Consider the following 129,943-nt stretch of genomic DNA (forward strand, 5'->3'; position numbering starts at 1 on the left):
TGGTGCGGCTGCAAGCCAACAAGCAGAATCGCCGCACCACCTCACATGCAAGGGCGTTTTAATATGGATGGAAGGAAGATGGGTTTTGTAGCCTTGTGCTTATACCAGATAGAGAATGAGATTTACGGATGCAACGGCGTACTGTATGCCTGCTGGTTCGAAAGGTACTAACTAACTTTGCCATTTTCAACTTTCCTTCCGCCTTCTCTCAAACGCAGCCTGTACGGTTCTCGATGCACAATTCCGTTCGTGCCAGTACACGATCCAACAACCCAATAGTTGGATTTTACCATGACAGCGAATCCACATTTGAAATCCTCCCTCACTCAGTCTTTTACCCATGAAGCAAACTGTCAGCTCCCGCATCGGGCCTACTACCTTCGACTGCTTCCCCTGCCATGCACCTACCTACCTCACATTCAGCCGGGAAGAGGGCAGGCCCGTTCCATTTATCCATCCAACGCTCTGACTTTCCCCAGTGAATCCCTCTGTCTTTCTTTCTGTCTGGGTTTCTGGGGTAATGACACATGTTACTTCTAGCTCGCATGTCTTTTCTTCCTTGCTACCTAGGTAGAGGAAATTCTAGAAAGGAAGAGGTTGGTGCCCTAATCTCGGCATCGTGTCCCGAAATAGGCAGGCTTCTTTCTAGAAAGGAATTTGGAATGTTATTGCATGACAAATATATCCATCCATCCCTCGGCCTTTCTTTTTGGCTCCGAATGAACGAACGGGTTGGTTGGGTGGGTGGGTGTGGAAAAGGGGTGTGTGTGAAGGATGGATGGATTTTCTTGATTGGTGGGTTGGGGGTTTTTATGCGTTCGATGCATAGGCGGCGGGGTGCATGGCTCCGTTCGGGGGTGGAGGACGGGGGCTGTCACGTGTGAGGATCTGATGAGGATTGGAAAGAAGGGAATGGGATGGAGCTGGTGGGGTGATGGGGAGGATGGGGAAAATGGCTTGCTTTCGAGATCTGGAAGGGGAGGGAAGAGGGAGGTGAGATTGGAGGATCTTACACTGGAACGGCACGGAGCGAGGAGTCTCTTGATTGAGGATGAGATGAGACGATCCTTTGCTTCTTGTAGGATGAAGGGAACAAGGATTTGATGGGATCCTTTTTGGACTGCTATTTTCGGATTTGTGCTGTGTTATGTGCTTGCTTGCCAAGAGACAGTTCGCTCTTCCAATGTGATAATTGTAATAAATACTCAAAGAAACCGGAAGTAGTCTTTGCAGTACTGGAGAAGAAACCATGGTCTTTTTTGGGACCTGCTGAACATCTTTGACTTTGCTCTTGTACTCAAAATATCGAAGACTCTTTTGCTTCTGACCAGAATGAGTTGAAAGGCTGACTTCTTAGTTCTCTTCTATTTGAAATAATGAAGTTAGTTCCTCTGTATCGTTAATCGTTTCTAGCTCCTTCCGGAAGAACCATATTCCGTTCCGAGATTTCGATCTCAAACATGAAGATCGTCACCAAGCCGGATCACGATTCGACACAACAACCTCGATATTGTAACGCCAACGTCCTCCTTCGATCTTGTCGCGGTCGAAAATGGCGACATTGAAGTATGCGATGAGGATTCAGGGGTGGACAAACCGGTGGACGACAATGCGGGACGTCTGTTGACTGGATACCGGATGAAGACGAGCTGTCTCTGGAGTCTGCACACCCCTCTACCTCCCTCTGCCTCCTTACCAACTCGGATTGAAGCAAGGGCTCCATATATTCTTTGAAGTACACCATTAGTCTTGAGTAGTCTGGCTCAGGAGGACCGATGGTGACGCCGTCGGTCTTGGGTGGGACTGGAAGAGAGAGGTACGGTGTGTAGTGCTGCATGTCCATCCTTTTTGACTGGCTATGTCTGCTGGATGTTCTTTCGAGAGACTGCATCAATAGTTGCTGCAAAGCCGGTGGCAGGTCTTATGTTGTTTGCTCTTTTGCCCCCACTTTCCTGCAGTATATATAGAATGTCTTTGGCTTTTGTTCTGAGATATACATCTAGCTTGCTTTCTCTCAAAATATTTCTGCTTTCATTGATTGATTTTGTGTGCATTTGTGTGTGCATCATCGTTGTTGCGCTAGCTTTGTCTTGCTTTTTGTTTCGGCCATCGAATTCTTTCGTCGAGGTCATTCAGGGGTTTGGAAGCGGTCATAGGGGAAAGGATGTGTGCCTCGCAGAAGTTGTCAGCATACTTTCTCTCTTCGAAAGATTAGACCGTACCTCAGATGACTGGCTTGAAACATGCATTCCTGTTCTTGAATATGGTCAAAACTTTGGTCGAAGTGTTCCCATGGAGTTGAATTCGAAGTCCCGATCCTAGATTGGGGTTGAATCACTTCGAATTTTGCATGTAGAACTTGATACTCAAGTATGAATTATTATTACAAGTCTGAAGAGCAGTCAGTCTGGGGTCCTAAAACTTAAAGAGGTGTTGTGGTGTCTTGCCTATGGACAGGAGAAATACTTTCACCAGCGTTCCCTCCATCGGCAGCCCGAGGAATCACCAAATCTTGGCGCAGAGCCTTGATAACGGAGGGCAAATCGACCATCTTGCTCTCCGTTCCATGAGCGTCTCCAGCTAGAAGAACCTTCACTTGACTTGCAACCCGCACGGAGATTTCGACCACATAGCACTTTGCAACGGTGTCCCCACTACATCGTTTTTCAGTGCAGTGAGGACACCCTTGCAAAGTGCGTTGAAATTTGTTCGATCATCTGTGGATCCTTGCATACTTGTGATTGACATCATGCTGCTCTGACGTCTCACAACTGGGACTTCTTGCTCCTCAGCCACCTCGTGGCTCACTCGGAGCTGGCTTCTCATCTCTGCTCCAGGAGCTAGAGCAGCATTTGCTGAGAGGTTGCATCGTAGTGGGCACGTTGGAAGGTTACAGATGCGACATCGCCAAGTCTCGATAGTTGTGCTGCCAAAAACTCTATGGTCCTGCACGAGCAGTTAAGTGCTTTGGTTTGCCAAGGCGGGACTGAATGGCGATGTGTATATTTCACTCGGAAGCCTTGGAAGAACTTACATTCTCCCATGGTACTTCGATAGCAGCTCATCGATGAGGCCAACTGCCCTCCAACCAAAGTTTGAGACAGATCCGCAGCCTCTCGATCCAGTACCACCAGCTTTGATCCCGGCTTCAGCAGAACGGAGCGGTTTGAACATTTTGTTGGATAGGTCATCGATTTTGGTGTAGTGCTAGAGTCTAGTTAGTCAAAGACTCTTGAGGAGAATCGAAGCCTTAGCTCTCGTCATCGTACCTGCCCTCCGAAGCCACTTCCCCTGTCTGCCCTCCACGTTGATCTGCGTGATTAAGCTGTGTTGCTGGGCTTGTCAATCTGCTGAAAACCTTTGTGTTTGGACGTGATCGAGACGGGCGGCTATGGTTTAGTCAGCAAATTGAAACCAGAAGATGCTTGACACGCTTGTAAGATCAGAGTCAGCACTCACAACTTTGTGCGGGCAATGCGCGGATTCTAGATTAGCGTGTAGCTCTTTGTAACAAGTGGTGCAATGCTTGTACGTGTGGAGGGTCCTCGAAATTGATAGTCATCCAGAAAGTTGGCTGCTTCAAGATCTGGATACAGACACCAAACACGTCAGTGACAGCACCACAACGCGACAAGGAGTTTCAATCAGTGCATACCTTTGGGGCCATTGCTCAATTTTTGCTTTGCTCTCGAGGTCTTGGTGTAGGTAGTTGTGGTGATGGGCGCCAATTGATGAATGGAAGAGGGGCAGGTGTGGAGGTGGGAAAAAAGACCGCAGAAATATCCTCGAGAAACTTCGGCAAACCTTTACCTCGGAACCGCCTTCGGACCGCCGATTCCTAGCTACTGAGGTCTGAAGGCGACTTTTCAGCACTGTCTTGATGCATCATCCAGTTTGTGAGGAGTTTCAGGCACACTTGGTAATATGTTCGATATTTCAATATATCTCTCTGTTGATTCTAGCAGTCCCAAGAACCTTTCTTCTGGTTCTCGAGGCCCGTTGGTGCATATGCTCAGTCTCCAGTACCACAATCCAAAACTCAATGCTTGAGAATTGCCAGAAATATGCCTGCATTTGTAACTTCGAACCAATTCGATGATCAAGAAGTACTCCATGACCTCAAATTCGTGACTTCAATCAGCACCATCCAACTTCCACATACCATCTATGAAGCCTGTTCATCTTAAGGATCTAAGACGAGGGACAATGATACATGATACGCTTCTTTCTGCCATGAAGCCTATCTAATATCTTCCAGTCCTACATTTGAGTAAAAGCAGAAGTATCTCTACAGTCCCGACGTCTGATTGGCGTCTACCTAGGTAGCTGGCCTGTTTATAATCACCTTACATTCTCAGATGTGATGTTGCACTACCAACTTTTCAGAGCTGCTATCCTTTGCTTGCCAATGAAAGTTACTCGCAATATCTTCCTTTCGCCTTCCAATCTATCATCCTTGTGGAGTTCGTGTTGTCCTGACTCACGAGGTACTTCCTGAATCATAGCATTTAGCATCTCAGCCTTTGCACAAGGAGACTGGTTTCGTTCATATCGTGGGCGGAAGCGGCTGTCGATGAGATCGAAGAGATTCAAGATTTTGAATTCTTCTACCCTTCTTTGACTTAGATTCGTGCTGTGGAGCGACCGGCTCGCCATTCTGTTTTGGTTATTGTAAATCGTCTCTGAGTCTGCGTATGTACAGACCATCTAAGAGAAAAGATCCGTAGGTAGCCAACAGCAACAGCCTTTCAGGTCCCTCAACGGACTCTCAAGAAGACTTGCAGCTTTTGGCTCAAGTACCAAGTGGGGGTCTCGATCGCCTTGAAGGACTTGAGAGGACTTGAGTAAGAGATGTTTCAATCCTTGGACCGATATCTGGAAGCCAAAGTAGGGCTTTTTGCCAATGGCCTTGAATTAAAGCCACAAATCATACGGTGCACGAAGCAAGACAACCAATCTCTACAACGCTCAAGACAATAGAAGTCCAGATAGCTCATAATTCCTTAACGGACATTGAATTCCCCACAAAAGCCTTTACTTTATGTATTATAGCCTGGTATGGGGGAAAGCGGGCAAAGAGAGCAGGGCGGAGGCAATACTACGAGATGGAAACGTGTATTGTGTGAATGAGCTTTGATGCAGTATTGAGAGGATATTTGCAGATTTCAACTTGGGCTTTCAAGAGGAGTGGTTGTAGACCAACCTAGGGCTGAAGGAATTATCCACATGGCTGGTTTCTACAGTCGAGTCCCAGGTTCCTTGAGACAGCCAGAGACAATAAGATGAGGACAGCCTGCTACTTCTGGTCAGATTCTCAAAGGCAGACGATGGAGGGGGCCTGACTGGACTTACTGAACTGTTATCGTGATTGTTCCGAGCTGAATGGGAGGTTCTGGAGAGCAGAGTTATATTCAGGTACTCGAACTTTGATCGGAATTTGTTAAGAAGCTGGAGTCGATACAATGGCTTTGCAGCTTCCGCAGTTGTTCCAAGATTTCTAGATGGATATAGAGAGCAGAGTCTGGGACCTTACCCTTAGCTTTCGAGGAAGTAAGAAGTCGTCTTAGACTCTAGAAGAAGAAGTAGTATAGCCATGCTTTTGCTATTGTGGTTGGCTCAAGAGCTTGAGGACAATGGCGATAGGGGAGCTTCGCCTCTTAGGTCCGACTATTGAGACAAATCAGTGAAGGTTCGGTCGAGACAGGGCGCATGAACTAGGCGAGAATTGAGGAGGACTACCACCTGGTCCTCGAGAAGGAGTTTCTCGATCTCTTCAACAACAAGCTACAATCAAAGCTGTGAGTTGTCCCAATCCCAATCCCACTACTATTCCTTTCCTCCGCTTCTGCTCTGTCTTCAAGCTGACGCTTCTTCTCAAGCAGACAATGCCAATCACCTGGAGAGGAAAAGAACTCATCAGAGCAAAAAGATTCCAGATCAATCTTCGGACAGGCCCATTGCTTGTCATCACCAAGCATATTGGGAGTAGAGGAGTGGTGCAATTGTACCCACGCAGTTGCACCTGCAATTTTGGGCGACCTCACATTTTCACGCTAGACAGCCCGGAGATTTGCACCTGCTGTTCCACGCCATCCCGCCAGACGTGCATCCAAAGCGAAGAGGCCCTCAATTCTCCTTCTGCATACCCACAAGGAACGTCGCAACATGTCTGTCACCAACATGCTCCTCTTCACGATCGCCTGCTTGGCCGTGCGAAGCGCCCTGGCGTTCTGTGAATGTGGCTATGCCACATCAATCTCGGTCAACGGAACCCTCACGAGCTACGTCTTCACTGATCTAATCGAGTCGGACTTCGTTCATATTCAGGACGTTGCCTCTGATACGGACTGGTCTCGTCAGAACTACTCAGTGACTGCTCTCGCCGCTCGTGGACCGTATGGGTAAGTTCTTTGATCTCTTCAGTCCTTTCCTCCTCTTTGTATTTTCCTCCCTGCACAAATCCTCCTAGTTTCCGCCCCAAAATCATCACCTCCCTCGTTATCCCGTGGCTTGCGATCAGATAGATATCGCGTTGGGATGACAGCCTCAATTTAGCTCTGACTGCGTCTTTCAATTATCTAACACTTCACAGAATGCAGTTCTCGCTCGATAACATCGTCTCTAACCCTCTTCCTAATGCTTCTACGTGGTCTGGTCCCGGTACAAAAGGCGCAGATCCAGGTGTACAACTTCAAGTCAGCGGTGGTGTTCCCAAGGACGGCTACATTGTCGGCGCGCAGATGAACTCTAACCGTCAGGATCTACGCTACGGCACGTTCCGCGCTTTAATGAAGTTGCCGTCTGTCAATGGAACATGTAGCTCATTCTTCTGGGTAAGCTTGATTCTTGGCATTTCCGTTACCTATGATGCCTACTAACACTCCCAGTATTTCAACAACTCGCAGGAAATTGACATGGAACTGCTGTCCTCTGAATTCCAGCCAAATCCCAACAACACGTACTTGATCAACCTCGTCGACCAATCTCTTGCTTCTGTCCAGCGAGGCTACGCGATTCCTGGCACCGAGTACATGGTTGCTGATCTTCCCTTCGATCCTGCTGATGGCTATCACGAATACCGCATTGACTTCATTCCTGGCCTCATCATCTACTACGCTGACGAGCAAGTTATCGGCACACTCAACGGCTCAATTCCTAGCATGCCGGGTCATATGATTCTCACGCATTGGTCAAACGGCGATCCAACTTGGTCAGGTGGTCCTCCAGCTACAGAGGCAGTCTTAGCAATCGCAGGAGTTCGCGCATACTTCAATTCTTCTGATCCCGAGCGTCAAGCTCAAGCTACCAAGCGTTGTACCGATCCGACTGCCAGCGATTCAATCTGCTACGTTCCAGACTACTACCCGAATAACTCTTTATTCACCGAATACTTCTCCAACGAGCCAAACAAGACAAATAATCAGACAATTTATGGCAAGAAGTCTGCGGCTGATCATAACGACACTCCACCCATCCTCCAGATCGTCATCTTCATTGTCTTAACAATGATCCTCTTTGCTATGATTCTCTGAAGTGAAGGTGGCTGTGGTTGGAAAGTCGAAGTTGACATCTTAGAGGAGGAATGCACTTACCTTGTGTCTCAAACATCATCGGCGTCTGTACTTACGGTTTCCTGATACCCAGATTTGTATTGTACTCAATTTCTCCTTTGTTTCTTCATCACTAGTTGTGGATGAATAATTTGCTACCATAATGGATTATGGGAATGCTGATACCGAAGGCTACTTCCAAAGTTGCACTTCTATGAATGAAAATGTTCTCTGAATCACTCTCTGCCGTGATACAAACAACCTTTATGCCATGGTTCCATCTCTGTGAAATTTTTGTAGCCTGAAGTTGTTAACAATTTTATTACTGTCAAGATTTACAAGTAGTCCACTGTCAGGATGTTCAATCGCAGAGGACTTTCAATTATGTCCTGTCACAAAGAGTAGAGGATGTGAAAGCCAAATATGCTTTTCCTAGTAGTACAGGAAATCTTCACCATCCTCGACCCTTCTTTCGGCCATATTCCTTACGTGTCACTACCTCTGGTGCCATCCAATATGGGCTTCCGACCATCGTGTCTTCGCTTGGACTGGTGCTCCTGGATTTGTGCGCAGAATCTGAAATCAGCAGCTACTGCGCCAGGGACCAGGACTCCTCCATCAAATCGTAGGCCAAGGCTAAGGATCTGCGAAGGTTGACGGTTCCGTACCGCCGGACTCCGTCTCGTAATGATCATCCGTGGTTTTCCTCTCGCTGGTAGCCTTTTGCTCGTTCTTGGCTTTAGCTTCGAGGTACTTTGCAATCGTAAAGTAAGATTTGAGAGATGAAGTGGCGTAAGAACGACTTAGTAATTGAAGTTGGCGCCGATCGAGTGTCGTGCTGATCACGCTTGGCAGTGTCCTTCAAGGTTTCGTAGGCCATGACAGTCGATCTTCCTCCTCCCTTTCGTCAGAAGGATATACTTTTCCACTTATATTGTCTCACAAGCTCTGGAACAATATTTTCTTATATCCCAAATTTTACGGTACTTGGTTTGTCCTCATCATTTAGTTCAACGTCCATCGTAGCAGTGGCATGAAGGAAGAGCTTGCGAGCATACCCTCCGACTGTTGACCTGCGGGAAAGAGCCATGCTTGAATAGTAGAGCAATTCTTGTGGTCGATATCGTAAGGGACTGCCGAGCAGCCTTAGCTTTTGATGGAATATCTCCCGGGCAGAGAGAACGTCCTTCAAGTCTGTTCTTTTGCACAGAGAACGCCTCAAACAAGGCAATTCTACAATCATATGGCAACGACCTGGTCTGAGTCAGTGAAGTGTTTAGACTTGAACATGCGTTATGAGAAACTCACCTTAGCAAGCCTTCTATTTGTCTCGCTCCTCTGGAATATATGATAACAGTGTCTCTTTTGTCTATCGCCGTAAATTTGCCAGTGTACGGTGGTGTCGAGATTGACAGTTGTGGTGTTGTCACCTTAATGTAACAACAAAGGGCCGGGAAAGTCGTATGAGAAAATAGTCGTTGAGTGGGCAGGATCGAAGAAGGTACTACCCTCCCAGGACACAGTGCCTAAACGGGGTGAGGGCGCACCTAGGAGTAAATGCTTAGGCGAGGCTCAGTATAACATGAATAGGGAACGTGAGCTGGTGTAGAATAGAGTTTCTCAAAAGAAACACTAAACCAAACAAATCGAGGAGTATCGCGCTTCCAATGACTAGAAAGGAGAACAGTCCTCGTGTCACTACTAGCACCGAACTGTGCAATGGCTTGTTCGGTGAGGAGCATCTCCATATTTGGGGTTTGTTCTCTTTCGGCATCCGAAGACTGTGATTTCTTATGCAACGCAGGATGCTGATTTGACAGCTGTTAAACCATAACGCAAGTGTTCTAAGGCGGAGGGATGCCCTCTTATCTTGCAGTTAGCCTGGGCTTAATTATCCCAAGTCCGAAACTACTTACAGGTCTTGATCTTGCTCGTCTTGTCCCTTCTTAGTGAGGCCAGCTTGCTCCAACATGCGAGCTTATTCTTGTGGGAGTCTCTCAATCAATCAGTAAACGTGTCCTGGTCCAATCAGTCGCGAGACTCACAGCGAATTCGCCGTTCTCATCATCATATCCGACATGCGTTACATGGACTGGATTCTCTGGGGCAGATATCTTTGGTGTACGAGGCGCTGCCATTACGGCTTCACGGACTGCGACCAATCATGTTATTATGTTTTCGCGCCAGTTACCTTAATCCACAGTACTCACCTCGCAGTCCTTATGAAAACCGTTGCCATGCATGATCAGAAGATCACCATGGTTCGGAGCCATCTTCAAAGAGTCGCCTTGTTGCCTTGTGTGCCCTTACTCTCACCAATACCGTAGAAATTGGAATATAAGATAATATTGTTCCAGAGCTTGTGGGATAACGTAAAGAGGAACTCTTGTTTGCGCGTTTGGTGGAGATTTGGAGGATTGTTGTGGGGAGCGTGGTAGAGAAGTGGGCGGGCGATGGAATGGAGAGGGGGAAAAGGGAGGTGGAAGGAAGAAATAAGGCGACAGGCAACTAAATTCCAAGAGTGAAATCGAGTACGAGGATACCTGAAGTTCCGTCTCTGGTAGTGTAGAAAGGTCTTGTGTCTGCTTCTGTGAAAGGAAGTATTTGCTAGTTTACATAAAGCGGGTCCTCCCAGCTTAGCTTGGCAGGGGCGACCTTTCAGGACACAGAAACAACAGTTCTCTTTTTGGAAAGGTTCCTAAAAGCTATGAACTCTCTTTTTCTGCTCCCATCGTCCAAGAAAATGAAATGACTTTTGCAGTTTCATCACACCAATTTTGTCCAGTTTCCCCATACAACTATTATCCGCCATTGGCAACTCTTGGAGAAAATGTTCTCTTTCGTTCTTTCACTCCCGAGCCACAAAGCCCTGGCAGGCAGCCCCATTCTATCCTCTGATCAAAATTGCACTCATTCGATATCGCCAACCTCAAGATCTCCCCTTTAATTGTCGCTACGACTTTTTCCGCTCCGTTCCGAGAATGCCCGCCAGGTAGTTGGACGGCTCAGCAATTCAAGAGTGGAACAAAGAAAGGGATCCAAGATTGAGAGGCGCATCAGAGGGATATGGTTAAATGGCTGCAAGGCAATCGTGGTGAATGCCGTCAGCATACTCTTCATGGGACCTTCGAACAGCGTCTACAGCATCAGGCGTCTCTCTTTCATGGAGTCTCAAAAATAATGGTGAGTGATCATCCCCCTCAACATTTGCCTTCATTCTCCAATATCGATCCAAAGCTCGATCTTCCGCTCTTGGGTAGCCTACAGAAGCTGACTTGTTCTTAGGTTGCAACTCTCGAGAATTCTGTGGAGGTCCTCTTTCTTCCTATGTGCAACAAATGATCCAAACCTCTTGCAGACCACCTAACCTTGGCACCTGGATCAATATGATTGTCACTTACATCACTTGCGCCTCCTTCCAGACTAAAACCGCGACCGTCGAACACGTCAACTATAAAATGCGCATCATGTCCAGGAACAGGGTCGAAGATAGAGGTCATAATCATGGATATACTGTTTACGCTGCTAAGATCGACGACCTCAAAGGCAACTCCAAAGCTGGCAAAGAAAGGAAGAACACCAAGCGTGTGAAGATAACCAAGTCCTCTAAAGTCAAGCCTACACGCTCACGGTGGGGTCAACGCTGGGTCAACCGGTCTAATCTTCAAATATTCCCATTGATGGAGAGTGGTGGTACTTCTTTTGATTCGATCTTTCCTCAACCCGATCTACAACCCCATTGTCAAAAAACGAACCTTTGAATTTGTGACACAGACAACCATCTTTGGCTTGGCCACAATGACCCGATGCTGCATGGCTCTGCTCGGTATTGCCAAATGCTCCATAGCACGTAGCCTTACCCGTAACCAGGTGTTCGCCGTTATCGCGACCAGTGTACAGACCAATCCAGGTGGCCACAAGGCATACTTTCACCCCAAGCTGGATACCTTGATGACCGACAGCGAACTGCACCGCAACCTCCGTGACCCATAGTGTACCATCCCTATCATCTGTTAGTCTCCTGCCTCTCCGTATTTTCCCAGTGGCATGAAGAGGGGGCCTTATCCCGCTTTGAAGTATCCATTTGCTGACAGAATTTAGATTTCCGAAAAGATTCTGTCTATGCACTCAGCGCTAGAAATATTTTCCATGCAGCTGGTTGTTCACCACTTGACAATTTCCAACGCGAGACCAATGACCCCGTAGTTCGCCGAGCACTGAAGCATCAACGCCAGAGCATCACGCAGTCAAGCATGCTGCATCCGATGAACAAACCAACACCCTCTTGAATTGTAGCAGCATGCTACCATGTTTCTGGCAAACTAACATATGATCAGGGGGGTACACTGTTCTTGCTCTCCCAGAAAGGCTTTCCCAGCTGCCTTGTCGCTGAAGTGCCTCATCAAAATCGTCTTCATGCAACCTCAACAGATCGACGTCAAGCAGAGTGGCTTTCCTATGTTCCATGATGGGGATGTATTAATCGTCTCTCCAAGCAGCAAGCAACGGAAGCTCCTTAGCTTGATCCTCGCGCAACCTTCTCCTATCCTTAACAGAATTCGAGCTGCCGCCGGACCTTCCCACTTGACCAAGAGCTTGCCCCCTTGACCAGGGAGCCATACGAGGTCGGCAGTACCATCGCTTGATTGTGGAACGAGTGTCAAGACAACTTCGAGCGATTGGGAGAGTATCAGTTGAATGATATTTTGTACGATATTGTATTTGTATTGAGATAGAGGAGAAGATTGTCTCCCCGAAGCCATAGAGCCCCCAACAGATGACCAAAAAGCTGAGTATCATGTGTGGTGGTGTGTAAGATATTGTAGTTGTGTAGAGAGCGTGGTCGAGTCGCTCGACGGCTTGAGGTCGAATGTTGAGAAGAGTACTTTGTACGATTGTTGTAAAGTGTATGTGCGCAAGCTAGGGGTATGCCTCCTTGAGGCCGTGGAGTCACTTGAACTACCTTTCTGGAGCCCTGTATTATTACTGTATTTGTATCTCGAAGAAGAGTCTGTATGAGTACTTGTAAGAATAAGATAGCTTTCGAACTTGTTCTTAGCTCCAATAGTTTCCCTTCCTAAACCATTGACGATGTTCATGTCGTCGTCGTGAGAAGCTTCCGAACTGAGGTATAGCTCTAAGTCTGCGAGCACTGACTACACAGAGCCAATGAAGGCTGAGTAGTGTGTGGAGATAGGTGACAGGAAGTTGGAGAGAAAAATGGTGAGCCGAGAACATCTTTCGAAAGTTTCATAGCACATAGGGTTGCTGACATGTTGGATGCTCCATTTCGAGATTATTGGCGTCCAATGGAATGACGAGCACATTCTGTGGTGTGGAGGGCAGTGAAAACTTTGAAGTGACTCGTGACCGCGATGAAAGACGCTAGCAAAAGAGCATAACGATAGTTGAAAGCAAGAATTAGATAAATTTGCTCAAGGAAAGGTAATAAAGCATTTTTATTTGTAGTATTCCGCAGTCATGCAATGAAATAATTAGATTAATAAAGCACGTTTACGTGAACTATTCCAAGTAGATATTTTAAGTGCATACTTCAGGTAAAAGTAGTCCGTAGATACGCAACGACAAAAACAAAAACAACAGATACTTTCACCCCAAGAGGGTATTTCAGGTTAAAGGGCATCATAGATATGCAACGAAAGATATTCAATTAACAAAGCACTTTTATCTGAACAATTCTAGGTAAATATTTCAAGTGCATACTTTAGATGAAATTGCTCTGTAGATACGCAACGAAAGACATCAGATTAACAAAGCATTTTTACCTGAACTATTCTAGGTACATCTTTCAAGTGTATACTCCAGATGAAACAGTTCCGTAGATATGCAACGAAAAACATCAGATTAACAAAACACTTTCACCTGAAAGATTCACTTCCCTTTCACTTGAAGTATTTCAGGGCATACTTCAGATGAAAGTCCTCCGTAGATATGCAACGAAAAATAATTAAACGTTAAAAATTCTTTTACTTGAACTATTCTAGGTAGATATTTCAAGTGGCTCCTCTAGCCATAGTCGCGGAGTGTGTGCAAGGTCAGTCTTATCAGCTCATCCAACATCTTATGCCAAGGCAGACTGTAGAGAGCATCTAGACCATAGCTTTCTCCATAATGTCCCATATTTGAAGAGAATTTACTAAGTCAGCAAAGCGCTGAAAGGGGAAAGAGATCAAGCGCATAACGCAAAAGTCGGCTGGCTGTACAATGACCCTGGGCTGCCAACCTGGAATCACTGAGCGAGGCTTTCCAAATTCTTCACAGATTCAATGAGAAAACAGCGGCAAATAATGAATGCCGTATAACAAAGAACTCTGTCTTTAGGGGCTTCCTGGCTGTGCTTCAAAGTCATTTCACATCCCAAGATGTCCACAAAGTCCATCTTATCAAAGAACAACTAAAAGTACTTGACAAGTACTATGTGACCAAGCTCCTACCAGATTCTTCGCTGCTTAACATTGATGGCATTGATAGAATTAGTGAAATTAAAATACAACGGAAGCACAACCGAATTCAGCAACAGGAAGGAGCAGTCCTCCACTCGGTAAAGAGTCGTATAGCGTTCAATACGCCGGATTTTGGCAGCAATCCCTGTGTGGCTCTGGTGGTTTTAGAAGTCTCCAAGTTTTAACCACAACTAACGTGTTCAGACTCCACACAGAGACATCAATCACCCAACTTTCACGGCGTGGCTTGCATGTGCATTCCAAAATGTTTACCCCAGCATGACACTAACTTTAGTCCTTCCTGATTCCGCATCCTCTAGATTCAGGAGACGTCAGCTAGTGAGTAGGCTGGCTGGTTGGCGCTACTGTCGACAAAGTTTGGAATCTGAAGTTCCTCCATGCTAAATTTCACTACATGTGAGTATTGCCAACTTGCTCCTAAATTCCAAGACCACTAGAGCTTCAAACAATTCTTTTGGCTCTGCTCTTAATTCGGAGGACTTCTACCCCAAGTGAGCGTGAGCCGCGTTGCAAATTCGAGGTTGGATTGGGCAAGGGCCTAGAGTTGTGGCTATCAGATTGGGTGAATTCTGTAGTGAGATGACTCTGAAGAAGTGAACCCCTTGCGGTATCTCGTTTGCTTCTCGATTTGGTAACTACCTGATATCATGTACTTCTAGGATAGGCAGACAGGAGGCCTCGTTAATGTCCGACACGACAACGTACAATATATAATGCTTCGAGTCCAACATGACTACAAGGCCCTAAGCGTAGCTGCACTCTAACTCGGTCACATAGATGCTAGCTAGCCATGATATTGAAAAAAAGTTATGCCCACTGAGCGGATTTGAGGTTCAGAAGAAGGTTCTCAGCAAAGCCTATTGAAAAAGCACTGGAGATGCTTTGCAAGTTCGAAAATTGGGAAAGAAGGACACAATGCACGAAAACACACAGAACGAGAAAGCATACAATATTGCGCAGACACGATTTCAATTAAGATTTTGTCTAAACAAATGCAGTGTTGTGACCGTGTATCATAATCCGACCAGTACCATACTCCAGCCCCTAACTCAATGCATGCACACATAAACGACCTAAGCAACGTACGTATACAATCCTCCCTCCTCGCGGTCGATGTATTCCTTTTCAATGAGTTCTGCCTACTGTTAGCACTATGCCGGTCACATGGAGGTGGGCTGGGATTAAACTCACTCTCAATGTTCTTCTTAATCTCACTCAACTCCACCGCACCCCTCTTCTTCGTTTGCTCAATGACTTCACTTACAAGATTCGCATGGGTTATGGTCTTCCTCGACTTCATAATTCTTACGATCGCCGCTTGAGTCTCATACTGCCTATCTTGTTGAACTCTCTCATGCGTCTCCTTGTTCTCTTCCTTCGTCTCCTTTAGCTGGATCTGGTTGATCTTGATCCTGTACTTCTGTTCCCAAAAGCTTTGATTGAATGTAAAGTTGTCATCAGGGTTCACGTCCCGCCCTTTAGGGCTTTTGGTAAGAATACGAAATTTGCCGCATGCGAGAGATTGAAGAGTTCGTTGAAGCTCGTTATCGACAAGGCCAGTTGATGATTGAATGGTTTTGTAAGATAGACCAGTCTGAGGATCGGCATCATTGAACAGTACGAGTACAATAGCCTGAAATGCCGAGACAAGTAGTTCTCTAGGGCCTTTCTTGAAGGTAGCCTTCACAACAGAGTGTGCCAATGCATGCTTCCATGTAAGGCGTCGACCAGTATGCTTGTGCTTATAATGCCGATCGTATCTAGCAATGATGTCTGCGACATCGCGTGGCAGATTGACTTCAACATCAGGATACGTAGGCCACGCAGCCGCAGACAATACATTGACACTCAGATCTATGTTTGGCTTGCCCTCAAGCGTCTCTTTGTACGAAGCCATTTCTTCGCGAGCTAGCTCTTGGTCTTTGAACATTTGCTCGAGGTTGTGGGTGAAGGTGAACCCGCATTCCGTCTTGAGTTTGGCCAACATAGTTCGTTCAGCATCTTGACTTGCACTTCTGCTCATCAATAACCGTCGTGCAAGGTCCTTCTTGTAAAAGGCTTCAAAGACATCCTTGCCTTCGATGAACCGGAAGAGCTCCAGAGCTTGCTCTAACTGGCGGTCGAGTTCAGCGTCCTCATCACCTGTGCTTGCTTGGCCTTGTTTCTCAGCAGCATCCCGATCTTTGGCATCCGATGCCAATGATGGAGGTACAGCTTTCAGACCTCCACGAAGTAACGTATCCATGTACTTGGCAATCATTTCTCCAACCTTGGAATTGCCGGTACCCCACGCTGTTGTGTTTTTACTATCATTGATGAAATTACCAAAGGCTTCTCTTAAGCTGTAAGAAAAGGTCTCATCTTTCTCGAAAGCATCGCGGATTATGAGATCCAGGGACCGCTTCAATTCCAGTAGCCGAACAACCATTTCGTCTACTTTGTCCGGGTTCCTGACAATCATTGCTCCTGTTTCTTTGATGTACGTTTCGAAAGGTTGTTTTAAGTCTTGCTGCAGATTGGATAAGCAGAGCAACTTGTACAGAGCTCTTAAAGAAGACATCAGAGATGCATCGAGGAGGCCTGCCAGTCCGGCTGCATCGAGTAGGATGTTTGTGCGTTGTTCGATGAGGATATGGTGTGCAGATTCAAGCAGGCCTCTCTTCGTGCGGCTGTCGAAATTGTAGGTGTCGCAGCGAAGGGCTTCCCGATATAACAGGTTATCGCACGCAGAAACATAGTCCTTCATGCTCGAACTGCTCCTATCTTCTGAAAATTTCTCGAAAAAGAGCTGGCTGCGTCTGAGAAATCCCCCCTCGAAAGACTTGGTATAAATCCCAAAGATGTGCAGCATCACCACCGAGTCTTTGAGCAGTGCTGCATCGAAAATATCGTCCTGTCTAGCTCGATCAAATTCTACCAAATCACACATGCCGGCAATCACTTTCCCACCAAGCTTCCGACCATCCCTCTCCTTGCTCTTCGAGAAAATTGCGTGCCGAAACTGCTGTATGCCCATATCCTCTAATTGTAGTAAATTCTTCTGATTCAGGAGATACGAACGGTCGAGATAGCTGAATATGGATCGAATGAGAGTCTGGAATATTTAGGATTAGCTCTGGTAGCCAAAAAGGATATGAATGCAACCCACTGCTTGCTTATTCCACTCTGTCCAATACTTGTGGACAGTCGACAAAGCTTCAACATTGGCAGAACCAGGTTCACGCTCGATCTTCGGTAGAAGCTCCTTCTCTAGATAGGCTTTGCAACGATCTCTGAGATGTACGGCTAGTTTGTCCGCTTCGCCTCTCCTACACGTTGCTTCAACTCCACGACACAGAACCTCCAGAGGCGCTTTCGGTGTCTGCCGCCGGAAGATTGAAGTCAAAGTATCATCCAACTCGTTCCACGTCCGCTGATAGTATTCGCCCACATCCTGCCGTGACTTTGTCCTCAGATTCTTGATCACTAACTTCTTTGCCCCAGTTGTTGGCTGGATACTCGTAGTCAGATCAATGACTTTCGGCCTTGAACTCAGTGACTGTGTTCTGCTCATATCCGTTGGTGGTCCAATGTTAACGGCAGAATGTGAGGTTTTCAGTCGTTTTGTAAATGGAAGTGTGGATTGTGTAGAAGATGTCCCGCGTTCAGCTTCGGGTGAGCTTGTACCTTGTGACGCGGCAGATTTCTTCTGCTCCTGCAGCTTTCTTTTGGAAGAAGATAGAGGCGAGCTGTGGGTCTTACTGAGTAACTTCTCAGGAGACGGCATGGGATGTTCTTGGTCCTCTCACGGACATGAAGCCGTTTCGAGGAATTTCGTGAACGGATATCGAAATGATGCTGGAATGTCAACTCAGGTGGGGTAATGCGCGGGAAGAGTCCGAATTCGATTCGTAAGAGCTCCTTGCGCCTACCTACGCGACAATTATCAAGAGTGGGTGCGGGATTTGATCTGTAGATGTTAAAGTAAAGTGTAATGACGCGAACATAGCTCGTTGATCTGAAATGGAAATGGCGATACGATTCGTTATCGCCGACACTAAAATGGGGTGAATCCTGAACCACGTGACCATGCTCTCAATCATACCTAGGGTACCTAGGTAGTTATACCTAGATAATCTACGTAGGTGGTAGGGAAAATAAGTGTTTTCTGATCTTATTTCTCTAAAAGGCTTCGAGAAAAGCGGCTAGCTTGCGGTCTGAAGTAGGGTGAACTAGACGTTATTCCAGGTTTCGGATGAAAGCTCGGACAGCCAATAAATATACGAGTGCACTTTAATCTGCGGAAATAGTTTTATTGGTATCTGGATCTCAAGGTCTCAATACATTTGATAGTCCCAGCTCCTATCATTCTCGTCCCATGTCATAACTATCCATCATGGATTTTTGCCGAAAAGCTATCCCTGATTTGTCTTTCTACTGTACACGATATCCAAACATGTGCCTACACTTCAAGTGAACACGGTAAAGCCTTTAGATGCCTGTTTCTGTTGATTTGACTGGTCCTCAAACTGGATAGTCAATTAGCTTGGAGTAAAGCGGGCAGGATGGATCTCGGTATACTCACTTCAACAAAACCAGTCACCGACATAAGAAGCATATACACGTCAGCTAGCTCTTGAATGCTTTCGTCTGGCTGATGATGGACACCACCAAGCCCCGCAGACTTTTTGAGCACTGCCAGGATAGATAACCGGTTTTCTGAGAGAAATCTACGGCCTTGCTCAAGAGTTTGCTGGTTCTGTGCGCCTCGGCTCATTACTGCAGCACAGATGATCCTCATGATCGCTGTAAGAAGATTATAATGCTTGATCATAGCATTGGGCCCCTCGATATCTAGGTATGTTAGTCTGAACCCAGAATCAGTATTGGGATACTCACCAACTCCCAGGTCAGGATCCGTAGCAAATAAGCCAGAAAGCTTGGTCGTGTGAAAGAGGCCTGCGTTGAGAACAGCGGCGGCCCCAGGGCGGGTCTGTGACAGACCGAGAAGAAGGCCGAGTCGTGCATGGCAATATGACAATTGCAAGTCTACATCTTTTTCAAGTTAGCGCTAAGGAAACAGTGGTGAAGGACAGAAGCTTACCCTCCGCTCGCGTCACGCGGAGATCGCTAGACATTTCCTGGATTGATTCCGTGAGAAGCGAGACGATATTCAATCGAACCAGTGACTCGATGATGTACTTGGAATTTTCGCTGTGCCCTAGCTTAACAAGAGCGCCTAGGACGAGTAAAGCTGCGATCCTGCATGTTGGCTCACCACCTTGGACATCCGTACAGACCAAATCAATGAATCGTTCCCCAGCAGACTTGATAGTCTGGATACTATGCCTTCGGTGTAAGCCCGAAAGACTGGCTACATCGGACATACTGGACAAATAGCGGTAGTTGATGTTATAAAACATCTCCTTCAGTGATGCATGAGCACCCAGAGTGGTTATCGCCTTCAGAGAAACCTGGAAGAGATGGAACAATTTGTCTCCTACCAAGTCCCCTAAATTATCCTTTTTGAACGCATCTGATCCAAAATCTAGAGTGAATACAAGGGCTTGGGCAAGCTGTGCAAGCTCTACTGCTTCGGCAATAGCTTCCAGATTGTTTTCCAGTCTTGGCAGGATGGTTTGCAGTGCCTTGAGGACAAAGGAAGCTTTGTCAGAACTATCAAAGTGGCCACATTTGATTATAACGAGCATGAGTTGAACCCAAGCTTTCAATACCTTCAGACGCGCTGACTTCAAGATCACCAGTTGATTGTCCTGAGCGAAAAATTCCAGCAACTCCTGGGCTTGGGCATTTACAATGGTAAGATCCTGCAGACTCTCGACTCGCTTTGTCTGAGTCAACTCTTCTCGTCTCAATATGATGACTTCCTCAACTTTTGATAAGTTGTAGGTAGAAACGCCGTCTTGATCGTCTGTACACACAGAAAAGTCAATATTTCTAAAGCAGGTGACCTCTGGTTCGTTGAACATGTCGGGATAGTCTGGCTCCATGAAGTCGAACCAGTCGAAGATTGTGGCGTGATCGAGCTTTTGTCCACCATCAACAGTAGTTGAGCCCAATAAAGTTTCAAACATACGCTGCTTGAGTGATGGGGAGTGGCTGAGTGAGACTTGATGAAGCTCCGTAGAAAGATAGTGTAGCATTGAAGCTCGTCGAGACAGGAAGGTTGAAAGACTAGACGATGCTGGCGAGAACAAGAACGCTGGATCGTTGAAGGTTAACCCATCCCAGAGCATATCGGGTCCAATAACTAGCTCTTTTACGAAGAACATGAAGAATGAGTCATGGGTCTGCATTTCCGTCATCGTAATGACAGAAGAAATTGGTGCCTGCCAGAGTTGTCTTAAAGCTTGGAGAGCTTTAGAGCTCAAAGCCACTGACCACTTTGATACCCCAGCATCATCAGCAACAGGAGAATTGAGGGCAAGGTCGAGGATGGTATGGAAAAGCGATACACCGCGACTGAACGCGCCGGCCCCGTCTATACTCAAACCTCGCGTACCACATTGGAAGCCGAGCAGAAGGTGGGCTATTGTTGGCTGACCAGGATTACTTTGGAGGCAGGCAATTAGAAAGTCCAAAATGTGAATCTTGATTATGAAAGCAGGAGATTCCGGTCCTTGATTAGCATCAATATCCGATTCCATTTCTCGCAGGAGAATTTTGGATATGGTTTCAGCGTCATCGTCAAGGGCAGCCAGAACTTTGTTTCGATCCGATCGCCGACCTCGAACAGTAGCAGCAGAGGACAATCTTGGTGAAGCAGAGAGTTTCTCGAGGAGTGTCAACGAAGCCACCACGAGATCAGGGTGACCAGTGCCACAGTATCGGCCAAGGTCGGGGATCAGAACGAGATGATTAAGAATGCCATCCTCGAATGAACCAAATGCGGCATTGGAGACTGGCACACGGCGGTAGTTAGGTTGATCTCGAATCACTTGTCGAATGATATCTAGATAGGTAGGTTGTACTTCCAGGATCTTGGTGATAACATGTAAACCCCGTAAGAGACATAGGATCTGTGGTGAATCTGGTGGTGCACGGGCTACCTCCCCGGGGTCTTGATGAACGGCGGTGAACAATGCTGCCATGACTTTCTCATTGAACATCCACTCCATGACCCGCGAGAATGGATGGAGGAGGACATAATTTTTCAGGCTGGACACCTTAATCGCCAAGTCTACCGCAACTTTTGATCGGTCTGCGAAAATGACAAGATCTTCGTTAAATGTGTCTAAACAAGTCGCAATGAGTTCCAGACAGCTTAACTGAAGCAATCGTGTTTGCATTTCTGGCAATTCCGTCGATTGACCTGCGAAAATTTGCCCCAGAGCAAAGTCGATGTACGGATCAATACCAGGTTGGCGGCTAGACATGCCTAGCGTTTCAGGAAAGGGGAGCCCGTCGTGAAGACCAGAATCGTCTGTATACGGGGCTACAAGAGCATGAAGTAGCTGAACGAAGGCATTGGGCTCCTCAAATCCAGTTGCAAGACCTTGCAGAATTGCCGCAATTGCAGTTCCGGGTGTGGTCGTTGACACAGATGTGGACGACTTTGGCATAGCCGATCCAGGGGTATAGCCACCCATGATCCATACATCTAGTGCTGCCCAGATATATTCTCCTGCCTCTTTCGTCTTATGGCTAAGGAGAGATCTTAGAGCAGTGAACGCACATGCTCTAAGCCGGGGTTGAATAGAACTACTTGCGAGCTGGAATAAGAGTTCACTGAGGTTGAATGTCGGATGTTGGGCAATGAAGGTTCTGGCTGCTTCACTTTCAGAACAAAGACGGGTTATGAGGCGTAGGTAACACTCTAGCATCATGGCTGATTCAGGCTCTGCTTCAGCAAGATCTGCATTTGGGTTTCCTGGCCGATATCCATGAGTCTGCGGCAAAGCTGGACGATCTCGAATCTTGGACGAGAAGAAAGTGAGCTCTTTGAAGATTTGGTTCCATGTCAAAGAATGGGTCCGTCTCATTTTGCCCGAAGACTGCGGTCCTTCGTCAAGCAAGAAAACATGAGCCGCTGTAGCGCATTCATCGTCTCCGGAGATGGCTTGAAGCATTTCACAGAAGGTAGTGACTAGAGGTGTCGAGGCGCGCTTTGAGGCCCAGTGCACGAAGCCCAGGAGAGCACCATCCGGGACGTCCCAAAAGCCTTCCAGCGCAGCCTTTGGCCTACCTTCAAATACGTAGGCTATGATGACAAGGAATCTTTCTAGATCAAGGTCATGTTCGTGGTCTTTGCTGACTTGTCTTTGCTCGTCTTCATCAACTCTGAGTCTCCTTAGGACATCTGGCAGATTAGTAATGAATGCTTCGATGAATGTCTCCAATTGCTCCATCAGAAGATTTTGGAAGAAGTCAGAAAATGGGATTGGATCCGGAATAATTGCTGGAACCGGGTTTCTTTGCAGCCATTGACGAAGGCCTTGTCGCGCAGGGTCGAGCCAATCAACAGCTCTGACATCTGCAGAAATAGCCAGCAAGAAATCAAAAGCTTGGTCCTTCAGAGCCTCCGAGTATTGTTGTGATCGTTGTCTGGCCTCGTCTTCGAGCTGGTTCTCTGGAATAGTGCCGTCGTAGTTTTCTCCGTACCATCCACCATATTCGGCCAGCCACCAGGCTCTAAAGGCCGCATGAGCATAAGGTAGTGTCCAAGGGTTTTCCTCATAAGGCCTGAAGACTTGCTCGTGCAAAGTCCTTGCCTCCGTAATTGTCGCTCCTCCTTCTGGGCCACCGAAACGCGAGATGAAGCTTCCTAACGCTGGGAAATAGTGTAACAGTAGATTGTCGTATTTATCTGCTTTCTTCAAGACGTCTAGAACAGCTTCGAATTCTGATGAATGAGCACGATTTTCCTTGACGAGATAGTGTATCGTGACACCGAGAGACTCGTGTTGCTTCACAAGGCTGACTCTCTGATATTCTATTGCCTCCAAAAACTCCTCTTGATGTCCTTGACCTAGAACTGACGCTCCGCTCAACTTTTCTGCAAGTGTTTGTAGCCATGTTTTTATATCTTTCATGGCCCCAAGGCATTTCTGGGCGAAGGCATACGCTCCATTCTGAGGCTGAACAATTCGTTGAACGACGTCCTGGAACCCCGCTCGATGGCCCTCATTGATATTCACGTCCGCGGACAGCTGAACGAGTAAACGAAGACAATCCAGGAGATGTTTCCGCCGTTGATGAAACCGTACTATCGAATTTGTGAGGAGCGACCGCCCGGAAGAATCTGTTTCCTCTTGAACCTCTAGGCAGATGCGTGCAGCATCGAGTTCGTCGATATTTAGCTCATCTGCAACCTTCAATGCGCCCTGTTTGAATTCCTCATTCACAGAATATTGATCGCCTTCGAAATCTAGCTTCCCTGTATTCTGAAATCAGTAACCGTTTTTGTGTTCCACTAGTAATTCATACCAGTTGCCAAGGTCTGGCGGCTCTGCTCATTGCGAGCCTTCTTGTCGAGCAGATTCTGAAAGTCTTTCACATGAGCATCTAGCTGTGTCTCTAGGCGCTCAAGGCTCGTGAGGCGGGCTTCGGAGAGCGCAAGAAGGTCGGCATACAAAGCTTGCAAGCTCTCCAAGTTCGTCGGATCCGACATTATTTACCTCGATGCGCCGAAGGACGCAGGCAACCGATTCAGGGTGGTAAAGCGAGCATAGGACCATTAGTGATCTAGGTCAACGAAATATATCTTTGGTGGCAGTAATACACAACGTGCAGATATCGTAACAACCTGGAAGCGCATTCAAAGGTTGATATTCAATCTAGCGATGTTGATTTTTTGAGGTCGCGTCTTTTTGTCAGCCTCGTTTTTAGCGCGTTTGGGGAGCCTTTTCTATGAGCTCTCCTCATCTGTATTTCAAACCCATTGTACCTCGACAACCATATGGGAACGGATCAATAGCTCACAACTGACTATAATAACTGTACTACAGCTCGCCGTATAGACAGATTGTACATGCGCCTGACATCTTTGGGGCCTTGACTGCCACAATCTTCAGCCTTCTCAAGCTGGATCATCCCATACTATCCTCTGCCCTTTAACGCATCTGGAGCAGCAATGCTCATGGGACCCTGGTACGAGCCGGTCTCATCATGGGCGAGTCGCACGAAGAAAGAAAACTTGATCAAATCATAGGTAATCCGGAGTTTCCTGCTTGATGTCAACTGCTAATAAGTTACGCTAGAGTCGATACAGAGCGGAAATGTGAGGCAACGGGACGAAGCAGTCACAGGTATCCTTCAGAATATGCTCTTGGTGCAGCTTTAGCTAATCTCATATAGATCTTAAGGCTGCCTTCAATAGATTCCCTAGGTCAAATGTGTAGGTTATCATCATATGCCAGGCTGCTTTGCGTGCTAACTTTTGGCCTTCAGAGACGTCCTCACCGATAAATCATACCACAAAATCTACGAAGTTCTATTTAAGACTGCCCTTAACGAGAAGAAAGCGGTTCTGACAGCAAAGAAAGCCACGAAAACTGCTGCCACCAAACGCCTCACCGATTGCGGCGATGCCATTCGAGTGGTAGTCAAAGCTGGAGCTTCTAAGCTCAAGAGCAAGACAGTGGACGCGGTTGCGGATCATATATTACAGGTTCTACCGACAGGCGATGGAGGATACGACGAGCTGTTGGCTGATAGTTATTTCAAGGCTCTCAATGCTCTTTTTGAAAGTCCTGTGAATGCGGAGCGGCTGAAGTCGGAAGTGTGGCTCGAAATAGTCGACTTTTGCCTCCGTGGCATCAACGATTTTCTCGGAGATCCAGAGGATGAACCTTCTGGATTACCGCACACGTTCTCAGGTCTTGGGACAGGTCAGAGTTCTGGTTCTATTGCTAGAACTTCCAGTCGAGGACAAAGCAGACCCAACGCCAGGATCAACCAAAATCTCTCCGATCTCTTTCAGACTATACTTCAGCTTGTTTCTGCACCCAACGCTCCGCTGTTCGAGAGGTATGAGATGATCGCAGATAGCACCATGCTGTTGTTGACATCGCATGGCTCAAGTGTTGGCCAAGTGCATCAAACTGCATTCTCTATACTAAATACTATCCTTCGCTTCACACGCATGGATCGGACCTTGTTCTCGAGGGCTGTTGCTTACAAAACAATTCCTGTTGTGTCCCGCATTTGGCAAGGCAAAAGTCTTGCCAAGGATGAGATGCTCAATAATGTTCGAGACGAAATGTTTATCTTCATGTTCTCCATATTCCTTCACTTGGAGCGAGAGGTAAGAGATGGAAAGAACGAAGAAATCTTGTCGAACCTGGAAGAACTTTTAGATGCCCTGAGAACAGATTACTCCGCACGCTCAGAACGAGACCAGCTTCAACTGGATGATTTGGAGTTGCTAGGACAAGACAAGACCCTCTACCCATCTCCATTCCATCTCGACTTTTTCCAATTGAGACCGTACAACTCGAAGGCCGAACGCAATTGGGCGCTTTTGCTGATCATCGGGATACTTGAGCGACTTGTAAGTTTAGGCCAGGATTTAAAGAGGACTGCTATGAATGATGATTTGAATACTGATGATGTGCATCCTATCAAACGGCAGCGCACTACTCAGGTTCTAGATCGACTACTGAGCCCTCTGCGAGCAATTAACGAGAAATCTAGGACTGCTGGATTGCAGATCATTCCTTTTGTTCTCCAAGAGTGTCAGCTCTCCGCCTCAGAGCTTGCAGGCTTGATAGGTCAACTTCATCAGTGTGCAGGAGACAAGAGAGGGAACGTTGGATCTTGGGCCTTGATCGCCATGTCTAGGTGAGCACCATCTTGTGCCTATGTGCGTTTCTAACAAGTTCAGTTGTAATTACCAAAATGCTGCCAAGGAGCTAGATCCCTGTGAATGGATGCAACTCTGGCACATCGGAGTGCGCTCGTTGACCTTTTCAACTACATGCCGTGCTGCTTCACTTCAACTCCATACACTACTTGCGAAGGAGCGGGTGAAGTATCACGATATTGGTGAGGATGTGAACTCAATCATTACGGCCGCTGATACAAATGGTCCGGCCGTACTTTGCGAATCCAGCATCCTCTTCGTAATTCATCTCCTCCACGCTAAAGTTACAGAGACACCAGGATCAAGTTTAGCCATCTCACAGCATGTTATCAGATGGCTTTTTGCTCGTTGGGACCCGGGTAAGCACAATTTACTGTATGAGAAATTTAGGCTAGAATTGTGCTCATGTAGTCGTTAGTTGACAGAGCATTTGCAATGCGCTTTGCAATGCATGCCCAGCCAATCCATATTGCGAATCTTGTTCGAACATGCTTAGGGTTGCCTCTTCTAGCTCTCGACAAGATTTCAACCATGCCATCTGGGCCCGTTGCGCAAGCTTGGCAGCAACATTTACACACACAGGAGGTTATCAGTTATCTTCTCCTGCTGGATGATCCCCCTCCGACAACTGTGCCCTTGTGCTCTTCGTGCCCACCAGAATCCAAAGGTGATCATGTCGCTTTCACCTCCAACACAACTCACTTTATCTCCATGAGAAAGCTTTTGCTGGAACTCCTGCAACCGAAGTGTAACGAGATACTGCAGAGTTGGAGTGAATATCATGGATCTACGCCTGTCATGGCTGACATCATTCGCAGTGTAATTTATGGGAGTATCGGTATGCTGATGCTGATCGGCAACCTGGCAAACACACCTTTGCCTCAAATACAGTCTCTTGAGTCGGACATCTTAGCATTGACCGAAGATGTTGTTAAATGCTTTCGAGAAGCCCAGAATCGTGACCGGAGAGCTGCTGTGTCACTCACAGAAACATTGCTCCAATGCGTATGGCCTTACCTGCCGACTTGTAGGCTTGGAAACTTCTCTAAGCTGTCAGAGTCAAATCCACTCCTCTTGCAATTTTTTGTAACGATTGCTGATGAGATTGAGTCGACCTCAAATCAAAACGAGCAACCGTCTTCCGGGACTATGGACGATCTGATGGACATCGACGATCATTTTACAAGTACTCCAACCAAATCTGGCAGCGATAGTCAGCACACTTTGGTGCCTCGAGATCAACTCTCATTCAATATGTGGCCAGGCTCGTTTTACCGTACTATCATAGGACATCTGAAGCTCATATCTGCTCGTACCGCGGCTCCTGATCTTCAAGGACACGTGCCATCTGTATTTGTGGACTACCTGGTTGCTTTGGAACCCGACGAATTCCTCGCAGGCACCCAAATGCTCAAAGATGTCCTATCCTCGGAGCTGGTACTTGATCTGGAAGATGCAAGCAAGATCATAGCTGCTCTAGGTGATGTAGTCTCTTTGGATCTATATGCGCGCGCCGAGGTGTCGTGGGTAATGTGTTTAGACGCCCTGGTATCAATAGGGCCCCTCTGGTCGTCCCCTGACGGCAGCTTGGTCGCCGACTTGGCTGACCAGATGTATCTACATATCATCACGAAGGTACTAGACAAAGGCATAGCATCTCCAGCAGTTCAGAAAAGCATAGCAGAGCTACTGTTCTTCCTCATGCGGGTGAACGAAGAGTACGGCTGCAAGCACAACATCCCATCTCCAAGATCGATTCTGTTCACAATCCTGCAAAATAGCAACGTTTCCGTCAAATTCTACATTGGAAAACGCCTCCCAGAGATATTCAAGCTCTTTCTGCTTTCTAATCACGAGAGTGTGTTCTTGGACATTCTTAACCACCTCCCGAAGGATTCGGAACGAATTGAAGAGATTTATTTCCGTCAATACGTGTTTGCCACGTTAGCTTCATCTTGGCCCACTCTTTTGCGGCGATGTATTTACAATATCTTCGAAGGAGCTGGCAAGATTCCCGAATGCATCAAGCACTCGACAAAGTGTTTGGAAGATATCTCCTCAGCTCTTGGTCTGGGCAGTCCGCAAGAATTGTTCACGCTTTTTGCGCCCCAAATTTTGTACACCTGGCTTGTTGAGGAGAACATAAAAGATATACCTTTCGTTATATTTGGCTTCCCAACACTTCGGGACCTCGTCAGAGAGGCACAAGATGAGGCAACCGCGATTATGGCTATGAGGGGCCAAGAGGACTCCATAAAAGAACTTGCTTCTCTGCTTGATGTCAACGAGTCATCTCTTCTCCAGGATGGCTTTGGTAGGATCATCGCCTATAACACCGCCTATACCATAAGTACACCACCTCCAATAGGTGAGAAGCACATGCCTGTTGAATCTGGATTGAAGCGCCAACTTGGTTCGGAACGATTTTTCGAGTGTCTCAGTGTTTGTTTCACAGACATTATTGCAATTCTGTTCATCACCTTGGATCCCGAGAAGAACATAGAAAAATACTTCTCTAAACACGAGTCTCAGCGATATGCAGCACAGATCATTATAGATATGAAGGAATTTGGGTCTCCTAGGACACCCTTGCCGCAAAGTCAACAACCTGCTTTCAAAGCGCGATTCTTGTGCAAAGAGATTGAACATATCTGCACTCGCACCCGCTACGAACAAGCCAACCTCTTCACTCCGACTTTGGTGACCTATATCGCTCGACTATTGTTCAACACAATCCACCCGGCCTTAGGGTCACTTCATGCTTGCTCAGTTTTACAAAAGATACGAGTTCTGATTTCTCTTGCGGGACCATCTGGAGTAAACGGGTATCCATTAGAAATGCTGATTCAATCTGTAGCGCCCTTCTTGGCAGATCCAGAATGCACCGACGATGCAATCGGCATATTACAATATCTGATTCAGGCTGGCTCCAGACATTTGCTAGAGGCTCCGTCTTTCGTGGCTGGTTTTGCCCTGGCTATATCTGGTTCGCTTGCATCTCTCCTCGACCCTGCTAAGGCGAGTAGTCAATACGTAGCCGTGCGTACGAAAGCTCGGGACTTCCATTCTTGGCTCGGCCAGTATCTCACGGATTACACTTCTCCCGCCTTAAAGACTTATTTAAAGTCGGGCTTTCGGAAACTGGTCCTAGCAGCCTTCAGCGCGAGCTCAAGCGGCAGTTCCGAGTCAAATACCTCAGAGAGCGTCCTCTTGGTACAGCTTCTGAAGGATGAGCGAGTCGGCGGCGAGCTTCTCAGCAGACCCTCCCGTGAATTGGCACTTGGTCGCTTGTCCTCCACCTTTCGCAGTCCCCAAACCTTCCGGTCAGATGCACTTGGGACTGATGAATTGTCCATTGAATATGCTACGCTAGTATGGAAGTCATGTCGTAGTGGACAGGCAAGTCGCCAATATCTGTCCTGGGCTGCTAGAGTCACTGGCAGAGCATTTGCAGCATCCGGACTCATACACGAAGGAGTCCTCCAGGAATCTACTTTGGCTGAGATCAAAACCATAGGCCCATCAAAGGACGGAAACATCGATTCTGAATCCGCTATTCTCTGTCTACTTCGAGACTTTACCCTAGGCCTTGATTCACGCACTGCCGGGCTTGCTGAAGATGCGTTGAGGCTTGTCCTCTCTATGGCAGATGAAGAATTACTAAGATCCTGCGGAGACCACATACCCAACTTTCTTTTCAATGCCTCCATTTGGGATCCGTTTCAAATGCCGCCATCCGCAAGTGGTCACCTTACCCAAGATGCTGTCCCCCTGAAAAACGCTTTAGCCTATGATGCTATATACCAGCAGGATTGGACCCGATCTATACTACTTTCTCTAGCCCAATCAATGCCAAATGAAGTACTGCTGAACGCGATCGTACCCATATTGCAACAAGTAGCTGGATTTCCGGACCGAGTATTCCCGTTCATCATTCATCTGGTCCTCTCAGCTGAATCAAACGAGGCTGTTATCAGACGGAAAGATCTCTCGGCAGCATTTGGTCGATGGTTTAGTGACTGCGTAGCGATCAACCACAACAATCTCAAGATGTTACTGAATTCGATATTGTATCTTCGCACACAAGTTCGGCCGAACGAGAGGTCATCCGCTGATCGAGCACACTGGCTTGATATTGACTATTTGAAGGCAGGCACAGCTGCGGCACATTGCGGTATGTTCAAGACCGCGTTGCTCTTCATCGAAGAGTCTTGCTCTCAGCCAATAAAATCATCTCGACGATCGTCGACTTTGAAAGACAGCCCTCCGACGCCCGATTTGCCTACCGAAACCCTCCTCACAATTTTCGAAAACATCGATGATCCGGATCTGTACTACGGAGTACAACAAACTTCAAATCTGAAGACTATCCTGGCACGGTTCGAATATGAAAAGGACGGGCCCAAAGCTCTTGCTTTCAGAGGCGCTCAATATGACAGTCATATCAGGCGGCATGATGCAGAATCCAATCAAGATGCCCAATCTCTCGTAAAAGCTCTTGATGTTCTCAACCTGAGTGGATTATCGCATTCTTTATTGCAGTCTCAACACACCCTTGGCATGACCGAGACTTCAGCAGCTTCCATGTTCCAAACAGCCCGCAAGCTTGAGCGCTGGGACATCCCTGTCCCAAGTACATATAACAATAGTGCCGTCACAATGTATAGAGCTTTTCAAGGGATCCATACAGCGGTGGATGAGGCCAGTGTCTTGCATGCCTTAAATGAAGGCCTCGAACATTCTATGGCCAAGCTCGCAACAGAGAACCTTAGTGCGAGGTCTCTTCACGAAACCATGCAAACAATGGCCGCTCTGGTTGAAATGGATGAAGTGTTCACCTCTCGTGGATCCGAACAGTTTGAACATGTTTTCAAACGCTTTCAAAATCGTGAGCAGTGGATGAGAACAGGAAGGCGAGCAAAAAGATTCTCCTATCAGGATAAGGTTCATTGCTGACACACACTAGGTTTGACGATATCAGCCACATTCTTTCATGTAGAGGGACCACTCTGAGCACACTAAGCCAAGACCCACGCTTGCAAACAATTGTTGGTGTAGCAGCCATTGACACTCGCTTAGTTGAAGTGAACGGAGCTCTGATGGCTTCGAAGATTTATCGCTCTCATGATGGTCTACAAGAAGCTTTATCTCTTGCAACCTCAATGACAGATCTGATTCACCCCTGCAACCAAGTTGCTATCAAGGCCGAAGTTGCAATTCACATGGAAGCAGCAAATGCTCTGTGGGACCAAGGGGAAATGGGATCGTCTATACGTATGCTGCAAGCCTTAGATGATGTCAAATTGTTGAAGAGTCAAACTATTAGCGTGGGTCGCTCGCACCTGCTCTCCACGCTTGGTCATCGCGTCTCGATCGCACGTCTTGAGAAGGCGGACCAAATCATTGAGAAGTACCTGGCACCCGCGTTGGCCGAGCTCAAAGGGACCAGCCATGGAAGTGAAGCTGGGCAGGTATTCCATCAATTTGCCGTGTTTTGCGATGAGCAACTCCAAGACCCCGATGGACTTGAAGATCTTGCACGACTAGAAAAGCTGAGCAAGAACAAAGAAGAGGAAGTTCAGTACTACGATAGACTGATCAACGAGGCAAGGTCATCACAAGACAAAGCCAAATACAAACAGAATCAAGACAAATCGAAGAAATGGTTGAAGATGGATCTAGAGGAACTTCAGCGGCATATCAAGAATCGAGAACAATTCTTGCAGCGATGTTTGGAGAACTATTTACTCGCCCTTGCAGCTTCCGATGACCACAACAGCAATGCCCTTCGCTTCTCCTCTCTTTGGTTTGAGCATTCTGGGGAGTCGTTAGCCAACGAGGCTGTATCCAAGCACATGAGACAAGTACCTAGTCGCAAATTTGCGCCTCTGATGAATCAGCTCAGTTCGCGACTTCAAAAGTCCTCTGATAAATTCCAGCAGCTTCTCTTCGACCTTGTACTTCGAATTTGTACCGAGCATCCCTACCATAGCATGTATCACGTCTATGCAGGTGTACACACAAAAGCCAACCTTAGTGACCAGTCTGCAGTGTCAAGGAAGGAAGCTGCAAACAAAATTGTTCGGTCTTTGGAACACGTCACTGGAACAAAAGACATCTGGCAGGCCATCCTCGTTTCGAACAAATATTACTGTCAACTTGCTGCTGAGAAGAAGGAGGAATATAGGGCTTCCAAAAAGTTCCCGATCGATAAGTCGCAAGCTGCGAGGAACTTGGTTGCTGTATTCGCTAAATACAGAGTACCTCCTCCAACAATGTCGATTGATTTGTCTCCAGAGGCCGACTATTCAGCAGTTCCTATTATGATTCGGTTGGAACCGCAGCTTTCGATAGCAAGCGGCGTCAGTGCGCCCAAGATTATAACTGCAGTTGGTAGCAATGGCACAAGGTACAAACAACTGGTAAGTTACAACCGTAGAGTAGAAAGTTCTCGCTAATCGTTACAGGTGAAAGGAGGAAATGATGATCTACGGCAAGATGCAATCATGGAGCAAGTCTTCGAACAAGTCAGTGAACTGCTGAAGGCTAATAAATCAACACGGCAACGCAATTTGCACATCAGAACCTACCGTGTGCTCCCCCTCACACCTACGGCTGGTGTGATCGAATTCGTGGCAAATACGATACCTCTTCATGATTACCTACTCCCAGCCCACGAGAAGTATTATCCAAAAGATTGGAAGGGCAGTCAGTGCCGGAAGGAAATTTCAGAAGTCCAGACGAAATCGACCGATACGAGAATGAAGGTGTTCCGTAACGTCACTGAACATTTTCACCCAGTTATGAGATACTTCTTCACGGAGAAATTTCAAAGCCCGGATGAATGGTTTGCCAAACGATTAGCATACACTCGAAGCACGGCTGCGATTTCGATCCTTGGACATGTAGTTGGCCTTGGTGACAGACATGGCCACAATATACTGCTCGACGCTCAAAACGGAGAAGTAGTTCACATCGATCTTGGTATTGCCTTCGAGATGGGTAGAGTGTTACCAATTCCTGAAAATGTTCCATTTCGGTTGACTCGCGATATTGTCGATGGCATGGGAATCACGAAGACTGAGGGTGTATTCCGAAGATGCTGCGAATTTACACTGGAAGCATTGAGGAAAGAGGTGTATAGTATCATGACTATCCTTGATGTCCTGCGTTACGATCCGTTGTACAGCTGGTCGATATCTCCAGTGCGAATCGCAAAACTACAGGAAGGTGTTGGTGTAGCGGCAACTGCTGATGGAGACAACACACCAAAGGAGAGAGTCAACGAGCCGGGTGAGGCTGAACGAGCTCTCGCGGTGGTGAGCAAGAAGTTGTCCAAGACGTTAAGTGTCACCGCTACTGTCAACGATCTCATCAACCAGGCCGGCGACGAGAAGAATTTAGCTACTTTATTTTCAGGTAAGTGTTTCCTATTCTCTAGTTCCTCGATGGGCACTAATGTCCACAGGCTGGGCGGCCTATGTATAAAGCTGGAAGAAGCCATCTGCAGCGTGTAGGTAATTTTGATTTGAAGAGTTGGCATCTTTTTCAGGAGTTCGGCTCTATTGCAATACCCCTCTAGCATTTTTACATATTGCAATCGCGGCTTCACAGCCACATACTATAGTGTAGATCCCAAGAAATAGACAGGTACCATACAACGGGAGATAAGATTCGGTGAAGACACGAGTACGAGATAGCCGAGTTGAAAGTCGCTATTCTTGTTAGGTCTCCCATCCTCGCGTCGCTTTGCGCTAACCCTTCAAAGCGCCTGATCCGAAGGTCCAGCTTATCATCGCTGCACCGAGGCGAATTTGCGGGGAGACCCACCCCCACCTCCGCCACGGGGCCTCGTGGTTCGCACAGACGACCAACAATACCCCAAGCGGGGAATCCTGGTGCTGGGAATATTCGGAGTTGTGAATGCATAACACTGTAGGGGTGATGATAATAACATGACTCGTCCAAGCGAACAAGATTTTTCTGCTTGTTGTGGTGATGAGCAGGTGGGGCATTCTCCAAGGTCTTCTGAGCGACATTTCCAGGCATACCAGACTGCAAGAGCTCTATCTATCTATGGTCTTGCTAAGGTGCGTGTAGATTCGATGCCACCCACCATCTAGAGGGGCAGAATCAAGATCCGACTGTTGGATGCAGCGTCCACATGTAGAAGAAAGTAACTTCTACACTCAATCTCGATAAAGGTTATCGGACCTGGTACCAAGATTGGCACACACCGCGACCCCGCATGCTTAAGAAAGTTTCCTTACTTCTGTTCTTCGGGTCTGTACATAAGTGGAAGTTGCTCCGGTTACTGACAGCTCAGATCTTTCTCAAGAGTAAGCAATACTTCGGCAGTCTTTCCGTCAGAATCCAATCAAGGATACCGGAACTCAGTCTTTCAGGCACACCGCCGCGATGATACTCTGCGAAGACGTTGCCGCTCCAATAGGAATGTCTCGAATCGAGAAGTAGCCTCATCGGCAATAAACTTTTGATGGCTTGTCCTTGGCTCAAGTGGTTGGTGGATTACAGAACAGATACACGCCCCGGAGATGGTACCTGAATTGACAGAAATACTTGATCAGCTGGCCAAGTGACACGAGAATACCGAGGAGGCACATGGGAATAGTTTCTCGTTCGTGACACTTCAGTGAAGCGTACAATCTTTCAATCGCTCTATATGATCTTCACGATGTCGCGCCCAAGAAGAAAGAAGCTCTCCTGGTTAAGTGGGCTGGGAAGCATCACTCGCACATCTTCTTTCCGTTCATCATGAAGCTCCTTCTACTTCTCTTGGCTGTCTTGCCAGTCGCCCTCTCTGCACCTGCTGCACAACCTGTCCGAAGAGCAACAGCACCCACAGTCGCTATTCCTTCTCCATCTGCCACCATTATCGGCTCCGTAGGCACAACTGTAGAGTCCTTCATGGGAATCCCATTTGCCCAACCTCCCGTGTCCTCTCTCCGCCTCAAGCCCCCTCAGTCTTTGACCACAGCTTTGGGTACGGTCTACGCAACAGGTGTGCCGGCAGCATGTCCGCAAATGTTCTTCGATGATGCTTCAACAAGTGTTCCAACCGCTTTATTGGGGACGATCTTGGATCTACCGCTTTTTCAGACAATCACCGATGCGAGTGAGGATTGCTTGACGGTCAATGTCCAAAGACCAATTGAAACAACTGCGGAATCTAATCTCCCTGTCTTGTTTTGGATTTTCGGAGGTGGATTTGAGTTGGGATCTACACTTAGTAAGTTATGCTCCTCTTCTGTTGTCATTCTCGGAATACTGATTCATCGCAGTGTACGATGGCGCGAATTTCGTCCAAGATTCCATAACAGACGGTCAACCCATCGTTTTTGTAGCTGTCAACTACCGTGTTGGCGGTTTTGGATTCATGCCTGGTGCCGAAATCTTGGCTGATGGTTCCTCGAATCTTGGTCTCCTCGACCAGAGATTAGGGTTACAATGGGTTCAAGATAACATCGCTTCTTTCGGAGGAGACCCCACTAAAGTCACCATCTGGGGAGAATCAGCAGGTGCAATCTCAGTCCTGGATCAAATGGCTATGTACGATGGAGACATAACCTACAACGGAGCACCTCTCTTCCGCGGCGCTATTATGGATTCTGGGTCCATTGTTCCAGCTGATCCGGTTGATTGCCCTAAAGGCCAGGTGGTGTTTGATCAAGTTGTTGCTACGGCTGGGTGTACTTCTGCGACGGATAAGCTCGAATGTTTGAGAGCTTTGGATTATACTGATTTCCTTGACGCTACGAACTCAGTTCCGGGTCTACTGAGCTATAACTCCATCGCATTGAGTTACTTGCCAAGACCAGATGGGACCGTCCTGACCGAAAGTCCGGATATTCTAATCTCGAGTGGCAAATACGCTGCTGTACCATTCATCATTGGAGATCAAGAAGACGAAGGCACAATTTTCGCACTCTTCCAAGAAAACATCACGGACACTGCCGAACTAGTAACATACCTCCAAACTTACTTCTTCAACGATGCCACAACCGCCGAAATCGAAGCTCTGGTAGCAACGTACCCCGACGACGCATCAGACGGATCTCCCTTCAACACAAGCATCCTCTACGAACTCTACCCAGAATTCAAACGCCTAGCCGCCATCCTCGGCGACCTCACCTTCACCCTAACCCGCCGCATCTTCCTCTCCGTCCATACCTCCCTTAACCCCTCCGTCCCAGCATGGTCCTACCTCTCTTCGTACGACTACGGCACTCCCTACCTCGGCACCTTCCACGGCTCCGATCTCCTCCAAGTCTTCTATGGTATACTGCCGAATTATGCGTCGGCCGCCGTACATCGGTATTATTTCAACTTTGTGTATAATCTAAACCCGAATGATGATACGGGCGCGACGGAGAGCGTGTCGGTGATGAGCTGGCCGCAGTGGAGTGTGGGAGAGCAGGTCATGCAGATTTGGGCTTCGTATGCGGATTTGTTGGATGATGATTTTAGGGCGACGAGCTATGATTGGTTGGTGGGGAATGCGGGGAGTTTGAGGATTTGATTGATGGTGTGAGATTCTTTGGACTTGAGAGCTGACATGAGGTTATGTAGGGATGGATTTGGGGGTTGGGTTGCATTGGGATACCGGTAGGCAGGACTAGGAATAACATAAAAGTCTTTGATCAACAGTTACTTGGTTCTTTCTCTAAGTGACCGTGGAGCATCTCCGACAGCGAGGGCAACGTAGCTTGTCACTTGTGGTAGCTACGATCGTGAACTACATGATAGAAAGCTAATGCGTATGATTTGTGTCATCACATAATATGAAGCTCAGATTGGTCCGGTCTTGCACGATTTGGAAGCAAGCGAAGTGCTCGCTAGACCTCGCTAGTATTTTTTAAGGGGTAACAAGACGCGAGGTCGAAGATAACAGAACTGAGCTCTCATACAGGCAGCAACCAAGAACCAATCCACTGGCTACGAATATAACATTCTACAAAAAGGTATGCTTTGTCTTAAACTATTTGGGGATCGTAGTCACAAGTACTTGAAGTCTCATCGGATCGGACTAGCCGGATTTGGATTGAGCTCAGCACCTGATGTTTTTGCTCATGATTACCTAGCTGTGGCAATTTAAGCTTACGAGACGGAAGACAGGTTACCTCGATTCACTTGTGGTACTTATTCAATTCGACTACTTCCGGAGACTCAATATGTTGCGTTTACTTTAAACGTCACTAAAATTACGGACGTATTCTAATACACGTGACATTCTGTCGGCGAAATTCATTTGCTTCGATGACTGTCCAGTCTGGTATTCCGGACGTATCGGACAATTGTTCGAGGACTCCAGAATCGAGGATTTCCTGATTGACAATGCAATAGCACTCGTTTGCATCTGATCCCCATCCAAGCGTACCCCTGTTATTAAGCGATTCTGGACATCTAAGACTCGACAGCAACACGCCTTGGAATGAGATGGATTGCAACTCACTAACGACTTTTCAAATGGATTCTGAGCCATCCGTTGTGTTTGCATCACTCGTTTGCAAGAAACGTGTGCAACTATCCCCTCAAGCGCCAGCCGGAAATTTTAGCGTGGAATCAATAGTGCACGGACATTTTGTCGAGAACACCAAAAGTTTGATCGCTGTAAGAGCCTGGAATTTAAGGGTGCCGTCACTGAAGCTTTAGGCTATTGATCGCTAAAGACCGCTGAAGCTCCCTGGAACACGATTTTGCGCTAACATTCCGAAGCGAATTGGCGCTTGAGGGGATAGAGTTTACGGTAAGGTATCAGTCCGTTGGTACTAAAGGATCCCTGACCCTGCCCTTCGATAAGGGGCTTTGATATGCTCCTGCCCCCGACATCAACTTTCTTTCCTTCTTGTCACACCTTCCCTTGCCCGCCTTCAAAAGTCATCTTTGTTTCTTGCAAGCTCAGACTTTATAAATTTCACCCCCTGGAGCTCCCATCTAAATCATTCCGTAGTTCAGATCTCCAACATGTATCACTGCCAACCCTGCGATCGTTGGTTCAATAATGAGCATGCTTACGATCAACACATCGACAACAGCCCAGCGCACAATTTCCGTGGCAGTCGATATGAGTGTAGCGTCTGTGATCGTGGTTTCTCGACTGAGTACTCCCTTCATCAACATTCCTCCACGGCAAGCGGTCATCCGTATTGCATCCCCTGCAAACGCATGTTCATGAACCAGAATAACCTGAACCAAGTAAGTAGCTGCTCAAAGTACAACACTGTCTAGGAGATCTTGACTGACTTGATTGGAACAGCATATGCATTCCAGGACCCATGTTGGTAGCCAAATCCAGTGCCCGTTCTGTAGGACCGGCTATGCTACTGCATCTGGCGTGACGGTGAGTTTCGTCGATTCCAAAACTCTCGGTTCCCCGTTTGACGCTTTCATCTACCACTGCTGCCTTATTCAAATGCCAACACTTGAACCATCTCTTTCCTGAAAGTCATAAGAAAGCTGACTTGCTCTGCCCAAGATCCAGCTCGAATCCGGCAATTGTCCCCAAGCCAACATCGATCGCCATGGAATTAACAGAATGATCCGCCGACTCGACACCAACCACGTCATCACCAGACGTCTCCTCACGTACGGTGACACCGATCCCGTTGAGTACATCGCAACGGAACGTTCCTGGAACGGACATGCCTTCCAATGCGTCCTCTGTACCCGCCAATTCGGTGCTCTTCATAGCCTTAACACACACATGAAGAGTCCTGTACATGAGCAGAATCTGTATCATTGCCCTGGTCGAAATTGTGCTCGCGAGTACAAGTTGTTGAGTGGGTTGGTGCAGCATGTTGAGAGTGAGAGTTGTGGGGTCATGAGATTTGCTGCTGTGCAGCAGCAAGCTAGGAATGGTATTGAGAATATGGTGGGTCGCATGATCCAAGGAGCTTAACTTTGATGGCTTAGCGATCTGCTCCTAACGGCTCTGTTGCTCTGGTTTGTGCTTGGTTTGATGGATTTGTTACACGTTATGATTCGTTGGTCGTTTTTATTTGGAGCTGGAGGAGGCACTGTGGCTTGGCGCCTCTTTTGGAGCAAACCAGAGATCTAGAGGATCTGGCGTCATGAGAGATTTGGCGTATCGTAGACAGTGTCTGGCTTGGATTTCGAATTCTGGAGTTTTCGTATGCGGTGGTTTCTGGTCGGTGTCCGCAATATGGATGTTCTTGAGAAGTCCTTCTGCACCATGACACTAGGAGGACGTCGACTAGTCAGTACCAAGGAATGGATTGAAATTACTTGTATACAGTGCCTTCCCACTCATGAATCTAGCTAGTAAAGTAACCTGGGAGACCTGAGCTCAGGGAAGGTTCTCACGTGACAGAAAGCTGGACTTGTAGGTATAGACATTCTCGAAGGCATCAAGACCATATGAGACAAGAACCGCAAATGGGTGTTAAATAAAGTGAAAATAACAAGACAACTTGAGCCAGAATCGACTGTGGAAGAAGATCTCTCAAGAGTGAAGAGTATCACGTGACCTTCGCTGCTTCAGGAGCCCAGCCATACTGAAAGACAGAAGAGCCTTCTAAATCTCGCGTGGATACAAGTGAAAGTAGAAGAGACTAAGTATGAGATGAGTCAGACTCCAAATCGAAGTATGATAAAGTGATATCGCCGTCTCCAGCTTCGAAACCTGTCAACTTCTTACCTCGAGCTAAGCCTCCGTCCCGCGTATCAACGGCCGAACCACAACTTCAAAACCCCTCTCATCTTTGGACATGTTGATGTCCTTCCTCCTGCTCATAGACTATCGCAGAGAAGAGCTTTTGGTTTTAATATGAACAAACGACACATTGTGGTCTTCTCGGGTGGCAGTGCTGCGAACAATCTTGTGGATGTGTTTGGGAAGGTTGCTGAGGATAAGGGGTGTTCGTTAAGCTAGTGAGTTTTCGCCTCTCTTTTGTGAAGAGCACGGTTTTGGGAGCCAGGGCTGATTAGGATCTTGAAGTGTTATTCCTATCAGTGATAATGGAGGGTCGTCGAGTGAACTTATTCGGGTGTTTGGAGGTCCGGGAATTGGTGATGTCAGGAGTATGTTTTGTTAACCTTGCTTTTTGCTTGTCCCTTCTGTGCCATGTCTTTTTTGAGGAGAGCGTTCTTATCGTCTCAAATAGAGACAGGCATGAAGTCTTGCCAGTTCTTTTCAGCCCTGTTGTCTCTGCGTACTGCTGTCACGTGCCTAACTTCCTCATAGGTCGACTCGTCCGTCTCATTCCTGAGGAGCCCTCAATACCGGAGACTACAGCTATCAAAACCCTCTTCAACCACCGTCTCTCCTCTTCACCTTCTCTAGCACGCATAGAGTGGCTTGACATAGTCGAGGGCCGACACCTCCTTTGGACCAGCATCTCATCCGAGAAGCGGGAACTCATCCGTTCATTCCTCAATACCATCAATCTTGAAATTGTCAAGAGACTCCGTCCTTCCTCATCCTTCAACTTTCAATCTGCATCAGTAGGGAATCTCTTCTTAACAGGAGCAAGACTCTTCACAGGTAGTTTTGAATCAGCTATCTATCTGCTTGGAGCTATCACTGGAGTCCCCAACAACGTAAACGTTATTCCAGCCATCAACAGCAACTTCAGCCACCACATCTCCGCCAGCTTAAAAGACGGCACCATAATCACAGGCCAAAACAGCATCTCCCACCCCTCAGCGCCCTCCGCCCCGGCACCGATCCCAACACCCACCCCTCAACCATCAACCTTCGGCCTCACCTTCTCCGCAGAACCCGAATCCACCTCCCAGCTCGGCGAAGAAACCGACCTCTCACCCACAACCTCCCATCTCCGAACCCTCAGCAAAGAACTCTCAGAACACGAAGCCATCGAAGACGCAAACCTCCCCGGTTCCCTCCCCACGCTCCGGAAACAATACATCACGTTCCACAAATCGCACACCGAGGACCTCCCCTCTCGCATCGAGAGGATATGGTACATCAACCCCTACGGACAAGAGATCCGGCCCGCCGCGAACCCGAAGGTACTCGCTAGCATCGGCGACGCTAGCGCGGTTGTATATTCCATCGGTAGTCTGTACACGAGTATCGTGCCCTGTCTCATCCTCCGCGATGTAGGCAAAGTGATTGCCGGGGGCGTGAAATACAAGATTTTGATCTTGAATGGGAGTTTGGATCGAGAGACGAGGGCAGTGGGCGATGGCGGGTTTACGGCGAGGGATTTCATCGCTGCTGTTGCGGACGCGTGTGTGTCGTCCCGGTCGTCGAGTACGGGGAGGACGAGGGCGAGGGAGGAGGAGTATAGGGAGTTTGTGAGTCATGTTATTCATTTGCAGGGGGAGGGGACGCCGCGGGTGGAGAAGGGGGAGTTGGGGAGGTTGGGGATTGAGTGTGTGAGGATTTATGGGAGGAAGAGGGAGGGTGGTGAGGAGGGGGATGGAGATGGAGGGATGATCTATGATGGTGTTGCGTTGGGGCAGGCGTTGGAGGCTATTATTGGGGGGCCGAAGAGGTTTAGTGATAGGAGTCGGAGGAACACTCTTGGGATTAGTGGGGTTGGTGGATAGGGTGTTTAGGAGCTTTTAGATGTCAGGGCAAAGCGATGTTTAAGCAGCGTTCAAGTCGGGGTTTGAGACGGACAATTGGAAGGGTAGCTGAATGTCTCACTTGGTTAGAGCACTTTTGGTCCCCAAAGTATCTCTCCCCATAAGATTATTCCTCACTAGGTCATCTCGATGGTCACAAAGCCTTGAAATCTTGCAATGTTTTCATAAAGCACTGCATTTATTGCACTGCCAAAGCAACTATTTGACAGTTCGAGAACGCCCGAACTCCACATGTCTGTCTATAAGGTATCCCATGCATGTCCGTCCAGTATGCCCATGCTCCATGCTACCGGTAATGCTTGACAAATGTCAATGAAAAGCCCTCCCATCCTGTGCATATGCCCAAACGCCAAATGTTGTATCAAACAGAGGTATATTCAGGCCCGAATTGGACGCTTTCCCTGCTTCTTCGCCGTCGTTAGCTTCATAGATAGTGGGAAGTAGCCCTTTGCTGATGGCTTCTGTCCAGTTCTGGGGATGACGATCGCTGTTCTGCAAACGGGGCAGCACTTTCGCTCGCCGGCGTGAAGGGCTTGGTGGAGGCATTCGGAGCAGAAGAGATGACCTAAAGGTAATAAGTCAGCATCTGATCAGAATGAGAGTCTGCAAGCACTCTGGGTAGTACATACCACAATGTGTGACCGTCAAGTCTGTGGGGTCGTCCATGCAGATAATACACTTGAATTCCGCCAGCTTCATCGGCTTCGTAGCTTCCGCCTGGTATTGCGCCTTGATGGCCTCTGCTTGCTCTCGAGCTTTTAGCTCCTCATATGCTTTTTGACCCTCCACGTCGATCAAGTCCACACATTCAACATCATCAGTAGCAACCGTGGTTCTGCCTGATTTGCCTGGTCGCCCCTCGCCCGGTGTCTCTGCCTTTCGTTTTCTGCTCGGAGTGGGTGCGGGACGAGGTTGAGGAGGAGAGGATGCGGTCAGATCAACAAAGGAGGAAGATCGTGTGTGATTAGAGGGCGCCATGTTAGGTGTAGGTGGCGAAGGCGTGAGGTTTGAGAATTCTCCGAAAGGGTCTGGGGAGTCGTCCACGAGGAAGTGCTCAAATACTGATGAGGCTCGGGGCGGTTCTCGTCGGGCTCGAGCTTCTCGATTCGAAGGCGGAGGTCGTAGGTTTCGTGCGTCCAGCGAAGTTTCGGATATGAAAGGGTCTGAAGAGGAAGTTGAAAGACGAGAGCGAGAAGGTGCATCCAGCAATCCTGGCGCAAGAGGTGGAAGTTCGCCGAATGTGTTCTCCGGATTTATTGGCGCCAGTGTCAAATTCCCATCATCAAAGTCCTCAAAATCGGCAGCATTCACAGCCCAATCTAAGTCGTTGTCGTCTTCGAACCATGGGACGCCTGGATATGGACTTTGAGGGAGGTGGTTGTTGTTGTTGCGCGGCGAATCGAAGGTACTGGGATCTGCTGGTTGCCGGCCTGGAGAATCCCAGTTCCAAGTGCCTGGTGAATTGGACATTGATTCAAAGACGCACGAAAATGTTGATTAAATATGGAATTGATAATTATATACCGCGAGCAGAAGAATAATAGAAAGCATGGAGAGACTGGGTGTATGAAAGAATGAGCATTTCCCCTCGAAGGCGAGATTAGTGAGTGATGTTGTAACCCAGACGAAGGCCGGTGGCGGCACATATCAGGCTGGTTCAGGTTCAGGTGAAGTGGAGTGCAGGCGGCCGCACTCATACTTTATCGCCCTTTTATCACGAGCGATAGGGGCTAAATTTCACTCTTCGCGACTTCGAGGACGTCACGAACTTCAGAGCAGGGAGTTTGTATGATACGACCAACAACAAGAACCCGATATCATGACTTAACATCTGTCTGAAAGATAGAATGCTTCTATCAACACGAGCTGGTCGTCCGAGCAGACCATGGGCTAGCTTCGTGAAGCTCGCAAAGCATCGGGCGCATTACCGTCATGAGATTCGAAGGACGGGACTACAATGGAGATACTACGCGACTGAGGCAGCGAGAGATGGAGAGCCTACTGCCGCAGACTCTGGTACCACCTCTAGTAAGCACAAGGAATATTTCGAGACGAGAAGACAACCTCTGACCGCTTTGCAGGACCGTCTCAGGCAAGGTATAATGAAATAGGGGTCCAGCAACTAAGTAGCCATGTCTATTCTCAAATCTTCCCTGATAACGTCCCGCCACCCCCGCAAGAACTCATAGAGCTCTCCAAAGACCATCTGCGACGGCATGACCTACTTGGCAAGAATACGGACAATAGCGCACCCATCTCGTTTGATCTGCCAGAGCTCCAAGGGAGTACATTGGACGAGCACTTCTACAAACTCGGAGTCGATGCTGCTGAACCGTACCTTTCGAAAGCAAAGCAGTTCACGAGGTCAAATGCTCCTCCGAAGCCGAGAAAATGGGTACGCAGATGTGGCTGGACAAAGTACTACCCTGATGGCAGGACGGAGGCAGTTGATGCGCCACAGGAGGATATGCTCTGTTTTGATACAGAAGTAATGTGGAAGGAGAGTTCTTTCGCGGTAATGGCTTGTGCTGTCAGTCCTACGAATTGGTATGCGTGGTTGTCCCCATGGCTACTGGGAGAATCAGAGAATGACAGACATTTGATTCCGCTTGGAGATCCAATTCAGGAACGGATCATTGTGGGGCACAACATTGGATATGATCGTGCCCGAATTGCGGAGGAGTACGACATCAAACAATCGAAGAACAGTTTCCTGGATACAATGTCTCTGCATGTGGCGGTCAATGGGATGTGCTCTCGCCAACGGCCGACTTGGATGAAGCATAGGAAGAATCGAGAACTCAGAGACAAAATAGCTGGAGAAACGGACAATGTTGAATTGGCTACTTTGCTGGGCAACAAAGCTCTGACGGAAGAGGAGGAAGAATTATGGGTTGGTCGAAGTTCTGTTAATTCATTACGGGATGTGGCAAAATTTCATCTCAATGTCTCACTCGACAAAGCTCAACGAGACCAATTTGGCGAACTCGATAGAAGTGGTGTGGTAGCGAAACTGGATGAGCTTCTGGATTATTGTGCTGCGGATGTGGATGTCACTCACCGAGTGTACAAAATTGTGTTCAACAATTTCGTGGAAACATGTCCACATCCTGTGAGCTTTGCAGCTCTCCGGCATCTATCTTCGGTCATCCTCCCAGTCGACAAGTCATGGGAGTCGTACATTGCGAATGCTGAAGCAACCTATCATAAGTTGTCAGATGCCGTGCAGGAGAGGCTTATCAGCTTGACTGAAAGGGCATTGGAGATTAAAGGGGACGAGGAGAGGTGGTGTAATGATCCATGGCTTCGACAACTGGACTGGTCTGGCCAAGAAATTAAGATGGTGAAAGGCAAAAAGAAAAATGATCCTCGAAGACCAGCTGCGAGGCAGAAGATGCCTGGAATGCCTCAATGGTATAAAGATTTGTTTATAAAGAAGGACGGTCCCATCGGCCTTTCGGTCCGAACTCGCATTGCACCCTTATTATTGCGTTTGTCATGGGATGGATATCCTTTGGTTTGGTCTGATAAATATGGTTGGACGTTCCGGGTACCAGTTGGAGACGCTCACAAGTATACGCAGAAGTCCATGCAAGAATGCTCTGCTTTCGAGGAGAAAGACATCACCTTAAGAGACGACAGGAGCGGGGTATATTTTAAGATACCCCACAAAGACGGGCCGACCGCGCGTTGTGCAAATCCAATGGCCAAAAGCTACATGCCATACTTCGAGAAAGGAATTCTTTCGTCTGAATTCGCATATGCTAAGGAAGCATTGGAGATGAATGCTTCCTGCTCGTATTGGATCAGTGCACGGGACAGGATCATGTCCCAGATGGTGGTCTACGAAAGCGATGGTGCAAAAGCTCCAGGGCTAGTACCATCGCCTTCGGAGACAGGATATATTTTACCCCAGGTCATTCCTATGGGCACTGTGACACGCAGAGCTGTTGAGAATACTTGGCTTACTGCAAGCAATGCCAAGAAGAACCGTGTTGGATCAGAGTTGAAATCAATGGTGCGAGCACCACCAGGGTACTGCTTCGTTGGTGCAGATGTAGATTCGGAAGAACTTTGGATTGCAAGTCTCATTGGCGATGCACAATTCAAGTTGCATGGCGGGAATGCAGTTGGCTTCATGACGTTGGAAGGGACTAAAGCAGCTGGAACGGATCTCCATTCACGAACAGCTTCTATCTTGGGTATCACCAGGAACGATGCCAAAGTTTTCAATTATGGTCGCATCTATGGTGCTGGCCTGAAGTTCGCTTCCTCATTGCTTAGGCAGTTCAATCCATCATTATCGGAAGCTGAGACGACAAAGGTTGCATCCAACTTGTACAAAGCTACGAAAGGTAGCAAAACGACCAGAAAAACTCTTCACAAGAAAGCTTTCTGGCGTGGCGGAACCGAGAGTTTTGTTTTCAACAAGCTCGAAGAATTCGCAGAACAAGAACGACCTCGAACACCAGTCCTTGGTGCTGGTATCACAGAAGCACTGATGAGTCGATTCGTGAACCAAAGTGGATTTATGACCTCGAGGATCAATTGGGCGATTCAATCGTCTGGTGTTGACTACCTCCATCTGATCATCATTGCAATGGATTACCTTATTCGACGCTTCAACATTGACGCTCGGTTGGCTATCACCGTGCACGATGAGATCAGATACCTAGTACGAGAAGAAGATAAATACAGAGCTGCAATGGCTCTGCAGATATCGAATGTGTGGACTCGAGCAATGTTTGCTCAACAGGTTGGCATCAACGATCTGCCACAATCCTGCGCCTACTTTTCAGCGGTTGATATTGACCATGTTCTGCGAAAAGAGGTTGACATGGATTGCATCACGCCTTCTCATCCAGAGAAGATCCCTCACGGAGAATCTCTTGACATCACAACTTTACTCGCTAAACCATCTTCTCATCTCGATCCTGCTATCATCCCGACACATCCTATCGACTTCTCCTCCATTCCCTACACTCCACGCACACCGGTCATGGAAACTCTCTCTTCAAACATCAACGTCAACTTCCTAAGAGCCCAAATAACAGCCGACGACAAAGAGTTGCGTGATATTCTCAAAGACCAACGCAAACTTACCGAAGGCGACGCACCACCAAAGAAACGCTCCGCATCCACCAAAAACCGCACAATCCAGCCATACGAAGCTCACGCTCATCTCATGGAAGAACCGGTACTCGTCTCCTCCGACTTCCTCACCCGAGACAGCAAGTACAAGAATGGTTTCCAAAACGGTGGCACCAAAAATTGGGGCTGGGAAAGGCATGCTGCTACGTCAAGAGCTAGGCCGACTACGCGATGGTGATTCTATTTGTGTTTAATAACTTTTGTATATGTGAGACGACGAGACGGCTGGCTCGGGTGTAATCCTCCTATTGTAAATCGTGTATGTATGATTCTTGCAGCCTGCTTTGGTGGTTTTGGCGAAGGAGTGCGGATTCGGTTGATTGTTGGTTGCATAGGTTAGGCGCTGGTGACGGGTGGGATGTATTTGTTGTAAAATCAGGGATTATATATTAGTGTTTATAGTTGAAGGACACAACTTGAAATCTGTTCTTTTGGTTGCACTAAGAGTCGTTTACTCTTGGAGACTTTCTCTTCTAGGATATATTTCTGAAATGCAGAAATTCGAATGGGTAGAAAAGCGAACATCTCCTCCGCTGGCCAATGCGCCTCGAACTCCTCTCCGTTACTGATCTTTATAATGCTGTCATGCTTGGATTATATACAGCAGAGGACATACAAAAATTTGTAGACAGCCAACGCCACTCACTGAAGTGCATCACCGTGGGTATACTCCGTGGCGGCTACTACAGCAATGAAGGGATGTCCGACTTCTCATCCTTCCCATGTCTCGAGGAATTGAGTATGTCAGCATTCAACGTAATGAGATGCGAAACGTTTGTCGATGCAGCAAGGAAGCTTTCAGCACCTAATCTGCGCTTCCTTACGCTTGATTTCGCGCTCTACGGTCAGTACCTTCACCACCGGAATCATTTTGGGGTAGGATCAAGTTACGTGGATTAGGGAATTCGCAAAGGTGAAGATGGAGGAGTATCCGGAGAGTAGGTTGGAGAAACTGGTTATGCTGTTCAAGCCGCACGCATTTAGGCTTCCTCAAGGTGGCTATGGGGATGAGGAGGGAAGCGACGAACCTCTAAGTTGGCTTTGGGAGCCTTTGGAACAAGCGATGATGAGTGTTGCAGCACTTGGGTTGGATGTTGAGTTTGAGCCGAAGTGGACGAGGGAAGATTGGGATAATATTGTTTGTGGACAGGAGACATGAATGTTGGATGTTTTGAAAGATTGACAGCCGAGGTTTGATGGGGCGTTCTCCGGAAATCTCAACTGACTAGAAAAAGGGTAGATGATGACAGGGAGTATCTCGATCACCCATTCTAGGACGATTATTGTGGAAGGGAAGCTTTATAAAGAGCAAGTTTCAGAGTCTTATTGATAAGATATGCTTTCATAACGACCCCAACATGCAACCGCGGACAGAAAACTCTCAACAGTACCTGTAACAGGACCCGAACCTGAAAGGAAGCCTCCGAGATCGAATCGTCGTTGAGCGATGGAGCTATCGCCATGGTCTACGTTGAAGCCCTACAGCAGCGAACATTCTTAGAAGAGACAGGACTCGGCATGGTGTTTTTGAGAACCCAAGCACTTCTATCCTGAAAGATTGTTGTCAAAGTTCAAAGGATCCCAATGGTCTGTGCCTTGCAACCCAGCATCAGGAGCATTGATCATACCCGGCGGAGGCACATCACTGAAAGCGGTCGCAACAGCACCCCCAGCGTAGCTAGTAGCCTCAGAACTGAAGTTAGGATTAAACAGCCCCTGATAGAAACTGTTGGATCCCGGACCAGGTTGGTTATTGCCATAATTAGGATACTGAAAAGACTCCATTGGCAGCCCACCCATCTGATACCCAGCCACAGAAGAAGGCTGGCTTTGCATGGTCCCGTACGATTGCTGAAGTCGCATGTTACTACCGCTATTCGGAGGAGGACCCATGATAGCCCTCTGGGACCTAAGGGATTGACCCTGGCTCTCGGTAGGCGAAGTAGAAATCTGCATATTATCCAAAGAAAACGTCTGACTAGGCGCCGCCGATCTGGCCGCCGAAGCTCTGCGCTGACCACCTGACTGAGGCGTCGAAATGTGAGTGTAGGAACCGCTCAGATACGAATTAGTCTGAAGATGACTTCGGCTGGAACTGGAGTTGGAGGAGGAAGGCAGCGGTTGCACGTGCACGCGGGAGAAAATGGAAAATGCTTCGCGGGCGAGGGCCGAGACGCGGGCTTTCATGTCTTGTTCGAGGCCGTCGGGGAAACGTATTCGTTGGTCGAGGACTTGGCGGTCGAGCATGTGGGAGAAGATGTCCCCGAAGCGTTGGCTCTCTGGAGAGTAGGCAAATGTTTTGCTGACTGCTTTGTCGTCGTACCCTATTTTCGTCAATTCTCATGTTCAATTAGTAGTGTATTGTTGTCTTACAAGGTGTCTTTGGCTTTGGAGTGTTTGGAAAGATAATCTCCCATATCTCCCAGTATTTCTCGACTCTGGAGAGGGACTTGACTTGTTTGACGCTTCTCTTCTTGTCAAGTTGAGCCCATTGTGCGTCACTGATTCCTTCTTTCAAGGTTGCCTCTCTACGCTCACACATGTTGATTTGTTGACGGTGAGCTTCGAGATTGGTGACACAGACGGCTCGATCAGCACCTGGAAAGATCATGTAACAGCGATCGCATTGAACTGGATAGTGCTTGCGCTTCAGATGCTCCCTGGATGCATTAGCTGTTTAGGTCTATGTCAAAAGACCGAGTTCTTACTTGAGACGCTGGATATTGGCAAAGCCAGGTCCAGCACAAATTCGGTACTGAGACTTGCCTGAGTTGTCTGTGACACCATGAATTCCGTATTTGATGGGATCTACTTTGTTGAATGGACAGGCCAGGCGTGGCAGTTCCGTGTTCACACCACCTTCGCCATCTTCACCAGCTCCTTTTGAGTCCTGGTTGTCGTCATCGTCTTCATCGTCGTCAGGGTCTTCATCTTGAGACTCTTTGATTGGACGGTCGGAGCCAAGTCCTCTTCGGCGTTTTTGAGCTCGTCCATTTCCATCAGGGGAGCGAGCGTTAGAGGATGGAGTTTGACCGGCTCCTGTACCTGGAGAGCATTTGTTGATCGCTAAGGCATTATGCCAGGAGTCAACCTTCTGTGTGATGTTGGCAAGCTGGTCTGTGTATTGCATTTTGTGAAAGATGGGTATTAAGTATGCAGCTAACTCCCTATGAAAAATCAGTACCTTGTTGTCACTCAGAAAAGGGGTAAGGTTAGCGAGAGGATTAGAAGTAAGACTACAAGCCTCATCGCAGCGAAATGGCAACCAAAGAAAAGGAATGATTACAGATCGCCGCCAACAGTCTTGAGAACAAGAGCTTCCAGATCATCATTGAAATCAGTCAGCTGGTCACTCAGAACTTCCTCCTCACTGTCGGAAATCTCTTCGTCATCTTCACTTTCTTCTAACCCGTCGCCGTTTTGATTGTGGCTTACGGTTTGCTGATCGTTGTAGAAGACATCAGGGCGCTGATTGGGAACTCTATCTGCTTGATAATTACTTTGTGGTGAAACGTCACTTTTCCATCCTCTGGATCTCGTCAGTAAATTTGCTGTTTTTACTTCTCGGGGTTGCGATCACTTACATAGTTGGAGGTGGCGTCAAGAAGAGTGCTCGGGAAGAAGACTTTACCGTTGGTGTTGCACTTGAAGAAGTTCCGTGTTGAAGCAACGACTTGATTCTCTCGTGCTGTCCAGATTGTGCAAAAACAGTAGGCGAATTTGCTCGCGAGATTATTGACCTATAACGGTTGGCAGCATCAGCAAGGTCATTGCGTCCCAATTTTGGAAAAAGCTGATTGATATCGATGAGCGAAGTAAACAGACTTACGCAAATTCCATCTTAGAATATGGTCGACTCGGTTGCTGCTGACATTGACATCTTTCACTTGAGTTCTCGCAGGTGGGACATATGATAATAGACGAGGAAGCAGATCTAGACGAAGAACCTCTCGTCATAGAAGGGACCTCACTCTGATCATCTAGATCATAGGGGTCTTCGATGTTGTCCTGGAATTGCTCATTTGATTTACAATCCATATAGGCCATAGGAGCATCTTCTCTCCCGTCCTTGAAGAGCGCACACGCATCTTCATGGTAGTGAGAAAAGTCAGAATCATGATGATATGATAAACTACTCATTGTAAAGAAGAAAGTAGGCGTCTACACAGATCTGTAAAGACAGCGTACGATACGCATCCACAGCGGCAGCGAGCTTTGGCTGTTTTGTCCACTCACTCCTCATCCCTTCCGATGTCACGGGTCCTGGTCTGACCTGGCGAACATTGCACCTGTCATTGTTGTCTCATCCGTGAACCTCAATTGCGCATCGACGCAAGTGCGCTTGCCAACTCACGCAATTGCGCGCGGACTGTGCATAGTATTCTCGACTATTGATAGGCCGGATGCGGCGCGGATGCATTAATTGCTGTCTGCGACAGGCATTAGCATATCAGTAAATCAGCCACAATTGCGTCCAGGCCCAATTGAGTTCGGGAAATCAGGGCCAGATAAAGGAAGCGCAATCCTCCAATATGCGCAATTGCGTGGAGATGTCAGGTACAAGTTTGATAACGTGTGCAACCAAGGATGGCCGGAAGTAACGCCAAAAATACGAAACGCGAAATTGAAACGCTTGCTTCAGCGAGGTGCATAGATGTAATCACATGATAGGCCTACTTCCACTGAACAGAAACATTGACGGATCACTACATTCTCATCCAACAAGGCTATCATCTTTGAAGGTTAAAGTGCGAAAAGAAAAATGACATGACATATATTCAATTAAAAGATAACACACCAAGAGGCTCAACTGCGCTTGAAATGAGTAGCCATGACCAAAGAGAGTCATATCGAGGAATTGGCAAGTAATAACGCACTTGCGCAGGTCCCGTAATCCTCTTCAAACGAAGACTCAGGGTATAGATCCCGAGATCACACTGTGTATTGGTCAGCCAACAGCTCATTGTTAGGCAAAACACGACATTTGCTGGATATACGAGATCTCATCATAAGATAACTCTTCCAAGGAAGCTGGATCCAAATAAGTAGACGGAATTAGAAGCTGGACTTGAGCCTTGTCCAATTGACTGTAGCAAGTGCGACCCTCTTCGTTGATTGCGTGCAAACTTCCCATGTGATGATGCGTAGCCCTTCTGTCATCAACAAATGAAGACTCGAATCGAACATTCTGACGGTGGTCGGAGGGCAATAGGCAGCTCACTCGCCCTTTGCCCGTTTGCAATCAGGTTGAGGGAAGAAACAAAGTCTTTCGATGACAACGCAATTGCTGCTGATGTCAAGTCAGACGAGGCTCGTTGCCCTTGCATTGCATGTGAGCCTCCGTGTGACAAACACTAGTTCATCTTACTATAGGTTACATAGTCAGCCATCGCTCCCGGCAAAGAGCTGCCGGCAGCTACCGAGGAAGCCGAGACATGCATGAAGCCTTGTATGAAGATCCGGGCGTGAGGCTTTGAGATTATCCAATGTTTCGTAATAGTCTCCAAAGAAGGCTGTAAGAAGATGTAAATAATGTGAATTGAAAAGTGATAATCCGCGTGCATGTGCAAAAAAGAAGGTGATAAGCCTAAATTGGTTCTTCGATCGCAATGATTGTCGGATGCTTAGAATGCCGTGAGAACGATGAAGCCTCAAACCTAAACACCAGAAAGCGTTCGTACCAATCATTTACTGTCCCTCTTAAAGATATCGACAATCCCAGAAATCCCATTTGCGACTGCAACGTCCAACGAACTCCGGCTTTCCTTGTCCTCCGCCACAGCATCCAATCCCCTCTCCATCAAATACTTGAAAACAGCAATCTCCTTCGATTTTTCACCATGTTCATTGTTCCCCTTCTCGGTGTTCCTTGCAGCAATCATGTGTAGAAGTCCCTGTCCCTTTTTGTTTCGAATATTCAGATCTGCTCCTTTCTGTTCTAGCATCAGAACGTTTTGCAAGCAAATTCCTGGGCCGGAGACAAGTGCGCAGAGAGGCGTTTCCCCAAGGTTGTTGACTGCGTTGATATCTGCGCCTAAGGAGAGGAATTTAGGAAAGAGAGTGTTCGCAGAAGAATTGCTATCTCCGGGGATTGTGAGTTGGGAGGCAAGGTGGTGGAGTGCTGAGTTGCCTTCGGGGTCTGGCTCGAACGGACTGGCTCCCTGGGCGAGTAGTGGGTCTACGGCCCAAAGCTGTTTAGCTCGTAGAGCGTGATGGAGCGGTGTTGCGCCCGAGAGGTCTTTCTGAACTGCAAGTTGAGAGCCAGGATCAAGGGACAAAATGTACTCAAAGTCCTTGGTATCAGAGGCCCGGAGCCAATAGCCATGCTTGCTGCATGTAACAAAATGGTGCAGGACATTTCTTCCATCGTTGTCGATGGCTGTGACGTCTGCTCCCTTTGCCAACAGAATTTGCACAGCACTGGATCCTAGACTAGCGCTATTGCGCTGTCGGTAATAGTCTGGATCTGTTGAGCAGGCTACCAATAGCAGAGTCCTGCCTTCAGAATCGCGAGCTTCGGCATCGAATCTTGGTAACGAGAGGAGGGGTTCTATAATGCCTTCATTTAAGCAAAGTTCATGCAAGATAGAATCTCCTTTGTCATTGTAGGACTGGAACGGATCAGCGCCGCCGCGAAGTAACGAATCGATAATCGGCAAGATCTTGGGCCTCAGATCTGGTGTATTGAATTTGGTGCTGGCAGCGAAGTGGATAGGGTAGGAAGTCTCAGGGAGCTCTTTTGTACCCAGTATATATTGCTGGTAATTTAGCCAGTTCAAATGTTCATTTGGTCCAAATTCCGGTTCTTTCTCTGGCTCTGGTTTCAAGTTTAGGTTCGTCTTCATTTCAACGAGGAGATTGATGGTGGCGAGGTCAAGTGCTTCAATAGCATCGAAGACAAACGGCTTCTTGCCCGCAGAGGCATTGGCACCATACTTTATCAGGTCGCGGACGATTGATGGGTGTTTGCTTGCTTTGTTCAAGCAGGTGTTGCCGTCTTCATCAATGAAATTTGGATCTGCGCCGTGCCGAAGTAAGATCTCAGTAGTAACTTCTCCACGTTTGCTTGCAATGGCCGCATGAATGGCTTCATTCTTGATATCCTGATTGACCCCATGCTGTAAGAGGTACTCCAGCGCACGGGAATACCACCAGTGCTGAGACGTGGCAAGATAGTGAATAGGCGTGCTGTATTGAAAACCTTTCCGGTGATCTTCCTTGGATCTGGCATTGACATTCACACCAAAGTCTTCAACCAGGACTTTGATGACATCCAGATTCGAGATCTTTCTTTCACTAGCGATCAGCAAAGGGTGTTTGAGTCTTCCTATCAGATTCGTCGAAGGATCAGACTCCTCAGTCTCCTCAATCCACTTATCAGTCATCGCGGCCGCATCCTTTCCATATTTCTTCAAAAGTGAAGCATAGCCCCATCTGACTAGCAAAGTGATACATGATTTGCCATCCCATTCAGGCTTGAGAAGATCAGCGCCCAGATCTTTGAATTCCGCAATGCCTCGTTCATTCTCTGCACGAAGCAGTGAATGAAATATCTGCAGATTGTTGTCACCAGGTTTGACAATGTCCTTTAGGAAGCTGGGAGATGATTGACTCCTGAGTAGAACATACTTCTCAACGAAGTGGTTCCAGTCCAAGTAGTAGCGAAACTCGTCTGTGTCGTCCTCTTTTTGGTCTGATAATTCCTTGAGCTTCAGTGACTGTGACAGAACAAGCAATTCATCCGCCATACTCTCGCAGTCTGCGACCAGTGCTAGCTCGAAAGCGTTTGTGGGGCGGCGAGCATATGTATTCCGCAAATCCTTATGCAGCATAAAGGAGATATCAGCACCATGTGAGACCAGAAGTCTCATTATCTCACGAGTACCGATTGTATCAGCTTCAGAAGCAATTTCTCCTTTGTCCGATTTCCTGTTGCTATCACCACCGTACGGTCTATTCTTCTCCGAAAGCTTGACTGGGGGTGCGCGAATGAACGCTACGCGATAATCATGCTTGCTCGTTTGCCAAAGCATATCTTCCTCAGGGACCTCGCTGCACACGTCTAACGGGGTGAGTCCTTTCCCATCCTTGACGTCGGCTCTGGCAGACCCCAGGCTCAGAAGAATCGCTACAGTTTCTGATCGTCCAGATCTGGCAGCATGATGAAGAGCCGTGCGTCCTTCGATGTCCTGCCTTTCAATAACATGATGTTGTCCTCGTTTTATGTATTCGTCAACCAACATCCCGACAATATTGCTTTGCCGCGATCTGGATGCAACGTGGAGTGGGGAGAGACCTTCAAGAGTGAACACTGCGGGGTCGGCACCCTCGTCAAGAAGTCTTCTGACTTGATGTTCATGAAGGCTTGCCGCAAAGTGGATAGGACGAACGCCATGGTCGTCGGCCGTGTTGACATCAAGATTGCATCTAGGGCCAAGAAGATATTTGTAAGGACTCGGTTTGTCGCTGAGCCAGCTCTGGTCGCCTTGATACATGCCTGTAGCGAAATGAAATGGAGTCTGTCCTTCATTGTTCCGAGCCGATGGAGACAACCCAAGCTCTAGCAGAAAATTAAGCAAGCTCTGCTGCTCACTTCCACTGAAAGCCGGTTGTTGCATCGCCACCTGATGGAAAAGAGTGTTGCCGGAGTAGTCTTTGCAGAAAGGGTCGGCACCTCTTTCGATGAGTAAGCGCATCATATCCACAGATTTTTCTTTTACTATTGGCATATTAATTTGCATTCCGAGAGAAGATTGAAGAGTATAAGAGCCGCAATCATTAGAAAGAAAACCAAGAATTCGGTCCCCAAATTGTCTTCTGAACGGAGGGAGAATTTGACTTACCACCGCAGTAATGTAGAACAGTTGCCCCTTCGAAATCACGGGCATTGATGTCTGCTCCAACATCCAGCAAGCTCTCTATACCACGAATGTCTCTACCGTTCTCAATGGCCTCCAACAGCACAGTGCGGCCATTTAGGGTCTTCGCTTCCAGGTCTGCTTTGGCAGCAACCAGCATTCGAACCAACTCGTCTTGACCAAGGCTTGACTTGAGTATGTGAAGAACGGTATTCCCTTTCTTGTTTCTTATGTTCGGATTGGAGCCGTTGTTCAAAAGGGCCTTTAAATTAGGAAGTGGGGGGCTGTAACCCTCTAATGCCACATGCAATGGAGTGTTTCCCTCGTTGTCCTGGGCGTTGCAATCTGCTCCGAATTTTATGAGTGAGATCGGGTCCGCAGCACCAAACAGTGGCGTTCGACCATCTTTCGGCCTGCGTGCATTCACATTTGCTCCATGAGCAACGACGAATTCGACCATTTCTTCCGACATATCGGAACCACAATGCAGGACAGTCGAGCCATCTTTGGTTGCAAGGGAAGGATCGGCTCCGTTGTCCACCAAAAATTCTACTATCTCCACAGGTGTTGGTGCCTTGGTCCAGCGAGTCTTGTAGAGAACCATGTGTAGCACAGTCCGTCCGGTACCGTCATATTCATTGATGTCACATCCCGCATCTAACAGAAGCCGGAAACCTTTCTTTGCAGCATCAGCCGATCTGCCATGGTAGGCTTTCGCATACGCATGGAGTGGAGAATACTTCAACAAATCTTCGGCACTCATGGCACGAACGCCCGTCTTCCTGAAGAGGCTGTTACATTTGATGTTGACGTCTGCGCCAAGTTGAAGCAGTCTGTGCATAGATTTCAAGTCGTGGGAGTGAGAAGCTATGTGAATAGGAGTCTTGCCATCCGTCACTTTGTTGATATCAACGCGCGGATCCTTGAGGATAGCTAGAGCTGTTTCTGTTTTCCCAGAATTAAGAGCCCAGCCTAGCGCTTTACCAAGGCCCTCAGTGTCAAGGTATGGAATAAACTCAACAATGGTCTTCGTGTGACCAAATGAGGAAGCATACTCGACAGCAGTTGTTCCTTTGCTTCGGGGAGCATTCCCGCACCAATTCCCTGGATCTTCTTTTGTCTTGGGCGGCAACGGGTCTACTCCTGATTTAAGTAGTTTTTTGACAACTCCAAAGTGATCGGCTTTGGCAGATAAGTGAAGTGGCGTGAGGCCGGTCCTATCATCAGGATTGTTGGAGGCGCCACATTGCAGGAGACCTTCAACGGCGTCTGTATGGCCATTCGCGGCAGCGTAATGAAGAGGAGTCCTCTGTTCACCATCGAGGCAATTGGCATCCTGTCCAAGCTTGACAAGGTGTTTGGCATAAGCAGCCAGACCTTTTGAGGCGACGATGTGAAGGGATGACGTTTTACCATAAGCAGACAAGGGGCCGGAAAGTGCTAAATACGAAGCTAGCATGCTAGGGCCAGCGGCAAATAGGCCATCTAGTAAGACAATCAGATCCTTGCTCAATTCAGAAATCCTTAGTATATGATAGTCCAAGTTTTGGACCGCGTAATCCAGGAAAGGAAATGCAAGTCGCGCATTATCGGGGGTTAACTTCGGAGATATAATGTCGAAACTCTCTGGGTCTGGCTGGAGACCACTCGACACCATAAGAAGATATTTTATACACAGTTTTGCCATGATAAGGTTTGTTTCTTGAGTGCTGATGACTGGAAATTGCTTTGCATCTCCGTTAGTCTTGCACCTCTGGGGATCGACAAGAAATTCTGTCAGGGAATGGTGAATGATTGAGACTGTCTCATCTTCCAGAATTTCTAGCAACGGCCCACAACCACGCCTGATGATAGATTTGGTGTCTGGGAATTTTGCCTGCTTCAAAGGAATTGTGGGATGATCCGATTCTTGATGAATAAAGTCTGTGATAGCTGCAAGTTCGAGCAGTCGAAGAGGTCGTGAGGAGTGAGTGACAGACTGTAGGATGAGGAGTTGAATTTCTTGGGGGGTCCCAGCTCGAAGAGAATGATCATGGAGCATTCTGGTATACAATTGACTGAGCCCAAATGGTAATTTCTGGAGTGTGTCGTCAACTTCAGAAAAGTCAACCCCAAGCTCCAAAATTTCGTCTAACATAAGGCGAGCATACAAAAATAGCCCCTGAGACCGTTCGCCGAGGACGTTCTCAATCTTGGACTGGAGCTCTACCGGCAACTTCGTGCGGGAAAGTTGGGCTCGGACATAAATCGAGATGTCCGGATCTACGAGATGAGATTGTAGCAAGATCTGAGATATTGATGGCTTGGATAGACTTTTTTCTAGATATGGCAATGGTCGACTCGTAATGAAAACCTTGACTGTGGAAGATTTGGTCTGACCTAGCTCGGTGAGCTTGCGCAGAAAGTTTTCGTTATCCAGGTCCATCTCGTCGACAGCGTCAACAATGCAGTATACTCGTTGACGTTCAGACATAGCTAAGACAAGAATATCCCATAGTTCATCGAATGCCATACTGTCTAAAGTACGGCGATCGTCAAGTAGATTCTTGAGTTTGAGCTGGAGCAAAGGAGAGAATCCTAGCAATTGAGCAAGCCAGTCCCGAAGCAGGGATTCAGGCGTTTTGTTTGTCGATATGATTTGTCGAAAGAAGAATCTCAAAACAGGTACTTTCTCCCTGGACACCAACATTGCCACGTGAGCAGCAATCACGGATTTGCCAGAGCCAGCAACACCTTTCAACCAGAGAGTGTCGCAGTCTGATGAACGGATCCATGCTTTATACTGTTCGTTCAGCAGAATCCATTCAGCAGTACCTGGTACGAATGACGCAAGATGTTTGTTGTACTCGCTGGACTCGGCCTCATAATCTGTTGGCTGAAGCCACTGCCGAATCTTGAGAATATCACTAGGCGACTGTGGAAGCAAACTGGAAGGGTTGTAGTCGACCAGGTCTTGGTCGTTTACAACTACGAAGTCTTGGTCTTCATAGGCCATGATGCAGTTGGCACGAGAAGGAAATAGCTCTTGTGTTTGGAACAGTGCTGTCAACCTCTTCGCTGTTGAGCGTGCTTGAAGTGCACTGGATTTGATTTATCTGATTGTTGTGAGCAACCTGCGCATATCTCACACAAGTAACGCACAGGCAGCAGCCTCGTTGAAGGATTCATGGTAACTTCAGGATATTGATGTTCTATATTCTTGTCTCCCTTTGTGTTGATTGGACGATGTATGCGAAAGGATTTCAGGCGGCAGCAGTTCTAACGGCATTTGCCAGTCACGTGAAAGACTCTTCAAGACCTGTATAATTCCCGGGACTTTAACATTGATACGAACAAAGTCCGTAGAATACATTATTCACCATGAGAAGAGAGTTTGAATTGTCGTGGGAGGAAAAGCTCATGTGACGATTGAATGCGGCTAGTCCAGCCCCTTGGTCAATGCCGATGATATTCCGTGCTCGGGTTCGAACTTTTTCTTCTCTTCAGATGAAACATCAAACACTCCACTCTGCGAAATTGGACAGACCGGACTTGGGCGAGTCCATCCCAGTGGCCAACTTTAATATATTCCAGACTCTTTCGGATGAACGAAGTGGATCTGATGATGCTGACGGTGGGTTGACAGAAAGTCAGAGAGACCGCCAGGACGGAGTCGAAACGTCGATGCAAGGTACCTCCAAGTTACGAGATCTTCTTCTGCACCGAGATAGTAGCGGTAGATCCTTAGGAGAATCTCTGCCGGTACCAGAATCTTTACGAACATGGGGACAAAAGTCCGTGCGTTCAGGCTGTAGAACCTCGAAATTAAAACTCTTCACATTAGGACTAAACTATCAACAACTCCACCATTATGGATCCTTTTACCACTCCACCTATGTCTCCACGTCTCCCAGGTGCAGAGATCAGAACCAAGCACAAAGAGGGCATACGCCGGCTCTTCAAATTCGCTAAAATAGGCCTGCAACAGCTCCAGGGCTACTACCACCTAGGAGACAGCACAGTTAGGAAGATCCTACTATACGATGTGCCTGAAAGAGCGCGCCCTACACGCACAGGGAGACCCAGAGAATCCCTCAATGAACAGGAGGTTAGAGATATTATTGAGTATATTTGCACCGACCATGCAACTAGAGTGCTGAATTGGATCCAAATACACGATGAATTGCAACTCTCTTGCTCTGTCAAGACCCTCAAACGCCGCTGCAAAGAAGCTGGATACTACTCTTGTATCTACTGCCAAAAGCCCTACCTCACTAAGACCCAAGCCAATGCGCGGTGGCTGTGGGGGATAGCACACATGTTTTGGACTATTTGGGAATGGAGTCAGATACTGTACTCAGATGAGGTCACATTTCAAGTTGGAGGGAAGAAATGCAAGCAGAGGTGTATTAGGAATAAGAAGGAACGCTGTCATCCTGACTGCATTCAATTCCAAATGCATAGAGGTGGCACTATTCTTGTACACTTCTTTGGTGCTGTAGGCTACGGATACAAAAGTCCATTGATCAACATTCATGGAACTGGGAAGAGTGGGGCATTTACACAAACTGATTACCTTGCTCAAGTACTCAAGCCTTATATTCAGGATTTTTTAGCTGCTTTTGCGGCTGTTTTGGGGCCTGGGAAGACCCCTCAGTTCATGGAAGACGGCAACTCTGCTCACGGCCACAAGACTACTAGCAATATTTGTGCTACTTGGCGTACTTCTATGGGTATTACTCTATTCCCCCATCCTGCAGTTAGCCCTGATATGAATCCTATTGAGAAGTGCTGGAGGAGAATAAAACAAGCTCTCCATAGGCGCCTAAGGCAGCCAACAACTGAGGTTCAAATGGTTGTAGCAGTATTAGAAGAATGGGACAAAATTCCTCAGGAATGGATCAATGGGCTTATTGAGCAGCAGGACTTCTGGGTACACGACTTAATTAAGCGATGTGGCTGGTCTACAGCTAATTAATTAATAAAATTCATGATTCTGATGCCCTGAACGCACGGACTTTTGTCCCCATGTTCGTTACTTCTGTCAACATCTCCACCCCGCCGGCCCCCACTTGTGTGTGGTGTTGATAAAACTAGACAAATTGGACAGGATCGAGTGGCCATTGCTTACAACGAATCGAAACAAATCATCTGGATGAGGATTGGTCCAGATCAAAACACGACAGCAACGTATTGATGAACAAGTCGTCACGATATGCCTGCCCCGAAGACAAGCGTCATCGGTACTCTTCGGCATGAATAAACTCTATTTCGCATGGAAGAGATATATATCTTTAAGTTTTCCTCGGTGAAATTGTTTCTTTCTGCGTCATCGCAAGACTTCTGTTCTTCTCTTCACTCATTTATTCTTTTTCGCCTTGACGGCATAGCTTGGCCAGGTCCTCGCTTTTCACACTCCCTACAAAAGGCGCTGCGTGTTCAGTTCATACCTACTTTATCAGGCGCGGCATTCTTTCCCGATTGTATATATACAAAATTTCCATCATGCGACCTTTTGTATCTTATCTTGCTCTTGTCGCAGGTGCTTATGCTCAGTCTTCAGGCTACACCGATGCCAACACTGGCATCACATTCCAAGGATATGAAGATACTACTGGCTTCAAGTATGGCATGGCGGTTCCAGTTACCCCAGCCACGGATTTCATTGGACAGATGGTAAGTGTTTGAATTCTTTTCTTTGCAAACGCCTTCAACTAACGCTTCTAGGTCGTTCCCTCAAATGGCTCGGGGTACGGCGGTATTTCGTTGACCGGAGAAATGGTTGGCAGCTTGCTTATTGTGGCATGGCCTAACTCTGGTTCTGTTGTGGCCTCCCTTCGTGAGACCAGGTATGTTGAATGAGAGCAATGCGAAGCAGATCACGCTAACCATTTTCAAGCGGATATACTTCTCCAGAAGCCTACACCAATGCCAGCATTTCTTTAAACCCAATTGCAAATGGTACTTTCGTGAACTCGACACACATGTCTTATACATTCGTTTGCGCGGGTTGTATTACTGGCGACTCTCTCTCGTTTTCAGCAAGCGCAACCGACCTTGTTGTGGGTTGGGCAATGTCCGCAAAATCTGTCACTAATCCTTCATCATCTTCTGGAGCTACTTTTGTTTATCATGAAGCTGGATATGGCGATTTTGGCCTCACCCTCACTGACGCTGAATCATCCTCTTATGATACTTGGGCAAGCATGGCGACTCTTTCCAACACGACGTCCTCCAACACAACGACCTGTTCATCTACCTCAACCAACACGACAGCCACTGTATCGAACTCTACCTATGATTATATCATTGCTGGCGCAGGACCTGCAGGCATTATTGTTGCTGAGCGGCTGGCTGAAACTGGCAAGTCTGTATTGTTGCTCGAGAGAGGTGCGGCTTCTACTTATGCAACCGGTGGTCGAAGTGTGGTGGACTGGAATAGCACCGTCACTCAATACGACGTACCTGCCATGGACTATTACCTCACAACAGCTTCAGATACTAGCGAATACTGTACCGATGTTGCTAATATGGCAGGGTGCATCCTCGGCGGTGGAACCATGGTCAATGCCATGATGTTTGTCAGACCTCAAGAACGTGACTTTGACGATAAATGGCCTACAGGATGGAAATGGTCTGATGTCAGTTCTTCTGCTGATCGTTTGTATGAACGAAACCCTGGAACCACACTTTCTTCACTGGACGGAAAACGATACGACCAGCAAGCTTTTACCACTCTTCAGACTTTTTTCAGCAAAGCAATGGGGTTCTCTCAAGTCGATGCCATTCAGTCACCTAATGCCAAGACAGCTGTCTACAGTTATCCACCTTGGGATGCCCAAGATGGACTTCGAGCTGGACCAGTCAAAACCTATCTGCCATTGGCCAACGCAGTCTCCAACTTCAAGCTTAAGCTCAACACCAAGGTTTTTCGTGCAATCCGAAGCAACTCCACCGTCACTGGTGTCGAAGTCGAGTCGTCCACCGGTGCCCGTCAAATTATCAACCTCAATACTGGCGGATCTGTCATCCTGGCTGGAGGCTCAATGTCGACCCCGAGAATCTTGTACAATAGCGGTATCGGTCCCACCGACCAGATTACCACTGTCCAAAATGGATGCGTCAGCGTCACTCTCCCTGCAGAAGACGAATGGATCAACCTTCCCGTCGGCCAAAATCTCCGGGATCACCCAATCTTCACCTTAACCTTCAATGCTACCTCAATCAACGATACCTTGGTCTCCACAGACTTCACCTCGCCTAGCCAAACAAATATTGACCTATTTGCACAAGGCAGCGGGCCCCTCGCTCAATCTGGACAACGCTTCAACTTTTGGACAAGCCTCAACAGCACCAATGGCACTCGCTTCTTCCAAGGAACGTGTTCGTCAACTGCTGACGGATCCGTTCGTATAAAGCTCTACCTTACTCATGGACTTACCTCCACTGGCGTTCTGGGCATAGATTCCAATGGTGCAACAGAATTCACCACAGATCCATGGATGAACACCGATGCCGATAAAGCAGCTGTGATTTCAATGATCGACACCATTTTCGCCGCTGCTCGCAACTCTTCAATCATCATTCCGTCGGATGCTAGCCAAACTGGAGCCTCAATTGTTAATGCAAATTCGTATACTCAAGGCGATCATTTCGTCGGAACTACGATCATCGGTGAAACAAATGACGGAACTAGCGTGGTGGACACGAACACCAAGGTTTGGGGCATGGACAATTTGTTCGTGGTCGATGCTTCTATTCATCCCGACCTGCCAACAGGAAATACGCAAGCTATTGTTATGGTTGTTGCTGAGCATGCTGCGGCTAAGATCGTTGCGTTGGCAAGCGGTGGTTTGAACTCGACTGGTTCTGTGACCAGTGGCGTGGCTCCATTCGCGAACAATACTACGCCTGCGGTTGGTGGAGATGACGACGATGACGATGCCTGTGAGTGAGAATGAGAGGAGTCTAGGACTGGAATGGAGGAAGATGGTTTGTACGGATTAAATTCTTGTATATATTTGATTGATGAGCCATTATTTTCAGATCACAACCGCCCACATCGCCCGCATTTTACTAACAACCACAATCTACGAAGCATCAGGAAGTGGATAGCTAGAATATAGGCCATGGATAGGGAAGAAGTCCCCGTCCTCGGTAAGTCGTTTGAAAAGCTCAGCATCATCTTCTGACAAACCAGGTCTAGATACGGGCTCCTGACTCGTCGAACCGATTGCCAATGATTGATGATCTTCGCTGCGACTGGGTTGAACGTTGTTGAACACCATGTTTTCAGATGTCGCGAAGGTCGGTTGGTGTGTTTGCAATGTCTGTCTCTGATGAGTAGAATTGACCAGCGTATCAGAAGATGTTTGTGAGTGCACAACAGACTGAGGTGCAAGATAACTCGTTGAACCTTCCGATAGGCCAGGTTGGGCTACTCCAGGGTCTGGAAACAGTCTCGCAGACCACAATTGTGCAATTGTCTGAAGCCCTTCCCCAATGACCGACTCCAACAGAGCAGAAAGATCACGTTCTTCATTTGCCAGCGAGGATATTTGCATACCGCTTGATGTTATAGCTGTAGCGATGATCCTCGGCCCCTCGGCGTGCATTAGATTCTGGAATGCTTCGAGGTCTTCTGTAAGATCCACGTTCATGTAGGCAGATCTTGGCCTTGGGCTGTGACCTGGGAAGAGGATATCGAAAATAGCGAACCATTGTTCAGAAAGTGCCATCTTGGAGGACACTCTCTGCGACAATTGATCCTTTTGAGCTCTGGTGACGCCTTCATAAGGAATGACTTCTTCCACTGGACACGGCATTGACGCTCTGTTATGTTCGTCACGCTCGGATTCGGTAACGAATGTGGACATACACCGAGGACAGTAGATCGGCAACTGGTGGTAGCGAGAAAGATGTGTCTTCACATCTTGGATTCGATTTATCACGTATGCATGACAGCTTCGGTACCGAAGCGGATCTTTCTTGGCGAACGGACAAGCAAAGGAGACTTGGTGTCCAGACACCTTTTTCGACATTCGAGGTCGCTTTTGAGACCCGCCTTGATCGTCCTCGTTCTCCTCATCTCCTTTACCACGACCTCCCGGCTGGTATTGTCTCTTGTTCTGTGAACTCTTATCGGTCTTCCCTCCACTTGATGGTGCCGAAGCGCTACTGGTCGAAGGTGTTGAGCCTTCTTGTGGGCGCTGCTGCCAAGCTTGAAACGAGAGTAAGGCTTCTCGTAAGATGATAGGTTGGATCATCCAAAAAGGGTGATTGTCCTCGAGCACTGGAGCACTTTCAGAGTAATCAGACATCCAAACAGAATCCGAGTCGGTCGACTCCTCCATTGGCGAACTGGAACTGATGTTTTCGAGGCAATCTTCGCCTTCATCGACATTGCTGTGTCTTGGAAGGAAGCAATCGAGCTCCGGCCAGGGTCCAGGTGGGCTGTTTTCTCGGACCCCACCTACACCGGCCAAAACGGTAGCTGTATCATACTCGAACTTTCCACCAAACCTCTCATCGATACCCGGAAGATGTGGCGATATGGGCGACGAATTTTCAGGTTTGTCTTGCACAAAGACCTGGGAGAATCTCGAGACATCAACTCTATTCAAGATTGGTTCAGAAACGGCAACACTGTCGGAATCGCGTGAACAATCCTCGGTGAGAGGTGGAATTGAATCAGACGACCCTGCGATAGACCTAGGAAGGAACCTTGAACTCCACTGGGGAAACTGTGGATGAACCTTATCCTTCATTACGTCTGATCTATTCGTGAAGTTGGTATTTGATGTATCGTAGGACTTTGGCTCGAATGTCAAGTCCACCAGATCTTCGAATTTGACCGGCTCGAGGCGCCATGGCAAAAGCGCTTGTTCGTCCCAGTGGGTCCCACAGTATGCAATCAATTCATAATTCCCGGGCCGAGGGAAATCGTTGAAGTTCGAGGACTTTGATGGTATCGAGAAATCGTCATCGTCGACCGAATCAATGTCCGGTATTGTATTCACATTTCCTTCTAGTGAGCTGGACTCGCTCATGGTTTCCACATTATTTAACGAACTGATGCTGTCGCAAACTGCAAAAGCACCATCTTCGTCCAGCTCGAACGCAAGATTCCCCTTTGTGGATATCGCGTCCGTAGGGCTGAAGTGACTAGTGGGAGCAACCCGGCTGGCTAAATTGTCCTTTGAGCCCGCATGATCAGAGCGGTGACTTGATGGAAGTTCTTGATTGTATTCCATCGTAATTCATTTCAAGTAATGATTAAGATGCTGGAGGAGATGCGTTCTGATTCGATTCTTGCTGGTAAAGGTGCCAAGAGTTGAGAGCACAATTGTGCGCTCGCAAACGCCACAATCGACGCCACAATCTGATCAATGCTCCGATCGCACAATTGTGCTGAGAGTACCACTCACTCCCAATACCTCAATTGCGCTTAATGTGCGAATTTGATTTCGTGGTTTCATGCTCTCAATGACAATGGCGCCATGTTCATCCCAGTATTTGAGCGGCAAAATTGGGATTTCCAACATGCAGAAAAATATTTGAAAGCTCCAGCACTTCAACACTTTCATATCATTTATGATGTAATCACATAAACTGGAATTACTCTACTCTTGAAGAAATACTCAATATCTTCGATGACCCACCGATCCGACCCGTCCGCTACGGTTACGGACGAAGGCCGGTAAGTAGCTCGAGAACAGGAATTGCACATTGCTGAAAACTAACGAACTACAGCTTGATGCAGCAACAGACTCAGCCGCCGACAGCGCTCATCAAATATCTCGACTCGGAAAACGAACCTGCAAATGCAAGACTAGCGGTAACAAAGATTGAAGGAGAGGCCAGAAGACAGCAGAGGATGGCAAAGAAGCTCGTTGCGTGGGACATGCTTTGGAGTGCTGTCAAAGATGGACCCGGGCAAGGAGCGGGCAGGATTGCAGATCCCTTTGTTGATGTCCGACGGTAGTAAATAATAATTCAACTTTCAAAACCTCGACACACTACCCCACTATCTCGCACTCTATCCTATGGAATGACTTTCCCTTGCCGTATAGTTATCGGAGCATATCTGGCACTGTACCACAGGCTTCACTCCAGCTAGCTCAAACTTTCCTGGGCACAAACTTCGCCCATAATTCTCCCACCTTCACGGTATGATAATCCTTGATTCCATACTTCCAGACCTTCTCATCATATTGCTCTCCGAGCACAATATCCCACTCCTTCACTATACTCGCAACCGCAAGCCTCATCTCATTCAAAGCCAACTGTTTCCCCACACAACTGTGAACACCATAACCGAAAGGGATGTACGCTCTCCTGTCTAGCACGCCTGCATTCCATTCTCCAGTCCAGCGCTCAGGTATGAATTCGTCTCCTTTCGGAAAGTACCGTGGATCAGTCATGAGTGCAAGATGTGGAATCATCACTTGGACATTGCCTGGAACAAAAGTCTCGTTCCCCTTTTCTCCAAAAGCCGGGATCGTGAGTCCTGAAGGTGGAGTCGCAGCATAGATACCGCCAGGAACTGGATTAAACAATCGCAGGGACTCCGAAATCACGGCATTGATATACCCAAAGCCTTTCGTACTTTCGACTGAAATGTGTTTTCCCTCGGCACAAAATTCGTCGATCTCGCATTGCATCTTTTTCTGGATCTGCGGGTTTAAGGCTAATGCTCGGAAGAGCTGAGTCATGGTCGAAGAGGTCGTGTCTGTGCCTGCTATGATGATCATGCTGGAGTTACTGTATAGTTGTTCCGAGGTGAAGGTGGCATCTGCGTCCAGGAGGTGTGTGAAGAGGTCTTTGCGCGTCTTGCCTAATTTCAAGCGGCTGGAAAGCAGCGCTAGTCCACGTTGTCGATGAGCTTCTATGTCCGCAGTCTTGGGCAGGTAGGGAAGAAGCGCATGAAGGGGGCGCAGCGCTCCAAGCATCTGAATCGATGGCTACTTAGCATTGTGCTCATTGAAGGGTGAGGTTGAACGCACTACAACGGTTGCCATGTATTTATGGATGAAGCCCATGTAGTCATTTTGACGTGTTCCGTCCTGCATTCCGGCATTATGAGCAAATGCTAGATCTGCCATTCTATTGTAAATTTGTTTAGTGGAGTAGGAACCAGAATCGCCGCGTCAACTCACATGTCGAAGACAAAGTTTTCTACAAGGGTCAGGGCGTTTATTTCTTTTCCCTCTGACTTTCTGATAACCTCGAGCAATTTCGACGTATGATGCTCCACTCGCACGTTATAGTCTTTGAAATGGCTATTTGCGAAAGCTCGCTCCCTTTCGATAGTCAACCTTCTCCCTCGTCAGACTTCGAGGTTACAAGACTCACCAAATTCGCCTCCAGGGCGTCTGGAGTTCGTAATCTCCCTCCGTATTTAGATTTGTCGCACCATCGACTCGAGCTGCGCCATAGAATGTTCCTCTGGGATACTTCCCCTTGTAAAGTCGCTCAATTGCCTCAACATTTCTGATGCTCAGTTCATTGGGTCCGATGCGAATTACGTCGCTGTCATACTTGATGTGGTGGTCAAGAATAGTATATGCGTTTTTGCCCATGCGATAAAGATTTGCTTTGAAGAGGTTTGTCAAAGCATAATGCGGAGGTCCCGGGAAATTAGCCAACGGTGAGAAGAAAGCGCGTCGGACGAGGGTCAGTAGGCAGGCAGTGGTCAGAAATGTGATGTTTAGAGTCGTAACGCGGACTATGGTATCTGAAACAAGCCCTGAAGTGAGTAGATAGACAGCTAGCAGAAGGTTGCAGCAGGAATATGTAACCAGTACTTTGATGCTAGAAACTTCTGGTATAGGTGAGACGTAAATTTGGAAAGCAATGCCAAGCGCAACGGCTGTCAGTGTGGAAGTATCCATTTGCGAAATATTACTCAAGTGAAGAGAAGCCGAGAGTTCTCTCTCCGTATTTATTTCGGATGCTGGTGGTGTACAGCTAATTAGGCTAATATCGACCGTAGTCCAGTGACAGATGTTCGTACTTTGGTGTTACCCCGGATGCATTTGTTTGCGTGACACCAGTATGCCACTTGATCAAATCTTGAGGATGCAGTTCTTGTCAACCCACTGAGTGCTGTAGCATCGTAACTGTCACAAGAGCAATTATAATCCTTCGCTTGTTATTTTCTAACATGAAAACTCACTGGGAACTTGAATAAAGGTAAACAAGATGCACAGGAACACTAATTGATGATTCCCAGTTTCACCATAGTTCTGGTGCAGTCTGATCATCGGGTCTGTTAGACAACAACAGATAACACAGTAAAAAGTGGACAGAGATGAAGGGATTAAGGTTCTAGCCAGATAGGGTTGCTGTCGATTGGCAATTCCCACCTGCACGGTGTATCGATCACGTGACAGGAAGCACTCCCCTTAAAGAGTTCGCTTGGTGTGCAGGTTCTCTTCTCGATGCGCAGGGAATTAATACAATAGAGTCAAAATTGAACAGCCCCTATGAGAAAATACTGCAATGAGGCAATTCTCTGCAAGTTTACCCATAGTTCTCCAACATACGATGGACAACTGAATACAATCCTTCTCGAGGTGCGTCGACATCGGCCTAAGCTACGAAAGAAAGATCAACATTTTCTCAAGAAAGAGGTAGGTATTATTTCCTCAGCTACCTGAGCTAATAGAAGACAGAATTCTCCCCGGTGCAGGAACCAGGTCCACATCACTCAGCATGGGTGTGTTTTTCACCCTCGTTCATGATCATTTAATTGGAGTCCTGTCCAAAGTCCCATCCAGCCTCCAGATGTCAATATATGCCAACACCTGTCTTTCGTAAGTTCATATAATATAAACTGGCCGCATTTCCAAGATCTATATTCCCAAGTCCCAACAACCAGATTCTAGAACTCGTGCAAGACCTGTCTTTGGGTGCCATTGAGCAGCGATAGGACAGAAATCGATGCCGGCGTCGCATGGTAAAAGCTTCCTCCTGACGGTGTCGATGTCCCACTGTTGTTCAACGCGCTATTGTGACCATTAGAATACTGTGAAGTATCTGTTATCGTTTCACTGGTACGATTAGCTTTGATCATAGGAATATGTTGACAGAGACACACTGTCTTTTCTCGTGTCGATCAAGCAGATCTTTGCGAAAGAATGGTCGACCACAGCCCTCGTATTGACAGTGAAAGCGAGGAGGTTGATGACTGAGTTTGTGTCGTCTACAGTTTTACTTGTTAGATAGTGTTCTAGAATTGAAAAAGACGTGAAGATACTGACTCGAGGCCTTCGTTCCTGGAAAAGACCTATAATTTATTATTAACAAATTAAGCATATTAATTTTGGTGTTGAATCCCACCTTGCTGCAACGATCACAATTATGTACAGGCAAGTTCTTCTTTGCTCTGCTGACTCTGCCTTTCTTCGGCGCTGTTTTCTCTGGTTGGACTTCTTCTGACTCAGATGATTCAACAGGTGAAGAAGCAGCAGCGCGTTGTTGCGGAGCTACAGCTTGTGGTACAACTGGAGGTGGGGGAAGCACTACTAGTTCTGGCTCTTTTCTTGGCTCAAAATCTGGTAGCGGTAACTCATCCGGTGAAGGATGATACTTGCGATTATGTTTCATTAGACCAGTCTTGCTTGTAAAGCCACGTCGCCAAAAGTCGCACGTCGGATCAGCACATCGCAAAGGCTTGGTATGAATCTGTTCGTGTTCGTCGCGGTCTGCAGATGTCCTGAAGCCGTCGGAATACCGCTCGCATTCACGATAACGACAGATGAAGGCAGAGTCGGTGTAGATTTGCTTAAACTTATCAAGCTCATGTGGTTGGATTCCTTCTGGTAGGTTGTCGGTCGTGCAGTCTATTAAGGAACGAACTATTTCTTGGTACTTCAGACTAATTTTGCTGAAGTCTGTCGGATCGTGATGAAGTTCTTCTTTCTTCAGATCTGATTATTTATCAACGTGGGCCCAGAAGTTCGATCGCTGTACCTACTTTCAGGACTCAGATGGCTATACTTCTCCTGAGACAGAAATTTCCGAAATGTAAGAATGTCAAGACCCATCTTATGAGCTTGCGGCATATTGGCAAGAGCTTGGAGCTGATTGGCAATGCTATCCGCTGAAGTCGTATCATCGAGCTTCAAACGCTTGATGCCAACGCCAGGATCATGCTTCCAGAAGACACTGAAATCCTCAATGAATTCGTCTAATTCATCGTCTTGGATTGGGTAATCTTTAGATTTGGCGTACTGCAGAAAATGCTGAAACCAGAACTCGTTCGAATAATTGTGCAATCCATGAAAACCTTTCAGTACTCGAACTAGGCGCTCCTTCTCTGTGACGTCGGTGTCGATGAAACGCAAATTTGACCTCATATAGCTCATACTGGCGAAAGCAAGGTCATACTGTGCCTGTGTATAATTCAAGAAAGGTCCATTTGGACCGCTCTCTCCACGCAAGATATATCTATGCTTTGATCAGCAACAACTAACGCGATGAGGTAGGGCGTCAAACTCTTTTGCGGAGAAATGGACAAAGTCTACTGTGTTATTCTTGGGATTCAGCTCCACCAAGGGTTTGCACAAGTTTAAGAAGCTGGCATCAACTAATTTGGATCCCTCGTTGAGCTCGGTATCTTTCCTGTACATTACGATCCCGTCTTGTATCTCATGTACTTTCATCAGCCGGAACGAACAAGTAATCCATTCTAATATGCGGAAAGCCTTTCTCGAATCTTCTTCTTTCAGGTCCTTTAGAATTCTCTGGAGAATACGACCGTATCTGTGTGTATTAGGTTCGCTTCTACTCAGGAGAGATGGAATTTTACGCTTGGTCTAAACCTTCGGGAAGTGTGCTCATTGCATATCTCAATTCGTCTTGACTACCACAGTCTTCGAGACTTTTGAGTACAAGACGAGTCCACAAAAACATCCCTATCATTTCATCAATTATGATATGCCACGTAGCTGCCTGACTCACCTTTGGCTTGTTCGACAATTCGACGTTGTACCTGGTCGATGAGACTCTTCCCAAACGTACATCGAAGATCTTCTAGACTTGAGTGCACATAGATGTCAATGTCTCTCTTTACTTCATCGTGCTGGTCCCGCAAAGATATTGTTGGCCTGCTGCTTAGCGCTCTATCGATTTGTTTTCCTTCTCTGTTTGAAAACAATACTCTGCACTGGCTACTTGTTTCCTTAGTCAATTGGATCAATTCAGTCAGTATCTTTGTCTGCTCAGACTCTGGATACTCGTCTAAGCCATCAATAATGAATCGCACTGAAGATATCGTCTTCAAGAGCTCCGGAAGTAGTTTCTTAAGCTTAGGTATCCCAGGTTCCAGGCACTTGTTCGCATAGCTCTCAAAGACATAAGTGGCAAGATCTCGGTTGCTCTGGAGAAGTTGGGCTGCGAAGCTTCGTAATATCTCTCCTCGTAGGTCTTTTCCTGTTGTGTAGCTATTACAAATGTGATATGCAGTCGTGAATCCACCTTGTTCCTGCATTTGCTGTATGACATAGGTGCTCAAAATTGTTTTACCTGGGGTGTGTCAGTTTTTCTCTTGCGTTAAATTCTGAAGACATTACCAGCTCCAGGAATACCTTTAACCCAAAGAACAGGCTCTCCATGAGCATCATCTTTCCAAGTTTGGAAGAGTGGGTTCCTAAAGACCCACTCGCAGGTGCCTTCATGTCGTTTCTCTCCAAGCGCAGTAAGATCATCTTCACGAATGCCAGCCACTTTGAGCCACGATATGGAATCGTGATACCAGTAGTCTCTTGTCAATTTCTCTTGTCGTGCGATGTCTTCTTCATTTCTTGTCCTCCATTCTTTCGCTTCCACTAGATCGATGACTTGAACCTGCTGCCTCAGGAGCTTTTGGTGTTGAGCCAAGTTCTTCAAAATGCCATTGAAACGAAATTGAAATCCTTTCCATAAGGAACCAAAGAAAATGTGCCAAGCCCGTCGCCGGAAGAATCTGTACGCAGCACGGTGAAATTCGAGGATGTCTTTGTAGACTAGACTAAGGACGACTTGAAAATTCTCATCGTTGCCAAAGGCCTTGTGTAAATCGACGAATTGCGGCATGGCTTGGGCTATTTGCTTGTAAGCATCAATCAGCGTATCGAAAGCATTGGTATGTTCGGCAGCGAGCTATTAGTCAGTCGTTGTCGAACAAAGGCTCATGGTATCAAATACCTGAAGCACCAACTTAATTGGAGCCTGATAATCGTGTTTAATAAATGTCTTGGTGGATATAGATGTTCACTAACCCAGACCCATGGAAGATACGGTGTACCATTGCAAGCCACCTCGATAACTTTCGAGTACCCTCCCAGCGCCTTTAGGAAGGGCTCAATGCGTCTCATATTTCGAAGGGACTTTCTCTGACGTTGAGCTTCCTGGATGTCTTCAGCAGCTTTCCAAACGTCCTCTGACTTGGTGGTTGCGAAGGCTGTGGCATCATGTGAATTGAGAGTGGCTCTCAGGTCCTCAATCGCGGTCACAAACCTGTTCGAGGCGTCCGTGGAGGTCATGCCAGAATATACACTGTAATTAGGATGAAGTAAAGTACGGACAGAATACTGTACATCGAGATGAATTGGCACCCAACCAGTATAAAATGCAACTAATATCTCAGCCGCACCGGACTGCCAAAGGCTAGTGTTACTACGCTACGGTGGGGCGTAGAGTGTGGCTGAGCAGGCTTTGCCCATGTAACACCATCTTGAGTCGCAGAATTACGCGAGAAAAGTAGCAACTAATAAATTCATATGATGTGATTCAACCAGATTGTTTATGGACTTTTAAAGCTCTCGGAACAACACATCATTGAGAAATACTTGCAATATCATGAGCTTCTAAGACTGACCGAAGTTCTCAGCAGCATGAGCGATCCCATCAAGGCTGTCGACGACCGCCAGATCCGCCAAAATCTTGACGAGGCTGCAGAAGCCTCACTTTGCCAAGTCTGCCGAGAAATCAACCTTAGATCTTTCCTGCTTGGGAACCAAGACCACCAGCCACATATCGATCTAAAATTGCGGAAAGGCGAGGATCATTAGTGAGGTTGCATTCAGGATTCCGCCAGGCGAGGAGGTCCCAGAAGCAAAATTGACTCCCAACACACGGTTCATTGACGTAAGAGAATTAAGACTCGTCTCAGTTTCCGAAGTCGAAGAATTCGCTGCTCTGAGCTATGTTTGGGGCACATTGGTGAACGAGAATTTACAGACGAAGATTCAGAACATCGAAGCGCGCCATCAAGAGAAATGGATTGCGTGGTGTGGAGCTCCCCAAGACTATTGCGGACGCTATTTCAGTCACTGGAGATCTTGGAATCAGATATCTTTGGATTGATTCCCTATGCATTATTCAGGACGATGAGCATAAGCAGACCCAAATTCAGAATATGGATAGGATCTACGGACTTGCAAGTCTTGTTCTTGTGGCTGCTGCAGGGGCCGATGCATTGACTGGTTTGGTGGGATACGAAGCCAGTCCTAGGCCAACAATTGATCAAATAAGTGGAACAGTTCAAGGCTTGCAACTCGTTATCTCCTCCCCTCCACTACAGTATATTTTGGAAAACTCGAAATGGAATACAAGAGGCTGGACATTCCAAGAGTGGCATCTTGCTCGTCGAGCTTTGATTTTCACAGACGACCAAGTCTACTACATCTGCTCAAGTGCAAGCTACTGCGAAGACATCGCCCTTGAGAATTTTCAACCACATTTACTAATGAGCTTGATATTGGAAAATTGTAACGCTTCGACAATGAGACATTATCTGCCCAGTAGATACACTCAGTGCACCGGCAACGGCGGATGGGTGGAGTACATTCAGTTAGTTGAACATTACAGCAAGCGAGAGCTCACCTACGAATCTGATACTCTTCTCGCCATCTCAGGATTGCTGAACGATCTGCACCGAGCGAGCAGAAATCGCTTCTTATGCCGAGTATCAATTGGCTTGTTCCACGACGCCTTATTCTGGGTTCCAGAAAATAGAGCAGAGCTTCGGTGGGGTACTGGTGATACGCCAACTCTCCTCTTCCCAACTTGGTCCTGGGCCTCAGCTAAGAGCGCTGTGAAATATCGGGTCTTTCCTGCTAGTGGCAGATCTTTGATCGAGGACTGGGCAGTGTGGACAGATTCTCAACTTGGCATTCTTGGGACACCCTTGACGGAGCCTCAGAATGATCGGTTCATCGTGGGCATGACATTCTTTTCTGACCGTCCGACGATCAAAGACGCTGAAGCAGAAGCTCGGCGTAGAGGGACAGGACTACTTGGTGCCAATCATCTCCATCAATACATTTTGAAGTTCAAAGCTGAGGTAGCGACTCTCCAACTCGTTGGTGGGGTCATCAATGATTTCTCGAGCAGAGGAGAGGCATTACTCGACCAACGTGGTGCTTATATGGGAGTAGCAATACTCGATAAGCCAAGGTCTCAGATCGAAAAAGTAACAGGAGATTTTGTTAATGTGCAGTGTATGGCGATCTCTGTATCAAAGTCGAAAATGCCTTACATGGACGAACCTGCATTCACAACTCTGCCAGAAGATGAAGAGTTGGTGAATCTCATGCTTGTAAAGGAGATGGAGACGTTATTTTGTATTAGTATTGGACTTGGACAGGTTTCGAAAGATACTTGGGATGATTGGGCAAATGCTAAAAGTAGAGAAATTCATCTTGCATAATGAACAGGATAAATGATATGTAGTCAAATTGTGTACACTCAACCTTCTTCCCCTCAATGATTGTCCGAGTACTCCTTGCAATTTCTCGCTCTAGCTTTAGCTCTTTCTCGATCTGTAACTGAATCCGAGAGACGCAGGAGAAGCAAAATTGTGTCTTTCTTCCCCCTTGTCGAAGAACGCAGTTCTCATTGCTCCCAACTTCGTCCGAGTCCAATCCATATACTCATCAAACCAGGCTGGTAAATCAGTCAGTCAGTCAGTCATCAGTCGAGCTTATTCTCCAACTGATTGACTGATTATAATGAAGGCATCCAACTGACTCACTGATATCCACTTATCAGTCGCTGATCAGTCAAGAAACGTGACTTTTAACTAGTAAATATTTTTATTATATTTTTTAAATATAATATAAATAAATATATAATATTTAAACTATATTTTTATCTTAATTTAAACAATTATCTACAAGTGTTCATTTAAAAAGTAAATTTTCATGTTTTTCAAAATGTTCAAATATATCAAAAATCTAGGAAAAAACTAGGATTTTAAGCCAAAAATTGTTTTTTTAATACTAAAAATAAACCTTTTCAAATATCTCCCAACTTATAAGCAACTGTCAGTTGAACTTTTGGCTAACTGATAGACTGACATCATTTAAAATCGCTAACTGATTGGCTTTAACTGATCACTTATCAGTCGACTGATCAGCTAGCTGACTGCTTTACCAGCCTGCATCAAACCTAGGAGGTTGCTTTCCAACCCTTCCTTCCTTGTCCGCCTTACTGCTTGCCTTGAACAGTTGATTGATATACTTCTTGTCCTTCGGGTAGTTGAAATCATGGAATCCGTTGACCACGACACCTTCAGCTGGTTGGCTTGCCTTTCTTTCCTGCTTGAGTTCATTCTGCATGCCAGGCTTACTTGGTATGGTTATACGACCGGACAGCGCTCTTGCAACGTAGGCACTTTGTGCCTCAACAACGGTGAATATAGCACTCATCTTTGGAAGTCCAACGAATGCCAAAGTGGGGTCCTGGATCCAGAACATCTGCTTCCACACATCGAGAAGGCTCTTCCCGTCTTTGCTCACTTTCAGCTTTGGAATGAATGGGTACTCGTACTCATAACCTGTACAGAGGAGAATGATGTCGATGTTATGCTCCCTTTCGTCGTTCACGAACGCAACCCCTCTTTCTTCGAGTAGAAGTTGCATGGGACTGGACACATTTCTCTGGTTCGGGCTGCTAAGCATTGGCAAACGTTTCTTGGTCGAGATGAGAATGTCGCCTTTGACATAAGGTGAGATGCGTTTTGCGATGTCGAAGTATGAGGGACCGCCGCCAATTATCACTACTTTCTATTGATGAAGTCAGCCATCTTTTGCCTGTCAGGTCAGATATTGCAAGGTTGATTCGAGAGGAAATCATCTGCAACAAAAAGTCAGACTAGCCTTGTCTTCGAAATCTTGAGCATCTCTGAAATCTCCAGAATGAATGATGCTTCCCGGGTACGCCGCTTCCCAAAAGTCCCAATCCAGCTCCGGCGGCATGTGGAAAGTGTTGAAAGTTCCAGTGGCAACAACAACACAATCAAAGTATAACGCTGTTGCCCTCGTTCCTCTAACTGTATTGGCAACCTCCACTTTCCATTTCCACTGGTAATTCTTCGTCACCTTAGTAACTCATGTCGTTTCCGAATTCAAATTGATGTAATCGCCAATGTCTGTCGAGTGATCCTCGAGATACTGTTTGATTTTATCGTGAGTTGGAAATAGGGAGACATCTTCTAGATATGGACAGTATTTGTAGGTCATCATGGTGCGGGGTACGTTCGTCTCGAGACCTGGATACATCGGTGTTTGAAAATCGTCTTCGGTGGGCGAAGTGAAGTTCCAAATTCCTGCAATTTCTGAGTGGCGTTCGAACACTGTGACGTCGAAGATGCTTGCATCTGAAGTTGGGTCCCTCTCCGCTAAGAGGTATCTCCTTGAAGTTAGTCATGCATGAGATCGGAGAAAAATTCCTACTGACTTTGCCGCTGCGAGACCTGCGACTCCACTTCCTATCACGGCTACCTTCTTTGCGTTTCGTTCCATAACGGTAGACGTAATAAAGTATGCAGGAGACGCACGTGATTCACAACATCAGATACTACCTAGGTAGGTACATAGAGAAGATATAGGCAAAAGAAGACGAGCAGGAAGTAGCACATCATCTCATTAGCCCATATAGTTGATGAACTTGAGTTACAGAATGTTCTCTGTCATTCGAAAAGAATCACCCCAGGTCGGTTGTAAATTCTTTCATGATACACTTCATTCAAGAGGTAGCAAAGGATTCTAGTTATATGCTGAGACATACCACGGACTTGTTCTCTCCAACGTGACCACACGGAGACATCTTCGAAGATGCCTGCGGTACGCGAATGAATCCTGACTCTCCGCGAACGTCCCTAGTGAAGGCCCTCACGAATCAAGGCCGTGCATTGCCAAGTTGTGGTATTGTGAGCCCCATCTTCATCATGAGTGTGATTTCATTCCATGAAACACGCCACTCCCGACCACACCAAAAATTCGCATGAGCACATATCATCAACCTTCAGGATCAGCAATGATTGTTGCATATTGTACCTCAGGCGCGTTCCAGTTTGGTAACTCTTCTGCCTTGCGATTGATCCATTGCCTCGCTTGATCGAATTTGAGATAAGGATTTGTGAAGCTAGTGGGGTCTAGTATCGGGGTCAATATCTTCCCCTCCGCGAAACGTGCTCTCAAAACCAACTTCTCGCGCTCCAAAACTTCGTCATCAGGCATCCGATGAAATCTAGATTCTCTCTGCTTCTGTAGCTGATCGTCGTTGAGAGGAGGTATGCTGACTCTCAATTTCGGCTCTTCAGCGAGACTCAGGGTCTTCAAGGAGCCGAAAGAGAGGAGCGGCTGTCTCGGATCCGGTTTTGTCACTGGTGGTCCTACCATCCTTCGGCGAGGTCCTCTAGGAGTCCAAGCGTTAAGCCGGATGAACACATGCTGTACATGATCGATGGCTTCCTGGAAGAAGTATTTTTGGAGTGACGCCTCCTCTTGATGGATTGGGTACAAAATGGCCCAGGCAAGGTAAAGGACATCCGTCTCATAGTTCGCATATGGTGATCTGGGAGATCGTTTTCCCATGCCTTGGATCTCAAGCCATCTTTCGCCGGGCTTGGACATGACACCAAATCCTGTGTCGTCCTCTCTGTATTGTGGAACTGGACGAAAGCACGGTCTGTATACCTTTAGTAGAACATTCCTAGCCTCGTGGCAAACTGCGAGCTCCGTGATAGGAGGGCGGGGTAAGACGTGAGATCGCAAGTCGATGGTGTGAAGCCATATTTTATCACGAAGCTCAGTGGGGAGGTTGGGGAAGAGTGGGAACGACTCGGTAGATTGCATTATGACTGTCTTGTCTAACAATTATTAACAAAAGAGTTAACTTCGCTGAAGATTAAGTGGGTAAAAGTTGGAAACCGAAGGGCGAAGGATGACGTTGGTTTTAGCGATTTATTGTGGGGCGGATGGGATGCGTATGAGCACATGACTACCCATCGAAGTTTGAAGAGAAATGTTTCTTATAACTAAAGAATCTAAGACTAAACATATCACAATTCTGTGCATTAATTAATGTATATTTAAAATTTCCTTAGTAAACTACACTTAAAAATAGGGAAACAGGCGGGAGTTCGCAAGTGACTGCCCACGTGATCAAGATCAACTGCCAGAGTAAACCAGTATCCTGTGTATGACTATCAAGGATCTTTGTCACCAATGCTTACCTAAAATTCTCAGAGTATTGGAGCTTTCTCTGTAGATGCTTGGCCGTTAGATATCTGTGAGCTTTGCTCACGGTGGGCGCTATTCGCGCTGTCTGCGCATTTTGCGGGTGAAGGTCGAATTCGCGATGGGCAGGAAGTAAATGCATCATCTCATTAGGCTACATAGCTTATAAAATTGAATAACAGCGCGTTATCTGATATTTGAGACTCTCACTCGCTACTCGCTTCCAGACTCTTTCAAAATTGTTCAAAGTCCCTGTCTCAAAAGCGAAATCTCTCTACCGGCCAATGCATTCTGAAGTGACGAGGTTTCACTCGAGGGAGAAGTGATATATGTTTGAGAGGATTTGAGGAGAAATATGAGCAGGAGCCTAGGCGGATTAGATCTTGAGGTTCGTTTACATTCCGCTTCCGCGGCCGCTCGCTATATAGACTCTAAAAACGCGGTACCCTTGAGACCAAACCAAAGTTTCTTCGGTTGATTATGAAAAGACGAAATAAGCGAGCTTTAAAAAAGAGCAAAAAAAAAAAGATTAAAAAAAAGTCATCCACACCAAAGGACCACATTGATGTCTATAGTCCCAGCCGTCCGAGCAGGGAACCCCTCCTCAGATTCATCCCCGCCATATCTACTGATCATGGTAACAATCCACTGGGCGAACCAGTAACTAAACCAGACACGGAGACGAATAGTGCTAAAGTCTTACCTCCCCCGCAGGCTTGGCAACGACTAGGGACCGGCGACATCGGTTTGAAGAAGAGACTGCAGCAAGGCATAAGCTTGACTCGGGGCCACAGGATATTGTAATAATACCCGCCGTGCTCGCGCTTTCACTCAACTTCGGTTGGCGGAACTTTTGCTTATTTAACTTTATGAGGGACGGAATGTTGGCTAGCGAGATAAGGCTAGGAAGCACCTTTGTTCCGGAAGGCTGGTGACTGACGACAGTAGGTGTATACAAGGCTCGCTTGGTTGCGGCGCTAGTGCTTTCTTCTCTTGCTCCTTGCGGCTTTGCTCCGTACGAGGACAGCATCGAATTGACAAATCTGATCGCGATTCGAAGTCGATAACGCGAAAACCGAAGGATTGTATGCCGCAAATGCCTCTTACAAGCCCCAGGGGGCTACTCATGCCTGCTTCTAATTCATCTTCACAATCCGTACGACAATGTTTTCCGAAGCTGCGACTGTGACCTGGGGAGCTTGCAGTTCGACTTTACTCAAAGCCAAGAGTATTCTCTGGTGATATCCATGGAGAGGAGAACACATTTGCGGATCGCCACGGCCCGCTGCTGATGATCATGTTGATATTCTCGATTTCGGGTCGACAAATTTACTTTAGTTCATGAAATCATGGCTGGTAGTACAGTTTCCATGAGGGTTTCCTTTCAATTTGCACTTGCTTACCCTGCACCATGTCTGAGTATGCTCTAAGTCTTGGCGCTGTTGAGCCTTATCGAGGAAGCGTGCTCAAATGGAACGAATGACTGTACACCAAAGCACTCGCTGCCAAGAAATAATTGTCAGATATTGTCGTCTTAACAAAAGTTGCGTTTCAATGGGTATCTGATCGCTCGATCATTCTTGCAAGCTGCAAAGTTGACAGTGATGCTGACATTTTGCAATTGAGACCGAGACATCTGCTATCTGACTCGGAACAGCACTTCAACACTATCGAAGTTGTCCATCATGAGACAAGGGAGCAAATCGTCCAAACTATCGCAAGTGCGAGGCAGTCCTTATCTATGGTGGCGCTTCAGGAAAAGAAAAGCGCTTGACTAGGTGTTGATCACGAACATCAATCGCAAAGAAGTGAAGGAAGCATCGAGCAAAATGAGGAATCATCTAAATGCACGTCGCAAAGATGTGATCGAGATCTAAGATCAACATGATCTACCGTACTTCGCAGTGAACAGTCTATTTCAACTCCAAGCCTCCAGTCATATCTCTTGCATCGGACGGCAAAAGCTTCTTTCATGACGCAGGACGTGCTGAAGCTCTTTAGAAGCAGATTGCTACCCGTCTGGGATCCACCAGATCTTCGCGTATCGCTTTGCAGCACCGTGCTTGCCTTGCTCTACTGTAGCCAAGACCGTGGTGGACCCTGAGTGGAAGAGGGTATTTAAACTGGAAGAAAGTAGCGACCGAGTCACAGAGATACTACTATGCTACTCTCGAGAGCTGAATATTCATACTGGAGTTTCAGGGATTACTAGGTTTGCAGGGATTGCGTCTTCTTATGAATTTGAGGTTGTATTGAAGTACTGTACGAAGAAATGATTGCAAGCGCCCCAGAGCAAGTCAAGCAGAAGTAGTATACGGATGGAGCTGCGATACAGCTATTGCTCTAGGAACTCGGCGGGCGTCAATTTTATGAGCATTCGTCCAACTCCGATATTCGTGTTCTTGTTGTAATGCGAAAAGAATATCCCTTTCTACCTTTCTCCGTGGGTGACGGTAGTGACTTAAAGTTGGATCCCGCTTCAGAGATGATTGGGTGGATGTACCACCCTCTTGATGTCATCCGCATCGTTGTTACAGTACCAAAAGCCACGCACACGGGCCACAAGGTTTGCAGAATTCGCAAAAATTTGCAGGGCTTAACTCGCCGGGGCCGCGGCTGCCGCCCCAGCGCTTCGCTAATCTGGCATAGCTGGGTCTGGGCAGCCTGGGCAACCTGCAAAAGGCTGCAGATGCCTGGGGCTGCCGCGGTCGCGTGTGATAAGATGACGGGGGCTTGAAGAATGCCTGCTGAAGTTGCTGTAATGTGATCGAGTAACAGCTCGCCGGGCGCCGCTCGCAGCCCTCAACCACCGTAGCTTCGGGTTCTCCGCACTTGATAAGGGTCTGGCCGCCAATAACTTCAGAATGGACGACGGTACCTTATCTGTTGACTGCACAATATGATGCATACCTACATGGTTGATCATCCTTTCTTTTTTCTTATCTGGTCATCCTGTCCCCCAGCTTCAATATAAAGCAAATGGAAGCTTCGATATTGCTTCCTTGTCTTCAGTGCCCTCGACGTCTCGTGAACATCGACTGAAAACGACCGTATACCAAAACCACCAACACCTCCACCGCCCACCATGGCAACGTACGAAAACAAAGCGTTCGACTCGGACGAGAAGAATGGCTCCCCTTCTCCAGCCGCTTCCGCCTATGAGCCAGTTGTTGCAGATGGTCACGTGGGTAAACTCCAGAGACGCCTGCCCTTCAGCCTTGCGGTCCGTCAAGAGGAAAGCAGCTTTGCTGCAACAAAGAGAGCCTCCAATGCCGATTTCGACCCGATCCCTCCATCCAAGCGCACTTGGAACTGGGGCGCATATGTCGCTTATTGGATGGCCGATGCTTGGGCTGTCTCAAACTGGGAAGTTGGTGAGTCCTCCACAATGTGCTTTGTCTGTGGATAGAGAGTCAGAGACTAAATGTTCGGGTCAGCTTCTTCTATGATCAAGGTTGGTCTCAGTTGGAAAATGGCCATCGGCGCCTGTGTTCTTGGAAATTTCGTCATGGGTCTCGTTATCACGATCAATGGCAGAATGGGTGCCACTGTAAGTTCTCTTTTTTGAGAGAAAGATGAGCAGAACTTACTTATAACAGCTTCACACTCCTTTTCCCGTTCTTGCACGCATGCCTTTCGGTTATTACTTCAGCTACTTCGTCGTCCTGTCTCGCTGCGTTCTCGCCATCGTCTGGCTTGGGTTAGTTTGTCCAGCCAACAATAACCTATCATTGCAAGAGACTAACTGTATGCAGTGTGCAAACTACGACCGGCGGTCAATGCATGGTTGTCTTGCTTACAGCTATCTGGCCAAGCTTCAAAAACATCCCCAATCACATCCCCCTCAGCGAAGGCATCAGCACCGGAGGAATGATTGGCTTCCTGCTCTACTTCTTGCTCCAGCTACCATTTCTATGCATACCCTACACCAAGGTCCAACACTTCTTCGCCTTCAAGAGTGTTATTGCTCCGATCATTTTCTTGGCCGTTTTCGGTGACACTTTGCGCAGAGCCGGCGGTACTATCAGCAATAGTACGGTCATCACTCAAGGCACCACCGTTCACGGTTCGACCCTTGCTTGGTCCTTTTTTGCCAGTAAGTGATTATCTATATCCATATCCTACCTGGTCTTCTTTTGCCTTCTTCTATAAGCACAGAAGCTTACACTCTCGCAGATCTCAACGGAGTTTTGGGTAACTACGCTACATTGGGCCTCAACATTGCCGATTTCGCAAGATACGCGGACAAACCCAGCGCACAGAATGTCCAGGCCGTCGTCATCCCTGTCATTTTCAGTGAGATCTTCCCCTCCCTCTCACGTCGATGTTGCTAATCATCTGGATGAACAGCTATTGTTGGCTTGCTTGGTATCTTCACTGCAGCAGCCGCCGAGACGGCATACGGCCAGATCTTGTGGAATCCTATCGACATCATCACCTTGTGGATGCACAATGGCTCCCACGGTGGCCGTGCTGCTGCCGCTTTTGGCGCCATCGGTCTGATTATCGTCACCCTCGGTATCAACATCTCAGCCAACTCCATCAGTGCCGCCAACGATCTCATGTCATTCTGCCCTAAGTACATCAACATCCGTCGAGGTCAAATTCTCGCTGCCATCATTGGTAGCTGGGCATTTGTACCCGTAAGTCGATCTGCCTTCCTGCAAACCTAGCACCCCACGCTTACTCCAATCACAGTGGAAAATCCTTGCATCAGCTGCAAAGTTCCTTGCTTTCCTCGGCGGATACACTATTTTCCTAGGTCCCATGACATCCATTCTCATGACAGAGTTCGTCCCCTAGAATTCCTACCTACTAAGTTCAGATCACTAATCCATGCCATAGCTATTACATCGTTCGACGTGGGAACGTCTCCGTACCCGACATGTATAACTTCCACGGCATCTATCGCTACTCGCCCAAATACGCCAGCAACTGGCGTGCGGTCGCTGCCTTCTTCATCGGCTGCATTCCCCCTCTCCCAGGCTTCGTCGACAACATCGTTCAAGCAGGTGGTAGCCACACCACTGTCTCTCTAGGCGGTCAACATCTGTAAGCATATTCCCATTCATCTTCCCAAAGGGAACAACTTAGTGGAGCTGAGCTAACATTGGGTAGTTTCAACATCGGCTACATCTACTCCTTCATCGCAGCCGGTGTCTTCTACTGGGGCTTCAACAAAATCTCCCCACACACCGATTCCATCATGGACCACCCCGAGACAGGCGAGGATATCATTGCAGCCCAAGACGCCAAGAATGTTGAGGCGCGTCGTGCGAGTTTGGCTGGGAGGAGGCCTAGCATCGCTGCTCGAGTCTTTGAAGTTTAAGGGTTCGCGACTGCACGATCTTTAAAGGGATTCGGTATTTGGAGTTGTGATTGTAATGGACTGAGGTGTCCTTTGTTATTACTGCGCACATTTATGTAAAGAGATATAGACAAACAAACACGAATTTGACGACCACGAATTTTGCGGGGAAGAATACGTTGGTCCAGTGTATATAAAAGTATGGTTCCCAAAACAAAGATTATTGAACAAAACATACCCCTACAGAGAGGACGTAGAATCTGAGAGCGGGCACTAAAATAGTCTTGGCGCAGGGTCCGCCAAGCTAAAATAGCAGCATCTCAATTCCAACGACAATTGACATAAACAATTCACGTAAAAGAATCGTGTTTCAACACCACCTACAATCCAGCCATCACACATGAGAAGTTAACCTCAGCTACCTAGGTCGGTGCAAAGTACCGAGGCCCGTACGTACACTGTGCTCATAACGACTTTTTCAAAATTCTATGGCCACCACCTAAGCTTAAAAGGCACCAAATTACTATTTTTAGCGCTGCACTTAGGCTGCGACTAATTATATGGTGCATAGTAGCTTATATATCAATTTTCTAATGATATAAAATAACTAAACTATTGTTATGCGCAAGTGAAGTTGAAATAATTGTGCAAGCCTAAGGCAGCAGTAGCGATGGGTCGCTTTAGCGAGTACTACAGCCGCACTAGGAGGTAAGTTTATCATGATAAATGCACCTTAGCGAGTCGCTTAGGCTATGATGCCTGACAGCCTGATAGCTGTGCAGGGCATTAAGTAAGCTACGGCTGCTCCAGCGCAAAATAAGGACTCCTAACCTTATTATTTTATTAATAAAAAACATGATATATATGCAGAATTAAATTAAGTGCAATTGTAGTTCAATTGCATCGCGATAATTAATTATTCTTAGAGTTTTGGGGTCTTCTAAGCTTGGGTGGTGGTCACAGAATTTTGAAAAAGTTCACAGTGTACGCGCTACAAAGAAGGAAATCCGTCAAACCCTCACTCCACCGGCAAAACCGCCTCCCAATCCTGCGCCTCAACCCACTCCTCCACACTCTTTAACTTGACCTCAACCCCCAAATCGGCCGGCATCACAATACTCGCATCGACCTTGACCCCGCAATACCCAAATTCAATCGCAAACCCCATCATCTCCTCCCTCGCTCTCTTCATCTCCGGAACACTCATCTCGAAACTCGGCATCGTGTCCACAAACTCGATGCCCGTACCTAAGCTCTTCGCCATGAGTCTATACACATCCTGTAAACTAAGCCACTCATTGAAACCTAACAATTTCTTGCCAGGCTCAGCGAGGATCAGAGCTGCGATCAGGGGTCCGGTATCGTCGATGACCGAGTACCACGGGAAGAGGATTGAGGTGACAGGTTCGGCGTTTGAAGCAATCAAGACATTCCTCTCTTTATCCTACTCAAAACATTAGCCCACCTCATCCAGTTATGAACAAAACATAGATAACCAAGTGACATCTTACCAAAACAGGACAAAACCCCCTCCCCGTCCCCCCCAAAAAATTCTCCAAAAAAAACCCAGCGTAAAAAACACTCGTCCTGCCCCACAACTCCGGATACGTCTCCCTCCCATACTCCTCCGCCGCCGCCTTACTATCGCTATAATACACATGTCTGTATTTCCCGCCACTCAAGCGCTCCGAGTTCGCTAGACTCGAGAAAATGAATCGCTGCAATGAGGGGACGTTCGCTGCGGCGTCGATGATGTTTTTATTCTGCGTCGTTTCGTGGTCTCGCATGTAGAAGCCGAGGGTGGAGCTATCGTAGCCGGATGCGAGGGCTTGGGAGCGGAGGAGGGGGGAGGTCATTGGGTGGAGGAAGTCGGTTACGCTGAAGATGATGGATGCGCCGGCGAAGGCGGCGGTGAGGGACGCGGGGTCGTTGATGTCGCCGGGGACGATCTCGATGCCACGGGAGGCGAGAGAGAGGGCTGCCGCGGAGGTGGGCGTGCGGGTTATGGCGCGGAGGGCGTAGGGGGAGGAGGGGAGGGAGAGGAAGTGTGTGAGGATGGAGCCGCCTTGGTTGCCTGTTGCACCGAGGACGACGAGGAGGGGTTTGGTGGTCGACATGTCGTGTTTGAGGTAAGATGGAGTGAGGATGGAAGTCTGATGGTCGAGAATATTGCGTGGGAGTGTTGGTATATATAGACCACAGCACACTCGATACATTACAAATACCCTTGAGCCATCGGAGGAACTTCATCCTATGCACAGCCGTAATAGGTTTAGTTCCCACCAAGACCATTATGAACGAAAGTCACCAAACCCAAAAACACATCCCCACAAAAATCCAGCGTCCTCCCTCTCCAAGACTCCGCAAACTCATGGTACGAGTTGAGCCGTTCGCCCACTTCCTCGCCACATCTGGCGTGGGCTGCTGCAATCCATGCTTGTGGGGATTCGGCCATCCAGAGACCGGGACGGGCGTCGAAGGGGAGGGATTCAATGAAGAGCCAGTTGGAGCAGTAGCTGTATTTGTAGCTGGCTACTGAGAGGTTGAGGACGTAGGCCATGAATACGGTTCGTCGTACGCCTGGGAATTGGTTAGCGTGGTGCGAAGTGGGTGTGCAATGAGTGGTCAAAAAGTGCCCAAGACTTCATGAAGCAAGAAGACAAAAGCATCATAACTTACTCTCTCCTAACAACCAATCCTGCCACGGAGACTGGCTTTTCGGCATCCCGGCATCAACACACTCTAACAAAGTCTGCGTCCACTCAGACATAATACTTAAACACCTATCAGCCTCATCCCGCTCCTCTAGAACGGACGAGAAAACAGATGCCGCAAGATGAACTAATAGAGCTTGAAGAGCAGTAAGAACCTCTTTCGCAGACACTTTCTTAATATCAACCCGAACCAACCGCTCAAACCCTTCACACCTCACACCCTTCTCCTCCCTCTCCACCAGCTCCATAAAATGATTACACTCCCTAGGAATCAACAACCTAGGGTGCACAAACGTCCCCGGCTTCCCTCTACCCACCACCTCCGCGACCCTCCCAAACCCCAACCTCGTAATCTCAAGCGCATTCTCATTCCTCTCGCCAACCCGGATCGCCGGATCAACGCCCAAGGCTTGTAGCTTGGTCGTCCGTTTCAAGATGCAGACGCCGAGGGTATTGCGCGTCGACGGGTTGAAGCCGAAGGCGAGGATCTTCTCGGACTCGGTGGGTGGTGCGCGGAGGGGCTCGAGGTCGTATGTACAGGTCAGGTTCTTTTGGGAGCAGCGGCCGCATTTGGGCTTTTGGACGAGGCATTTGCGTTTTGAGGTCGTGCAGTTTGTGCAGGCTTTGCGGAGGGTGGACATTTTGCAATAGGTGGGTAGGTGTGGATGAATGGATTGCTCGGCTGGGTTGGGTGTGAAGCTAGCTAGGTTATGAAATCTTGAAGGAAAATTCTTGACACATATAGTTTATCCGTCGAATATTTGAAAGAAAGTATGAAATTCTTAAAAGTATTGTTGTTATGACGAGGTCGGGTTGTCGTCCATCCAGGCCATATCCCTGCCAAGGATTGATCAATCTAAGCCCTTCTAAGTTTAGCTCCCGCTGGCTTCAAAGTCCCTGAACTGTTGGAGCACGCGAGGCACAGTATACGAGATTTCAAATAGCAGTGTTTGTAAGCGTTCAATTCTCAATTCTAATCCTGGAGATTTCAGAAGTATGATAGGAGAAAATAAAAGAAACGCTTTTGGCAATACATCCAACCATAAGTTCTCAGCTCGTCAAAAAATTAGCCATTTCTTGAGGTGCTGTAGAAAGCTTTCGTGTTCAGCGCGGACAGCGCGGACAGCGCGGACAGTGCAGATTGCGCAGATTGCGCTGAATGCGCTGAATGCGCAGATCTCGCCCTTCGCACTGATGTGTCCCTCGAATAATTTCAAGTCCAAAGATCACTGTCACCTTTCTGGCACAGTGTATGAAGAAGTGCATGACACACTAAAAATAGCTCTTATGAAAGTTACGCACTTGCCAGAACCTTGAGAATGACACTTCGAGTCTTCCAGGCAGAGAAACATTACCCCGCACTACCCCGCCATACTTTGAACAAGATGGAATTTCGACAACTGCCAAAGTGTATCATATCACCTTTACTGTAGACTGAGCCTAGCGAAACATATTGTCTGAATTTCTACGAAACTGGAACATTCAAATATGTACATGGCGAAATGAACCGCATCAAGCTCCACCACTTCAAATATGTTTCCTATGATCTCTCAAACAGTCGCCGTGGAAGCAGCCGAAGGCGTGGCAGTCGGGCTACAAGCTGTCACAACGCGGGTCGACGGCCCTGCCTCTGTAATCGTCGTAACCGAATAAGCATACCTTGTCTGGGTAGCTGTGGTTGAAAACACCGCAGTAGTACCCCCCACTTGTCTTTCCAAGACTGTAACAGGCTTGGAAACAGACGCACTTGGAGTCGTTGCAACTGTCGGGAGCGCAGCACAAGCTGTATAACTGGTGGTGGTTGTGGTGCTAGGCCAATGCGTTCGGATTATGGTGGATGTCACCACGTCGGTAACGATTGAATAAAAGACGTCGAGTGTCGCGGAACAGGCGTAGGCAGTTCGGATCAATGGTACTGTCTGGGTAGCGGTCTGGACGGAGTAGATTGTATACGTATAGGGCGGACGTTGAGTCAGGGAGTATGTTGCAGTGACGGTGGTAAATACGCTTGCCGTAATAGCAGCTTCTGTGGTCGAAGTTGCTCTGGTGACGCTTGCAGAGGTTGTGGATGTTGGTGTCAAACTGGGTGACGTGGGGACTTGTCGTCCTTGGAGACCTTCAGGGATGTCAAGGCCAGCGGGTGCGATGGTTGCTGCTGAAGCCGGAGCTACCATAGTGGTGCCATTGACTGGTGCAATGATCGGAGAATATAGAGTTTGGGTGCAGTTGAGGATTGATGATAATGTCGACGTGCTGGTATAGACGGCTTGAGTATAGGTGGCTGACGTATACACTACTGGGAGGGTTGGAGGAACCACTAACAACCAATTAGCATTACAGAATACTTGACACAGAAAAAGGGGTTTGCGCGCTGAGAGCTGTCTCAAAAAGGTGGGATGCATAGAAAGAGCGACCGTCAGCTATTCTCTCGTTCCACACCGCTTCCAGCTCCAGAAATTTAGGGAAAAAATCATATCAATTTGGGATATGGGAAGGGTTCATACGGGTAGCGTAGAGCGTAGCAGTCACGGTGACAATAGTCGTGGTAGCTGCCTCACTGTCGACATCTCGTCGAACAGGAGTGGCTGTGATGTGGAGAGCGGACAGCAAGATAGAAGATAAGATGGAAACCCTCATATTTGCAGGTAACACAACGTGACGAAAATTCAATATCCCAAGACTCCAGACTTGGCGTGCTTTGAAGGGGGTTCTCCGATATTTATAACAATGGGTAAGGTTGCTTGAAGGAAGTCTCAGGATGTCCGATCGAAAGGTGACTGGGACGAGGGCTACGGCAAGTACGGCAACTTAGGAACGTCATAGAAGATGACTATACGGCTATTTAAGAAAAATGAAACGTTCCTATGAAATCTGCAGATTGAAAGGCCATTCCTAGTACAACAGAGAAATTGCACCCGGAGCATCCTGTTGATATTCCATCCATATATTTCATCCGAGCTCAACTTCATGCTCATTCATCCTATCATCGCAAATTGAAACAATAATAACAATAAGGAGCAAAACTGAGATCTGCAAATGATGATCAAATGTTCAAGTGCCGAAGAGTTCAGATGTCGCTGGCGGTGCCTGAAATGAAGAGGAGATCTCGAATGAAATATAAGGTGATTATGATGTGATAGTGAGATCCGAGCTGCAGAAGCAACTTTATTATATTGAATGTACCTGACAGGCTATGGAATTTTTCCAAGGGTAAATTCCCATCCTCGGAAAGGAGTGCGGGGTCCCCACAGAACAGCACGACACGTGATTAGTTGACTTAAGCAACATCCTTATCGCATTCTAGAGGAAGAAATGTACAGTTGCGTGAGATATCAACTTGAATATTATGGTACAGGGAAGTAGGATTGAGTACCCAGTGGGAATAATTCTGTTGCAGATAAGGAGAGAGAGGGGTATCTGAGTGGTCCACGCACGAACATGATCGAGGGATCTTGGACCTCTTCCCGTGAGCTGAAATATTATTTTCTCCTGGACTGTGTAGTGGATCACTGATCACACAGATATGATTCTTTTATTTCGTAATATCGGCTGTATCTACCAACTCGATGATTGCCCTTTCACGACAGAGCTCTGCCACTAGGGTCACACTGCTGACTCTGACGTGTACTCTGGTATTCTTTTTTGCAAGCATCCTTCATCGTCCCACACGATAGTTCGATTTTGTCTGCACCTCGCACTTAGAGATGGTTTGGGTTTCAGTGTTCGTGTCTGTGATTGGAGCTGACGCAATGAACATGGATAAAATCAACGCACCGAAGCCACTTGGCTGCTTTGTACTCATTGAATTTGAAAGTATAAGGAGCAACACCCTTCACAAGTAAATTACTGAATTAAACGAGAAATATTGAGCTCATAGCGAGCAATTGAAAAAGGAAAGAGCCTTGATGCAACGCCATTGACAAGCACTCTCTGTTCAAGTCCGTCCCAAGGTATGACTTCCATTCTACCATATGCTCTGAGATGATTGCTCAGCCTGCTAAAGCTCTATGCATCTCTAAAAGGTCTATAAAGCGGAAGTTCTGCCACCATTTCCTCGCGTCTGCATCTGTTGGCACGTGATTGGCTTCAACCACGTTCACTTCTGGAACGCCATGACAGCATACCGGAAGGTGCCATTCGCAAAGCCTCTCCTCATGGCTCTGAAAGCTTGCATGAACGCGAGGCCATCTCTTCCTTGGGCTACAGCAAAAGCCCATAGTGCCGGATTCTGGATCAGGGTCCATGAGATATCCCTGGGAACTGGTCAATGCTGGGCTTTAGTTCAAACCGGGAACCACCACTCACCATGTCTTCGAGACTTGCTTGCTGATGTCGAATGATTCGGCAAAGACCTTCAAACCTGCCTTCTCTGCCATTTCGACATATCCCTTCTGCGTGCACATTGGTGGGAGCAACATTCCATCTCCACAACAAATTAGTCAATCAACAGAACCAGATCTTGAGAGCATACCTTCAATGGGGCTTATGTCATCTTTGAACTGTTTCTCTGTCAAGCCTTCATCCTTGAACCAATCCGCGACAACCAGCTTGCCGCCATCCTTGAGCAGGAAGGCTGCATTCCTGAAGAAGAGTTCCTTGTTGGGTAAATGACTCATTGCTTCCGAAATCCACACACAGTCAAACTTGTCCGTAGTAAAGAATTCGCCCATTTTCTCCGCATCCAACTCTATGAATTTCACGGATCCGTCGCCAAGCTTCACCGCCGCATCAGGAGAATCAGGCTTGACGCCTCCAGCTTCAGCAGTAAGCTTACGCGCAATCTCGACCTGACGCCCACTGATAGTGACGCCTGTTACAGTGCAGCCGTGATGCTTGGCGAGGTGTCGGCTCGTTCCGCCGATGCCGCAACCGACATCAAGGACAGAACTACCCTTGGGGAGCCCGGACTTTTCCAATAAAAGATCGATGAGTTGCACTTGAGCTTTCTCCTTGGTGTCAGCCGGCGTAAGGAAGTAGCCATGGTGAATATGCTCGCCCCTGTTCTGCTTAGCCGACACGTTCCACAAGGGAGGGATGGCGACTCCACGAGTGCCTTAGTCGAGTCAATGTCACCTACCAAAGGGAGTAATAGTAGTCGGATGCAAGTTCGTAGTGATGTCTGATCCGATCTTTAAGGGCATTGAATGAGATGAAAGGTTCGGGTTCCGGTATTTCGTAATCCTCGATCTTGTTGACATTCTCGTCCGTTGCACGTGACTCAGCAATGTATGTCATGATTGTGGGCTCGAGGTGAGGTTTTGAGGTTGGGAAATGTTAACGATGCACTGCTTGGTACACCGCTTGGTAAAATCGACCAGAAAGAGAGGAATTGAGGACGTGTAGATGTCTGATTGAAGCTCTGTCTGTGCGACGTTTGAGATGGTACCTAGATACCCAGATGCGGCTAGTCCCAACACTAGTCTGGCCTAATCTTCTTTGGGAATTGCTTAGACCGATCCAGTTCTTCGAAACATTCTCCGCTTCAAAGCTTCGTGTTCTGTGTCGAAGCTGTTCCTTTCAGATTCACACCATATTTAATTGTGTACCCAATGCCTGTAAAAAGAAGCCATTTGAAGTTCAGATGAAGCTTCTCGTACATGCCCCAAGACCACGACTGTTGAATGAGTTGACCGTTGCCCCTTACTCCCCTGAGTCGAGATTTCAATCTGCTTGGTCTGGCTTCCAGTATGACATCAGGAACAATTTGGTTTCTGTGCTTGTTAGTTGTGTTGTTTGACCTCGCTTTCACACTGTGTGGCTTGTGCGTTAGCCTCCTTGCTTTTTCAGCCATACTCATCCCGCTACGCTCCAATCATTCTGTCATGACATTGTACCAACCTCTCATGTTCTTTGATATGAGTTTGAACGCATCAGTCACAGTAGTGCGGAGGCATGCAATCATGGGACGGTCGCGAAAGCACTTGAAGTTGCCCAAGAACACACGTCGAGTCGCTATGAATCTGAACAAGTTGAACGTCAGACCAAAGATCGGCTATGACAGGCACTCAACCTACACGCCACAGCTGAGCGGTACCCAGTCAGTAAAAAAGCGTTGCTGGTGGTCAAGTGCTCAATCACACCAAGTGCAAAAATGTCTCTTCATGACAATTCGTTGCTTGCTGACAAGTAAGATCTTACAACTTCAATCTCCCAAAGAAAATTCTGGGGACAGAGGATAAATAACAATATTCTGCAGAGATAGATATGTTTCCCCTGATTTGACAGCTAAAAAAGTCATCACACGAAGAGGTATTTGATTCGGAAGTGCAAAACGCGATCAGTCACATGACTTATGATGACTTTCCACCTTTCACATCTTACGTCCATCAGTGTCGAACATGTTAAGGTTCTAATTTCGAGTCCCATAAGATGAGACTGCTTTACAGGAGATAATAGGCTGAATGCAACGGAGTACGCAGCGCCATATTTGAGCACGAGACAGACACGTGAACATTATTGCTTTGAAGAACAGATCTTCAATGCTTCGAGACCCCATCTGCACCATCCATGTCGTTCGTTACTCTCTTCGTACCTAAATTCTTAGCGAGAGTATTATATGTATTGCATCTTCCTTCTCGTGTGGTGTTAGCCCGTCTTTTCCTTACGACGGTGTTTCCTCGGGCGACTGAACAGAGTGGCTGAATTTTCCGGATTTGCGACACTTCCAATAATATGTTAGCTACGAAATCGCTCAAGCCCAGAACAAATCAGCGCTTACATGTCTTGGGATTCTATAGTCTGGATCATGCATGTAAGTCGAAGTTGTGCTCCTCACTGCAGCGGCGCAGCATCAAAGGTCGTAGGTATAGTGAATAAGGTACGGCCGGAGCGATAACGATTGAGACTACATGTCTGCATATGTCATATGAGACAAATCAGTGCGCTGTCCATTGAGCATATAGCACGAAAGAGATGCAGAATTGGTTGGCTGTCTCGAGACCAATAGGAGTCAACTTGGTGTTTAACATCGACTGTGGATCGGCGAGCATGCACCAACAACATGATCGCTTTAGCGCCTCTCTTCAACTCATACCATTATGTTTACCCGCAACACTCAAGACTCTGTATACTCTGTGTATTTTCAAAATGGCTTGCATGATACACCCTTTTCACTTCTGCAGCATTTATCATGATCCACTTGTATTTGACTTTCCAATGCAACATCGAAAGATACTGACGCCACATTAGCAGTGAGATAGGCCAGATCGTATGGCTGGCCTATAACCACGACAACAGAACCGCTGTTTGCAATTGAACAGCAGCTCTGACAAGCTTGTGGGGTCTCAGTGGGGTCCCATTGGGGTCCATGCGGCGATGCATCTTTTTCCCTACATGTCGAGCGGCGGCGTAGCTTCAATGGTGAAATTGCCGATTCCGGTCGTCAGGACATATGCGAACCGAAGTCAATCGTGCATCGACAGTCACTCATATGCTATTGGACTGTATATCAGTCTGCGGGTTGCCCTTCTACGGCCGAAATAAACGCAAAGTTCCAAGTCCTTCTTTTCACACAAATTTGAAGAACAGCACCAAGATGACTCAGATTAGTGGTATCACTTTGCGTTCTCGACCCTCTCTCGCTTCCCGCTTGTCGAGTGCTGCCCAGGCCTTATCCCGATCTGTCTCTGCTCCCCCGAAGTATGCTTATACTCCAGGAAATGACGATGCCACGAAACAAACTGGGTTACTCAAAGACCTCCAGGCCCTTGGCATCCAAGATGCCCAGACTATGGTACTCCTCCTCAATACCTCTGCTACAGGTGTTGACGATGACAATGAGTTTCTCCTGGAACGAATGATACAGATGCTTTCCAAACTTCCTCCCCACTCCAAAGAAGGCAAACAAATGACCGATGGACTCATAAATCAGCTATGGGGAGGCTTAGAACATCCACCTAAGTCATCACTCGGCAAGGACTACCGATACCGTGAACCCGATGGGTCTTGCAACAACATTAGAGATCCACAGATTGGTGCTGCCAACACGCCATATGCACGCTCGATGCCTCCTATGGTGTTTCAAAGCCCTGATCTACCAGATCCAGAACAGCTATTTGATATGTTGATGGCTAGAGGAGATGACTTCAAGCCGCATCCAAATGGTATTTCAAGTATGCAATTCTACCTGGCCGCGATCATTACTCATGATATATTTCAGACGGTAAGTTTGGTGTTCGATAATCTAAGGATTTCATTGACGTTTCGTAGGACTCCAAGGACTTCAATATTAACACTACTTCTTCGTATCTTGACCTGTCTCCTCTGTATGGTAGAAATTTAGAAGAACAGAGGATCATGAGAACGTTCAAAGACGGCCTACTGGAACCCGATTGTTTCAGCTCCAAGCGTTTGCTTGGGCTTCCTTCTGGATGTGGAGTCTTTCTAATTATGTTCAACCGCTTCCATAATTATGTTGTTTCACAACTTGCTAGGTCAGTAATCCCAAATAGTGTGGAACGCAAGCTTATCACAGCATAGCATCAATGAAAGAAGCCGATTCACCAAGCCGAGATCATACGCTACGGGTATACAAGTCGAGAGTGCCTGGCAGAAGTACGACAACGATCTTTTTCAGACTGGCCGTTTGATCACGTGCGGTCTTTACATCAACATCATCATGAAAGATTACGTCCGCACTATGCTTAGTCTCAACAGAACAGACTCTGTTTGGGGTCTGGATCCCAGAACCAAGGAAGGGCAGAACATGCTCAGCAATCCTGCTCCGGAAGCGACTGGTAATCAAGTGTCTGTCGAGTTCAATCTTATTTATCGATGGCATAGCGCGCTTTCCAAGAAAGATGAAGCATGGACAGAGAAAGAATTCACAAACCTCCTTGGAGGTAAAGATCCTGCTACTGCGCCCTTGCACGAAGTCCTTGCAGCTTTGGGCAGATGGGAATCCATGTTACCTGAATGGCCTGAAGCAAGACCATTTGCTGCACTTTCTCGCAAGTCCGATGGAACCTATGATGATGATTCTCTCGTCAAGATATTGCAAGCGTCTATCGAAGACGTTGCTGGTACCTTCGGGGCCAACAAAGTGCCCAACTGTTTGAGAACAGTCGAAATTCTAGGCATCATCCAAGCAAGGTATTGGAATGTAGCAACCTTGAATGAGTTTCGAAGTCACTTTGGGCTGAAAAAGCACGAAACCTTTGAAGACATCAACCCCGATCCAGTGGTTGCGAACAAGCTCATGCAATTATATGACAACCCTGACTCGGTAGAGCTATATCCAGGTCTGTTAGCCGAGAAACCTAAACCGCCAATGAGCCCTGGAAGTGGGTTGTGTGTAAATTTCACCACTAGTCGAGCAATTCTCTCCGATGCAGTCGCTTTGGTGCGGGGCGACAGGTTCTATACTGTGGACTACACACTCAAGAATCTAACCAACTGGGGGTAAGAACTCTTTTCACTTTAAACATGCCACTTGCTCACATATCCAAGGTACAACGAAGTCGACTTCGACTTGAGCATAAATCAAGGCCAGCTGATGCATAAATTAATCTTCCGAGCCTTCCCCAATCACTTCCGCCAAAACAGCATCTATGCCCACTTTCCCTTTGTAACTCCATCGGAAAACTTCGTCATCTTAGACAAATTAGGAACCTCATCGAAATACTCCTGGGCACCGCCATCGAAACGACCAGATGTCGTTGTCATCAAATCGTATAAAGCCATTACCCGAATTTTGGAGAATAAGAAAGATTTCAAAGTTCCTTGGGGAGAGGCAATTGAGTTCGAGACTGCTCAGCCAGATGCTTCATATGCCAAGAACTTCGCTCAAGCAGGCGATGAAGCGGCAAATGCGGCAAGCCGCATCCATATCCAGAAAGCTCTTTATGTTTCAGGATGGTTTGATCAGATTACTACATACTATTCCGATGTCACGCGACATCTGTTGAGCACCAACAGCTTAGCCATGACTGCTGGTACAAAAGAGGTCGATATCATACGGGATGTTATTGGCCTCGCAAACACTCGCTTCGTATCAGCTCTTTACAACTTGCCATTGAAGAATGAAGTGCACCCTCAAGGAAAATATACCGAGCAAGAAATGTACACGATTCTTCTCTCAGCATACTCTGCGATCTTCTTCGACTCCGACATTGCTCAGTCTTTCAAGCTCAGGAACGTTGCAAGGGAACTGGCACAGCAGCTTGGACAAGTCGTCCTGATGAATGCGGATATGGTGGCCGCTACGAGCTATTTGCCTGACTTCTTTTCTCTCTTCAGTAGGCAGGTCAAGCCGGTGACCGAACCTTCTCTGCCCTCGTATGGCAATCAGATGATTCAAAGATTACTAGAGAAGGGGAAATCCGTCGACGAATCGGTCTGGGGAAATATCATACCGATGACTTCTACAGTTGTAGCAATACAGACTCAAGCTATATCTCAATGTCTAGATTACTATCTGGGAGATGGCAAAGAACATCTTCCTGAGCTGCATAGACTCTCGCACCTAAACACCAAGGAGTCAGACGAAAATTTGATGCGATAGTAAGTCTCCATCTCTTTGTAATCGTGTGCACCTGTTCTAATGATCAAAGCATGCTCGAAGGATGTCGCCTCAACAGCACCATGACCATTTGCCGCGACCTTGCCTCTGACCAGATTATCACCCACTCCATGCCTCCATTCACCAGCGTATCATCATTCGCCACGGTCACACCATTTCGAACCATAACCCACAAACTCACTACCGGTACCCGAGTACTCCTCAACCTATGCACCGCAGGGCGTGACCCTGCCATCTTCCCTGACCCAGGGCGAGTACGTCTTGACCGACCCCTTAACTCGTATATCCACTACGGCTGGGGTCCTCATCAATGTCTGGGCATCGAGGCCAGTCGAGCCGGTTTGACTGCAATGTTCAAGACGATAGTTGGCTTGAAAGGACTCAGGCGAGCTCCTGGACAGAGAGGTATGATCAAAAGTATGCCGGCTAAGAATTGGAATGGGCAAATTGGAAATACTTCTGGATGGAATGAGGAAGAAGAGGAGTTGGCGGGCTTGAAGGTTTATATGACAGCGGATCAAAGCTCAATCTCGCCGTTGCCAAGCACGATGAGGGTGAGATGGGATGCCTGAGACGGATGACAGCAAGGGACTACTTCTCTTTGCAGACTATTCGCGCGTTGTCTTTTGACCGCCCTTTTGCTGTGCGGTCTGTATCTAGATGATGAACATATCTCATGTTGTTAAGCATAGTTATTTAGATAAGTAAATACGAGTTTTTTTTGATTTCCAGCCAGAGCAAACTTCGACAGTCTGCCTCGAGGTGAATTCACCATGAGCTGATGACGGTCTCAAATGATGCGCCTCCGGCGACTTCAGCTCAGACAACTGAGAAAAGAAAGAACAACAGGGCCAATCAGCAACCTTCATTCCACCTCTCTCTGTAGGTGACTCTGAGAATTTCAGACACCCAAGTGTAATGTACGACAGGTAAGAAAACGAATGCTTGCGCTCAAATCGCCTCCAATCCCGCTTCTGCCAAACTTTACGATTGGTCTTCACTCCCAAGAAAGCCTCATGCCACGTTCATTTCCTTCTAGCTGCAGGAGCGTTGCTACACGACATATACTCGATGAAAGCTGTGCCACACGTGAGATAAAACGACGGGCTTCTAGCTTTCATTGTGCTACGAAGACTCGTATCCGTGCTACCAAGTCACAGCAAACATGTTCCATAAAGGGTATGGTGCATTCCGAAAGTGGTAAAGCTCCACAGTTTGGAGGCCGTTGCTGAAGATCTGAGACATCGATCGAAGATTCTCAGAGAAGTGCTTGTATCATGGCCTCGTTTGGAGAGAACCGTTGGATGTTTGAAGATGCGGTCCGGGGTTCAAGATGTTGGAGCTGCGGATATCCTTCCTTGTGTGACTTCCAGTGTGAGAAATTCAATAATACTCAATAACGAAATCGTCGCTCGTTACTCTACTCAACGCTAGTGCGGGAGCATAATTACTCTACTCAATAATACTCTGAGTTATTCAATAAGTTATCCAATAATAATCTGGGTACAAGTTGTTCCGGGCCGGAGGGCTGATGCGGGGCTGCGGCTTAGGCAGGCGCTACCCACTTTAGGTGCACGCCAAGACTCCCACCTCACGTGAAAAGAATAAGGATATTTTTGATTATAGAAATAAATATATCTATTCTTATATATTTATTAAGATTATAAAAACTATCAATAAGAGAGTTATATGCTTAAATTTAGGAAGATTATATAAGAGTATTAAATTTAAATAAGGCAAGATCACGTGCTATTGAATAACGTTGAGTTTATTGAATAACACTGAGTAATGGTATATTACTCTATTCAATAGCTTAGTCATAATTCAGATTTTTACTCTACTCTTACTCTACTCAATATTACTCACGAATTATTCAAGTTATTCAATAAATTTTTCTCACACTGGTGACTTCGAAGAAGGGTGAAAGCACGTGCTTTGGTCGGACATCAATAACTTTATATTTCGTTAACTGCACTTGCTCATTTAGAGTCCATATGACACAGCTCAGCTCAGTCATCCTTTACAATAGTTCAAAGACGCCATTCATGACGGCAAAGCGCCGCTATACACCACCACAGTCACGTTCACTATTTTCACCTTTCACCCTCGCATTCCCTTCGAATGGGTCCTCAAACTGATAGCTTAAGGTTATACTCATTATTGAACTTAACTATGCGTATATCGCGCCTCAGCTTCCCCTTTCAATTCAGCGTTAAACTTATTGAAATAACTCTTGGTCACCCAACCCAGAGGTAGAACTGGGCTGAAAGCCCACGCCATGATACCGACGAAGCTTTCTTCCTGCACAAAAGTCGTCCCACCTCCTGTAACAGTCGACTTCTCGAACCTAAACACATGTATGCCCCGGAAGAGGCCATAGACTGGTGGTCCGGTCCAGGAAAGAGTGTTCGCATTGCATTCCTGTTGATTTTCAATGAATCTGGACACCATTTAAGGAGATACCGTGATATATGGGAAGCAATGCAGCAGGAAGTCGAAATGATTATTTCCTTGTTGGAAAGTTGGGTGGGGTTCCGTTGGAATGGGGTGCTTACTATGATTTTAGCAGTGAAATTTACCCCGCCCATAGTACCACTGATGACATCGTCTTTCTAGAGTGGCTTTAAAGGATTGTCTTTCCGTATAGCGGTTATGAAGCCAGTGTGCCATTTGGGAAAGGTGGGAAAATCTAATAGCTGTGAAGAACCGCAAGAAACACTTAAATTAGTAAATGTCCCGACTGGATATCGAGAAGGGGCTAGAGACTTACAACATTTTTGACTTGATCTGGCGGGGCTGCTATTTCGACCGACGTATGAATCATTGTGTATTCGTTTCTGATGGAATGCTTAAACGCTAATCACCAGCTTGTGCGCAAGTAGAAAGAGACGGCACGCAGAGAGATGCGGCCAGAAGATGGAAGGCGATAGTAAGCTCGTGGTTAAAAGAAACGTCGGAGATGGTTCAAAGTCCAAATCGCTTAATCTGTGCCACTCCTTCCGATGCACAGGAAATGTTGGGATCTGCCACCTAAGTTATCTACGCGATTAATAAATTAAAAACACAAGTAAAAGTAAGGGAATTGGAACAGCGGAGCACTCTAGACCTGATGCTAGAAGAAAAAGAAAAAACTTGAGGATACAAAAGGTTGTCGTTGACCCTTTTCCAAATCATCGCGCAATTATAATTAATCTGAAACCTTAGAGAAAAAGAAGACATGTATTGGTTCTAAGCTTCTATGATGTCGTCAATGCATAGTTCCATGCACATTGAAGCGTAATCGGAGTTAACATTTGCTTACCCAAAGTGCTCGGAATCGGCAAGACCTGGAAGACCTTGCTGACCAACACCGGAACTAATAACTCCGACTAGCCATTGAATTTAATTCTTATATGCTCATACTTGATCAAAGAGAGATTGAAACTAGTGGTCTTCTTGTTCACTCATTTCCACTAACAATTCAAGCTGATAATTCTGTCACAACGGAAAATCACCAATCATAGAAGACGATATCAGAATGGTTTCACTTCAAATAGTGAAGCAGTCCAATGCTGGCATTGCATCATTACCACATGGACTTGTTGTTTTGTTCATCGGCGCAACATCAGGTATTGGACAAAGTGCGCTCCAAAGCTTTGCTCGACATGCCCCTTCTCCGCGAATATACACTGTAGCTCGCCCATCTACTTTTGCCTCTCATGAGAGCTTGTTGGCCTCGCTACGACAATCTAATCCTACTGCAACCTATAAACTCGTTGAAGCAGACGTCTCCCTAGTCTCAGAGGTTGACAAAGCTGTGAACAGGATCATTGAAGAGGAGACCAAGATCGACATTCTCTTCATGTCCGCCGGCTTCATGGCATTGGAAGGCAGGAAGGACACAAGCGAAGGGCTCGATCCCTCTATGTCAACTCGATACTATTCGCGTTTACGCGCAGTCCAATTGCTGCTTCCCTTGCTCAACAAGGCCCCAAGCCCGCGCATCGTCTCTGTGCTTGCTGGAGGGCTGGAGGGACCGCTCAACGAGCAGGATCTCGACTTGCGCGACCCGAACAACTGGTCTTCCTGGAATTCCTCAGTGCAGGCTACAACCATGGCCACGCTGATGCTCGAGAAGATTGCACGGGAGAATCCACGTCTGAGTATTGTGCACTGGTACCCCGGGCCTGTTGATACGCCAGGACTGGCAAAAATACAGAAGTTTGGAATGTCTTTTCCAAATCCGATGAGTCAGGAAGAGGCGGGCGAGCGCGCAGTATTCTTTACCACTAGCGATCGTTATGCGGTTCAAGAAGGACTTCTGCCTGTGCCTGCTGGGCTTGAGGTTGCGAAGAAATCAGGAGGGGGAATCTTTCTACTTAACCCACAAGGTGAAAGTACTGACAACGAGGCTGTGCTTGACGAGATGAGAAGAAGAGGGGTAGATGAGGTCGTGTGGAATTTTTCGCAGAAGGTATTTACTGCTTGTAATGTACAAGCAAGAGAATCCAAGGACGAGTTATGAGAATGTAGGACAGAATTGTTGTGTATTTTCGCAGGGCCTGATTAATTCAAATTGAAAATAAAGTACCTAGAATCACTTATTTCGACAAGCATTCAGAATGGGAAGCAATAATATGACGGGAGCATACTTTTCAAACGCTAGGCCACCTCAAAAAAAACTTCTTGCGACAACCTGCCCCCGCCAAGATCCCAATACTCCAAACCCACGTGTCATACAGTCGTTACATAAAGAGTGAACATGAAATGCCTAAGTAGAGTACTGAATGAACAACTACTTGTCCCCGCTGTGTAGATTAATACTCTCGACGCTCACACCAGCTTCATTCTCACTTCTCCCAAATGTACTTGGGCTGACTCCTCGCTCCTCCATCTCAATTCCTTGCAAGTCTCTTTCGCTTTCATTCGTTCCCTGAATGATTATTGTTTTCGCACTCTTATTACCACTCTGATCGGGTAATCTCGTCATGATATTACTTTCCGAGCCAGTATTCGTGATCTTTGGAATTCTGAATGCAGACCCAATCATCATGCTCCAAGTTCGGCGACGACGATTTGACGTTGTGCTCTCGGTACCAGCAGAATGGGCTCTGCTAGTAGAGAAGAGGGCGGGGAAAATCTTGAGCAGGAGGGGTCGGATGCACATCAGACACGAGCACATAACTGCAACATATGTTTCGATATCTGACCAAAGGACGATCTCGATATCATTCCCTTATGATAATCAGTATACATTGTAGAGCCGAATATTGGGTAGGACCATACATGTTCCGTCAAGGGTGAGCTTGTAGTTCCAGACGTACCGCAGCCGAATCATACTGGTGACACAAGCACTGCTTTAGTTAGCACCTCCTGTGAAGGGAAATTTGAGGGAGGTACTTGCAATGATCCCAAAGCAAACATAAAACAGAGAGACAGTCTTTTTCTGAGATCAAGATTCAAGCCGATTAACTCCGAGATCGGAAGTACCATGATAGCAATATCCTCGAAGATGCTTGCGAAAGCGCCTGCCCTCATGGCTGCGTTGACATTCATACATGTTCCTGGGATTGTCAAGTTCCAGAAAGACTCAACGGGAATGCACTGGAAGATGACAGTGAACGTGAAGGCTACCATGTGGCAGCACTGCCATACGAGTGCGAATTGAACGAGCCATCGGAAGTTGGGGGTGGGGAAGATTCGGAGGTAAAGGAACAAGATGGAGAGCTTCGCAAAGTTCTGTATGAGTGCATAGAATATCGATGCAACCCAGTATAACTGCCATCATTGTGAGTTGCGCGCAATATACCGAGAATGTGAGCTCATACCAAATTGAGTCTTGTAAAGTTTAGTACTGGGATGTCCCAAATATGTTGGCCGAAACCAAGGTACGAACCTAAGAGGAGATGTTCAACGATCGAATTCCGTGATGTTTGCATTGGAGGTGACTTACTGTATACCGGAATTACAGTGTTGGGAACCATAAATAACTAGCCTCGTGAGCACAAAGTCAGGACATGCCATAGACACAGCACTCACAGCACATATCACAATCATCCAATCATCCCACCACAGTCTTCGAGCAACCCACGTCCTCGATATCAACCGCAGAGCTATCATAGGGAATGCGAATGCAGCAATGATGACTTCAACCCGCAAGATCTCGGCCTTTCGAGATTCTTTCGGAAAAGTGATACAAATCTCGCTTTGCAAGACTTCAGTTGCGGCTGTCATAGTCAGTGCGGTCCTTAAAAATATCATGACGAGGGAACGAACTGATCAGGTCTGTCTCGTTACACGAAGTAAACATGCATATAGCAAGTTCATATTGTAAAGTGCTGCTTGTGCAGAGGCAGTTTCCAATAGTGGTAAGGTTCGTTACTGGACATCCCATGGGCTCCAAGACCTCAACCTCACAGTTCAACTAAGAGAGAGTCAGCCAGATTTAATGACACCAGAGCGAATGAAACCAACAAGGCAGGCAGGTGTCTGAGGTAAAGCTTCAGCCAACGCTGTCTGGCATAGAGATACCACTAAAACTGCAGCACCAAGGAATTGACGTGAAAAAATCATCCTGAGATTGAGAGATAGCATGGTAGATGCTGGGACGACCTTCAACAAGAGACCTAGTAACCATCTTATCTACCAAGATCGTGGCGAGTGACAACAGCACAAGAAAAAAGGAATCACGCAAAAAGGAAAAAGCAGACGCAACGGCTTGAACACGTAAATGTGGTCCCCATGCTTGATAAGTAAAGCAGATATCCAGCCTCGGTATGTTAATTTGCAACCTCCTCGGAACCACCTGGACATTTGCGCCAATCACGATTCTGCCCTCGCCAAACAAAGAAATGATCTCGAGGGACCAATGCACGTTCTCGATCAACAGAAATCTCACAAGGCAACATCTTGAGATTATGAAGCTGAAGTATCTTGATCATGAGCGATAAGCCCTTGGCTGGGGACCTGATGAACGGAAGCGAAAAAGAAATATCTTGCAGATCTGACAGCGGGCCACCGTTACACGACACCATTGTCCGGGGCTAGGTAAAAACGGACCGCTTTGTGAACAAGTTGTCACCGCACAAAGTAGATTGCGCACTATGCGGGAGTGCTATCTCAACGAAGCATGGGCTTGAAGATCTGGGGATGATTAGTTTTCATACCTACCACTGAATACTGTATCGGTATTTCGTCCCGGGCCCCACCTCACTTCATTTCAAAACCGAGGAATAAGATACACTTCTCACTTACACACAATCACAAGTGAAGAATGTTCGTTCCCAGACAATTATCGAGTAAAACTTGTAGAAGTGATTCTCGAGAAGCGATGAGGAAGTGCACGGTAGGGTTAGGGTCCGAGTAAAACGTGAACTCTCAACTCACTCCATAGTGAATAAAGATTAGAGGTGAAGTGGGGTTAATGGATCCTGTATGCAAACCGCTGTGGTAGTTCTATGTTTTCTTTTTGACGTTGAACAGACCCCCGCGTCGTCGCATTGACCTTGTTTCCATGTCAGCCTCGGAGTGCGTTCGACTGGTTGGATCGCGACATAGAGCTCGGACCTTCATCAATGCTTTCATATCGCATACGGAGGAAAATCTAAAACGGATTGCCTATTATAGCGAAGCTTGCGAGTGAACGCGGTCTTGGACGGGAAAGATACCGGTTTCTGACCGTGCGAGAAAAAAGAAAAGAAAAGCTCTTGCACATATTCTTGCTACTCATCCAATTGTGTTCGCAATTCCTGATCCCTCATCAATGCTTTTCTCCTATCAAAATGAGGAACACTTACCTCAAGTCTCTTCCGGTTATCGAGTGGATTTCTTCTTGATTGCATATTGAAGGCCTCAGCAGCAATTTCTTTCTTCAAGTCTTGGGCTTGAACAACGCGCTGTATGGCATTCAGCTTCACGAGTTGCCACAGTATATCTATATTCGTATTACTCACTTCTTCAAAAGATCCCCGAATTCTGTATCGGACGGTCTTTACTTCTTTTGCTTGACCGAGTCGATGAATGCGGCAAAGTGCTTGCTCCTCCATCATCGGATTCCATTGCGGCTCAAGAAGATACGCTACTGAAGCTGCGGTAAGGTCAAGTCTGTTGTAATCTTTAGCATGTGTCAAGGAACACTCATTTCGACCGAGGACGTGGAGTCACATGTACTCACCCCGCACCACCGCACGTGATAGACACGAGTATGACTTGGATTGAGGCATCTGTCTGGAATTTTTGAATTGCCTCTTCTCGCCGCTCCCCAGAGTGCTGTCCATCGATGCGAGTGTATGATATCCCAGCTTTGATGAGAAGAGATTCAATAAGATCAAGCGTGAAAGTCCAGTATGAGAAGACAACGCTATTTGTTGTCTCATTAGTCATGTTGGCTGCAGTCAACTTTGATAACAACTTACCTTTTCTCTCCTTTTGGGCAGGTTTGTAAATCTGCCATCAATGTCTTCAGCTTCGTTGAGACGTGTTCTTCGCGGATATCCGGCAGCATCTTTCCTTTCCCGGAACTGATAGCAATGTCTGGTGTCCACGACACTTCAACACTTTTGCACAATGGTACATGCGAGCATGTCGGTACCGGCTGACCGCTTGGGGAATCTTTGATACATGAGCCACAAGTGAGCGTCAAACACTTTGCGAGATAAGGTTTTGGGTTTTCCGAATTCGACCCTTGGCCTGCGCCATCGGAAAGAACATTGCCACAAACGGAGCAAACTGCTTCGTTTGCACATACAATGGTCTCAAAGGCCTTGTTTCCGGTTGACTTGTTCCAAACTTGAGTATCTTGTGGCGTGATACTAACTGTCTTGTTGACTTCGCGATTTGAATGTACAAGTCCGTGATTGCAGAGTAGGCGCAATTCATTGAGCCATTGTAATGCATTGAGATACTGCCCAGGCTGCAACGGGTTGCTTGATAGGGCTGCGTCTAGCTTCCTGATAGTTCCTTCTTTCGCTCTGTCGTAATATTCTTGTTCCTCGGCGCTGAATTTCAGATTGTGAATCAAGTCCTCCCGCTTGGGCAGATCGATAATTGCCTTTGTTCTGCACAAGGAAATGCAGTTCACTAGCTTCTTCATCCGTGTGATGTCTTTGTCTCCAGACTTCAGCCATGGCTTGGCAATTTCCGTGTCGAACACTTTCGGTGATGAGAAGGGGTAGATCTTAAGATACTCAAGAAGACTAGAGAAGTCTGTGACACGATTCTGAATCGGGGTACCAGTGATTGCCCATCTGTTGGTTGCGTTGACTGCACACGCTGCTTTTGCCATCGCCGTTGCTCGATTGCGTATCGTGTGTGCTGAACTATTAGCAATGAGAACAATACAAAGATCAGTGGACATACCTTCGTCAAGTACTATTCTATGCCAAGAGAATGAAAATAGAGTCTCTTCACGAATTTCGGTATCTTCATGTCGCTTTTGCTGTCTAACCAGTGTTTCAAAAGTTGTGATTACGATGTCGAAGTTGCCAAGAGTCCAAATCTTGCGTTTTTGAGTACCGTGAAAGCGCATCCATGTCAAAGTGTCGGGCTTCAAATGCCTGCCTAGTTAGTATAGAGGTACCTTAGTTTCAGGTCAAGTTGCGTACCTCTTCAATTGATTGTTCCAAGTTTCGAGAACTGCATGCGAATAAGTCGGAATCTGGTAGTTTGACGGACTTCAACTCACGTGAATAGGGGACAACAATGAGCGTGGACTTCAAACGGCGGAGATAACCTTGTGTGGTAAATATCCCTTTTTCGGTCGACTTGCAGCTGTTCAAAGCAATTAATGAGATCATCGTCAAGGACTTTCCGAGGCCCATCTGGTCAGCGAGCAGACCTCCCTTGGAGTCTGGTGGGACAACGTTCTGGCACATTTCTGTGATCATATTTGTATATCTTACTTTGTTAGCTAGATTGATTCCACTGGGTTAAGGGCTCTTGCGTCATTTGGCCTGTTTCATCGACTTCTTTTACCCATAAATCATCTTGAGAACCGTCATACTGCCAGCCCTCTTCCCTTTTCACCATAAAAGTGAGTGCTTTCTTTTGGTGCCTAGGGTCTTATATTAGTAATCGAACCACCCCACGATGCTGTTGTCTTCTCACCTATAAAGCGGAGTGCTGATGGCCTCGGGCGCATCTGTCAATGACAAGTGATCATCGCAGCTGAACTCTGAAAATATGTCGTCGCTCGAGATGACTCTTTCAAGTTCCGAGGCTGCGTTCAGGGAACCAAGCTGATTTGTCATTAGACGCTCTTCACTTCTTGTTAATAATTGTGGGTTCGAGTATAGCACCACTCGATCGCATTCCAACGGCTCCTGCAGATACACGCCGCACCTAGAGAGATAAAGTCCTACTTCATCGCAGAGATCTTCCGGGCCATAGATGATTGTGTTCATAACATATTGCAACTCATTTGCACCTGGTTTCGAGAACCTTTCTTCCCGGCAGCAGCCCGTCGGTTTATAGTTCGGCAATAGATCTGAAAGCAGATCCCCTCCTCGGTAGTCAAATTACTCAAGATCTTTGCTGTTCGTTCATCAAGTTCTCCGAACTTTGTGTCCCGTTCAGTCTGGTAGAGGTGATTAGGCTTCCGGAAGGCGACTGATATTTGGCATGTATCGAAGTTCATCAAGCTCGACTGAGACGCCGTGATTGGGATATCGGCAATCTGGAAGTGTTAGCAAGTCAGCTTGGAATAACAATTGACAATACTACCATTCCGTAGCAAACTTGATCCAAGATTGGTGTTGTAGGCTCCTGTATTTCAATAGTAGCTCCACTAGTCAGATTATTTGCATCGGGCAAGACATCCTGGTGGAAAGAACCGCCGAGACACAAATCCGAAACTTGTTCTCCAAATGAAGAGTTGTTCAGAAATAAATGATCTGAGTCGCGATACTGGTCATCGTATCCCACTGTCAAGTTGGGTTCCGACGTTTCAAAGGCTGAGGATGCGAAGTCATTGCTGTGTGTTTGCAAGAACTTTTGGGCCCAAACACTTTCAAGTTCGATTTGATCGGGGTCCGTTGTAATATCATGAGTTTCACTGTATTGCGGCTCGCCTGGACATGCGAATCCTGGTAGTGATGGAAGTTCGAAATCTCCATAGTCCAGCCGTTGCCTCTTTGAGCCTGGTTCCATAAAGTCCATCGCTCCTTCGCAGTGGGCCAAGCTTTCAGTCATCCTTTTGATCCCATTGATGGTATGTAAGCTTCTTCGATCGTTAATGCAAGGCTCTATTGTCTTCATAGAGTGGTACTATGAATGGAAGTCCGATAGTTAGATCTCAGCCTCGTCAAATTGTCAAGCTTGACCGTCGAAGTTGATGGCAAATGGAGCGAGCATCGGAACAACACGGCGGGTTGATGGTAGTGCTAGCACCTGCGAGGTATTCACTCTGGCTTGTAGGCAAGCTTGACTTTGACGTGATTCATGTATGAGAGAGAAAAAGAAGGAGGCTCTCACACACACTGTGCAACGTTGTGTGGCGGTGACTAGCGCTCAGCCACAATATGAAGGTCATGTGACAGATTCACCCAGCACTTTGGATACACCTCCTTCTTCTCATCAGAAAGCTATCTGAATTACCAGAGACGAGATGGAGAAACATAGCGTGGGAGAATGACAAAGTAAAAGGGAGTTATCATGACTTTCCTTTGTAGAGGAAGCGAGAGTAGCGAAAAGAGAGAATTAATGGCGTCGAAGAGAGAGTCCCATTAGAAGTTACTATTGGTACTTCAATATACTACGTCCAGTATCGAGAAATTACTTAATTTCGTGCTGCTAGCACTTAAATTAAACTGTACCGGTAGATGCTATTAGCACGGGAGTTGTCTCGCGCAGCATACCATGCTCGAGTATGCTTTGCAAACGTTGAAAGAGTCTTGAACAAATATGCCTAAAACGGCGTTTCGGCAGTACAATCTCTTCTCGGACTCTGTGCTGACTTAGAGTGTACTCAGCATAAGAAACATTGCGTGCCAAAATGTTCCGTACCCACGAAAAATTGTTGGATGTTCAGCTCGAAGTGAAGCGAGACGGAATCCTGCAGCCACCCGACGAATGAAAAGTGTCAAAGAATGTCTTTTTCACATGCATCCTTCGTATTCTTGATTCCATCGTTGACATCGCCGGCGGCCTAATCACTGCCCGTTGGCCTCCAAATGGGTGCCCGATCGCTAATTTCATGCAACTCTGCTCCCCGCGGTCTTTTATCTTTCTTCCTCCTCACTACAAACAACGAAAGTGCGTGGCCGCTGGAATCTCGCCCTCGTCCGGAAACACGACTGGATGTGGTAAATCAAGATGAGGCATGTCAGTTCCTAGGAAGATTCACCCCATTACTGCGGGATGCGCAGTTGCAGCAGACCGTTGCTAAGAAGATCGATCCATAGACCTTTGTCTGGAAACTAAAGAAAAGCGGTGATTTGTCTGGATTTTGACGGTATGTGATCTCTCTCACTTGGATCAAGTCTGGAGCTTGTTCTGTAAGTCGAACCAAAGAGGCAGCAACAATTCATGCCTGAGAAGGCTGCACCGCAACAGCTGGGGCATACTCGGTAACATACCGGAAATTTCTCAGTTGGCAATCACTCCTAGCCCAGATGGAACATTGAAAACGATAGATAGAATGGTAGAAGGTGTGGTATTCATCATTAGGATCATCTCAGACACTTGCAATTACCACACTCTCTGAAAGGCTAGGTAGCTCGCATCACTCGCCCAGATTTGCGAGATCGCAGGCCCCGTCATTCACTTGGTATCTTGTTTGCTTTGCTTGGGGTCCCGCTCCTCAAACTCGTCCCCCGAAGCTCGCTTCGAGCCGGTACCACCGGCACTGCTTTCATCGGCTGTTTGCGCGTCCTGTGTTTGCAAAGTCAGCCGCCATTCTGGCCCTCAGGTAACCGTGGGAGTCTTACTGAAGCATCCTCTCCACCGGGGAATGAATATCGGCGGACTCTCTCACCAGGAGGGTCTTTTTGGTCAAAGGTTTGCGTCTCGCCTTCTACCCTGTATGTCGTGTGAGCATCATTTCAAGTCATGTCATCAATTCACGTACACTACCGTCGTTTCCTTCTTGTCCAGATCGATAGTGATGGAAACGCTACCTCGTGAGTCCGAGTTAGCCATATTTTTCTGCAGAGGTTGTATGTCTTCCAAAGTAGCTGGACGAGCAAAGAGATGGAAACGTGGTTTATTATAAGTATCTACGGTATGGCCGCCAGCGTCCTCGATCTCGCCGAGCTATTCTTATGTTTGGCATTGCCGCAGGGGAGAAGGTTGAAGAAACCGTTGTCATCACGCAAAATCAGCTGAACAATGCCGCGCTGTTGCGCATTACCTTTGTTTCCTGGCCGCGGAGAGTCTGATGATACAAGTTCAGGGGAGGAACTGAGACACTCGTGGTCTGATAGAGAGGGCCGCCGCATCATTGACAACATGCCCAAAATCGTCGCCCTTTCTTTTCGCCCAAAATGAAGCTTTGGTCTCAATATTGGTCTATTTTTGTACACCGCTGCCCTCCAACACGCCCGCGTCGTCCTTCGCGTCATCTAAGTACATTGGTAGTACCTCGTCGGATTATAGTACTCTATACTGAATTTGGGCATTCCATTCGAGAAGTGGTGCTCATTTTATTCACAAGTCATAGTTATGCAAGCGGATCAAATCACGTTCAGCGTCAACATTGCGAGAACAATTCCAGAAATCTTTTTCCGAAAAAGCTTTATAAGTGTATTTTGGCATTCTGAGAATTATGTAGATCAGAAAAAAAAACCACCGCGTTCTCGGTTTCGTCTCAATCTTGAATACAGCGTTTCCATCACAGGTAAAATGCGCAAGGAAAATCGAAGCCATGTGAAATTGAAATCATTCGTCTCCCAGTTGGCCCCTCCAATCTTCGTTTTGCGATATGCAACTTGCAGAACTCGTCGCACTGATCAAAGCGCTCGCGGCCTCGAATTGCACCCTACAATTTGTAGTTAGTGGGAAAGAAATCCTTGGTTGATAACATTTGATCAACTCACAAGAGTCTTTCTCCAGACGACGAGCATTCCAGATTAGCATAATCAGCTCCGCATTCTCCCCGAAACAATAGTCGAAATTCTCTACATCCCATTTCGGAGATTGAGGTGGGATGTTGTTATAATCGCTGTATAAGAGAGCATACAATCTTGTATAGAGCGTGTACATGTATTCACAGCCTTCCATTCGTTCCTGCAACTGTTTCGAATCTCCATTCGGTTAGCGAAAGCCAAACAGCACCAAAAGAAAGAAGGGAACATACTGGCAGGGAAGCAACGGTAGCGCTCAAGACGCTGTCGGTAATCCAAAGCCAGACGCCACAAGCATATCCCCACCATCAGCACATTGTTCGTGTGCTCCTTCATGTGCTGGAAAACAGCGTCGATCAATTTCCCGAGATCCTTCTCAGCTTCTTCGATACCCAACGCAGCATGAACATGGAGCTGCTCCCTAGCCGTGTGTGAAAGTTGGAACTTCTCCTTTGCTTTGTTATAATCTACTATTCCGAAATGCTTTGGTGGGTTGGTTTTGAAAGATCGCAGAAAAGCCAAGCCCTCCTCAAGATCAATAGGTCGGCGGCTGCCAGTGAATCTTCCCAGATTAACAATCCGCAACGTAAGTCGAACGATGTGCCACTTGAAGCTGTTAGCAATCGCAAGCTACTTCGGAGGGAATCGAAGGGAACTTACCCATGGCGCTTGTTGAGAAAAGCGCAAATACCTTAGAAGTATCAAGTCGATTGTAGCCTCCGAATCGTGGTACACACCATTGTCCGACCACTTCTCAGCTTGTGATTCAATGTTTTGGCGGGCCCACTCGTCCATCCTCTCGTGACTCGGCATGAATTCAGGCGCAATACCATACGATTTTGTCTCAAAATCATCCTTAGCCGTTTCATGGCCGCCGGTAGAGACCATTGGCTGTACGGGCTTGTAAATAATATCTTGAATCTTCACAAGAAGTGGATCTCTTAAGTCAATTTCCAGATAGAGGACCTTTCCATGCTCTCTTGGGCCAGCACCCAGAAGGAAAGAACGCGGATCGTCGTGCATAGACTCCAGTTGCGGTTGGATACTGGCTTGTCGCTGTGCTATTCCAAATACATCTGGCATCGTTAGAAATTGACCAAGATGCTTGAAGATCCAAATGCCTACCTGGCTTACCCTTGAGTGCATCTTCGACTCCGACCCCTCTTCGATAGCACATAGCTCGCCCCAAGTACAATTGGTTCCCTGTCAACTCTAGACATTGTGGGCAAGGTCCTTCGAATATGGATCTGCACTAGAAACGCATTAGCCACAAAGAATGAGCAACAGTAGCTTACTCACCTTTTTGTGCGCCTGGATGCAATGTTCGCAAACAGTTTTCGAGTTGCGGAGCTCCCGTGTCTTTTCCTTTGCTTTATCGGATGGTTTGATTCTGGTGCGAGTTCGATTAGGAGATTCTCCAATTGAATGTTGTGGAGAGGGGCGCCAAGAAGCTGATGATCCTGATGATCCTGAAGCCGATGGTCTCGATGAAATTGTCCCAAATGACTCCGACCCGCTGGACCCTCTTGCAACCATGGTTGATCTGGCAGATTCGGATGTTTCCAGACCAACCATGGAATCACGATGGAGGATTTGCGCTCTTCGACTGTGAAGTGCTCTAATGGGAAAGGACGAGGAAGGGCCAGGCTGTACATGTGCCTCGGTATGGAAGTGCTCTGGTGAAGAAGTCCGCAGGATATGCATGCCAAAATCGCCGGACGGTGCAACATTATCATTAACCCAGTCATTCGGTGGTAATAACTCATTGTCGATGGAATGGGGTCCAGATGACCATGGTAGCGCTGTAATACTTCGTACTTCCTCTCGCTGTTCTCCAACACTAGAGTAAATCTCCCTCATGGTTTGATTTCTAGATGGAAGAGGCCCTGTGCTGTGGGGAGGCGCATAGGACTGATAACGCTCGCCGGTCAGAGCGTATGGTGACAGTGGGTAAGACACAATTGGAGCCGCCAATAGATTCGGATCAAAATCGTCGACGGTGGTATAGCCATGATGTTGACTTTGCAGCAACTGGTGGACCGGGTATTGAGGGCTTGCAAATCTCTCCGCCGGCAATCTTGACACACCAAAGGCTTGAGCATTCATCGGAGGCGAAGATAGTCTTGCGGATTGTTGACTTGAAAAGTGGTATTCGGGACTTTGTTCCATCCATGACTGCGTGAGATACGGTTTGTCATAGACTGCAGTGACACCTTTTTGCTGCAGGTTGACCTCCGCAATGCTAAGTCCCGAGTTGAAGAGCGGTGGTACTGGAAGAGAAGTATGGGCGGGATGTATGTACGGAACCTTTTGAGTCTCGTTGTAACTCGAACTTTGAATGAAAAGACCACCTGGGTTGTATGGATCTCCGCCAGCATTGGTGTTTCCATCTTCAGGTGCAACAACTGCAAGAGCGCTTCCCTCCACGTGATGATATGTCGGCTCAACGATGGAGCTCTGCGCGTTCACTAAAGATCCATCTATTCCTTGTGACGTAGAGAGACCACCTCGGAAAGATGTATCTGGAGTGACGTGTGTAAAGGAGTGAGGTTGAAATGGAGGATCGAGATCGAAGTCTGTCAACGGCCCGTTGAATGGGACGTCTCCCCAGGAGTACCATGGCAGATCTAAACCACGGTCTGGTATTGCCATCACTTGTGAATGCTCTGTCCACGTTCCAATCAGCATGATAGATTAAGTAACTCTGTAGAACTACGAAGGAGCGATATAGATGGAAATGGAAGTTGTGATGGACAGTATTGGCAAATTTTCGAGACGCGCTAATGGAAGTAGAAATATGTAACAGACCTGGAGTGAATCTGCGTATAGCTAAAGTGAAGTAGGTATTCGATCGGACTAGGCGTAAATTCAAGTTGAAGCGGACAGAATGATCTGTGAATTGTCCAAAACACGGTCAGTATTTATCCTACTTTATACACCCTCAACGGATGAGTCCACTTACTTAAGCAACATGGTATGAATGGCTAACGATGCTGACCGTTTTCACACAAGAGGAGGAACATCCTGGGTGAATCCATCTTTGCCCCTCGGCGGCACGTCAGAACTGATGGACCCAGCTTGAACACATCAATCGTTTACGTGTTACCATCATGATCCAATTGATAAAACGAAAGGAGCAAGGAATGCATTCCTCGTGGAAGCAAAGTAAATCTTGGATTGAGGACTGGTCTGATGGGATCGCCGCGGCCATGATCTTGATCGTTGAACCTAGTAGATGCATGCAGCTCTGCATGTGCCTGAATTAAGCTCAATTCATCAGAGGTAAGCGATATCGATGAAGATTGGTAAGAAACTGAAATATCATCGAATCCACAACTGAATCGACACCGGCGGAGGTATATTGTGCTTTGGGTTGCGAAGAAGAAGACCAAAGAGAGCCCAAGTAAAGAAGGCTCGTATGCGCACGGCCATCCTGGCAAGAAGGAGCGAAGGGAGAACGAACAACTGATGGTTTGCAAGGTTGGGTCGAATATCATTCAATGTTGTATGATAGTCGCCCTAAGCAGTAGTCGAGTATAGCGGTTTGAACCATCGTGCTGAACCACGAGGCAGGACGTACTCGGCGTCGATCTTTTCTGGGCACTTGGGGCATTCAAAAACAGGCATGGTATGCGGATAAGGCATGGTCGAGCTTCTAGAACACTCTAGCTGGAGCCATGTAAGCTTTACGATGGCTTTAAGGCCTTTAATGCAAGGCTTCCAATGTATCTGGGGGCATTCTCGCTTGGCGACTAGCATAAGGAGGAGGCAAACAAATCAAAAGAATAAGTGTGAACTTTCTGCTCTCGGAGTTCTCGCAAGTCGATTGACGATTCAGTCTGTAGCTGCTCGTAAATTGGACTGAAAGACGTTTTTTGTCTCTTAGTCCAAATGTCCCACCGAAGCTTTCAGGTCTCGTAAATGTAGCTTCAATTCTTCAGGCCGCACCGCCCTGTGGTCCCGAAGTCCCGCGTACTGGAATCCATTCTCTAGCACGGGATCTTCCGTTTATGGAAGCACGCTCCTAGAAGGAGGGCGGAAGCAGATCTTCGCCCAGGGCGCAACCGGGCACTTTGTGCTTTCGCCCACCCTGGAGACGCGCCTATCACACACCCAACCAATATTTTGGATTGCAGCCACTCATGCATATGCAGGCACATAATCACATCTGGTTGTATCTCCGTCTCACTGCATCGGCGAATCAGAAACACTCGGTCTGCACAATATCAGCTGGATTTTGCACTAGTATGCCCCTTTCTCGCCGCGGTCGAAACGTTGCCATCAAAACAAGTAATGACAACGTCCCTGAAATTACATTAGGCATCACTGAATGCATACTTTGCCGCCCTATTTGGCAGCCTGGAAAGGAGTCTCCTCTCTTTGAATGTGGCCGGCTCACGGTTGATTGAAGTCATGACGTCGCGGAGAGAATACTTGGTGGGGTTGTGACACCTTCCCTCGGATTATAGTTCGCTACTCCCAAAATAGAGAGAAGGCCCGTCAAGGGGTTGGGTCGGCTTGTCTTTCTCTGAGATATCGCCGACTCTCGAGGGTCACTGGTCCGAGCAGCCAGCCTCGACAACCGCAGAGCCTCAGTGTGGTGCTTGATGCCCCTCATGCAGGATGAGGGGTGTGCCACATCTTTGCGCAGAAACTAGACAGGACTCGTCGTTGGTTTGCCTCCATTAAGCAATCATCACGTAGCAAACTCGGAAAGGGGCGAAACCTCCAACCATCAAGCAGAGAGACTCGCGGGCATGCATAAAAGACTGTATTTGTGAGGGGGGTGAAGTGTAGTTGAGCACAAGTCTCATTTGAGAACATTTAGCTCCACTAGCAGAATAGGCTCTAGGCTTGATTCAAATCATGTGATATTTGTAAAATCAAACGCAGAACTTATTTCATAGACAAAATAGACATTTCCACTTGGACTCTCTAACCTGTTTGTGTGAGGAGCGTATTGCAAGAAAGTAGCAAAGAGAAGTATCCTGTCCAGCCACGTGACTAGCAGTAGTACCCCCTGTCTGATTATCTCAGCCAAGTATCGGACAATTTGGCACCGCGAAGTCCGCTCCTGAACCACAATCTTGCCAAAATAGCCTGACAATCTGCGCCGCACATCAAAACACAAACTATTCCGTGGTCGCGATGCTCTTATTTATACATAAGCAACGGATCTCGGGCCACTACTTTTGCGTGTGGATACGGAAGGACAGGGAAAGGGGCCGGAACTTCTAAATCATTTCTATATATCTAACCAGAGTTCCCTTCGAGATTAAGCGATTCCAATTCAAATTTTCAACGATCGTGGTCAACATACTCGCCAATCAATCAAAAATCTCTCTCTAATTCATCTATACACCGTTCAGCGCTCAGTTACTACTCAAGATATTGTCAAAAGTTCTACCCCCACAATGCTTTCAACAACGAGATATCCCCTCCGCAGTCAGATCGTGTCCACACCGGTCGCTGTTGCAGCAGTCCTAGCCACAGTTGGAATCTACAGCTACTCAAGATACTCAACAGACAGCGCTCCAGCGAAGGTATTCGGGAAAGGGCCAGCATTCACCTCGTTACGCTTAGACAGTGTCGAGACCCTGAGCCACGACACCAAACGTTTCCGTTTTAAGTTACCCTCGGAAACCACAGTGAGCGGACTCAACCTCACATGTGAGTTTGACATAAAACACACAACCCATTTGAGGAGGAAACTAATCAATTGTAGCGGCCGTCTTGACTTTCTCCAGACCAGCGGGCCAATTCTTCCCCGTGGTCAGGCCATATACCCCAATTAGTGATTTGTGTAAGCTTCCAACCTGTGCCGTCGAAAGAGAGCCTGCATCTGATGGGATATTTTAGCCGTGCGGGGCTTCATCGACCTCGCTGTGAAGAGATATCCGAAAGGCAAAGCGAGCAACCACATCCATTCTCTGTCTCCGGGAGACACTTTATTCTTCCTTGGATCCATTAGAGCTTACTCATGGAAACCAAATGAATTTAAAAATATCACTCTTATCGCAGGTGGAGCGTAAGTTTGCATCGCTCCACCTCCTGGTTGGACAAAAGCTAATATTCCTCAGTGGGATAACTCCAATGTACCAATTGATCCGAGGAATTTTTCGGAATCCAGAAGAAAACACCAACGTGACTCTCGTTTTTGGCATCAACAACGACAGAGACGCTCTATTCAAGGATGAATTCGCCGAAATGGAGAAGAAGTTCCCAGGCCGCTTCAAGGTCATCTACACCGTCAGCAACCCCGACGAAGGATCACCTTTTCCAAAAGGCTATGTGACGAAGGAATTGCTTAGCAAAGTGATGGCGGGGTCGAAAGAGAGGAGCGAGAAAGTGTTTGTTTGTGGTCCACCGGCAATGGAAGCATCGTTGACGGGGTCGAGACGAGGTCCAGGAGGAATCCTGAGCGAGTTAGGGTTCAGAAAAGATCAAGTTTTTAAGTTTTGAGATGGTGCGGAGTTCTTTGGCATGTAGGGAGCGGTAGGATGGAGGCGTGGTTAGAAGTACCTTTGTATAAGAAATCAAGTCCTATTGAAAAACAAAATCTTTTTGCGATACCTTTGCGTAATGGGGACATTTAGCGACCCCAAGTGGCCCGTAGCTCCAAGAACTGCTTTCTGTATAAAGACGCAGCATTCCAACAACTTCACACAGAAGTGGCTAATGGATTAGCTAGTCTAGGCTCTAAAGTATTGATTAAAACAATTCATTTGCTTACAGATATTGTTGTTGTTGAGTGTTATAAATTTGCATGTCGAAAGTGCGGGGTAAATGAGGGGTCAGATTCGCTGTTACTTCAGGCTTCTTAGCGAAGCAAGCGCAACCTGAAATCTCGATAGTCCAGCACAACGGATAATGCAAGGAAGAAGCAGACTTTTATTCAACTTTATTCGAACCATCTCAACCAACAGTAGAACCAAATCGTTGTGTTTCAACATTTCGTCCATTTGATCTGTTGTCAAATCAGAAAGTCAGATGCAACTTTTAGTGAAGCTCGCTAAGTTCAGGGGCTCGCTTAGGGGCTGTGCCATGAAGTGAGGAGGTTCAGTCGTGAGTACTGAGTAAACATCATAATCGCAAGGAGTGTGATACATAAAATAGCATTTGATTGATTTTGGCAGATTTTTATGCTGAGACAAATCTCTAGAAAGACTAGGCAAGCCAATTATATGCTACACTAAGACAGGGCACTAAAGTAAACGGCCAAATCTCAGCTTTGTCACTAGAATAGTATTATGGACGGTGTGCAGCAAAGAAGTAGACATTTGTTTTAAAAGTGATAAGAGAGTGTTAATGAACTATTGAAAGGAAACGTGTCTCTTTTGGTGAGAATGTCTTTGCTTCCCCTTTGTTATTGAGCGAGTCTTGATCCGGCGACTTCAAACAAAAACCTCTAAAACCAATGTCTCTTGTGAATTTTTGAAATATGGTTTCTTTCTTTAGCTTAAGATAAGAGTCTCTTCCACTCAGCCATCCGGTTGCATCCAGAACCTCGAACCTACAAGCCTACTCCTCCTTCTAGAAGTTATCAAAAACACACATTTGCGACCAATCAATTGTCATTGAAATTCCGCCACCCAATAATTTGACTGCCAAGCATGGGAACATTCTCCAAGACAGCGTCAGGATTTATAAAGAAATATCGCCATGATCTGATAGCGCTCCTCTTTCTTGCTTTTATAATTTCTTACAACTATCGACTGGTTCTGTCTTATTGCGCTTACCACGAAAAGTATAGCGATGCGGGGATCTGGTCCTACTTTGGTGGTGAGCTATATACTCTAGCTTTTATGATGATTATCAACGATATCAACATCCAAAGAGTCGCGATCGCGAAATCACCATCTAGATTGCTGCGAACACTTTCAACCATAGTCAACACTCCACTCGATATCCTCGACGTTTGCTGGCGCAAGCTCATTCAGGGTTTCAAGTGGATCATTTCCACATTCGTTGGCTACTTTGCAAAGTTCTCCGTGATCGCCTTAGTACTGTTAATATTTATCATAGTACAGTGGTATGTGACCGTACCGGCGTTGTTACTTATAAAACTTTTCGCTGTTTATTGGGCTATGAACTCAACCTGGTATCAATTGTCCTGAGGGTTATGTACTATTACTGTATTATAATATTTTGGGATGTAAGTAGCCCAATTCGATTCGCAATGTTCTGCGCTAACATCATCTAGATTATAATTTGCCTTTCGACAGCACTTGAGGAATTCTGGAAGTTTATGCATGGAGAGGTCAACCATGTCTCAATGGTTCCAGTGCTTAGCGGGTTTGTTAGGATCATCACGATTGTGCGAGGTGACCCGTTTTATTTTGCAGAGAATTAGGAACAGTTGAGAACATCATGGGAAGACTAGAGGAGGAAAAGAAAGTTGCCGTGTGCTGTCGGACATATAATATATACTAAGAGAGGCGGCGTGGGAAACCACGTGAAGGCTCGTGTTCAGATATCCAAACTAACATCTTTCACAATGAATGAGATTGGTGAAAGATACTCCAAATCAATTGACGCTCAATCCTCTATTCCAAAGCGCTGAAAATCTCCAAGTCAAGAACATCGAGAGCTTGCGCGTGAACCCCCACTTTCCTAATCGAGCGATCCCAATCTACCCCGCCTCCAACATCTCATCTCACCCCGTCCATCCTCGTGAACCACGACCACAAACCTCGACATGGCCCCTAAATTCACCGTAATCGTTGGCATCACAGGCAATCAAGGCGGTTCCGTCGCTAACACCTTTCTCTCTGACCCTGCCTACCGAATCCGAGGAATATCTCGCAACCCGTCTTCTGCAGCCGCCAAGAAACTTGCAGAGCAAGGGGTTGAGATTGTGAAGGCTGATTTGGATGATCCGGAGAGTCTTGAGAAAGCGTTTGAGGGCGCAAATTTGATTTTTAGTGTGACGAATTATTGGGAGCCGTTTTTTAGACCGGATTGCAGGGCGTTGGCGAAGGAAAAGGGGATGAGCTGTAGGGAATTCGCTTATGAGGTTGAGTACCGTAAGTGAGGGGATTTTTTGCTCTGACGAAATTTTTCGATTGAGGATGAAATCCATGGTCAAAGTACTTCAAATCTTTTCGATCATCGAAATTAAAGGTGTTCAAAAATCGGCATTTTCGCCAACAATAGCTCTGGACACGAACATTTCGAGAAATACCAGCTAACAGAACCACAAGGACAAGGAAAAAACATAGCCGACGCAGCAGCAAAAGTTGTCTCAAGTCTAGACAACAATGGCTTCATCGCAAGCACGCTAAGCCATGCCGGAAAATGCAGCAAAGGGAAATACAAAGATCTCTACCATTTCGACGCCAAAGCCGACATCTTTCCCGATTATGTGGTACGTTTTCCTCTCCTATCTCACCCGCGCCATCTCATCACACTATCAACCTCAACTTCTACCTATCCAAAAACAAATCCCACTGACTTCACCCCCAGAACAAAACCCACCCCGCCCTAGCAAAGAAATCCAGCTACATCCAAACCGGCTACTTCACAAGCAGCTACAAACTAGCCCCAAACTCCTACTTCAAAAAGGTCCCTCCCCCATCCCCTTCTTTCCTTCCCCCACCCACCTAACACCACCCAGCTCCCCTCAGGAACCTACGAAACCTCCTTCCCAACCCCACCCCACACCCCCGTCCCGCACCTCTCCGTCCGCACCTCCACCGGCCCCTTCGTCTCGGCCGTCTCCCGCATGCCGCCCGGACACGCCTACATGTGCGAAGGGACGACTTGTTCGTGGAGCGAGTACATGGCGCATTGGTCCGAGGTCACGGGAAAGGAGGGGAGGTATCGACAGTGTAGCCTAAGGGAGTTTGTGGAGGCGAATCATGAGGATGAGATGTTTGGGGTGGAGGCCGGGGTGATGTTTGAGTATAGTGGGGAGGTGGGGTATGATGGGGGAGACGAAGGGTTGGTGAGGAAGGAGGATTTGTGGGGGAGGGGGTTAAGGTTTGAGATGGTTGGGTTGAGGGAGTGGATGGAGGGGGAGGATTGGGGGTCTGTTTTGGGTCGATAAATGACTATCAGGGGGCGAGTGACGACATTTTGATGGTATCATGTTGGACGTGTGAAGTAGTTTGAAATTATGCCGTACATAAAGTTGTTCTGAAGGACTGAGGGTTGTTCGAGCTCATCAAATTGAATGAAACGAGTGTTTGTGAGATTCGAATCAAGTCAGAGATCACATCTTGACTTTCGGATTAAGCTCCTTGTCGTCCCTTGGGTGTTCGGCATAGTGATAGAAGCACGCTTCTGTGAGGCTGTCAGTTACGTTGAGATGCAGATTAAAGAACTTCAAGTGAGGTGGCGATGGGCTATCACGCACATGCCTGAGGTCCCTAGTGGAAGAAACGTTCAGAGAGTGCGAGGTGTTCGTCTGAGGATCAATGCGGATTTGGCTTGGGGCTATTCAACTTTTCAACTGTAGAGAGAGTTCAATTGCCCTGTCGCACTTCGTTGCTCAGTAGTGTCAAGTCACGTGGCACATGAAGTTTGGTCGTGTGTCTTGATTGATTGTTACGCTTCCTCGAAGCAGAGAGCATGATATGAAGCTAGACTAAGCACATACTTGAGATACATTCTACGACATCTTCCCGAAGCATAGCAACATGAAGCAAAAATGATGCAGGTGCCGACATCGACAAACTCTGAGTCCAAGCAAACAAACAATGCGACCTAGACAGTGCTTCTTCAGAGCTTCCTAGCAGTGAGAGTAGCGTATCAATCCATTATGATTGCTCTAGCAACTGAGCAGGCCTCAACAATGGAAACCAAACATGCTAGAAGTCATGCCACCCCAAGGCATACCTTGATCTTTGTACCAGAACACTTGATTTGAGGACCACATGAGCCTCTGTCCAGCGTACCAGGCGTCATCAGCAGTTATCATGAGATTTGGAACGTATGGATTGTCTGGCACAGTGACCTCAACTGTCCATCGGAGCTCTGAATCAATCGACACGTGTTCTGTACCGTGTAGTCAGTATTGAGAATCTAACATTGCAGAATATAGGCCACGCACCACCCAGATTTGCCCAGATCACTCCACTGATCTCTGTGCACCATGGATCAAAGACCTCCAGCTTGACGCTGTACCAGTTGTTGTTGACCAATATGGATTCCTGGTAGTACATTGTCATGCGCAGCTGGCATAGATTAGGATTGAGTGCCGGCTCGCAGTTGACCATACCGGTGGAGGGATCGGTCGAGAAGGTAGATGCCGGAGTGAAGAGACTCTAGAGAAGAGTCAAGAGGATAGTGAAGGTAGACATGACACCGGTGTTGGACATGTTGAAGAGAGTAATTGGTTGTTGACGAGGCTGTGTGACGCGTTGTGTATCTATAAAGTCAGGATATTGATCTCTAATTGGTCAGATGGAATGCAAAGAGAAGTGGTATATACTTCGAGACCTTTGATGATCGTCGGAAGTCTTGAAGGCCGTGGGAGGCGCGCTTTGGGATGGTTGAACGTGAGCTGAGATGACGCTGCAGGATGTCGGAAGAATTCAGACGAGTCTAGAGATGGGAAATCAGTTCGTCATGCTGTAGTATTGGAAGATATGAACTTACTCAATTGGCAGGTGTGCTGAGAAGAACCTTGCTGATCTGACCGTGGCGGTGGAAATTGAGGTGGACTTGTTGAGGAGAGAGACAGAGATTGAACGGAAGAGAAGGATTGAAAGGAAAAGAAGTTCTCATGTAGGCAGAGCGGAGCCTATTTCGCTTGTGACTCGATTCCATGATCCGATGATCCGACTTTGCTGCTGCTGAGGGAAAGAGCAGAGATGTGAAGACCGAAAACGGAAGTCACGCTCAGCACCCGAGCTGAGATGTTCGACTCCGCCTTGTCCATTGGGTGTATTTGTTTTTTCAATCATAAATCAAGATACAGATTCTAAATGCGAAGTCAATGGAGCTACATTTATTGGACTGCATTTATTGGACTGCAAAAGCTTCTACCAGCAGAGATAAAACTGTACGACGGAAGAGGGGTTGCAAGCACGTGAGATTATCCAGCTTACAACTCACGACTTGTACAGTTCCAAGAATGCTTCCATATGACAGGAAATACAAGATGTTACAGCTTAAGTAAAGAACACTTGTGCAAGAAGCTAAGAATGAGGTAAAGTGTGGAATAGCTTCAGACATTCACGTGCCTCGAGTGATCTCGTCCAGTGGAGAGTCAGGCCGAATTGCTCGACTAGACTGAGGCGGATAAAGCTCACAGTCCAATACTACAGGTCCACAGTAATTGTGTAGTTACTTTGTCACGGCAAGTAACATTTGTACGCTGTTGCCAAAACAGATCTCTCTTGTCCCAGCACCAAGGACGACGACAAGCAGAGGATGGACCATACTGTTGACAATTTGCGAGAAGATACGATGGAGGACTCTTTACAATGATGGAAACCTTTGTGTCTACAAACATCAGCCAAAAAAGCATCCAATGCAAAAATACTAATGCGCACGGGAATAACGAGGCTGGTAGTGGGGAAGTCGTCCTCCAAGACACTTGTATCAAGATACTGCACAATACATTCTTGCTTGGTCCTAAACTTCATTACATAATAACCCCAGCCAGGATCATCCTGATTTTAAAACCTCGCCGAGACTTCTCGGCCCGAACTCATCACGATCACAAACTCTCGGCATATCTCTCTCGGCATCATGAAGCAGTAACACGGAAATAAATCACAAGAAGGGTTTGCATTAAATGACCAGAACTCCATTACACACGTCGAGCAACCTTGGGTATAAAAACAATCCAGCAAAAAAATATGCGCCAAGTCGACCGCCAAGCTCCCAAGACCGTTCCGTCTCCGTACCAAGGATTATGAATCGTCGCATCATCATTTTTCCAAGACAATCCCGTCGTGAATTTCTTCGTGTTCCGGGTCTTGGCATATTGGTTTCCAAGCTTCGTAATAGACGGGATGCGCACTCGATCGCGCGTTCTTGAATGCCGTTCGATCGTAGCTTTTGCTATGGGGAGATCTGTGCTCCATCGTAATGTATGAGGCCTTCAGAGCTTCTATTTCATCTGCTCGCAGATGTTCAATAGGTGCAATGTCGTATCGCGACGGATGGGATTCGTAGAGGGGTCGCTGCAGCGTAACGTTTGCAAGATCGCAATAGCATAATTCGTAAGCTTCGAGGTGAGATATGGCGGATCGAATAGTGCCTCGAAGGAGGAATCAACTGTTCACTCGTCAGCATTGCTGTCCCCAACGTCCGTCACACCGCAGACCTACCTCTCAGCAACCTTGCAACGCAAATGCTTCTCTCCCCTCCTCAAGTCAACACAACAGCCAACGACACCGCCAACGAGATCCCCAACACCACGCACAAGACAATGATAGCCCACATGCAAGTCTTGCTGCACAATACCGACCTCTTCTTCTCCTTATACACCACCGGCATCGGGAGTCCCTCCTGGTATTTCGGCTCCGAAGACACGTAGACCAACGTCCGTTCGCTGGTTGGACTGCCCGCCATATGAGCCCTTGGAAGTTCCTTCAAAGGACGAAAGTCCGACATCTTATCGTCCCTCTCCAACTTATCGCGTCGTAGCGCTTCTATATGCGGCGTGTGCTATAAGCAATATCGCGATCCCCAAGCAGATTTTCCTTGTGTTACGACGATGCTCTGGATCTGCAGTCGATGATAGTCGTTGGACAGAGGGAGGAGAGCAGACTCTTTTGTGCTCTTGCCCAGGAATTTCCTTCTGTCATTGTGACATTATCCGGGACCTTGGCAAGCCTTGGGCGAGCCTTGGTCTTTGAGGCATCACCGTAACTTGAGACATCGCTGTGTAGTCGTGAAGCTCTTGGCGGTGGTGGTAGGCGCCTTGGCGTTGCTGGGCATTCCGCGTGTTCCTTGGGAGGAGCTGTGAGTGGAAGGCGAGTGATTGGCGTAGATTGGAGTCTCTTGGTAGGAGGCGGAGGGAGGAGGGGAGGTGGAAATAAGATGATAGGAAGACTCGGCGGTGTTTGAAGGAGGTTTGGCGTTGTCACATGACTATGTCTGCGGCATGAGGTTGGATGGACGATTCTTGTGATGGCATACTCTTGGAGTAAATGTTTGATTAAATATGCCCAGTCTTGTCTTTCTTGTCTGGATTCTAGGCAATATGAGCACTTTATTAGGTAACTTGAAGGGGATATACACGTGACCTTTCGATCAGGTTAGGCTTCCAAGGTTTCTGTTGCACATCGCCCTTGAAAGTTGAATAATCCTAGGCTTACTTACTACTTACTGTATCATGTAAATATCGTACTGCCAAAGGTATATATGCATGATATTTAGCAGGAACGGCACACGATGAAGACTTCTTTTTGTTGTACATCGTTGTCAGAGGGTACATGAGTTCAACGATGCTCATCTAAATTGACTCATCTGTGACTAATTTATCGTGACATATAGGATGTGGCGCTATATAAACTGTGTGAAGCCTAGCTATACCTTCATACGATGACTAAACAAGTGCCTGCCTCGTTGTAGAACGGCTGGGGTATAAACAACGACTTGTTTGAAATGCAGTGTTAGTGAATCTAACAATTTTGTCTCTATTTATGAACCGTGAAGGTTGTTCCATAAGACAAAGCATTTATGGTGTGGGTTAGCTAAGCTGTTGACCCCGATCCGCTATAAAACATAGTAAAGTCTGATTTACCTAAAATTTATACTTTCACCTGAACATCAGAAGCGACATTGACATATGATAAATCCAATTGCACGTAAGTGCGAATGTCAGACGATGCATCGGTACTTTGGAGTAGGATACAAGAATGACACAAGACGAAGTGGAAACAGAATATCACAAGAATCATGAACAGCCAGAGTAAAAAGGATAGCATCTGCATTATTAGACTCTTGATACAGCGCAAAGGAATGTCATTTTCTCATAAAATACAGAGTCTCCACTTTTCGCTCCCCGAACGCACTAGGACTACCACAGACTAAAAAGGAAACTCCACCACCTCCTCCCATCTCTACATTCCCATTCCCCCTCGACCGATCTTTCAATCAACTCACACGCCCCCACCGGAGCAGTGACGACTGATTTATGCACGGAACTTAGCACCGACAAGCTCACGCTTCTCAGCAGTGGTGTTGGCGGCGGAGGTAGAAGCGCCACCAGCCATTTGCAGGGCCATGACACCACCGAAAGGTCCGGCACCTGATGGGTTGACGATCTTGACGAGGCAGACACCACTCTGGCCACCGACGGTACCGGTGCAGGAGGTGCCAGCTGGGACGGTAGCAGCGAATGGGTAGTCCTCGTTGACGTTGGAGGCACGCTTCATGATACCCATGCTGACGAGCATGCGGGGGATGAATCGGCGTTGCTTGGGAGCGGCGATGTTACCGTTCTTGCCTGGGACTTGTTGGGTGACGGCGAGCTTGGTACCGGTGGAGAATGCTCCAGTGCCGGTGGTGTCGAGGACAGCGGTGTATGGGCCGGCACCGTCGGTGGTGACAATGTGCATTGTGCCGGAGATGGATCCACCGTTGCTGACTTGAGCGAGGGTGGTTCCGGATTGTGCCATGACTGCGGACATGCCGGCGAGGGTGTTGGGGCCAGCCTTGGTCTTTCCGAGACCGTCGGTCATGGCGTTCTTGCTCTGGAAGACGGTGGTGTCGACTTCGGTTTGCTTGTTGGTTCCAGCACCTGGGATGACACCTCCCTGGATACCGAGACCAGTGGTGTTTCCACCGGCATCACCAGTCTAGTAAGCATGTTAGTTGAAGAAATGAGATGATTGAACCCAATGAGACTTACCATGACTGCGATCTTGCCATGGGCGGCGACCAATGGGGATGCTGCGAGAGCAAGGATGAAGAGCTTGGAGAACATGTTGATTGTGGGGAGATGTCTAAAATAGAACTAAAAATTGTTTGTAATAAAGACTGAAAGCGGTTACGAGTCAATCGTAAGCGGCTGAAGAAGTGAAAAGAATAGGCTGAAAGTGAAGTAAACTGAGGAACTGTTGATCGCTGATGCTGTTCAATGAGAGGGACTTTGAGCTGTATTAATACTTTTCCACTCACTGCTGCTGGGTACAGAGTTCGTGATGTTTCGGCCATTGACAAGGACCAGACCTCAACAACAGCCATCAGTGGACATCAAAAACATGCCAAGAACAATCACAACCATCAGTGAAAATCATAAACATGCCAAGAACGCTGTGAGGTTCCATGATTGAGACGATGCTCATGCGTACAGTCAAGAGAAACTGCAAGTCATGTTGGAGAGACAGCTGATTGGCCAGTGAAAGGTTATTGGACCATGAAGGCGGTCACCGTTCTATGGCTCAAACAACAGGTCGCTTGTCAGAAAGGCGTTTCCAAAGGAGAAGACCTTGAGCTTGAACAGAGAAGCGAGTATAACCAAGACTGAAGAGGCTAAGCGCGAGAGACCAGTCCAGATGTAGAGGAGGATTATCGAAACGGAATGCGGAGAAGTATCTGATCCGCCAGGGATTAGGACATGCTTAGTAGGGCGATCAATCAGATCACCTCGTAACCTTGCAGATTCAAACTGATTTTCTCAAGGATGAAGTGCTTTCGCAAAGTTTATGATTGGATGTTGGTGAGGCATAGTGTCAAACAGCCCGGGCATTTGGTCTGTGCATGTTTCCAAACATGAGCCAAGCGACACAAGGATTTTTGCCAAGAGAAGTAAGACGAGACACAAGTGATCTCTTCGAGCTGCCCAAAAGTTTTACGTCCGAAACATTTTGCCGGCTTTGCTCTGCCAAAGCAGCTCGAAGGATTTGCGATGAGTTCCATATGACAGAATGCATGAGGCTTCAAGGTGGAACATAAATGACCCGAAGGGAAAAATTAACGTTCGAAGCAATTGACAAGGCTTCATTTGAAGAACGACAAGGCCATTGGCCACAATGAGGCAACCTTGGAACCTGTCAACACTGGTGGTAAAGTTAAGCATCGCCAACCAACCTGCTCATGCGCCTTTGCCGCTGCGTGGCCGTCGATTACCCACTGTTTCGCACGCGAACGCCAATGGGTTGACTCTTCAACAAGGGCAGTCGGCACATCATGCAGCGGGATCCAGGATCCATGTGTCGATTATTCTTGCGCCTCTTGTAGATCACAGATTAACTCTAACCGCGCCTCCGTCTCTGTCACACTGTCGCAATGATCGCAAGAGAAAGCTGTTTAGGACCTTGACCCCCGTGTTTTAATTTTAAGCGAGATCCCACAACAAAACACGAACCGCGGGGAGGCTGGTTGTGGCGTGGATCAGAAGATCATGCAGTGAGTAAAGATCCAAAGCTTCCGAGGCATGGCAAATGGTAATGCCGGCAATGGTACGAGGTGGAGGTGGCTGAGCGTTCATGAAGGCGGAAGAGAGACCTCGGGATGTTCAGACTGTTTCAGTTCTGTAGCCTCAATCACGTGCTCTCTTAGACTTGGTAGAATCCGAACTAGTTTAGTCTCTCAGTCTCATGAATTGGAGGTGTCAGAGCGGTTGACATGCCGTTAGCCGATATAGATTCCCCACTGAACGTTGATGCGAAGATAAACCCTACTTGTATTGCGAAGTATCGACACAGCTTTATTGTTCCACGATGTTTCCGGCAAGGAAGGCAATGCAGCGTAGTCATTCCCTCCGCTCAACGGCAGTTGCTGTTGTTGAATGCCAAGTTGTCTGAGTATCTAACTCGTAAGTATGCATCTCAGGGGTTTCTCTGCTTCAATGTTCCTTTGATAGCTTTTGTGAATCATCCTCTTCTTCGTTTCTTCGACGAATCTATCTTCCCCAGCAACGACTTGATTTACCAAGTCTTACTATCAAGTCGTGCTTGACGATATCACTCCTCGTATCAGCGAACACACATGGCGGCATCTTCGCCGAAATTGGACAATATCGAGCCGTCTTCCTTTAGCATACTTCCAATCCAATTTCGTCCTCCTTCCACTGTACGAGCACCAAATTTGACGACAATACACCCGCGAACCTTGGCAGCTGACCATAACACTCCATCTTCCTTCTCTTGGTTCAGACGTGAGTATCTCCAAGCTTCCTCCCGCGAGATGCCAATTTGGTCATCTTTCTGCTTTCGATCTTGCGACCGGAAGTCTCGCGCTCCTATTCGAGGTAAAGCAGCAAACTCGGACATGAAGAACGCGGCCAGAGTCTCCACCAGAGGGCCTCGTAGAACCAGAGTCCCAAATATTCCCATGCCGTTCATCTTCTTCCGCAAATCTTGAATACTCGAATCAAGGCTTTCTCGTTCGAGAATAACATTATCCCGAAGTAGAAGCCGTGCTTTGCATTTTGATTGCGGTGCTGACCAGACTTCATTTCGACCACTCCAGGCACGCAGGTCCCAGTCTTCCCCACGAGCTGTTCGACCAGCTGAAACCCAATCTAAGA

General features: G+C 47.2%; 42 protein-coding genes across 42 annotated transcripts in view; 15 read left to right on the forward strand and 27 right to left on the reverse strand.

Moving 5' to 3' along the window:
* Window positions 1-515: 515 nt before the first annotated feature.
* Window positions 516-1,394, reverse strand: LY89DRAFT_266104 (uncharacterized protein). The gene is made up of 2 exons (XM_018206312.1): window positions 1,014-1,394; window positions 516-871 (listed from the first exon to the last, which is right to left on the reverse strand). The coding sequence occupies exons 1-2, from the start codon at window positions 1,249-1,251 to the stop codon at window positions 666-668; spliced, it is 444 nt and encodes a 147-aa protein (XP_018064272.1). The 5' UTR covers window positions 1,252-1,394; the 3' UTR covers window positions 516-665.
* Window positions 1,395-1,717: 323 nt separating this feature from the next.
* Window positions 1,718-2,581, forward strand: LY89DRAFT_266297 (uncharacterized protein). Its single transcript, XM_018206316.1, has one exon. It carries the CDS (start codon window positions 1,870-1,872, stop codon window positions 2,320-2,322), a length of 453 nt encoding a protein of 150 aa, XP_018064273.1. The 5' UTR covers window positions 1,718-1,869; the 3' UTR covers window positions 2,323-2,581.
* An 11-nt stretch (window positions 2,582-2,592) lies between these two features.
* Window positions 2,593-3,667, reverse strand: LY89DRAFT_675429 (uncharacterized protein; the record flags this gene model as incomplete). Its single annotated transcript, XM_018213507.1, has 5 exons — window positions 2,593-2,855; window positions 3,035-3,207; window positions 3,270-3,389; window positions 3,460-3,485; window positions 3,656-3,667. The coding sequence occupies 5 exons, from the start codon at window positions 3,665-3,667 to the stop codon at window positions 2,593-2,595; spliced, it is 594 nt and encodes a 197-aa protein (XP_018064274.1).
* A 2,405-nt stretch (window positions 3,668-6,072) lies between these two features.
* LY89DRAFT_266284 (glycoside hydrolase family 16 protein) lies at window positions 6,073-7,673 on the forward strand. Its single transcript, XM_018206315.1, has 3 exons — window positions 6,073-6,401; window positions 6,593-6,833; window positions 6,888-7,673. The coding sequence occupies exons 1-3, from the start codon at window positions 6,166-6,168 to the stop codon at window positions 7,530-7,532; spliced, it is 1,122 nt and encodes a 373-aa protein (XP_018064275.1). The 5' UTR covers window positions 6,073-6,165; the 3' UTR covers window positions 7,533-7,673.
* Window positions 7,674-11,207: 3,534 nt separating this feature from the next.
* On the reverse strand, window positions 11,208-12,017 carry LY89DRAFT_740332 (uncharacterized protein; the record flags this gene model as incomplete). Its single annotated transcript, XM_018220578.1, has 2 exons — window positions 11,208-11,553; window positions 11,878-12,017. 2 exons carry the CDS (start codon window positions 12,015-12,017, stop codon window positions 11,208-11,210), a joined length of 486 nt encoding a protein of 161 aa, XP_018064276.1.
* Window positions 12,018-15,108: 3,091 nt separating this feature from the next.
* On the reverse strand, window positions 15,109-17,588 carry LY89DRAFT_597120 (Cullin-domain-containing protein; the record flags this gene model as incomplete). The annotated part of the gene is made up of 3 exons (XM_018209964.1): window positions 15,109-15,170; window positions 15,227-17,129; window positions 17,184-17,588. 3 exons carry the CDS (start codon window positions 17,586-17,588, stop codon window positions 15,109-15,111), a joined length of 2,370 nt encoding a protein of 789 aa, XP_018064277.1.
* A 724-nt stretch (window positions 17,589-18,312) lies between these two features.
* LY89DRAFT_689819 (uncharacterized protein) lies at window positions 18,313-23,797 on the reverse strand. The gene is made up of 5 exons (XM_018215979.1): window positions 23,462-23,797; window positions 19,119-23,411; window positions 18,914-19,069; window positions 18,600-18,868; window positions 18,313-18,543 (listed from the first exon to the last, which is right to left on the reverse strand). Exons 1-5 carry the CDS (start codon window positions 23,643-23,645, stop codon window positions 18,484-18,486), a joined length of 4,962 nt encoding a protein of 1,653 aa, XP_018064278.1. The 5' UTR covers window positions 23,646-23,797; the 3' UTR covers window positions 18,313-18,483.
* Window positions 23,798-23,894: 97 nt separating this feature from the next.
* Window positions 23,895-33,386, forward strand: LY89DRAFT_266352 (phosphatidylinositol 3). Its single transcript, XM_018206317.1, has 9 exons — window positions 23,895-24,185; window positions 24,235-24,282; window positions 24,332-24,371; window positions 24,425-25,816; window positions 25,860-26,197; window positions 26,257-30,751; window positions 30,805-32,260; window positions 32,306-33,257; window positions 33,307-33,386. Exons 1-9 carry the CDS (start codon window positions 24,143-24,145, stop codon window positions 33,324-33,326), a joined length of 8,784 nt encoding a protein of 2,927 aa, XP_018064279.1. The 5' UTR covers window positions 23,895-24,142; the 3' UTR covers window positions 33,327-33,386.
* A 1,227-nt stretch (window positions 33,387-34,613) lies between these two features.
* On the forward strand, window positions 34,614-36,378 carry LY89DRAFT_656505 (lipase; the record flags this gene model as incomplete). Its single annotated transcript, XM_018212388.1, has 2 exons — window positions 34,614-35,088; window positions 35,141-36,378. The coding sequence occupies 2 exons, from the start codon at window positions 34,614-34,616 to the stop codon at window positions 36,376-36,378; spliced, it is 1,713 nt and encodes a 570-aa protein (XP_018064280.1).
* A 1,445-nt stretch (window positions 36,379-37,823) lies between these two features.
* LY89DRAFT_597106 (uncharacterized protein) lies at window positions 37,824-38,757 on the forward strand (the record flags this gene model as incomplete). Its single annotated transcript, XM_018209962.1, has 3 exons — window positions 37,824-38,054; window positions 38,116-38,199; window positions 38,335-38,757. The coding sequence occupies 3 exons, from the start codon at window positions 37,824-37,826 to the stop codon at window positions 38,755-38,757; spliced, it is 738 nt and encodes a 245-aa protein (XP_018064281.1).
* An 888-nt stretch (window positions 38,758-39,645) lies between these two features.
* On the forward strand, window positions 39,646-41,578 carry LY89DRAFT_656509 (UPF0052-domain-containing protein; the record flags this gene model as incomplete). The annotated part of the gene is made up of 3 exons (XM_018212389.1): window positions 39,646-39,749; window positions 39,817-39,899; window positions 40,063-41,578. The coding sequence occupies 3 exons, from the start codon at window positions 39,646-39,648 to the stop codon at window positions 41,391-41,393; spliced, it is 1,518 nt and encodes a 505-aa protein (XP_018064282.1). The 3' UTR covers window positions 41,394-41,578.
* A 23-nt stretch (window positions 41,579-41,601) lies between these two features.
* Window positions 41,602-43,175, reverse strand: LY89DRAFT_266410 (uncharacterized protein). The gene is made up of 2 exons (XM_018206318.1): window positions 42,062-43,175; window positions 41,602-41,997 (listed from the first exon to the last, which is right to left on the reverse strand). The coding sequence occupies exons 1-2, from the start codon at window positions 42,900-42,902 to the stop codon at window positions 41,810-41,812; spliced, it is 1,029 nt and encodes a 342-aa protein (XP_018064283.1). The 5' UTR covers window positions 42,903-43,175; the 3' UTR covers window positions 41,602-41,809.
* LY89DRAFT_710818 (DNA polymerase-like protein gamma) lies at window positions 43,152-47,094 on the forward strand. Its single transcript, XM_018217862.1, has 2 exons — window positions 43,152-43,460; window positions 43,514-47,094. The coding sequence occupies exons 1-2, from the start codon at window positions 43,280-43,282 to the stop codon at window positions 46,759-46,761; spliced, it is 3,429 nt and encodes a 1,142-aa protein (XP_018064284.1). The 5' UTR covers window positions 43,152-43,279; the 3' UTR covers window positions 46,762-47,094.
* A 1,034-nt stretch (window positions 47,095-48,128) lies between these two features.
* On the reverse strand, window positions 48,129-50,723 carry LY89DRAFT_740342 (uncharacterized protein; the record flags this gene model as incomplete). Its single annotated transcript, XM_018220579.1, has 6 exons — window positions 48,129-48,907; window positions 48,957-49,243; window positions 49,292-49,750; window positions 49,870-50,112; window positions 50,168-50,323; window positions 50,413-50,723. 6 exons carry the CDS (start codon window positions 50,721-50,723, stop codon window positions 48,129-48,131), a joined length of 2,235 nt encoding a protein of 744 aa, XP_018064285.1.
* Window positions 50,724-58,017: 7,294 nt separating this feature from the next.
* On the reverse strand, window positions 58,018-58,266 carry LY89DRAFT_689828 (uncharacterized protein). Its single transcript, XM_018215980.1, has one exon. The coding sequence runs from the start codon at window positions 58,213-58,215 to the stop codon at window positions 58,054-58,056; it is 162 nt and encodes a 53-aa protein (XP_018064286.1). The 5' UTR covers window positions 58,216-58,266; the 3' UTR covers window positions 58,018-58,053.
* Window positions 58,267-59,723: 1,457 nt separating this feature from the next.
* Window positions 59,724-60,380, forward strand: LY89DRAFT_558631 (uncharacterized protein; the record flags this gene model as incomplete). Its single annotated transcript, XM_018208422.1, has 1 exon — window positions 59,724-60,380. A coding segment is annotated over one exon (657 nt), but the record flags the coding sequence as incomplete, so codon positions are not given.
* A 425-nt stretch (window positions 60,381-60,805) lies between these two features.
* On the forward strand, window positions 60,806-63,443 carry LY89DRAFT_266653 (FAD/NAD(P)-binding domain-containing protein). Its single transcript, XM_018206320.1, has 3 exons — window positions 60,806-61,096; window positions 61,148-61,269; window positions 61,320-63,443. The coding sequence occupies exons 1-3, from the start codon at window positions 60,926-60,928 to the stop codon at window positions 63,373-63,375; spliced, it is 2,349 nt and encodes a 782-aa protein (XP_018064288.1). The 5' UTR covers window positions 60,806-60,925; the 3' UTR covers window positions 63,376-63,443.
* Window positions 63,444-63,468: 25 nt separating this feature from the next.
* LY89DRAFT_266617 (uncharacterized protein) lies at window positions 63,469-66,123 on the reverse strand. Its single transcript, XM_018206319.1, has one exon. It carries the CDS (start codon window positions 65,671-65,673, stop codon window positions 63,511-63,513), a length of 2,163 nt encoding a protein of 720 aa, XP_018064289.1. The 5' UTR covers window positions 65,674-66,123; the 3' UTR covers window positions 63,469-63,510.
* A 417-nt stretch (window positions 66,124-66,540) lies between these two features.
* Window positions 66,541-67,524, reverse strand: LY89DRAFT_700990 (high nitrogen upregulated cytochrome P450 monooxygenase-like protein 2; the record flags this gene model as incomplete). Its single annotated transcript, XM_018217160.1, has 2 exons — window positions 66,541-67,371; window positions 67,426-67,524. 2 exons carry the CDS (start codon window positions 67,522-67,524, stop codon window positions 66,541-66,543), a joined length of 930 nt encoding a protein of 309 aa, XP_018064290.1.
* Window positions 67,525-67,770: 246 nt separating this feature from the next.
* LY89DRAFT_700991 (uncharacterized protein) lies at window positions 67,771-68,313 on the reverse strand (the record flags this gene model as incomplete). The annotated part of the gene is made up of 1 exon (XM_018217161.1): window positions 67,771-68,313. One exon carries the CDS (start codon window positions 68,311-68,313, stop codon window positions 67,771-67,773), a length of 543 nt encoding a protein of 180 aa, XP_018064291.1.
* A 729-nt stretch (window positions 68,314-69,042) lies between these two features.
* On the reverse strand, window positions 69,043-73,019 carry LY89DRAFT_723790 (uncharacterized protein). Its single transcript, XM_018218846.1, has 11 exons — window positions 72,685-73,019; window positions 72,611-72,634; window positions 71,998-72,565; window positions 71,387-71,950; window positions 71,235-71,340; window positions 70,922-71,188; window positions 70,401-70,873; window positions 69,764-70,353; window positions 69,685-69,710; window positions 69,522-69,626; window positions 69,043-69,474 (listed from the first exon to the last, which is right to left on the reverse strand). The coding sequence occupies exons 1-11, from the start codon at window positions 72,946-72,948 to the stop codon at window positions 69,306-69,308; spliced, it is 3,156 nt and encodes a 1,051-aa protein (XP_018064292.1). The 5' UTR covers window positions 72,949-73,019; the 3' UTR covers window positions 69,043-69,305.
* A 631-nt stretch (window positions 73,020-73,650) lies between these two features.
* Window positions 73,651-75,139, forward strand: LY89DRAFT_266682 (uncharacterized protein). The gene has a single exon (XM_018206321.1). It carries the CDS (start codon window positions 73,824-73,826, stop codon window positions 75,114-75,116), a length of 1,293 nt encoding a protein of 430 aa, XP_018064293.1. The 5' UTR covers window positions 73,651-73,823; the 3' UTR covers window positions 75,117-75,139.
* A 629-nt stretch (window positions 75,140-75,768) lies between these two features.
* LY89DRAFT_689834 (uncharacterized protein) lies at window positions 75,769-77,075 on the reverse strand. Its single transcript, XM_018215981.1, has 2 exons — window positions 76,567-77,075; window positions 75,769-76,473 (listed from the first exon to the last, which is right to left on the reverse strand). Exons 1-2 carry the CDS (start codon window positions 76,663-76,665, stop codon window positions 75,838-75,840), a joined length of 735 nt encoding a protein of 244 aa, XP_018064294.1. The 5' UTR covers window positions 76,666-77,075; the 3' UTR covers window positions 75,769-75,837.
* Window positions 76,798-77,211, reverse strand: LY89DRAFT_740352 (uncharacterized protein; the record flags this gene model as incomplete). Its single annotated transcript, XM_018220580.1, has 2 exons — window positions 76,798-77,098; window positions 77,147-77,211. The coding sequence occupies 2 exons, from the start codon at window positions 77,209-77,211 to the stop codon at window positions 76,798-76,800; spliced, it is 366 nt and encodes a 121-aa protein (XP_018064295.1).
* A 128-nt stretch (window positions 77,212-77,339) lies between these two features.
* Window positions 77,340-78,603, reverse strand: LY89DRAFT_689835 (uncharacterized protein). Its single transcript, XM_018215982.1, has one exon. The coding sequence runs from the start codon at window positions 78,544-78,546 to the stop codon at window positions 77,707-77,709; it is 840 nt and encodes a 279-aa protein (XP_018064296.1). The 5' UTR covers window positions 78,547-78,603; the 3' UTR covers window positions 77,340-77,706.
* Window positions 78,604-81,799: 3,196 nt separating this feature from the next.
* On the forward strand, window positions 81,800-84,464 carry LY89DRAFT_723794 (uncharacterized protein). The gene is made up of 9 exons (XM_018218847.1): window positions 81,800-82,304; window positions 82,368-82,480; window positions 82,530-82,630; window positions 82,686-83,026; window positions 83,107-83,226; window positions 83,281-83,573; window positions 83,629-83,720; window positions 83,776-83,982; window positions 84,049-84,464. Exons 1-9 carry the CDS (start codon window positions 82,016-82,018, stop codon window positions 84,257-84,259), a joined length of 1,767 nt encoding a protein of 588 aa, XP_018064297.1. The 5' UTR covers window positions 81,800-82,015; the 3' UTR covers window positions 84,260-84,464.
* A 792-nt stretch (window positions 84,465-85,256) lies between these two features.
* Window positions 85,257-86,355, reverse strand: LY89DRAFT_597069 (NmrA-like family protein; the record flags this gene model as incomplete). Its single annotated transcript, XM_018209961.1, has 2 exons — window positions 85,257-85,682; window positions 85,750-86,355. The coding sequence occupies 2 exons, from the start codon at window positions 86,353-86,355 to the stop codon at window positions 85,257-85,259; spliced, it is 1,032 nt and encodes a 343-aa protein (XP_018064298.1).
* A 155-nt stretch (window positions 86,356-86,510) lies between these two features.
* LY89DRAFT_760673 (uncharacterized protein) lies at window positions 86,511-87,593 on the reverse strand (the record flags this gene model as incomplete). Its single annotated transcript, XM_018221512.1, has 2 exons — window positions 86,511-86,818; window positions 86,918-87,593. 2 exons carry the CDS (start codon window positions 87,591-87,593, stop codon window positions 86,511-86,513), a joined length of 984 nt encoding a protein of 327 aa, XP_018064299.1.
* Window positions 87,594-88,502: 909 nt separating this feature from the next.
* LY89DRAFT_787638 (uncharacterized protein) lies at window positions 88,503-89,589 on the reverse strand (the record flags this gene model as incomplete). Its single annotated transcript, XM_018223087.1, has 2 exons — window positions 88,503-89,269; window positions 89,457-89,589. The coding sequence occupies 2 exons, from the start codon at window positions 89,587-89,589 to the stop codon at window positions 88,503-88,505; spliced, it is 900 nt and encodes a 299-aa protein (XP_018064300.1).
* Window positions 89,590-90,785: 1,196 nt separating this feature from the next.
* On the reverse strand, window positions 90,786-92,296 carry LY89DRAFT_710825 (methyltransferase). Its single transcript, XM_018217863.1, has 4 exons — window positions 92,030-92,296; window positions 91,424-91,950; window positions 91,258-91,375; window positions 90,786-91,205 (listed from the first exon to the last, which is right to left on the reverse strand). Exons 1-4 carry the CDS (start codon window positions 92,185-92,187, stop codon window positions 91,049-91,051), a joined length of 960 nt encoding a protein of 319 aa, XP_018064301.1. The 5' UTR covers window positions 92,188-92,296; the 3' UTR covers window positions 90,786-91,048.
* A 2,289-nt stretch (window positions 92,297-94,585) lies between these two features.
* LY89DRAFT_627298 (linoleate diol synthase) lies at window positions 94,586-98,093 on the forward strand. The gene is made up of 5 exons (XM_018211140.1): window positions 94,586-95,113; window positions 95,161-95,384; window positions 95,431-96,351; window positions 96,400-97,452; window positions 97,503-98,093. The coding sequence occupies exons 1-5, from the start codon at window positions 94,682-94,684 to the stop codon at window positions 98,041-98,043; spliced, it is 3,171 nt and encodes a 1,056-aa protein (XP_018064302.1). The 5' UTR covers window positions 94,586-94,681; the 3' UTR covers window positions 98,044-98,093.
* A 1,544-nt stretch (window positions 98,094-99,637) lies between these two features.
* Window positions 99,638-100,295, reverse strand: LY89DRAFT_675455 (uncharacterized protein; the record flags this gene model as incomplete). The annotated part of the gene is made up of 3 exons (XM_018213508.1): window positions 99,638-99,892; window positions 100,027-100,083; window positions 100,242-100,295. The coding sequence occupies 3 exons, from the start codon at window positions 100,293-100,295 to the stop codon at window positions 99,638-99,640; spliced, it is 366 nt and encodes a 121-aa protein (XP_018064303.1).
* A 578-nt stretch (window positions 100,296-100,873) lies between these two features.
* On the forward strand, window positions 100,874-102,092 carry LY89DRAFT_656545 (short-chain dehydrogenase/reductase). The gene has a single exon (XM_018212390.1). It carries the CDS (start codon window positions 100,989-100,991, stop codon window positions 101,973-101,975), a length of 987 nt encoding a protein of 328 aa, XP_018064304.1. The 5' UTR covers window positions 100,874-100,988; the 3' UTR covers window positions 101,976-102,092.
* A 43-nt stretch (window positions 102,093-102,135) lies between these two features.
* Window positions 102,136-104,248, reverse strand: LY89DRAFT_723801 (uncharacterized protein). Its single transcript, XM_018218848.1, has 8 exons — window positions 103,925-104,248; window positions 103,727-103,874; window positions 103,490-103,677; window positions 103,404-103,440; window positions 103,279-103,346; window positions 102,855-103,228; window positions 102,737-102,804; window positions 102,136-102,685 (listed from the first exon to the last, which is right to left on the reverse strand). Exons 1-8 carry the CDS (start codon window positions 104,042-104,044, stop codon window positions 102,246-102,248), a joined length of 1,443 nt encoding a protein of 480 aa, XP_018064305.1. The 5' UTR covers window positions 104,045-104,248; the 3' UTR covers window positions 102,136-102,245.
* A 718-nt stretch (window positions 104,249-104,966) lies between these two features.
* On the reverse strand, window positions 104,967-107,334 carry LY89DRAFT_675458 (uncharacterized protein; the record flags this gene model as incomplete). The annotated part of the gene is made up of 8 exons (XM_018213509.1): window positions 104,967-105,053; window positions 105,247-105,345; window positions 105,403-105,553; window positions 105,624-105,809; window positions 105,865-106,762; window positions 106,808-107,004; window positions 107,053-107,083; window positions 107,133-107,334. The coding sequence occupies 8 exons, from the start codon at window positions 107,332-107,334 to the stop codon at window positions 104,967-104,969; spliced, it is 1,851 nt and encodes a 616-aa protein (XP_018064306.1).
* Window positions 107,335-107,846: 512 nt separating this feature from the next.
* On the reverse strand, window positions 107,847-108,637 carry LY89DRAFT_675459 (uncharacterized protein; the record flags this gene model as incomplete). Its single annotated transcript, XM_018213510.1, has 2 exons — window positions 107,847-108,122; window positions 108,170-108,637. The coding sequence occupies 2 exons, from the start codon at window positions 108,635-108,637 to the stop codon at window positions 107,847-107,849; spliced, it is 744 nt and encodes a 247-aa protein (XP_018064307.1).
* A 3,758-nt stretch (window positions 108,638-112,395) lies between these two features.
* Window positions 112,396-114,310, reverse strand: LY89DRAFT_266857 (uncharacterized protein). Its single transcript, XM_018206323.1, has 3 exons — window positions 112,807-114,310; window positions 112,633-112,754; window positions 112,396-112,583 (listed from the first exon to the last, which is right to left on the reverse strand). Exons 1-2 carry the CDS (start codon window positions 114,193-114,195, stop codon window positions 112,638-112,640), a joined length of 1,506 nt encoding a protein of 501 aa, XP_018064308.1. The 5' UTR covers window positions 114,196-114,310; the 3' UTR covers window positions 112,396-112,583; window positions 112,633-112,637.
* A 1-nt stretch (window position 114,311) lies between these two features.
* LY89DRAFT_266856 (uncharacterized protein) lies at window positions 114,312-115,138 on the reverse strand. Its single transcript, XM_018206322.1, has 2 exons — window positions 114,470-115,138; window positions 114,312-114,399 (listed from the first exon to the last, which is right to left on the reverse strand). Exon 1 carries the CDS (start codon window positions 115,002-115,004, stop codon window positions 114,603-114,605), a length of 402 nt encoding a protein of 133 aa, XP_018064309.1. The 5' UTR covers window positions 115,005-115,138; the 3' UTR covers window positions 114,312-114,399; window positions 114,470-114,602.
* Window positions 115,139-116,921: 1,783 nt separating this feature from the next.
* Window positions 116,922-118,205, forward strand: LY89DRAFT_710828 (ferredoxin reductase-like protein; the record flags this gene model as incomplete). The annotated part of the gene is made up of 5 exons (XM_018217864.1): window positions 116,922-116,952; window positions 117,034-117,177; window positions 117,233-117,310; window positions 117,367-117,535; window positions 117,588-118,205. The coding sequence occupies 5 exons, from the start codon at window positions 116,922-116,924 to the stop codon at window positions 117,967-117,969; spliced, it is 804 nt and encodes a 267-aa protein (XP_018064310.1). The 3' UTR covers window positions 117,970-118,205.
* Window positions 118,206-120,176: 1,971 nt separating this feature from the next.
* Window positions 120,177-121,555, forward strand: LY89DRAFT_656555 (NAD(P)-binding protein; the record flags this gene model as incomplete). Its single annotated transcript, XM_018212391.1, has 4 exons — window positions 120,177-120,533; window positions 120,711-120,874; window positions 120,973-121,071; window positions 121,124-121,555. Exons 1-4 carry the CDS (start codon window positions 120,206-120,208, stop codon window positions 121,553-121,555), a joined length of 1,023 nt encoding a protein of 340 aa, XP_018064311.1. The 5' UTR covers window positions 120,177-120,205.
* Window positions 121,556-126,501: 4,946 nt separating this feature from the next.
* On the reverse strand, window positions 126,502-127,829 carry LY89DRAFT_267150 (uncharacterized protein). Its single transcript, XM_018206325.1, has 2 exons — window positions 127,322-127,829; window positions 126,502-127,268 (listed from the first exon to the last, which is right to left on the reverse strand). Exons 1-2 carry the CDS (start codon window positions 127,394-127,396, stop codon window positions 126,603-126,605), a joined length of 741 nt encoding a protein of 246 aa, XP_018064312.1. The 5' UTR covers window positions 127,397-127,829; the 3' UTR covers window positions 126,502-126,602.
* Window positions 127,830-129,380: 1,551 nt separating this feature from the next.
* The window catches only part of LY89DRAFT_267133 (urease accessory protein-like protein UreD), a 1,112-nt gene continuing 549 nt past the window's right edge, over window positions 129,381-129,943 (reverse strand). Inside the window, exon 1 of the mRNA XM_018206324.1 lies at window positions 129,381-129,943. This exon is cut by the window's right edge and continues 549 nt beyond it. Coding sequence (XP_018064313.1) covers window positions 129,390-129,943 — 554 coding nt within the window. The 3' untranslated portion in view covers window positions 129,381-129,389.

Source organism: Mollisia scopiformis (assembly GCF_001500285.1).
Source record: "Mollisia scopiformis unplaced genomic scaffold LY89scaffold_27, whole genome shotgun sequence".
NCBI classification, from domain to species: Eukaryota; Fungi; Ascomycota; class Leotiomycetes; order Helotiales; family Mollisiaceae; genus Mollisia; species Mollisia scopiformis.

Bases quoted from the DNA above. Each gene is read 5' to 3' on its own strand.
- LY89DRAFT_266104 (XM_018206312.1), bottom strand. From the start codon at position 1,251: ATGGTTTCTTCTCCAGTACTGCAAAGACTACTTCCGGTTTCTTTGAGT. The intron at 872-1,013 runs GTAAGATCCTCC...CACACGTGACAG, and splicing joins TCGCTCCGTGCCGTTCCAGT to CCCCCGTCCTCCACCCCCGA.
- LY89DRAFT_689835 (XM_018215982.1), bottom strand. From the start codon at position 78,546: ATGCAATCTACCGAGTCGTTCCCACTCTTCCCCAACCTCCCCACTGAG.
- LY89DRAFT_266653 (XM_018206320.1), top strand. From the start codon at position 60,926: ATGCGACCTTTTGTATCTTATCTTGCTCTTGTCGCAGGTGCTTATGCT. The intron at 61,097-61,147 runs GTAAGTGTTTGA...TAACGCTTCTAG, and splicing joins CGGATTTCATTGGACAGATG to GTCGTTCCCTCAAATGGCTC. The intron at 61,270-61,319 runs GTATGTTGAATG...ACCATTTTCAAG, and splicing joins GCCTCCCTTCGTGAGACCAG to CGGATATACTTCTCCAGAAG.
- LY89DRAFT_266410 (XM_018206318.1), bottom strand. From the start codon at position 42,902: ATGTCCAATTCACCAGGCACTTGGAACTGGGATTCTCCAGGCCGGCAA. The intron at 41,998-42,061 runs GTATGTACTACC...TATTACCTTTAG, and splicing joins CTTGACGGTCACACATTGTG to GTCATCTCTTCTGCTCCGAA.
- LY89DRAFT_266857 (XM_018206323.1), bottom strand. From the start codon at position 114,195: ATGCTGATTGGAACGTGGACAGAGCATTCACAAGTGATGGCAATACCA. The intron at 112,755-112,806 runs GTGAGTAAGCTA...TTTCTAGTGCAG, and splicing joins GCATCCAGGCGCACAAAAAG to ATCCATATTCGAAGGACCTT.
- LY89DRAFT_627298 (XM_018211140.1), top strand. From the start codon at position 94,682: ATGGTACTCCTCCTCAATACCTCTGCTACAGGTGTTGACGATGACAAT. The intron at 96,352-96,399 runs GTAAGAACTCTT...CACATATCCAAG, and splicing joins AAGAATCTAACCAACTGGGG to GTACAACGAAGTCGACTTCG. The intron at 97,453-97,502 runs GTAAGTCTCCAT...TAATGATCAAAG, and splicing joins GACGAAAATTTGATGCGATA to CATGCTCGAAGGATGTCGCC.
- LY89DRAFT_710818 (XM_018217862.1), top strand. From the start codon at position 43,280: ATGCTTCTATCAACACGAGCTGGTCGTCCGAGCAGACCATGGGCTAGC. The intron at 43,461-43,513 runs GTAAGCACAAGG...ACCGCTTTGCAG, and splicing joins AGACTCTGGTACCACCTCTA to GACCGTCTCAGGCAAGGTAT.
- LY89DRAFT_267150 (XM_018206325.1), bottom strand. From the start codon at position 127,396: ATGTTCTCCAAGCTCTTCATCCTTGCTCTCGCAGCATCCCCATTGGTC. The intron at 127,269-127,321 runs GTAAGTCTCATT...CATGCTTACTAG, and splicing joins ATGGCAAGATCGCAGTCATG to ACTGGTGATGCCGGTGGAAA.
- LY89DRAFT_710825 (XM_018217863.1), bottom strand. From the start codon at position 92,187: ATGACATACATTGCTGAGTCACGTGCAACGGACGAGAATGTCAACAAG. The intron at 91,951-92,029 runs GTAGGTGACATT...TAAGCAGAACAG, and splicing joins GACTACTATTACTCCCTTTG to GGGCGAGCATATTCACCATG. The intron at 91,206-91,257 runs GTGAGTGGTGGT...ACCAGTTCCCAG, and splicing joins AAGCAAGTCTCGAAGACATG to GGATATCTCATGGACCCTGA.
- LY89DRAFT_723801 (XM_018218848.1), bottom strand. From the start codon at position 104,044: ATGCTATCTCTCAATCTCAGGATGATTTTTTCACGTCAATTCCTTGGT. The intron at 103,347-103,403 runs GTAAGTCACCTC...ATCTCCTCTTAG, and splicing joins CACTGTAATTCCGGTATACA to GTTCGTACCTTGGTTTCGGC. The intron at 102,686-102,736 runs GTATGGTCCTAC...GATTATCATAAG, and splicing joins GCTCACCCTTGACGGAACAT to GGAATGATATCGAGATCGTC.
- LY89DRAFT_689828 (XM_018215980.1), bottom strand. From the start codon at position 58,215: ATGGATCCGTTCATCAGACTGCGACACTCTCTGGTTGAAAGGTGTTGC.
- LY89DRAFT_723790 (XM_018218846.1), bottom strand. From the start codon at position 72,948: ATGACCTCCACGGACGCCTCGAACAGGTTTGTGACCGCGATTGAGGAC. The intron at 69,711-69,763 runs GTGGGATTCAAC...AATAAATTATAG, and splicing joins ATTGTGATCGTTGCAGCAAG to GTCTTTTCCAGGAACGAAGG. The intron at 69,475-69,521 runs GTGTGTCTCTGT...TAATCGTACCAG, and splicing joins GATCGACACGAGAAAAGACA to TGAAACGATAACAGATACTT.
- LY89DRAFT_266284 (XM_018206315.1), top strand. From the start codon at position 6,166: ATGTCTGTCACCAACATGCTCCTCTTCACGATCGCCTGCTTGGCCGTG. The intron at 6,402-6,592 runs GTAAGTTCTTTG...AACACTTCACAG, and splicing joins GCCGCTCGTGGACCGTATGG to AATGCAGTTCTCGCTCGATA. The intron at 6,834-6,887 runs GTAAGCTTGATT...TAACACTCCCAG, and splicing joins CATGTAGCTCATTCTTCTGG to TATTTCAACAACTCGCAGGA.
- LY89DRAFT_689834 (XM_018215981.1), bottom strand. From the start codon at position 76,665: ATGCCGCCGGAGCTGGATTGGGACTTTTGGGAAGCGGCGTACCCGGGA. The intron at 76,474-76,566 runs GCTAGTCTGACT...CTTCATCAATAG, and splicing joins CTCAAGATTTCGAAGACAAG to AAAGTAGTGATAATTGGCGG.
- LY89DRAFT_723794 (XM_018218847.1), top strand. From the start codon at position 82,016: ATGGCAACGTACGAAAACAAAGCGTTCGACTCGGACGAGAAGAATGGC. The intron at 82,305-82,367 runs GTGAGTCCTCCA...TGTTCGGGTCAG, and splicing joins TGTCTCAAACTGGGAAGTTG to CTTCTTCTATGATCAAGGTT. The intron at 82,631-82,685 runs GTTAGTTTGTCC...AACTGTATGCAG, and splicing joins CTCGCCATCGTCTGGCTTGG to TGTGCAAACTACGACCGGCG.
- LY89DRAFT_266617 (XM_018206319.1), bottom strand. From the start codon at position 65,673: ATGGAATACAATCAAGAACTTCCATCAAGTCACCGCTCTGATCATGCG.
- LY89DRAFT_266682 (XM_018206321.1), top strand. From the start codon at position 73,824: ATGGATAGGATCTACGGACTTGCAAGTCTTGTTCTTGTGGCTGCTGCA.
- LY89DRAFT_656545 (XM_018212390.1), top strand. From the start codon at position 100,989: ATGGTTTCACTTCAAATAGTGAAGCAGTCCAATGCTGGCATTGCATCA.
- LY89DRAFT_266856 (XM_018206322.1), bottom strand. From the start codon at position 115,004: ATGATATTCGACCCAACCTTGCAAACCATCAGTTGTTCGTTCTCCCTT.
- LY89DRAFT_689819 (XM_018215979.1), bottom strand. From the start codon at position 23,645: ATGTCGGATCCGACGAACTTGGAGAGCTTGCAAGCTTTGTATGCCGAC. The intron at 18,869-18,913 runs GTGAGTATCCCA...TAACATACCTAG, and splicing joins GGATCCTGACCTGGGAGTTG to ATATCGAGGGGCCCAATGCT. The intron at 18,544-18,599 runs GTGAGTATACCG...TTGACTATCCAG, and splicing joins CGGTGACTGGTTTTGTTGAA to TTTGAGGACCAGTCAAATCA.
- LY89DRAFT_266297 (XM_018206316.1), top strand. From the start codon at position 1,870: ATGTTCTTTCGAGAGACTGCATCAATAGTTGCTGCAAAGCCGGTGGCA.
- LY89DRAFT_266352 (XM_018206317.1), top strand. From the start codon at position 24,143: ATGGGCGAGTCGCACGAAGAAAGAAAACTTGATCAAATCATAG. The intron at 32,261-32,305 runs GTAAGTTACAAC...TAATCGTTACAG, and splicing joins GCACAAGGTACAAACAACTG to GTGAAAGGAGGAAATGATGA. The intron at 33,258-33,306 runs GTAAGTGTTTCC...TAATGTCCACAG, and splicing joins TTTAGCTACTTTATTTTCAG to GCTGGGCGGCCTATGTATAA.